We start from the raw sequence: 111376 nt of genomic DNA, 5'->3' as shown, positions 1-111376 counted from the left end.
GGTGATGTTTCCTAATCCTTATGTACCAAGACTACAGATAAGATAACAGGCGTAAAATTGTGATTTTCGATGCGTGTGGGAAACTCTTTATGCCCTTTACGCTTTATTTACAACCAGTAATCAACATAAGATGTATGCTGCATGGAGTCTTATCTCTGCTGAGGAAGTTGCCTTTGAGTATCCTATGTTTATTTGTTGAAGAGGTGGAGCACAGTCTGGCCTTCGAGCACCATGGTGCCATCGGTGCGTGGCAACTAGATGAGTGTTTCTGCATGTAAACTTTAAATCAGATTGTCATATTTGGATTTTTCTTGGTTGGATTTGATTTTTCAAATTGTAATTTATTCTTTTGTTTTGTAGAAATGTGTCTGTCAAACCAGTTCAGCGACAAACAGGAGGTCGCTCGGTATATGGCCCCATACATAGACTCAGTGCTTTGCTGTGATTGGTGGTTGTCTGTGATTGCATCACACAGTAGAGCAGTTAGAATCTATCACCAACCTTGAACATGGACTTGGGACCCTGTTTTGAGGAAGCACAAGCGGCACAGCTTCATTAGACCACTTGGGGTCGCTGCTATAACGCAAACGTGTGTTTTGCATAATTGTCCTTGATGTTTATTTTCCTTTATCTCTCCTTCGTGGTACTTTAGACTCTGGAAAGTACTGTATATCCTAGCGTGGAAGTGGTTCCTGAACGTCCTTCTACTTTTTCACTGTTTCATTCGCAGTTAAAACAAAAAATAAATAAATAAAGAGACTGGCCTTCTGCCCTCTGGTGGTAATAAAGAGGTATTTCGCCCACTGCACTACAGTGCTTGCGGTGTACACAGGTGACAGGTGTGTTAAACAGACTAAGACACGTCACCCACTCACTGTGGTAGCAAACTTATGCTCAAATCTGTTATATACAACTCTATCTGTTAAGTTCATCTGTGACTGCATGAGTTAATTGTTTATATTTCCATTTATAAAGGGCCTTGTTGCGACAGAGCAGTGTGCGCACTCAGCTTTTGGCTCTCATGGATCACTTACACAATTCTCAGTGTTTGGAACTTATTGTTTAATATGAGCGATGGCAGATAAATGGTAGAGAATAAGGGAAACATTAAGAGGTCCACTTTAAGGTTCCAGTCAGATCAGACGAAAAACAGGTTGACGTTGAGGAAAACCTCTGGTCAGTGACTGACTGCACTTTCTTTGCTGTCTAAGATCAATTGCTCTTGGTTGCAGCAATCAAAAGGCCACCCAGAGGCTGAGCTTGCAGCACCCTCAACCTCAGGGCAACTAGTTTTCATTGTGAGGTGCACATGGTGGCAATAATTTTGGTTGCACTATGTGGTCTCAAACCACCGTTTGGCTTAGTGTGACTGTAGCCTGACGCACTTACCTGATCATCTATGCAAGAGGCCTCCATTGTCCTGCCTATAGTTAGAGATGTGAATAAAAACAGCCGGGGATAAAAACGGGAAACCCTGGGTGGGGGAACTCCAGGCCTCAAGGGCTGGTGTCCTGCAGGCTTTAGATGTAACCTTGATCCAACACAGCTGATTCAAATGGCTAAATTACCTCCTCAATATGTCTTGAAGTTCTCCAGAGGCCTGGTAATGAAATAATCATTTGTGTGTTGACCCAGGGTGATATCAGATGGCCTTCTCTGCCATTAGCCTATCATAAATAAACCCACAAAACATATCTGTAAATGTGCATGGGTGTTTCAGGTTTGAGGCCCTGTCCACACGCACACAAAACAACGTGGAGCTGTGAGGTATAATTTGTCTCCTATTTCATGACCCCACTTAAAATTAACAGCAGCCGATAACCACTGACCCCTCCACGCACCTCATCTAAACTGAAGTATTTCTCAAGAGGCTGATTACCATTTAAATGATGAATAACCTTGTAGTTGTAAGTCCACATAGGGGTTAATAACGCAGCTCCAATGTCAAATTGTTAATAAATCAAATAAACAAATAAAAATGAGACTAGTCTGGATTTTATTCATCCATTTTTAAAATCATTTCTTCAGTTTACGGCCATGAGGTGCTGTAATCGGTAGGCAACGGTCGCCAACCTGAGGAGAAGAAAGGAGAGCTGCGGTAGCTGTTTGTCTATTGCAGGTGTCAAGACGTCTTCACTTGCAATTCTGCGTTTGGCCAAAAGAGGTCACAATTGACCTGAATTGTTTTCTAACCTCAAACTCCATCAAACACACTTTTCACTGTAGATGCCTGTATAGTTTCATTTGATACATTATTCAATAAAGGTGTCACAGTATTGAAATAAAGTAAAGTAAACTCTCATTAAGGAGGAAATTACATTCATTCTTATATGTATTTATATATGTACTTCTCTGTATTCAGCCGGTGGTTTGCTTCGTCTGTAATGTTTCTAAGGTCTTCTGGGTCATGCATTAATATTTCAATATTTGCATTGGTCTACATAAACGTACCACAGGATTAGTGTCGTTCCTCTTCAGATAGAAAGCCACAGCTAAGTCGGAGACAGTGATCTGAGGAGGGGGAGGAGGGGGAGATGAGGCTGAGGGGAAAATAGACACCGGAGGGGTGGGGGTGGATTTACTGGGACTCAGACAGCAGACCGGCTGTCCCAAGCTGCGCTGATCCTTCACTCTCCGGCACCGAGCTGAAGTCCGCCTGCAGACACCTGCCTCTCCGAGAATAACACAGCGGCAGCAGGAGGAGGCTCAGGGAGCAGAACCAAAGCGAGGACCGCTCTGTGCCATCCACTCCGTCCTGCGGGAGGACAGGCTGCTGCGCTGCTTGGAGACCGCGGTTTGTTGTCGTTACCAGGAGAGAAAGCTGCTCCGCTTCTGATTAAGCCGGGCTGCCCTCACAGAGGAACCACTTGCATGGATGCACCATGGCCACGTTCGTCTGCAGGGTTCAGTTTTTAGATGATACCGATCCTTTCAACAGCACCAACTTTCCAGAGCCGACCAGACCCCCCTTGTACTCCTTCAGAGAGGATATCCCCCTCATCAACCAGCTCGCAGGAGTCCACCGGCTCCTCAAAGCTCCGCACAAGGTAGGATTAACAGGGTAGTAAACAAGTCATGCTGCACACAAAGCTAGGAGATGACTCTGGACTTAGAGACAACTAACAATGTCACTGAGGAGCTATTTATTTAGTTATTTATTTTAATGTTTTGACTCAAACACACTTATAGATGAACATGCGTACTCCATTCAGTTTACGCATGCTGGTTTTATGCTCAAGCCTCTTGTAAGTAAACTTCCAGAGCCACCATCCACCAGAGGCTATTTAAAGAACACATGGAAGCACAACTCGCTGGGTTTGAAATAAAGTGTTCGCCTTGAAGCGCGGAGCTTCCTGAAGAAGGGGACTTCACTTCACATTGATTAACAGGGGCGTTTCCGGAATTTTAAAAATTGGGGTGGCATAGGGTACCAAAAACAAGAGGAGGGGAAAACATTGTGTTTGATTACAAATGAATACAGTGGGGGTTTTTTAAAGGAGAAAATTTGGCACAATTTAGTTATTTGGAATCACAATTATGCTTAATAGTTAAATTACATCCAAAGTTAACTTATGCAGAATAGGCCTTTTCAGAATCATATATATCACATTATGACATCATAATGATTCACTGATTACATGTAAGTGTCTGTCCCATTATTTACTGATCAATAATATACTGCTGAGTAGATACAAGTACATTAAAACTGTCGTGGTCCTTTTTGTTTAGAAACTATCAGTTATTTTCGGTTATCTTTGAAAGTTTGTTTTCTGCATTATGTTTGTTTTTTAAATTTCTGGTCTTTGTTTCTTTCCCTCATTTCCATCATGTCTGCCCTCACCACCTGTGTCTCCCATCCCAGTCAACCTCTCTGGGCACATTTAGTCTTTACGCTTCTCTTTTTCCTGCGTATACTGAGCAGCACCTTTAGCTCATTTGCAATTTTCAGTGAATATGCTTTTTTAAGTTCTGTTTTTTCAGACTGCGGGCTCACTCGTGGTTCCTAGAAAATAAAAGTAGAATGGGAGGGAAGGCTCTCCCTCATTTCATTAGGCTTAAAACTTCCTTTTTGATAAAGCATATAGATAGGGCTGGATCAGATGACCCTGAATCCTCCCTTAGTTACGCTGCCATAGATATAAGCTGCTCGGAGCTTCCCATGATGCACTCTGTTTCTTAGTCACACCCCTTTTTTCATTCACTTTGTGTTTATACACAATTTGCATAAAATCATTAGTTGTTATCACTCTGACTCTCTTCCACAGCGTGTTTTGTCCTGTTTTCCTTCCATCACCTCCAACCGGTCACACCCCTCCCTGAGCCGGGCTCTGCCATTGGTTTCTTCCTGTTAAAAGGGAGTTTTTCCTTTCCACTGTTGCTCAAAGCCTTGCTAATAGGGGGTCATTTAATTGTCATGGTTTTCACTTTATCATTGTAGGGTCTTTACTTTACAACATCAAACACCTCAAGGCTGAATTGAAGTAGCTATACCTGCTTCTCACTGGTGGGGTCTTCAGTTTCAACTGCAAAACCTGAGAAAAAGTGTGTTTCAGCAAAGTACCTAAGTAAATTACATTCCATCACAGGTCCTATTATGGCATCCTGCCTCACACCAACTTCTCTAAATGCCCCTGATGACTCGTAAATGTGGGCACTCTGACACTAAAGTGCCACAGAGGAAGGCTTTGGATCTCCACCAGCTTGAGGAAATCTCTAAAATGGAACTTCTCTGCTGAGAAGTCTACACACAAACGGACACCCCACCTCCCTGAAGTCCCAAATACACTGAATAAAGCTTCCCACTGTATTTTTTGCTCTCTGCTTTGCATGCGGCAGTGACAGGTGGCTGCACAGAGGCATTAGTTCAGCCAGATTTATCCCGAGGTGCCTCATTCACCTACATGCGATGGGACACGGTGGGTGTGACGGAGAAGAAGAGATACCATTTTCAGTCAATTTCAGTGTTTAAGCAACCCCCCACCAAAAAAAGAAGGAAAAAGCAACGCATTCCTTACAGACAAGGTTGACTCAGACACACAAACACACCCACAGAGGCTGCACAAGTGCAGCAGATGTGACCTTGTTTTTTATGATTTATGTGGCTGCTACACAGTTAAAGCTGAAAGTGTAGATTAAACAGAGTTGAAAACAAAAAAACAAAAACTGGCACAGTCTGGAAAAAATGGGGAGTTTTAACTGCTGGCACACAGACCTGAGAGCAAAGCAGCAGAAGCGGTTTTCCGAACCAGACGATCTTTAGCTGCCCCCATCTTTAAAAACCGCGAAACAAATGAAAAATGGCCCACGGCACAGCAAAGCTTATGATTACAACCTATAGTCGGACAGATGGCACAGCCTGCATTTGTGTTTGCAATTTCGCTCGCATCACCAGGAAGGCTGTGCGCAATGGCAAATGGATATTGCACTTAGATTATAGGGATGAATTTGAGTGGTTGCAAATTTGCCCGTCAGACCGTCCAGATCTAAAACTTGGTGCTTATAATGCTCGAGTGTTATTATATAATTGGAAAATGTCAAAAGCGCTCAGTTGTTTCTGACAGTTCTCTTTGCTTTCTCAGTTAGTCTTTGTTTAAACAGCCTTTCCCTGATTTTTGTTTTAACCTCCTGTGCTCTCCTCTAAGGGGAAGAAAAAAAAGCCTGCTGTGTTATTATGCTGTGATGATGGTAGAGCTCTGTGCACGGCTGGCTGGGCTGCATGTAAAGTATAGGTCACTTGTCCCAGAATTCCTGCGGCCGGGGCCTGGATCCCTGCGACACTTTGTTCTCCTCACTTTGGGTGCCGCGGTTTTCCTGACCTCTTCCTCCATCTCTTCCTCCACCTCTATGGCCGTGCAGCAGTTCGTACTCTCAAACACACAAACACAGACACACAAGGTTAGAACCTCTTGCCAAAGCTAAATTAGTGTATTGCTGGTTTGGTGTGCACGGGGATGTGTCACTTTGTCCCAGCTGCTAAACAGAAGTTTGGATTCTGGCAGCAGAGATCATCACTGACCTCTTCCTGCTTTAAAGGAAGTCAACTTAAAGTGGATGATAAAGGCAGTCTAAAGGCTAGATTGTAGACATTCCCAACTTAATTTAGGCAATGAGACAAAAAAAATTATAAAAATAATATATCAGATATTCAGGTCGCTATCAGTCGACCAGCTACAGCTTCTGCCACAAACAAGCTCAGACTTCACAGCTCGACTTTTATTCCACTACCAAAAGGTTCCCAGTAAAGCAGCATTGGAGGTTTAATGGCCGACGCTGAACACGCCCTCCCCCTCGCTCTTCAAAGAGCCTCTGAGGCTTTGATTTTGATGCAAGAAAAAAGTTTTTTTTAAAGAAAGTTGTCTTGTAAGTTATGTAAGAGTGTTGTTAAATGCGATCACCACCACCAGACCCGGTGTTGTTTTAACATGGAAGTAATTACACCTCCTCCCCCCCACTCCCTCTACTCTCCCCTATTTTCTCCTGCTTTGCTCTTGAGGGAGAATTTGATTAAAACGAGCGCGAAGTATATACAAGCCAATAAGTGTTGCTCTAGCAAGTCCCCAGAGACTTGACTTGTGAAGAGCCTGCGGTTCCTCTTTGGAGCCACCGCTGCTCTCGGCCTCATGCAGCGTGATGTGTTGTGTTATTACTACGTGTTTTAGAAAAAAGAGACATCATTTGGACGACCAAGCTTACTCCTCGCTGCTGAAGCAGTGTTAGTGTGCTTGTGTGGAGGTAAAGGAGGGCAGCGTGGGTCAGACAGCGTGCCTGGGATGTTGCTGAAAAGAAAATAAATGCTGATAATGGCAGCAGATTAGACACAAGAAATGTTTTGTTGTTTTGTTTTAGTCCCTCCATGAAAAACCAGGCCACTGGGACAAAGGGTGATTAACCCCACCCTCACCTGCCCACTGTCTCCACCCCCTCTCTTTCGGTTTGAGATTTACCAAATCTCACGTGCATGAAAAGTGTGAAGGACAGTAGCATCGCGCTTGACTTTAACAGCTGGGGAAACTATTTATGGAGCGCAGAGATTACCTTTAAAGTGTTTGCATTTCCTTTTCAGCTGGTTAACATTTTGAGCCACGGTGGCAGCCTCACAGGTTTTGAGGGATCACAGTGTGGTCTGGTGTGTTTGCTTCAAAGACAATGTATCCCTGTGAGGTTTCTGATCCCCTGACTTTTTCCACTGTGAGGACGACATCTGTGCTTTTCAGTGAAATGTCTTAACAGCCTCAGGATGGATGGAAATAACATAGGGCATGCAAACATGACACCCATTTTTGGATGATATTCTGATTTTTCACCATCTTTCCTGTGCAATATTGCAAATGTTGGTATCGATCCAAAACCAAGTGAATAAATAAATACCAACATTGATACTTTAAACCTATACAGGGAGTATATTTAGGGGAGCACAATAAATCACTGATTTTTTACTGTTCATAATAATTATTCAATCGAAAAAAAAACATACCTTTCAGCTAGTTATGTGTTTTTTGATTTTTTTCATACCTGGAATCTAAATGTACCTGTCTAAAAATTTATTTATATTTTTTTTCATTTCCAAAAAAATTACCTTTACATTTTTTTAACACAGTTCAGTGGGCTAGAATAGAAGGATAGAAGCAAAGTATCGACCCAATACCAACACCAGCGTTGGTATTAAACATTTCCACACAGTGGTTAAACTCTGTCAAAGTAATGCATTGTTTGCTAAGTAGCACGTTACCATGCCAACCTATTGTTAGCATGGTGCCTGTGCTAGAGTTAACTTTTTTTAAACTTTGAAGAAACAGTATGTGCTTCTGTCATGGACAGTATAAAACAGGGACATAGCCACCATGATATCAGTCCCTGGTTTTGGATTTTGTTAGCATTAGCACTGTTTTCCACCACCGGATGAAAGGGTGGATGAGAGGGTAGAGTGGGCAAACTGTTTCTTTGTACATCGCACAACAAGCCTTAATATAAGTTACGTATTCTGTTTGAAAATCCTCCAAGAGGGACCAACAGCCTGCACGCAGTGAAGAACTCCAACCCAGTGCCTTGGAGTGCTGGATGAAGCCAGGCAGGCTCTGGCACACTTGTCAATCAATGTGGCCACGCCCCTAACTCAAATATCCAGATAGATGAGAAAAAAAACCCAAAAAATGCAGAATTGTCATGAAGGGGGAAACTATCCGTAGAATACTATTATAAATATTTTATCACATGAGTGTACTTGCTTTGGGAGGCAGCCTTGAATGGCCATTAGAGGAACTGCAGCGTTTGGCACTTCCACACTGATGTCATCCTTCATCCTTAGAAGGTTTGACACAGATGATTCATTGTGTCCTTATCAACTGTCATGTTTCTGGGATTACCTAAATAATGCTAACCTGCTGCTTCTTAGGTTCCCCTTTCCAATACTTCAGCTCAGGCAGTGCTGCCTGCCCCCATAGACACACCCACTCTTGAGCTCCAGTGTTCATGCTGCCTCAGAGGAGAGTAAATATAGCAAGGTTATATTTATGCTGTGAGTCCATGCGACAGTCCGTCTCTCTGTTTAGGATTGAAAGGGAGGAATGGACAGAAAGCAGCAGCAGGTCTTGTGATCGGTGGTCAGAAATTGTCGTCACACAGCCTGAATGGATTGTCCGGGTGGGTGGGTGTGGATTTGGCAGCACACCAGAGGCCAATCTAAGTTAAACCCACTGATGCCACCGAGCTGCTACATACCAATGCGCGACTCTGATCTCATTCACTTATTCGTACTTCAGCAGCTTCAGGAAGCAGTTGCAAAAACAGAGCCGATTGTTGCGAGCTAATGACGTAAGTTGCTTTTTAAGAGTTGTCTCTGGGACGGATGCTCCCACCTGCTATCGACCCGTGACCGTACTCATAAACATTGGTGCCAGTGGCGGGTTGATATATTACTGTGCACCTGGTCGCAAACTCAGCTGGGTTTCTTCTTACACAGCACAGGGGGTCAGTTCTGACAAAGGCCCCTCTGCAGTGTTACCTTAGATCATGCAAATGCATGAAGGCGAGGTGGATGAGAAGTGAAAAAACTCAGAAAGTCATCAATCGCCAGCGCGAAAACTTGGACATGTGCAAGGCTGTGCTCGCTCAACGAACATATAGAGCCGAGCTGAGAGTTATATTTTTCACAGCTAGTATTTAATGCAATAAAATGTGCCGTTCCGTCACTGTGTTCCACTCTGGTTTTGGTTTCATGTTCTGCGGCCTTTATTACGAGTTAACTCCCTTAACAGCTTTTTAATGCAGAAAGCAGAGGCACCCTGCAAATGCTTCTCACCCCTTCACAGACCACTGTGTGCACTTGTGTTCAAACCCCTGCCCCATAAACTGGCTTTATTTTACAGGCTCAAAGTGTTGTTCTTTCTTGTTTTATTTTTTTAAAGGGGGTGTGAATCATGGATATACATAGTAAAGGGACGCTAGACAAAGGAAGCCCAATAGGTCATCCCTGTGTGCAGAGTGACACGTTTGTTGTATTTCCTTTATTACTTTAACTTTGTATATTTTGTTTCTGCCATCCCGTAGCTTGATGACTGTGCACTTCAGCTGTCCCACAATGGAACCTATCTGGATCTGGAGTCCTCGCTGGCTGAGCAAAGGGACGAGCTGGAGGGCTTTCAGCAGGACGACACAGGGTGAGAGTGACTCGTGTACCCTTTATACCAAACAGTCTCTCTCTCTTCACCACTCGAAAATATCTAAAGCAGCGAGACCCCCGCGCCCTCTCCCCCCTCATACACGTACACATATTTTCTGAGTTTCTTCATTCTTATAAAATGGGGAGAATCACAAGCTGTTGGATATGGATTTCTTGGAAGCGCAAGTTCATGGAAAGTATGAAGCACTCTGGAAAGCAGGACACGTGTGCCCTCCCTTCCACAGCAACAGCTATTCTCCCATTGTATGATTAATATTCTCGTCTTCTTTGTGACAGTATTTCACAGTTTACAGCTTGAATGTAGAGACGACGGTGTGATGACTTTGTAAAAGGGCTTTGAAACCTCTATCAAACCTCCTGGCTGTATTGACATCTCAGTAAATCAGGATTAGGATTACACCCAGAAAATTGAATATTTAATATGTTAATCACCTTAGATTATGTGCTTTGGCTATTGTTCAAAACTCATAAACTCGTATGTGGCTCATTAGTGTTGACAAGCATATGATTTCCATTATAGTGAATGTTACTTCAGTCCCTGGTGAACCTGATTTTCTTTTTATTCCTTAAACTGTGTTAGCGTGTCACTTAGGCTACAGCAACCCTACCCTGGATCTGTTGTAAATCCCATAACATGTAATTTTCCTGGCACTCTAGCATCTCTCCGCCTATTCCTCTGAATGGTATTGTTTTAGGTCATGTAAGTGTGCTAATTTTTATATTGCAAATGGAAACAGTTTTCTTCTCTGATAGGTGGCCAGTGTCTGCAATTAAAAACTGTGAGAAAACCTCAGGGCCTGAGGCTAGCATATTAGCACCAGCAACTAAGGTTCAACGTCGGATACATTTGTATAGGATTCAAGTTACAACCAAAACCTGAATTTGAGTCCAACATTATTATGCAATCCTGTCTTTGTGGCTTCCAGCTACACACGCTGTTCAACTTCTCATTAATCAGCCCATTTAGACAAGTAGAGATGGTCAACGTGACCTGCTGAAATGAAAACTGAGCTTTAGAATGGGGATGAAGAAGATTTAAGTGACTTTGAGTAGAACGGCCAAACTGCTTTGAGTTGATATGAAGGCAAAAGTAACTCAAAAAAACGTAAACGGTGACTATATTTTGTTAATATCAATTAATAGAGCTACTTAAATTGGAAAATCCTGAAATTAGGTAATAGAACAAATTAAAGTTAGGAATGCTGTCAATGCTATACCATTATTGTAGCATGATTACTCCACGTTCGCTGGCTCACTGGTAACCGTTGGGGGCTTTCAAGTGTCTGTTGTGGTCAGATTTCCCTACTCTCTCACTAACAGAAGTGATTATGTGGGAGTTATTACGTCAATCTGTTGCCAGATAAGCTCTAAATTGGTTTAAGAAAGGGCTAGCAAAGAAAACAAAGTATTTCAAGAACTGATACGTTTGTCCTAGCTCTTCCTCCTGGTTATTTTGTTAGGACAAAGTCATTTGTGGCACCCAAGACGGTGCAGAACCAGACCAAACAGGACCACCATGAATAAATTTCCCGTTATGCCAGAGTTGGGGATTGATCAGGACACTTTAGCACACAGGATATGTGGTCAAAAGCTCCCCAGACCACCTCGGGAAGTGGTTTGAACAATTGCAATGTGTCTTGGTGGTCTCGTCTTTATACTTGCCTTTAGCGCTGTTCATTTGTGATCTGATTGCCCAAGACTCATCTAAAAAAACGAGTATAAACAGTTGCTTAGCTGATCAGTCCTTGTAACTTTAGCTAATTAGCTGTAACACAAATGGGCAAACATTGGCTCAAAGCCGTTTATACACAAAGAGCTCTGACCGCCACACGGAGAAGGCAGCTGTTAAGCAGCAGCACATGTGTGTGACAATGTACGTTTGTGTAGGTATGTCAGTCTGTTTAGGACTGGGGGCGGCTGCCTGATAAGTGATGGCAGACCCCAGAGCCTTGTTAGTCTCTGTGTTTATTATAAGTGGTTGTTTCCATGTGCATATCTATCTATTTGTTTTCAAATGTGTGTATCTTTCTTGTGCGCTCGGTAAGCCATATGACAGATGACAGATAGGCGAAGAAAGGCTCGTTTGTGTTGAGGAATTGGTTGGATTGGACAGTTCTGTCAGTCATTCTATCAAACTGTGGCTTTAACCGAGGTCATAATGAGCTGACAGTAAGAAATGAATCATGCGTTTTTGGTTTGGGTTTGACCTCGTCTTGGCAAAATGTCACAAAGGGTGAGGATGAATTCTTTCTAAATTCATTCTGCACAATGAAAGCTGTCTATATAGTGTTATAAAAGACTAAATTAATCCCAACCAATGTCAGAACGTACCTTTAACATGTGCTTTAATAGGCTCGGTGATGCGTTAACGTATTTTTCTGTCATACTAAGTATATACTGTTACATTGCTGAATGAGTTTCAAATAATGAGGTCAGTACATGCAAATGATATCTGTGAGCAAAAAGGTTAATCTTCAGACAGCTGTATGATGTCAATGAGGGTTGATACCCCTAATATGGTCATCTTAGGCAAGAAGCCCTGCCCACTTCTTGTTCAAACCTTCTGTTTGTGAGGGGCAGCCAATCAGAATAAACTTGGCTAAGTTGCATTTGATCCGACGTTGAACATTACTTGCATTAAGGCCCAGCATGGGATAAAAAGTGCAATTATGAATCACAGAAAACTCCTGCAGTAGAATTCAAGAGCTGTAAGCATAATGATAACACAATGGTTCCCTTTAACAGCATCTGGGAAATAAAAACTTTAAGCAGTGGATATCAGGATTGACTAGATGGATCCATTTAAAATAGTTATCAGCCACAACCTCTATAATCCCACAATAACAGTTTTAATTTATAAATAACCATAAAGTCTGCTGGTCACACACATACAATATCTTTTATAGAATAATGAGAAAAGGGTTTTTTTCCCTGTAGTTTTTACTAAATAACTGATCCAGAAAGCGGAAACTTCTCTATCACTAAAAATATCTGCAGGTTTCTAAAGAGCACATTGGTGTTAGCTGAATTTATGCTTCCACACATCAAACACAGTGTTGTGATTGCAGCTATGGCAGGACAGTGCTCTCCACAGCTTACAGTAAACAAAGCCCTCGGGTGACAATAATTGCTCTGCTTCCACTGGAAGTCACTGTAGATGGCTGTAGCTTGTGATGCAAAGGAATCTCCCTTTGAACCCTTTACGCCTGACTTCAACATATCATACTTATGTCAATCACAGGCATCCACTATGTATAAAAGAAGGATGTACAGTTAGGCCCATAACTTTTGCTTCTGTTCTAACTGTAGCTTCCATGAGTCTGAAAAGGCAATATAGAAGTGCCTTAAATCTACATTCTTCTAACATCCAACAGGGGGCGAGTTCCCTGGTTGCAAAGATAGGCGGTATAAAAAGTGGACATGGTTGCCATGACATCAAATGTTGGTCTGTGAAGTCGCAAGATGAATGTTTTAGATGTTGTCATCTTGCTGTTTTGAAACATTAGCTCATTGGCTAACGTCTCATTAATCACAAATCATTAGCCAATGACTGCACCCTGGATGATATTTCTGAAACGTATTATGGCCGAGATTTACATAAAAGACATAAATGAGTGACTGAGCCCATGAACTCATTGGGAAATAAGAAAGTCCCACCATGAGTATTGCCCACTGGTGGCCATGAAGAAGAAGGCAGGTTCAACACACTTTGCGTTGCTTTGCGTTTTCCAGATCCTGAAGCTGTTTATGTCCAATTTGTGTATTGTGTGTGGTTGCAAAAAGACCTCAGACGTTACAAGTGTAGCTTATTCACTTATTTACCTGTGCGTACAAGACGCAGCTGGTTGTGGTGTCTGAAGGTGACTGTGGTCAAGAATCTTGAAGTTTCTGCTTTTGCTGCCTGTGTGTAGCAGCAGCCCCAAAGTGGCCCACGGTACTGTGATGTCCCTAATACTTATCCAAAGGTGTTTTATTTCAATCGAAATCTGTAAAAAAAAAAAAAGAAGTAAAAAACTAAAATTGGAACTGTATCTATTGTTTCAACTGCATAAAATGAAAATAATATGCTAACTAGGTATAAAATTAAGGACCGATTGTTTATGAAGCATTAGTTTCTCTTTGGTGATTTGGTCTTTGTTTGGTAAAATCTAGTTATAAAAGTGTTGCCAGTTAGATTTTTCAATGTAAAAAGGGTGGATGTAATAAACTAAAGCTACAGGCTACACCTTTTCAGTCAATATTTTGCAGTCACTCCATTTCTTTCAACTCCATGATGATTTTTTATTGCCACATTTTTTCCCCAGAAGACCATTAATGACCCAAAAAAGGAGCCTCATTTATTCTGGACTATCTCAATGCCCCAATGAAACTGGAAGTCCAGAAAGTGGAAGCTTCTGACAGAGAACCTCTGGAAACTGCCTTCACCATCTCGACCGTCTTGTTTATGGCAACTTGATGTTAAAGCTCAATCAACAAAATTAATGATGGGAATACTTTAGAGTGGGCCTACTTTGTGACTGACAAGTCAGTATATAGTTAAACTGTGTGCCCACACCACTATGTGTTTCATGCTATAGCCTAACTTTCCTCCCACAGTTCAGTTGCTTTGACTGCCATTCTTACACAACAGACTACCAGAAAAGAAAGAAAAATGAATTTGTGTTTGTTCGCATCTCAAAGATTGTGTTAACATTTTGCTCTATTTCCTAGCAAATCTGATAACATTGTAATAGAAGGATTAGAGGCCAGGTGCTCTCTTGTTTGACTGTTTTTTCCTAAGAGCATGTTATGCATAATTCCAGCGGTAAATGCTATCAGAGTCATGCTTTCCCTGCGTGGGCTGGATGGTATCAGTTTGTTAGTGATTGAAGTCGCTGATTAGTTCCTAGCGATTAGGACGTAAGGGTATAACAGATAGCGTAACATAATATTGTACTTTATCTTGACATTTGTGTGCCTTCCCACTGAAAATAGGGTTTCCATGAGTGTTTGCTCATGGGAACGATGCCACGCGGAGGTGCGCACTTGTGAAAATGCCTGTTATGTCTGCTGCCGTTCTGCTGTCTGAAAAGAATCAGATGTGTATCAATATGGGGGTATAAATGTAATGCACGCCCACGTTTGTGTGCATCAGTCTCATCATGTCAGCTGTTTTTGGCTATGATAGAAGAGACAAAACTTAGACAATTTAGTTTTGACTCAAATTTAATTCTCATGTTTCCTCCCTCCAATGTCTCTCAGGTCCAGAGGGAAGAAGCACAGCGTTATTTTACGGACCCAGCTGACAGTCCGCGTCCACGCCTGCATTGGTGAGTACTGTGCCACATGTTTGTAACACATTTCTCCCTGGAAACACACATGCACATGCCGTCAGATGCACCAGCGAGCCTAAGAGCACATTGTAACCCCCCTTTAAATGGCCGTCCCAGGGTTTTCCAAGTGGTACACTTCAAACCCGAAACCGCCCACTTGGAAGCTGGATTGACTGGTGTGTGTGAAACTTCTCTAAATTTAACGTGGCAATTTCATGTTTTTGCCACATCTTTTGACACACTGAGAAAAAAACCATTGCCGTGTGTGAGCCTTTTTGCAGAGAAGCTTCTGGTTTCTGGTGAAGCCGTCACAGTGTGATGCTCCTGACTCATCTTTGCTATACGGGGAGAAAAACAACAGGGAGAGAGGTGTGACTTTCACTTTATGTGAGAGGGTGGAAAAAAGATAACAGCAGTAAAGTTCAAGTATTTAGTGATAAGTCTGAAGAGAAAGTTCTAATATTAATAATAATGGATTGGATTTATATAGCGCTTTTCAAGGCACCCAAAGCGCTTTACAATTCCACTATTCATTTACTCTCGCATTCACACACTGGTGGAGGCAGCTACAGTTGTAGCCACAGCCGTTTATGAGATTAAACGCAAAGGAGGGGCATGAGAGGAGAGTAAGCACAGGGACAACTCTGTGGCAGAGGCAGCTAAGATGAGCCTACAAACCTGGATCTTCTGTGTTGCTGACAAGGACCGTGCACATAATTTATGTTAGATCTTGAGAGCTAACTTGTTTAATGCTACCAGGTCATTATTTGAATCTCTTGAGAACTATTGAATGGATTTCAGCTTAATTTTTTATGAACATGAATTCCGCTGACGATCACTTGTGATTAGGGTCTCAAACAGAAGAAAACAGCTTTTTTGACAGTGTTAAATTTCTGCTTAGTCATCCATTTGTAGACATTGATAGATCTGGGTGTAGCTACACACCTGCTAACTGAGGTATTGTGGAGTTACACCTAACAGGCTGTTTCTGGCCTATTTTTCAGTTTTCCTGCTCATCAGATCAACACTTCTTGAGTTCAGGCTTTTAAACAATCACCTTATAAATGTTACAAATCTTGGTACTGTAGCTCAAGTACCAAACAACTCACGGACCGGTACCCGCCTGTGGCCCGGGGGTTGAGGACCGCTGTTATAAGAAACTTATAAGGCAGCAAGAGAGTATAGAGATGAATAATGTGCAATTTCCTAGTCAGTAGTTTGTACCCTATCAGTGTCTTTTCTGTCCACAGCAGTGGAGAACTCTTGGGATTGTGTTTTTTCCTTTCACTTGGCTGAGGCACTGCACTGAAACACTTTAGCGCTGTGGTTACGTTTTGTTAGGGAAAACCCTCCATTAAAATTATCCCACTCTATCATGCTTTCTCTCCCCGGGGTGTGTCCTTCTTCACCCATTTCCTCCATGACTTTTTCCTACTTGGTCAACACTCTTCATGCCAGTGATAGCAGAGCTAATTCTGGATCCTAGAATCAAGACCGGCCGAGATGTTAATGAGGTGAAAGGTCAGTCTAAGCAGTGCTTAGGAAGGGTACAAAAAATATAGTTCTTGTATATATGGGGCATTTTTTTTGCTGTCTTAAAAATAGTTTAAAAAAAGTATTCTGAAATGGACCTGTTAGAGATTTGGCTGCATTTGATCACCTTTTATAGTGATTAGATTGTAATTAGATGACGTTTTCTTTTTGCAAACGGCAGTTTTCATCCTCCCACTTTCCCTTAAAACACTTCCTTTCAGTAGATTATGATGGATGTATAGTTGCTGTCCTCTAAAGAAAGTTTTAGGCTCGAGGGCTGTTGGAAACAGACGGGCTCATTCTGAAAGGGATGAGGACTGACCCGGATCTGCAGCCATCTGCTGCAAACATATAAACTGCTGTTTGCTTACAGATGTAAAACTGCTACAGTGTTTTTCTTCATCCTCTGATGGGCCTGAGTGAATGCACTGAGGATTGATGTAAGCTAAATCTTTCTCTCACACCCATGACCATGTAATACACACACCCACACATCCAGCCGTTATGAGGGATCTTCCCATGGTTTGGAGAAAAAACAGCGCCGGGCTATATTTATTTGTCCCTTTACGCATAAAATGAAAAACAGCTTCTTATTAGAAAAAGTTGCATCGCCATCATCAACGCAGAGACATTTTCTTTTGAAGGGCATCGCTTATTTTTATCCAGTGCCAACGTACGATGATAGAGTTTGTTTACTATGCTGACCGCAATCCAGATTTCAGTTAGCACGGCACAGATGCAGGGCAACGACTAAATCTGCACGGGACTTGATATTTGGAAGTGGCAGTGTGTAATTCTGCCGCATTAAACAGACATGCAAGCAGATAGCTTAAGCGTGTCACAGCAGTCTATTCACTTTAAAGATCTGCTGTCCACCCCCCATCACTCAGTGTCGCTTCAGCTGTCCACTCATCCACCCGTTTAACGTTCTCTAATCTTTCTAGGCCTTAACCTTCAAATCCTCCGAGTGGTGGACAGCAAACTGTCCGCTAAATGAAAAATCACGTTGCATTCAAGGATGCACATTAATGAAATGTTTGTGACTGAAAAGCTGTGCGTTTATTATGATTAAAATGCATGAAATGCTCCATTTCTTACAGATTTTCCTAATCTTACTGGTCTCGTGACCTTCTAGGTTCAATTAGCAAAGATCTAAACATCATTGTATTGAGGCTAAATGTTGGATACATCTCCTTCAGTCATCCAGTGATCTTCTTTCAAGATTGCAGGGATTAGAAAAGTTTGAATGACTAAGAGAAACGCAGCATTCTTGGGCATTTCTTGGCTTTTCTGCAGATAGATTGAATTACATGCAGGCGTTCCGGTTGGGATTAAAGCAGCTCTACGGTGGGAGTTTGTGTGAGTCAGAGTGTGATTATGTTTGTGAGTTAATGAATTTTTCCCTGGTACATGAACAGAAACACACACTGACATGGTCAGCAAGGCCATGACTTTGACTGCTGGTGAAGGCACTCTGTCTGTGCTCGAGAGGCCCTTGTGGCATTTTAATGATCCAGGTCTTCTGAACGTCTCCAGCCTGAACCCCGCTGGGAAATCAGGCTGTTTTGTTCATTTTTTATGCATTGTGGGTGTCCTCACTGTCCTCAGCTTCAGGTTAAGAAGTTGTGGCCCGAACCTCATTATTTATACTTTCAACTGCTGCACTGTCTCTTTCAGTTGTTCTTTTAACTTTTAATATCTGCTTGTGCAGACTTCCACCTACACTCACATCCCTTCTATCGGTCCATCACGCGGCCTGCCCAGAACCCTTTGTTTAAGGGTTAATTTTAGCTGCCTCTGTCACAGTCGAAGAGTTGTTGTGGATCGTGGCTGATGAGTACAGAGCGGCGGTTCTGGGGTGGGGGTGAAGTTGAGGTGTTATCTTTAGAAAGTGTTGACAGCACAGAAACACGTGAGGGAGGCAGCACAGTGGAGCCTCTTTGCACTAAATGTGAGAGTTAAAGGAAGCAAAGGGGTTGATTGATGGAGATCAGGGAGAACTGGGGGTATTAAAAGTTTAGAGGTAGGAAGGGAAAGGATGATGTGAAGTTTACCTCTTGTTGTACTTCTGATGGATTTTTCTGACTGCAGGAATTTTACATATGGACTAAAGCCAGTCAATCTGTAAATCCACTCTTTGTAAAAAAATCGTACCAGGCTGCAAACCTGTTTATTTCTCCTGTTAAAGTTGGAAATTTTAATATTAGAATTATTGGTGATTGACTCGCTTTTTGAACTAGCCCCTAGTGGCAATTCAAGGAACTGCAGTTTTTGGCGGTTTCCCGTTTCCCGTGCAGAAACATAGACAGTAAGATGGACGTAGTTGCTGTCATGTAACTCATCAGTTTCTAGGGATGACTGTTTTCACCGTGGTCATCTTGATGTTTTTAAACCAGATGTTACTAATAAAGGATGGATATGATTGTGAAATCAATATTCCGAGTGGCTAAGAACTGGTCAGTCACAAGCCAGTGAGCATACCGTAGATAATACTCCTTTCAGACGCTTAGAATGATCAAAATTCACAATATGGATTTAATGTTGTTCTCTGAATAACATGAATCAAGCGATGAGTCCATGAAGCCATCAGGAAAGTGTCCACTAAGTGCAGACTCAAGGCAGTTTTGCATTGGTGGCTTCACCAAACCTGGAAGCTACTAGAGGCGGGAATCACCCCACGATACGATATTATCACAATACTTGTACAATACAGTATACTTCCGTTTTTAACATTTTGTGATATGCTAAGTATTGCAAATAACATATATTGCATTTTGTCGTCTTTCTTTCACTATGTTCTCAAACTCTGATTTATCCAGTAAGATAACATTCTCGCACCTTAGTTTTGTTTTTTGGGGTTTTTTTTGCTGAATGAGATGGTCAAACCTGCCAACACTGTCACTGAACTCCTGCCATAAGACAGTCTGCTATTAAATACACTCACAATGCAATCGGCTTGCAGCCAGTTGAGTCGAGTTCCCTCATGTTGTGCTCATTGACAAAGAGTAATCAAGACCGATGGTAACATGTTGCCGATCTGTCTAATTTAAAAATGAGCAATTATTTGCAGACTTTTCTGATCATCTCTCTGAGAGTGATTGCAGTCAGTCCAAGTCAGACTGCAACTGTTTGCAGAAAGGTTGCCTCCTTTTAGATGCCCTGTGTAATCGCCTTACAGTCAAAAGTGATTGTGCATGTGCAATAATAAGCTAAGTGCGACGTTGGTTTTTCAGCTGAGCTGATTTAATGTAAGTTTGCTCGGCTAATGTTATCGTAGGATGTTGGTGCAGAAGATTAGCCATTTTGTAGTATTCCCAGAATATATTTGCAGCTGATCAAACACACAAACCCACACATGTGCAATGAGACTAAGTGCAATTGTCTTTTTCTGACAAAGTTGTATTTTTACTCAGTCGTATATAGCATTTGAATTCTATTTTATCCTATTGTATATATTATTGTATTGTATATAGTATTTTATTTTATTCTATTCTGTACAGTTGTGTACAGTATCTTATTCTTATTCTATTCCAGTGTTCTCTAATTTTTGCTAAATAGCTTTGCACTGTCCACTTTCTGCTGTAACAAAACAAATTTCCCACGTGTGGGACTAATAAAGGTTATCTTATCTTATTTGATGTATTTAATTTTTTTAAAAAATGGATGTTTAGTGCCCCAGTATCGATACAATATTGCCAAGAAAAATATTACAATACTATCCTTTATCGATGCCCCACCTCTGAAAGCTACATCCTTCTTTTTACGCTGTCTATGAGCAGAACCTTCCAACTCCCAGGGCTCTGGACCTGAGCTTGAGGAAGTAAATGGTTTTAGATTCCCAAAGCTTTTGTTTCCCATGCGGCCTCATTTCCCAGCCTCTCCTCAAGTCAAAGGATATGCAGTAATTCAAGTGATCAAAAACAGCGAGGGTATGTTCTCTGACAGGTAAAGCTCCCTGTAATGAGTGGTACAGCAGGTGAAACAAAAGAGTCGGAGTGCAGAACAAAAGGCCTTGCATGTGTTTTGGACCCTTTTCAATCCCTTAGCACTGAGCTCTGGAATTTAGCCCTTTAAAAAAATTGGCTTGGATTTCTGCGCGCCAATTATCTGTCTCTAATCACCCCCCATCGTATTGTCAAGAAGAGGTGGAGGCCAGAGGTTAGGGTGGAGGGAAGTTTAACTCGCTTTGATTTTCGCGGGTTCTACTGTTACATAACAAACTAGCAACTCGTTGAAAACTTGAAGATTGTGTCTGTATCTGTCTTATCTTCGGCTCACTGCAGGATTCACACATCAGAATCTTCATTTCAGTTTCAGTTTTATAATTTGATCCTGCCTTTACTGAATAAAACAGGGCCCTATTCAAAAAACAACAAGAAAAAAACAAACAAACGAGGGTTTACTACAGATATTTTAAGGATTTCATGGCATCAGTGAGAGTTAGAGAAATTACAATCTTTTTAAGCTTGCCAACAGGGTGGTCTTGAGTGATAAATGAGTAGTCGCTACTTAGGCTAGATTTCCTGACAGGACCTCTGTTCACTCTGGCTATAAGATGCTATATAAAAAGAAATGACTACAGCTGGTTTTGACAACGATTTACTTCATTGGTGTCCCCCTGCTGTGGGAGATAAGGCCGGGTAATGGCATGGTGTGGCATGGAGATAATGCTTGCTAATGGGTAAGCTGGGAGGGGGTATTGCTGCAGGACATCTGTGACTGAGCAGTCAAGTTGTTGGCATGGTGCCCTCTAATAACTGTGCTACCCTACTTTTTAATCCACCGTCCATTTGTCCCCTGTTGATGTTTCCCACCATATCTTGAATTATATTATTCAAAAAGACTCAGCTGCAGTTGTTTAACCTCAACATTTCTTACTTTTCCTGGGTTGCATTGTTTTTCCTCTGAATCTATATTTACTCAGCTCAGCTCCATATAATCTTCATGCTTCATTGTTCTGATAGACACCTGTGGCTTTGGCTCAAGAAGTTGTGCACTATCCTCCTGCTAACTTCTGAGTCAACAAAGATATTTCGCTATGCTTATGAACTGTGTGCAAAGGGTTAGACAAGTTTAGTCCTGCCGCTCAGTCTGCTTCATCTATGCACAACCAGAGCACCTTCTGTGAAAATGTATGTTTATGTGTCCATTTTTTTTTCTGCACCACCACCACCTAAAATCAGCACTTCTGCATTCCAAATACAGAACACTGTGCTCTTATTTTAATGTGTGTTTCACAGAGAGAAGGAAGGAATGAAATTTAAAAAAATCAAAAAAAAAAAAAAATCACTCAAATAGTTTCCCCTCTACCCTCACCAGCAGCTGAGACCCTGAGGAGAGCCCACATGAGTCATGCTTTAGTTACTGCTGTTAGAGATGGAGAGATGTGCAGATGAGGCATTAGCGATGGAGGTGTAGTGGTGAAAAACTTTCCAGCAGTGGCTGCTGTAGAAAAGCCACCAGCATTTATCTTTTCTGTAGTCGTTCTCTTCTCCTGCTGCACTAATGCTGTTTGACTTTATTTACACTTCAGTAGTAGATTATGTTGCATCTATTGCTAAAATTGGAACCTCTGGAAAAAGCACATGTGCAGGCAATGAAGGAGAATCCAGTTTGAAGGGATTAAATGTTTATAGTTGCATTGGCGCCAGATTTTCCAGCTTGCGGTGCACTTATGGAAATGTTCAAATTGATGATAATGAAAAAGAGCTTGCTAGCTAGCCTTTTAGAGAGAGGGAAGGTGCGAGTTTAATGACAAAGAGATTCGCATTTATGATTTTTGGTGGTTAATGTTGGTTTCTGGAAAGAATTGCAAGGCTTTATCTTGTCGATTTTTCCAACTTGTGGCTTAGGCAACCCTAAAGCAACCCTTTGGCAACTACTGTACAGGTCACTTGGGGAAACTGCGCATTTGCCAACCAGTTGGTAAGTGGTTAGGGACAAGTGGTTGAGGACGGGTCTCCAGTCCAGTCTCACTGGCAACTACAGGCCTACAGGGAAAATGTACATTCCCCAAACAGCTGGCGAATGATTACTGAAGGTTGCTGGCTGTAAAATGTATTGCTAAAGCCTAGTCCCAGTCATGCATGCCAAGAGAGCGGTCAGTGACCTCCTGACAACCACAGGTTGCTAGGGAAAAATGTGTGTTCTCTCACTGGTTGGTGGGTTGTTGCAGGAGGGTGCTGGCAGTCGCTGGGTGAAACCGAATCTGAAGAGCTGCAATAGCAGGTCGCTGCTCTGCAACAGCACTGTTTTTATGACTGCTCGGACCAGGTGACAGCCATCAACCTCCAGTCCGCCAACTAGTCAGGGAATTACTAATTTCCCTAGCAACCAGAGGTTGCCAGAGGGGTTAACAATAGGTCTCTTGGCCTGTTTGACAACAGCTACAGTGTATTGTTGTCTCTTTATTAGAATACAGCTGTGTCTCATGTGGTAGAGCACGCTGTCTACCAGTCAGGTCAGTCTAAAGGTTTATCCTCTAATTCGTGTGTCGAAGTGCCCTTGGGCAATATCACATCCATCATAAACGCGCTGTATCTGTTTGTGTGTGTTTTGGGTGAACATGACTTGCAATAGAAAGCGCTGTTGGTGCTCAACTGAACAGAAATGGGCCATATTAGTACCAGACCATTTACAGTTTATAATTTAACATTTGGATGCAGTTTCATTTGACCTCACTGTTAAGTTTGAACTTACATCAGAGTATATTTTCATTTTTAAAGTGCGTTTCCCTCACAGTAAGGTCTTAAATATATTTTGCAGAGGCAATGAAAAGTCCTAAAACTCTTAGGTTTTACTTGCTTATTCCTTCTCTCTAGCTTTAAGCCATCCGCTGAACATACAGGGAAGCTAGGTATTCATAGCTTTTATGGTTTTTCTGTGTAATCTGGTCTTGCTTTCCAGCTGTGTGTCTCCTTATTGATCCGCTGATGTGGTGTGGTGTGTGTTATAACGCTGTGTTTTCTGTGGATGTGGCAGGGTTTTCCCTACGCTCCAGTCATGCTGACAAACATTAGAAGGCCAACTGTTGCGCTGTGGCACAACATACTGCTTTTTGGGGTTAGCTCTCCAAAACCTCTGTGGGCTTAATGGAAGAAAGTAAGAAATATATATTGACATAGAGTATGTGTGTGTGGCTGTACGCTCTTGTGAGTGTTATGTCTGGGCTTGTTCGTATATGCACCGAAGTGTGCCGGCAAAAAGCTCTGGCTGGTCTGTTTTAATCATTTTGAAGGTATTACATAATGCAATAAAACATTACAATTACCCCGAGCTAAACATCCAGAATCAGGAGAATCTGCGGGCTTGGGATCTTATCCAGCCGTAGGGTTTCAGAGATGATGGGTTTAGGGGATGTGTGGAAAGAGACGGGGCGAGGGATGATTTCCAGGGAAATGGTAAAGCACTTAGGGAAAGAAACACAAGGGAAAAACAAAGCAAGGAGGAAATGCACCTGCCAGACAGAGCTGAAGCAGCGAGCCAGGATCTCTGAACGTCACAGCTCAACGGTTTGCTGACTTACAGGTGAAGAAGAGTAAAGCCAATATGGCACTGTTTTCTAGATTTAGTATATATTGTGGCTTTCTTGTTCAATAATGTGAACCTGCGTTGGAGTTAACAAAGGCTGAGAATTTCTGGCTGCTGTGCAACTTTTTTATGTTTTAAAACTTTATAATTGCCAATGACAATTTCTAAGTGTCTAAGATTAAGTAAAATCCAAATTCCCCTGCCTTTGCAAGCAACAACCCTGATCAGTGGTTGCAAATAGGTGCTATAGTGATTGCTTTGATTGATAGCAGGTTCCCGCAAGCTAAGCTTAGCCAGTTAGCTGCTACCTTGGGTATTAAGCAATTTATTTATTTTAGCAGATGACCTAAGGTTAGCTAACATTAGCTAGAAGAATGACAGCTGAAAAAGTCCTTTGACCATTGTTGGTGAAAATAGCCAACATCAGCAGGTCACCTGATTCATGGAGGTTTCAGCGCACTCACTTCTGAGTATTAGCTAGCACTAGCTGCCTGTTAACATTTATGAACTACAATATTATGTACCAAATACTGTATTGTGTAGAGAAGCTCAGCTATTCACGCAAACTTAGTTACTAGTTAGTAACTAGTTAGTAAGTAACTAACCATATTGAGGTTATCTGTTGGTTATACTGGGCTTCTTTAATAGAGTGACTGGATTTGGCTGGACTGCTTCTAATATGATTTGAGTTCATGTTAGTTACTTCTATAAAGCCAACACAGAGAAATTCTGTAACACTGCTTCAGGTACACAAACTCTTTCCTTCTCAGAATTACACACAGGCACACACCATTAGCAGCCACTAGTACTCATACAGTGGGTCATGAGAACAAGAGGGGAAATAGTTTCAGGAAGATGTGATTGTGCTTATACACCACATTGGCATCTCTATTAGGGACACACAAAGGGAAACACAATATGCACATACACATAAGGGAGGCGTAATAACAAGCAATAGCGTGATGAGTCAGAGCAAGATTTCAACCAGCTAATCCACTCAGCGAGCAGGACGCTTCCTCCAATATCCTCTCTGTTTACTCATCCTCACTGCTGTTAGACTTTTGCTGGATTCACCCTCTGTGTTTAACGTGCTCACACTCTCTGCATCTGTTTTCCCTTTTCCTTTGATGTCTGCTGTCCATGCTCTTTTTGTCTACTGTCCATATATATATATATATATATATATATATATATATATATATATATATATATATATATATATATATATATATATATATATACATACGTCTGTTTCCAAGAACATTTGTTGAGAAGTAATTTTTCAAAGCCAGCAAAAGAGTTTTGCAGCCATTTGAACCTCCTTTAAAGAATCATGTGTTGGCTTTTTTGGAACAGTGTCACTTGGCACTATATGACCATCAGCACTCACTGTGAACTAACAACAAAACTGAATACGCAGCTCTGCAAAACCTAGTTTCTTTGCTCTTTGCCTTAATTATGACACGCATTGTCACTGCACATGCCCAGTGAATCCAGTCACTTGCAGCGATGTCGTCATGGAGCGTGAGAATGCGTAAGTCACAATGACAAAGGGTGGGGGAAGTGCAAGGGAAAACACTGGGCACTTGTTTCACGTGTGCACATTTGCATGTGGGCCCGGACACCAGAGTATTTCCCACAACCAGCTGTTGTGTCTGACTGCACACCAGAGAAAAAGACATATTACACTTCATATGAAAGCATTATTACAGACCAACTCATCAGCAGTTAAACAGCAATGCTTTGTAAAAGAAAAAATGTAAAGAAGTTGATGAAACCGGATTGTTTGGTGTAGCAGAAGTGTATTTATGAAAAATATGTGGTTAATTAGGAGAAAACATCACACTTACAAAGCACTATGACAAGGATGCTCACAAACTGTATATTAAAGATGGACCTAGCTTATGAACCAGTGTGGAAGACCCTTAAACCTGTTTTTTTTCTGTTACGGTCAGAAATCAGCAAAATCTTATTGGAAAATTAGCCCACGTATGACTTTATCAGCTCCTTCGCTATTTCTAGACCTCGCTGGATACAATGTAACATTCATTTTGTAAATTATTGTCCCATTAGAGACAAAAAGGATAATCAGACAGGGTAATGCACCCCTTATTTGTCTCATCCAGTTTCAAAACATTACAATAAATTGCTCAGCTCAAGGTTTCAGGGCTTCACTCACCAACAAACATCACTGTGACTGCATCCATCTTTTATATACAGTCTGTTAGCTACTGCTCTGGTAACACAGGGCGCCTGTAGGAGACGCTGGCTATATTTCTGTTTGTGTTGTGAGGGACTATTTATGTGTGAGTGTTTGGACTAATTCAGAGGTGCCAGGGGCATGTGAAGGGCACAGGGCACAGTGTGGTCTTGCAGTGCAGTGTGTGGGGACTGAATGCCTTTGTGAGCATGCATATTTTTAGTTGTTCGAATGTGTTTATGTGGTCATGAGTTCCTTCACTGAAGACATCTGCTTTTGAGCTTCTTTCACAGCTGATAGCCTTCATCACGGTTCAAGGTTGTAGTATGTAGCTCTTTTACGGCACAGATATTTAAGCACGTCGTTTACTACAAAGTTCTGTGTTTGCTGTTGTATGATCACGAATGGTTTCTCTGGGGACGAATTTATGGGAATTGTATTAAACTGCACATGCTGTTTATATGTGTTTTCCTTTCATTCCCTCTCAAACACAAACCCATAGCCAGGGCCTATGAGTTCTCTATCTGTTCCATCAGCAGCCTCCAGTGCTTGTACTGCAGGCCAAGACCAACAGACAAAAAATAGACAGTCGCAAAATAACCGAGTTGTCCTCAGCAGTCTGACCTTTTCTGTCTGCCAACTTTTCCTTTTCACTTCACTTGACATGTGACTGAAAGCACGCATTATTGTCCAAACATGAGGTTACAGCAGATGGAGTATTTAATCTTTTATGCCACTCTGCAGATGCATACATTCACGTAAATGGTGAGAAATGTGCGGTAAACAAAAGCAGGGTTACAGTTATGTAATTGCTAATCTTTCACTGGCTTTTACCTTAGATTGAGAGTTCAGTTACCTGAAATATCAATAACTGAATTAAATGAATTAAACAAATCTTCAATTTGTGTATAAACTTTTTTATTGTTATTATTATTATTGTTATTCTGGACTTCAGCTCAGCATTCAATCATATCATCCCGGAGATCCTGGTCCAGAAACTGTCTCACCTGGGACTCTCCACCCCCATCTGCCTCTGGATCAAGGACTTCCTGACAAATAGACCACAGTCTGTCAGACTCGGCCCCCACCGGTCCAGCACCATCACACTCACAAGGACTCCACAAGGATGTGTTTTGAGTCCCCTCCTGTTTACGCTCTACACACCCGACTGCTCCCCTACCCATCTCTCAAACACCATCATAAAGTTCGCGGATGACACCACAGTGGTTGGACTCATCTCAAGGGGGGATGAGTCGGACTACAGAGATGAGGTCAACAGACTGACTGAGTGGTGTTCAGTTAACAACCTCCAACTGAACACCACGAAAACTAAAGAACTTATCTTGGACTTCAGGAAGGGCAGAGCAGACCCGGCCCCACTTTACATTCACGGGAACTGTGTGGAGAGGGTACACTCCATGAGGTTTCTGGGCGTGCACATCTCTGATGACCTCTCCTGGACTGCAAATACTACGGCGGTGGTTAAAAAGGCCCAGCAGCGTCTCCACTTTCTGAGAGTGCTCAGGAGGAACAACCTGGAGGAGAGGCTGCTGGTGACATTTTACAGAGCCACCATAGAGAGCATCCTAACGTACGGCATAACAACATGGTATGCAGGGTGCTCAGCTGCGGACAGGAAAGTACTGCAGAGGGTCATCAACACAGCCCAGAAGATCACTGGCTGCTCTCTGCCCAGCCTGGAGGTCACTGCAAACTCTCGGTACCTCAGCAGAGCTGGCAATATCATCAAGGACTACTCTCACCCCAGCAACCAACTGTTTGAACTATTACCGTCAGGCCGACGGCACAGGTCACATAAAACCAGGACAAACAGATTCAGGGATAGCTTCTTTCCCAGAGCTATCACCGTAGTAAATAAGCACAAAAACAACTGAACCTATTCCATACCGTCACAGTCATTATATTATGCTGCTATTCATACTGTCATTATATTAATGCTGCTATCCTGTATATATTGTACATTAGGGCTGCCACGATTTGTCGACTAGTCGCGATTACGTCGACTATCAAAATCGTCGATGACTGATTTAATAGTCGACGCGTCGTTTGAAGCTTTGTAAGATCACAAAAGACGCAGGAATAAGTGGCAGGATTTAAGAGTGTAATAACGGACTGAAACAGAAGATGGCAGCATTGCATGTACAAGGATGCCAGCTACCGTTAAACCCCGAAGAAGAAGAAGAAGCAGCTGTGTCCCAGAATTCATAGCGCGGCCCAGCGCAGTTTCCAACAATGGCGGCAGCTAGTTAGTTTTAATGTTACTCTTATTATTCTTTCTGGGTCACAAAATAAACGTTTAACATATTTTCAGGCGAGAATGTAGCTGTGTAAACCTCAAATATCGGCTCAGTTTATCAGGACACCACATATTTTCAAAAGCGCTCCGACGTTTTCGGAGACATCTGTTACCCACTAGCTCGTTAGCGAGCCGGGGGCTAGGCTCACTAGCACCGTGAGAACACCGGACTCCCCGCAAATCGTTTTCAAACCAACCGCCGTCTTTCGCTACTCAGGTTAAATATATATGAGTCACTTAGATAACTTAAAATGTTATTGTTTGGCTTTTTTTTTTAGTATTTTATTTGTTCCTGAGTAAATCAGTTTGTCTGAGATTAAAGTTATAGTTTTTACACAGCTGAATAAACGTCAAGCAGACAACTGATTATCAGAAGTGTGAGATGCTCCAGAATATACTCCAGTGTCCTGTTATATTTTAGATAGCAAGGAGTTTATTAAACTTCACCGAAACAATCTGCAAATTTCATTAAAATTTAATAAACTATCATCTTGTCTTTATTTTTAGTTAGCACAGACCTTAAACACTTAAAGCTGTAAGCTAATGATAGTTATATAAGAGCAGATGCTGCTGGTGCAATAAGCTGTAGTTTTACGTCCAATGGATGATGATCTGATTAGTCGACTAATCGTAAAAATAATCGGTGACTAGTCGACTATCAAAATAATCGTTTGTGGCAGCCCTATTGTACATACTATTGTTTGAGTACTTACGATTGTTTTTTTGTACTTTTTATATTTTACATTTATATTTATTATTGAAACTTGCACCAAGGGAGTGGCACTCCAATTTCGTTGTACTCTGTACAATGACAATAAAGGCTATTCTATTCTATTAATATTATAGAATTTTACTTGATTTAAAGTGAAGTGAAAACAAAAACAACATCTCATCTAGTTGATTGTTGTTTAATTTGACTGAATGTAAAGTGTTACAGGGCAGCACGCACACAGAGTGCACCTCCTGACCTGAACAAAGCTTGAACCTAGTGTCCGGGGCTGTTACAGTATGCTTGATACCCTGCTCTCCTATATTTAGCGTGACACCGGCACAGAGAGGGAAAGACTTCCTGGGATTAAATCAAGCTCTCCAGCGTGCCATTACACTTCATCCTCCTCGCACTTCTTTATTTTAGATCACACTGATCAGACCTAGTTTAAAGCCAGCTGACTGATCGGCCCAGACAGCCGCATGGGGGCTTTTTTTTTTTTTTTAAGGGGTGCAATGAAATCCACCAGAAACACGAGTCAGCGGTTATAACTGAGATTAAATGTAGGGCTACCAGCTGTGACCCTTCTCTTGGCTGGCCAGTAGACAGTTATACCCTGCAGAAAAATATTACCCTTGGTTGACCTCAGTGCATAGTTATCTGTAAATATCCCATGCCTAATAATGACGTGTCACACTGACCCCCCCGCTCAAAGCACATACAGTAGAAGAAATGGTTTATGTGTACTCTTTGTTGGTAGAGAGGTTACATTTGTTTATTTGGTGTATCGGGGATTGTAATGGGGTTTCCCCTTAGCCTGCATGTATTTCCTTTGTAGACACTCTTCCTCTTTTTTTTTTCCTTTTCCAATGAATGGCTATAGCTGAGCTTAATTATGTTCAGTATTTAAGCTACAGAGTGACTTGAAAAGGATCAGAAAAGGGAAGCAGAAGGATCGCAGAGGTAGCATATGTATCATAGGGGTTTACCGTCAGCACTATGTCAATCTGTGGTGCCAACGGGATTTATGGTGGGCGGAGCTAGGGTTGGTACAGTAAGATCCCCCCCCGAGTGAGGGCTAAATATTTAGTTACTGGAAATTTCAAGTTTGACAAGTTTGACGCTGAGCTTAGAGCCAGCACCTTATGGCTGTAAAAGGAGCAGCAGGTTTTTAGTCTACTCATCAATTTGCAGAATTGTTTAATGGTCATATATTTTTAGCCTCGGGAGCTACTGGGAGCTTTTCAATATTTACAGTTTGGAAAAATTATTGATCTCACATAAACCATATGGAATGACCATATAAGGAATATACAGGTTCTATGGCATCAGAAAGATACAAAAGTAGAAAAAAACCTGTCTGACACTAAGTGTTCAGAGCAGTCTGAAGCCTGAGCTTTTGGCTTGTAGGGATTATTTCCACATGTGCTGACCTCAAGATATCTCTAGTTGGCACTTGATTTTTTCATATAAGAAATATTGCCAAGATGATCTCTGTTGTATCACACTCTGAATTAAAAATCATTGTTCATGCCTTTTTTTTTTTAAATATTCATCTAAATTGTTGTAATTCCTCCATCATTTGTCTCAACAAAGCATCATTGGAAAATCTGCAAGTTGTTGCAGAAAGCTACTAACAAAGTCTTCTGCCTCCCCATCAACTTCAGAGTCCTTTTTAGGATTCTGCTTTTTGACTTTTAGGGCTCTGCATGGGCAAGCACTGCCATACATCAGTGAACTTTTACATCCATACATCCTCAGCAGGTCCCTGAGGTCTTGTGATCATGGCCTGCTGGCTATGAATCATACAAGGCTAAGAACTACAGGAGACAGAGGTTTTACCACACTGGGTCCCAGACTGTGGTCTAAGCCTGAGATGGGTGGTTTCTTTTAAAAGTAGCTAAAAGCTTATCTTTTTAAACTTGCTTTTAGTTAAGTTCTTTTTCTTTTTTAACATTTTTTGTTGTGAACCACTTTGTGATATTTAATGATATTTAAATAAACTCTTACATACTTACTATTTAAAACTTTGGCCATGTTCATGTGCATTTACTGCTCTATAACAGGATATATAACACACATATAACACTGAATAAATATAATAGATCCACCTGGGGACAGGATGATCTAAGCCACTGCTGACATATTGCCACTTTAGTTGTTGAGCAAACTGGCTAGCATAAAATTGTTAGCATGTCTAATCTGGGTTCTGTCTAGCAACCCATAAGAGCATCAGTTAGCTCCCACATGCTCTACTATGCTAACTAGTCAATGACTTTGCCTGTTTCCTGTTTATGTTAGGAGGAAGCTCATTTTAGAGCACTTTTTCTACAATGAAGTATCTGCTGTGGCTAAAAAAAGAAGTGCACAGAGTAAATCCAGTATCTTATTTGATTCTTGTGATTGTCTTTCTGTCTTATGATAGTAGCAGATTGTTGTTTTCCCTTGCTAATGCCAATTAAGCGCAAGTAGAACACAGACCTTGTGTAACAAGTGCCACAAAAACCATGCAGTTTGAGTGTAACTGCAGAGGATTAGGTCTAGCATAGCCTGAGCTGGCCTGTGTGTTTTTCTGTTTGGAGATGTGTAGATGGCGCAGGAAATGTTGAGGGATTAGTCAAAGCTAAAGGGTCACAGCGCTAATCTTATTATGGCAGGAATAGAAGGAGCGATCTGACCACTCCTGAACAACTTAACAGGCAGCCTGGGCACCAGGGGAATCCCTGCTTCCCCGCTGACAACACGGACGCGTGCGACAGTCAAGGCTCTTCCATTACATTATCTGCTATTATATACTCACTTCAAAATACAATGTGTTGTGTTACTGGATGGGAAAAACAAGGACTGACTTTAACACACAGCAGATATCTTATCTTAAGATCTTCTTCTGTTTGCTCTCATTTGTGGTATTTAAGAAATTTTAAAATGTAAACTGAGCTCCAACAGTAGCAGTAACAGTTAGTTCTTATTAAGTTATAGACTCTGCACATGGTGGAGGATTTTTATACGTTGTGCAACATAATTAACGGGGATGAATGTTCATTTTCAGTTCAATATTTTACATTGGTGTCTTCCTTTAAGGCCACCCTCCGTGTTTGGATTAGCTAACCCTTAGCAAACAGGTTTCAAAGCTGGTAGACCTTCTGTACGCCTGTTGTGTGGTGTTAGTTCAGCAAGCATTACACACACGCAGGTAGGAACAGAGGATTACCGGAGTTGACTCCTTTCTTTATTTTTCTTTTTTCTTCTTTAAAACCACAACCAGAACAACATACTCACTAGCGCCCTCTAGCGCTTCTGGTAAATGCATCTACAGAACAAATGCAATAGTATGTGTGGACACAACATCTCCCCCTTTGAACAAGGATTTCTTATGTGAACCTGACTTCATCATTCTGATGTATGTCACCTAATACACGTTTAACATATTTCACATTACTCAGTAACATTCACTTTCCCATGACAAAGTCTTGGGTCCAGCAAGGTGGGTTCCTCATCCTGGTGGGCCTAAGCCTACTATCAGACTCAGAGTTAGATGCTAGATCAGTTCCTGGTTTATGACAGTCCATTGTTGTGTCAGAATCAGTACCTGCGTTCAGCTCTGACAGAGCCGATAAGTGTGAGGCGTTCCAGGTCCGTCCATCATCCAGCAAATAAGTGTTTGGTCCTTTCCTTGTCATGACAGTCCTTGGTTTGGAAAACTTTAACTCGCCTTTCTTTACCTTCCACGGCTTCCTAACCTGTACCTTGTCACCAGGCTGAAAGTTGGATGGTTTGGCGTGTCTGCGAGCATCAGTGTATTCTTTCATTTTCATTTGCTTATTCTTAACTCTTTCGCACATGGTATGCCTCTCTGTCTGAGGAACAGGCATATCCATTACCTGTAACTTTGTTCTCATTCGTCGTCCATGGAGCAGTTCTGAAGGGGAAACTCCAGTTGTTGAATGAGGGGTTGCTCTGTAGTCCATCAGGTAAGTTCTCAGGAACGATTTCCAGGGTTGTCCTTGAATCGAGGCAGTCTGTAGGCAGTCTTTAACGCATCTATTGAATCTCTCAACTTCCCCAATAGCTCTTGGGTAATACACTGAGGATCTCAGGTGTTGGATTCCCCTGCTTTTCAGGAAGTCAGTGAACTCAGCAGAGAGAAATTGAGAGCCATTGTCACTTATCAGTGTCTTTGGATTCCCTTCACGAGAGAAAACTACAGAAAGGAATTGAATGATAGTAGCCGCATCAGCTCGGGGAGCAAAAGCTACTTCAGGCCACTTGCTAAAGTAGTCTACCAATGTGATGGCAAATCTACAGTCAGAAGGGGCTATTTCAAAAGGGCCTATGATGTCCACAGACACCTTTTCCCAAGCAGCAGCTGGTAAAGGAATGGGTTGGAGTGGAGCATCATGGGTGACAGCGGACTTGTCATTCTGTCTGCACGTTGCACAGTTCTTTATCAGTGTCTTTATATGACAATCCATTTTGGGCCACCAGTACATTTCCCTCAGGCGTTGTTTGGTACGGACGATGCCTTGGTGAGTTTCATGAGCTATATCAGTGAGTTTTTTCTGCAACGACTCAGGCACTAGCAATCGATGTGTACCTCTGATGATGCACTCGTTCAAGACCGCGAGTTCATGGCGGATTGGGAAGTACGGCTGTAAGTCAGGATCCAGTGACGTCTTCCTAGCAGGCCAGCCTTTCTGTATCTGCACACGGAGCTTTGTGAACACTGGACAGTCTTTGCACCCTGACTGGAAGTCATCCTCAGACACAGCACTCAGATCAGTGAGGATGGCTGCAACTGACTCCACATCCTCTGCACATGCCATGTCTGTCTCGGAAAGTGGGAGCCTAGAAAGACAATCAGCAACATGGTTCAGTGACCCAGTTCTATATTCCACTTCATAATCAAACTCCAACAGGCGAGCTGACCATCTGGCTATGCGTAGACCAGCTCTGTTATTGCCCTTAGTAGTCAGCAGTGTTGTCAGTGCTTGGTGATCTGTTCGTAGGAGGAATTTTCTGCCCCAGAGCCATGTGCGCCATTTTTCAGCAGCCCAGACGCAAGCTAGAGCTTCCTTCTCAATGATTGAGTATTTCCTCTCTGCATCAGACAAGCTGCGAGATGCAAATGCAACAGTATGTTCTGCATCATTACCGTCAAGTTGAGTCAAAACAGCACCTACACCGTAGTCTGAGGCATCTGTTGAGACTATGGTTGGCTTACTGGGGTCGAACATCACCAGGGCAGGGCTGTGCACGATTAACCGCTTGACTTGATCAAACGCTGCTTGAGCTGCTTCGTTCCAGTGGAATGAACAGTCCTTTCGCAGAAGAGCTCTCATAGGTTCAACAACAGTCGCATAATTTGGCACAAACTTGCTGTACCATGCACTCAAGCCAAGAAATGAGCGCAGGGTTGCAGGATCAGTAGGGGGCGGAGCATGCAGGATGGCAGTGACATGAGAGTCATCTGGCAGCAGACCTTCTGGACCGATCTTTTGACCCAAAAAGCTCAGAGTAGTTTGACGGAGTTGACATTTGTCAACATTGAGTTTCAGTCCTGCATTGTTGATTCTGTGTAACACAGCACGCAAGTTGGCCTCATGTTCAGCTTCTGACGTTCCGTATATGATGACATCATCAAGGTAGCATTGCACCCCTTTCTGGCCGCGTAGGATTTGTGTCATCATCTTTTGGAAGGCTGCAGGTGCTGAACTCAACCCATAGGGAACTCTGCAGTACTGGTACAGTCCTTCATGTGTAATGAAAGCAGTGAGCCCTCTACTCTCTTCATGTAGTTTCAGCTGATGGTAGGCGGATTTAAGATCCAGGGTGGAGAACATGACAGCCCCACGCAGCTCAGACAGTATGTCCTCTATCAGTGGCAAGGGATGACTGTCAGCGACGACCGCTTTGTTAGGTTCTCTCAAATCAACGCACATGCGTATGCCACCAGTCTTCCTTCTAGTGACTACAATCGGGGAGACCCATTCAGATGCATCAATTTTCTCTATGATGCCATGTTCCTCAAGGTTCTTGAGTTCTGCGGAAACAGCATCACGGACTGACAGGGGTAAGCGTCGAAGTTTCTGCTGTATTGGCTTCACTTCAGGTCGCACCTTCACTTTATGTACAAAGTCCTTTGCACATCTGAATGCAACTGGAGACTCACATTCCTGTTTACATTGAGTGGGCAGAGCCGAGGTTTGCTGGAGTGCAGCACAGACCTTGGGACTGTCAAGAACTAATTGTCCCCCTTTTATGTGTAGCTGGAGGGCAGTCACCAAGTCCATTCCCAGTATGGGTGTTCCTGTTCTCACAATGTAGAGATCTGTGGAGGCACTCTTGCCATTGTAAGTAATGTCAGCTCTAAGACACCCTAATACATCCAGTTTCTCTTTTGAATATGTAATAAGCTGAACAGCTGGATTACTTAACTTAACTGAGCCAAAATTTGTGCTGTAAACATGTTCAGGCAGTATGGAAACACCAGACCCTGTGTCTACTAGTAGCTTAACAGTGCATGCCTGTGCAGTATTTGGTACAGTGACAGCAACAGTGCACATCAATTTAGCCGGATCACCACTGACACAATTGTCAACAGTTAAAACACACATTTCAGGAACAGTCACTTCATTAACAAGCGGTATCTCTCGGCGACAACATTGACTTTAGGATGAAAGTACGTTTCCAAAGCCTTTACGGATCCCTCGTAATCATCCGTAGCAAGTGGTAAGGCGCTGTAGATTCGTTGTCCCTCCGTTCCCAAGCAGTGAATGAGCAGGGCCCTCTTCCTCTCCGTAGCAAAGTCATTACCCCCGATCGCCAGCAAGTAGTTATCGAACAACTTTTTCCACGTAGCAAATGGAATTTTCGGTTCGCCCGGGCAATCCAGGAACACAGCCGGGGGTTGCAAAGAGAGCAGAGCCATAACTTAATCACCACTACTCTCGTCGCCACTTGTTGTGTGGTGTTAGTTCAGCAAGCATTACACACACACGCAGGTAGGAACAGAGGATTACCGGAGTTGACTCCTTTCTTTATTTTTCTTTTTTCTTCTTTAAAACCACAACCAGAACAACATACTCACTAGCGCCCTCTAGCGGTTCTGGTAAATGCATCTACAGAACAAATGCAATAGTATGTGTGGACACAACAACGCCTGAGATGATCATATTAAGGATGACAGCACTCTGCCTCATCATAAAGATCCAATAGAGAAAAAAAAAGCCTGATGTTTTGCTGTATTTAACACAAGCATCCATCAGTGCAAGATTTACAACAGTGAAAGGGCAAAGGCTGATTTTTAAGTTGAGACAGAGAGTCGTAAACAGGGGGCGACTAGTTCAGGAGCAGAAATAATTCCTTCTTTCCACTTACTTCAAGAAAATTAAGATTTTAAGATGGAGAACTGGCGCTAAATGGTCTGACATACTGCAGTGCATGTGAGGTCATGGTGAAATAGCGTGGACGAGAACTGCAAGTCCTCCAAAACAAAACAGTAAAACTCCAAGCGGACCTATAAATGAAATGTGCCTTTCTGTCTTTGCTTCATCTGCCTCTCTTCACTCAGCAAACACAAGCAAAGGCTTACACGTGGGCACACACACACAGTTACTCACAAGCACACGCACAAGCCACAATGGCACATCCCAGTGAGTCTTTTAGCTTTTCTTGAGACAGTAATAAAACCCAGTGCCAGGAAAAAAAGAGAATGACCAGTAAAAGAGACGTGGAAATCATCATTTTTCTTACCTTCCTAAGTTTTCCTGGGTCTGTGTCTTTTTGGACAAATGGCATTTAGTTAATTCTTCCATTAAAACGATGCAGGCACTGAAGCCATGTTGTCTGGTTAAGGTAGTTAAACGTAAGAGAGGTTCACGTTTGAATTATTTTCAGCTTGTCAGCGGTGTTAAGACAGCTGGAGGCCTTTTTCAGAAATGGGTCTATTTATATTTAGCATGTCAAACTCTATTTACTCTGGAGAGAAGGAGTAATTATGGTGACAAGACTTAGTTAAAATCAGGTGATTGCTGTGACTGCACGAGTGATGTAATAGGTATGTAGGCTGAGGCTGTTGTTTCACCTGTGCACAGCTGAGACTCAACCAGTGCTTCTCCAATCATGTGTTTCCTTTCTTACACTTGTTACTTTGATTGTATAAATGCATTCATACTTGTAAGCGAATGCCCAGACGGTGTATTCTCACTGGTCAAAAAATGTGGAACACTTTGCCACCTCATATTTATACGGTGGCCCTAAGAGGCCAAACGGACTGCAATTTAAGAAAAACGCTGCAAAAGCACACAAAACACAATGGAAATAGGAAAAATGAAAAAGAAATAGGAAAAAACAGATTTCCAAAAGCACAAGGGAAGTGTTTCTGGGGAGACAATAACCCGACGGACCAGTTGCAGGAACCAAAACATGCTAGGTAAGTGTGTTTTAATCTCATGATTCATATAATACTGGTGATGGATTTTTAGGCTAATAGTTAGGCTAACACATTTACCTCTCATCTTTTCTTTCCTCACAAAACCGATAGATCCTCCACTTCTTTTAAGTGTCTCCCAGCGCAATTCTTAGCGTATTTTGGTTCTTGCAACTGGTCCGTCGAGTTATTGTCTCCCCAGAAACACTTCACTAGTGCTTTTGGAAATCTGTTTTTTCCTATTTCTGTTTTCTTTTTTCCTATTTCAGTTGCGTTTTGTGTGCTTTTGCAGCGTTTTTCTTATTGCTTCTTAAGTTGCAGTCTGTTTGGCCTCTCAGGGCCACCGTATGCTTGCCATCTTACATCTGGAAAACAAAGAAATTGTGAAAGGCTTGAAAGAAACAAAATACAGAGATGAACACTAAAAATTCAGCAAAGACCTTTAGTTTTTCCATCTACTGTTCACCTCATCAGAAATGGTCTCATTAGAAGGGTGGCTGTGAAGAAGCCATTCTTAAGGAGGTGAAACGTATTAGCTAAATTATGCATTCATACTAAAATTTGATCTGGCAGCAGATCAGATTTTAATGAAATGATTTGTCCCGGATGACTGTTCGAGCCTTCTAGAGTTTAATTCTCATTAGTTTGTCCAGTGCAGCCAACCAGTTTTTTCTGTACTTCACACATTAATGTAAACTATGAATTGGATTTGAGTCATGAGCTGGAAGAGCTACTACGTCACTGACATTCTGGTTTCCTGTACTTCACCCTTATGCATTAGCTAACTTTAGGATCAGGAAAGTCATTTAACATAAAGTCAGCTCATATTGTAAAACCTGTATTCCCTGTTTCTAAATGACTGAATGAAAGTTTGATATTTTAATATAGTAATGTGTCAGACCCACACTCAGACACCGTCCATGTATCTATGCTCTTGCTTGATTTGGAACAGCCAACGTTCGTTTTTGCAAAACACCAGAATAGTTCAAAACAAGTCCAGTCCTATCAGTGCTGCTGACATGCTCCTGATGCATGGCAGACATTTGGTAAAGGTTACACCAACAGGCCCATTAGTGGCCTGATGACAAAAATTACATGTGACTGTCTGAATGAACCGTGACACTCAAGAGTCAGACATTTTTACATCAAGTGGCCACTTGATTTCCAGGGAAACCTAGAGAAGGGAGAACCAGGAAATCAGTCTAAACTGGCTAAACTTACAGCAGACCCATGCATGTGATTTCTTATGTATAAAAACATTCACTTGTATATGTGTACTCAGTTCTCTCGCATGCTTTTATTGTTGTATGTTGACTGCCTCTTAGCACTAATCGCTGGATGATTTGACTTGAGTATTTCTGCTGCAGACTATCACAGATATATAGTATTTCATGAATGCTGATCTCACAGAAAAGAGACACAGGCCTGTAATTCTTCGCCTGCGTGAGGAATGATAATGATTCTGACCCTGGCCTTGGGTTAGCCTTGCCTAGCTTAGCAACGGTTACCACTGAGCTCCAGACAGCAGGGCAGACTGGAAGGCTCCGGAGCCAGGCTGGCCCACGTGCGGTCCCACATCAGGGGGCGTGCACCCTGTCTGTCCCTGCTCTTACATCTATACCTTTTTACCCAGCCTCCCCCCAAAGAAGGGAATTGGAGGATTTGTCATCAACACACAAACACACACGCACGGGTTTCCAAACCCCCTGCTGACACACAGTGGAATGCACAACTGTTTATGCACACAAAGGGACAGTATGGACACCCAGATAAACAGATGTTGGGCTTAATACAGAGCACTTAGGAAAATTATTCTTGCAGTCTGTAGTCATAAGAGGTGGAAAATCAAGAGTAACATTTAGCAAAGCATCTTTATGGCATGGTCTTGCCAAATATTTAACTTTATTGTTTTCATCAGTAGTATTTGTTGTTTCTCAACCCTTTAGCATACAGACAGTATAAAGCACACATGAAAACTCAATCCCAGCACATAATGCCCTGAGAAGAACCCCCTCCCCCCAAAATCCCTAATGAATCACAAGGAATATTAGACTGTAATATGTCTGTACTGTTATTCCACTACAGAGGGTACTCTGCTTACCTGTGCAAACAAACATTTTTCTGTGATGAACTGCAGCCATAGAAGTGTAAATGATGAATCCAAGTCTGAAAAGTGAGGTTAACATAAAAGTTCTTAAAACATCTTTTTAAATGCCTATCAGGGCACAAACATACTCATCTCAAGGCTTCATAACCAGATTTCACTAATCAACGGATGAAGTCACTGTGGGTACATCTATCTTTGTCCAGTCTACAACAGGGGACTACAACAGATTTCCACTGACATCTGGCCTCCGTGGTGCTTATTTCATCATCATGCATGACCTTCCAAAGAGAGGCTGTCAATGACAGTGTGATTGTTCACAGAAAGTAAATGTTAGTTTAATCTCTTCTTCATTCATTGTTACAGGTCTGTAATCCAGTGATGATACAGTCAATGCAAAAGTAATAAAAAAGACGGTACTGCAACTTCAGATACATCTGGAACTTTGTAAAAAAAAAATGGTAACATTAAAACATTCTAATTTCTGGAGTTTAGTATAAGTCAGGACTAAGTGTGCCATGTTTTGAATTTAACTGCCCATCTTTGGCCCTTTATTTGGTAAAAACAAATGTTTTTGTTGTTTTGCTATGTCAAATTATATGAAAAAGAAAGTTCTTTGAAGTTTACAGGCATCATTTATGGACAGCTTTTTTGATGTCCCACCCAATGTTCCCTCTAATTTTTCATGTGTCTGAGCGAACACACATACTCCCTGAGTACCACTGTGAGCGACAGCAGACGTGTGCACTGTGATCAACGCCAGCATCGAATCCATCCAAGTTACATGGTTTATTAAAATAATCAAATTACAGCATTTACATTTACTTTTAATTAACTGCTTACACTGAAAATTAAAAAAAGAATCTTGTTCATGACCTGTGTAGTATGTTAACACTATTGGAAGTAAAAAGAACTTGAACTCCAATTTTGAAAACAAAACTTTATTTTATTTTTATTTCTTTTTCTTTTCTTTTTTTTAAATAAAGCTCTGACTTGTATTATGAGTATGAGTCTGTGGTCTGGGAGAGAGTCCTGTAACAGAATATAATGGCCACTGTTGGGCAATTAATTATATAGTTACTTCTTCAAAAAAAGTAACTGAGTTATGCAAACAACAAAGTTTTTTGCAGCTGTTTACCTAAAAATACAGCCAAGGCGTTTTTTTTTTTAAATAAACATTTCAAACTATTTACAGAACAATCAGCTGTTCTGCATCAAGTTTGATGCCACACAAATTATTTGTGCCACTCCAAAAAATAATTTCTGTCCACTATGAGATAAAGGAGAACAACAGCCTGATACCTGCAGGCCTGACAACAGGAGATGTATCACTCCTGTAACTCCTATAACATTCAGCAGTCGCCTCGTTGTTCTGACACACACAACAAAACTATTGACTACACTACACACTAACTACACAAGATTTGCGCTAAACGTTGCAAATCTCTCACATCTCAAAACACCGCCGTCACTCCTAAAACTTCCCCCCTTCCTAAACATCTAAATGCCATGTTGCCATATCATTTTTTTGATTGGTCAACATGATACATTTTTCGACCAATAGGAAAGGCTGGGGGGTTTGTTGGTTTTGTTTTTGCTCACAGGCAGAGAGCGCTTTTGTTTCGTAATAAAGCTGTTCTGTGTACGACAATCATTTCTGGAGCTTGTCTTGTTCAACCAGTCTGATGTAGATTTGCTGCTCTTCTTGGGTTCATTGTCTTGTTGCATTAACCAATGTCAGCCAACCGTTAAGTGCTAGACGGATGGTTAGAATTCACAATAACTGCGAGGTGTCCAGGTCCTATGGCTGCAAAAAACAAGCTCACCACCCCTGCACCACAGTACTTGATAGCTGGTATGTTTGTGATGATATGCTGCGTTTCGGTTTACTCCAAACGTGGTGTTGTGCATTATAACCAAACATTTTCACATCTGTTCAAAGGACATTGCTCCAGAAGTCTTGCGATTTGTTCGGATACACCTTTACAAATGTGTACATATGTTCTTTTAAAGAGAAGAGACTTCCTCTTGCCAATTTTTAAAAACAAGCCATACTTTTTCAGTCTTTTTCTATTTGTACTGTCAAGAATTTTTACATTTAAAAATGTTAACATGTTAAGTGAAGCCTGTAGAGTCTGAGACGTAGGTGTTGAACTGCATTTTCCTGGCACATTAACTCCTGGGGGAGATCTGCAACTGTCTTGAATGTTTTTCCACTTTTCAATATTTTTTCTTATTAGACTTCAAACAGTTTGGAAATTACTTTGTAACTCTTCTCAGATTAATTGGCAGCAGCAACTGTTTCTGTAAGATCATTGCTGATGTTGTCCTTACTTGGCGTTGTGTTGACGCACATCTGAATGCTCCAAAACAGCAAACTGCCAAAATACTGCTTTTACAGAGGTACTTGCTGATAATCAGTTAATCAAGTTCATTTGATTAGCAGCACCTGGCTGCTATTTACCTTCTTAATTCCTATGGAAACAGTAAGAGTGCACTTAGTTTTTCCACACGCCGTCTCTGCATTTTGGCTTAATTTTTGTTAAATAATGACACAGATGTAACATGTCATGTTTTGTCATTCATCTTAGGTTTTAATTACCCAAATTTGTGTTATTTTTAAGTTTAGTTATTTCACTTTTAAGAAATAACTAGATGAAAGTTAGTAATCTTAACTAACCATTATTGCTGTAAAACTTGTTCCTAATCAACTATTATATAATAACTAATATGTTATATAATCATATGACCTTAAACAATGGTTATTAAAGACTGTTGCCAGTCATTTTAAGGCCTGTTGTAGAAGTACAGCGATAACGTCTTTGTGTTCATGGATAGAAATAACAATAATATCAGCATCATGATATACGAGCTTTTAGTTCTGAGTGGTTTCCGTGTCGTGACCTGAATACCTCAGCGATGAAGCCAAGCCAGCAGCTCATTAACATTCCAATACAGCCCTAATCACCACTGCAAGTGTGTGTGTGTGTGTGTGTGTGTGTGTGTGTGTGTGTGTGTGTGTGTGTGTGTGTGTGTGTGTGTGTGTGTGTGTGAGAGAGAGAGAGAGAGAGAGAGAGTCAGAGAGAGGGGAAAAGGGAAAAGAGAGATCATGCACGTGTTGCTCCGCGAGCGAGGACGCGGTGAAAGTGTTTGATGAAGTGCCTGCCTCAGGTGATTACAGCCGCGTGGGGTGATTGGTTCCATCGAATCGCACCTCTCCTCTCACATCTCGGATGCTGTTGCGCAGCTTTTTTGCACAGCTGAGGCTCGTTTTGCTAACAAGTTTTATTGATCGACTCATCGGAATGAGAAGTATGAGGACTGGCGAGAGATGAAAGATGCACAAGCAAACATAAAAGGCAGCAAAAACGAGTGCGAGAGCTTTAAGGTGGAGATGTTTTATTCGTTATGGTTATGCATACGTTCCCATGTTTGTTCACTTAACCTCAGACAACCATCTATGTGTCTTTTTCTGTCTGTCCCTCTGCAGAAAGACTATATAACTCCAATGGACGTGACTTGAGAAGAGCACTCTTCTCTCTAAAGCAAATTTTTCAGGTAACACACTCTCTCACACACACACACACAAACACACACACACACACACACACACATTTTTCAATGCAATTACCGTGAGTACATTGTTGCAGAATACAGTCGGTTATTGTGGCCACTGTGTGCTTCTGTGATGACAGGATCTCCATCAACGTGGCGTTTCTCTCTCTGTCTTTGTGTGTGCATGTGCGCGCGTGTGTGTGTGTTTGCATTGAAATTTGTGTGGGAATCTTTTATTTTAAGTGGAGAAGAGTTAGCCACTTTAAAAAAAAGAAGAGCTCTGCAGCACAAACAGAACAGAAGCACTCCGTACGTAAAAAGACAGTGATTCAGCAAACGGAGCAGCACTGTGCAAACTTCCAGATTGTTCAAAAAAGTGCAGCATTCAAGCTATTAAAAGTGGCCCTTTTTTTGCAACTAAACACTACATAAAAAACCCTCCATGCAAGCTCCATGCTTATTTCCTACCACCTTCTCCTCAGAGGATGCCTGAACCTGGAGCTTTAACGGTGCACATGAAGGTGTTTTTGTTTCTTTAAGAAATGACACATAAAAAGCAGAAAACTGTAAAAAACCATGTCTGCTGACAAGTGTGAGTGTGTATACCAGCTGGTCTGATCCCAGAGGAGGGTTTGAAAATCTGTGTTGTGTCAACTTAAATCTTAAACCTCCACATCACTGACATCAAGTGGCAACACAAGAAAATGCATTAACTGCATCCACGAAATTACGAGCTCGGTTCTGGTTATCCCGTGCTTCCTCTATTTGTGCTCATTTTCCTTCAGGATGACAAAGACCTGGTCCATGAGTTTGTGATGGCTGAAGGTCTGACGTGTCTCATCAAGGTGGGAGCAGAAGCTGACCAAAACTACCAGAACTACATATTAAGAGGTATGGTCTCCTGCATGCTGCATAATGATATATGCTAAGAATAATAACAATAATATACTACATGCTTAGATCAGGGGGGTCATTCTATCTTTCTCTGGGGCAACACTGTGAAATGGGACTCACATCAAGGGCCAGACATTTATTTTAACATGTTTTGAAATCCTGTATAACAATTAACAAACAAGATCAAATGATATCTGATGATTCTATTGCCTGAAATTGTCTGCACATAAAAATAAAATTTGCCCGTAGTTCTCAGTGAAAGGACTGGCCTCTGAGAAATTTACCGTGCTGTAGTCGTGTGCCTCTGTGGCTCAGTGACTTTTTAAAGCAAACACTCAGTCTTTATGGCTCTACATCTTTGCCGGCGTGTGGACAGAAGCATCCAAGTGAAGACAATAATTACGGAGACACAGGATCTTTCCTTACCCTGTCGAGATGTGGGCTTTTCAGAGTTCCACTTCTCTTGAAATAGCCTGCATTCAGCATCAGCTTTTCCTTTGTGTTTCTCAGCTAGTCTAGGCACATGTGGTCATTACGGCATGTCACGACTGATTTGGACATGTTACTTAGAAGATATGCATGAAAAATAAAATTGTAAAAATGAGAAACAAATGCAGAAAAACTGCATTTCGAGTGCTTTAAACAGAGTTTTTAACCCTATTATTATTTCTGCTGAATATTATTATAAGATGGCAATACAAAAAGAGCAATGTAATGGAATTAAGTCATGTTTGTCACTCAGAGGTTTTCTATGGAGCTGTTAGTCATGGTTGTGCCATCGTTGTCATGACTGATTGATTTTCTCAGCATAATCAGAATCATTGCTGTCACTGTAACTGATTTTATTGCTGTTATTTAATTCATTTTGGTTCTTTTTTTATTTATTTCATCTTATTTTATTTTACAACAAGTTCTCAGTCATCTTTCCGTATACTTTTCTGACTTTTCCTTTCTTCCTCAGCTCTCGGGCAGATCATGCTCTACGTGGACGGGATGAATGGCGTCATTGGCCATCCTGAGACAATCCAGTGGCTCTACACTCTCGTTGGCTCGAAGGTATCAAGTCAAGCGTGCATCCTAAAAAACTCAGAGGACACACACACACACCACCCTGACGTTGGTTAACCAGCCATTGTTTGCAGAACATTATTTTTAGCGTTTATCCAAAGAAACACACACAAACACATACCCTAATGATTGTGTTGTGTGTTTCCAGCTGTGGGTGGCGGCTTCTGTTGGTTTTGTGGTGTCCTCGTGCACTAGGCACCAAGACACTCATGCTGGGACTGTTTTCCCTACACTACCACCCCCCAGGTTTCACTGTTGTCGCCAGCGTGAGAACATATAGCAATAAAATCTCCAGAGGAGGCGCTTTCCGTGTCGAACGCTGGAGTAAAAGCATTCAAAACCCCTTCTTCGACTTGAAGCGATCTTCTAGTTCACAGCAGATGAACCACAGGGCTGTAGGCGTAGCCACCCTGCACTCTCCCTTTCATCCAGGGCAGTTCTAGTGGAATTTGGCCTGCGATTATTTCCTCAAAACAATGTGCTAGACCCCTGTTGCTCTTCCTGCAGACTACAGGCCCGTAGGATGATGGTCCCACCATGAGTAAAGGGAGTTGCTCGCCAACAAGACATTGCCCCATGTCTTGCCCTAGACATTGGCATACTATCAGACTATCTTAGGTGGGATAAATTGCGCCGCAGTACTAAAGTGAGTATGTTGATCAGCATTTACTTCCTTGAGATTTTTTGGTAGTGCTGTATTTTTATCATAGATGGGTATGTGAGAGTCCATGGTCTGGATCATATAAGCAGTATAAGCAGAACAACTACGGTTCTGCAGCATCTGCAGCCATCTTTGTTAACGAGTTCATGAAATTCCTTCCTAACCCAAACCAAAACCATAATTCCTAGTTGCCTGATGATGTCCGTTACAATAAAATTAACCAAAATGTCACGTTGCCTAAATTTTAAACCAAATCCTGTAAAATGTAATTTATATTATGAAGTTTCCCCAGACCAGCATCCCTAAAACAGAGGCTCACAGTATAACTGTATAAATAGATTATGTCCCTGCAGCATGATGACAAGCACAACACACACAAATAATGAAATAGCATCTGCTCGTATGTTTTGGTTGCCACTAATGCTAAACATTTGAATTCTAAATGTTTAGAGTGGATGAAGAGAGCAATAGGAACACAGTTGTCCATACTTTATGCAAGTTTCTTTATATTTCCACCCTAGTTTCGTTTGGTGGTGAAAACAGCTTTGAAGCTGTTGCTGGTGTTTGTGGAGTACTCAGAATCCAACGCGCCACTGCTGATCCAAGCCATCACCTCTGTGGACATGAAGAGAGGTACTAAAAGCTTAACATGCCACCATGTGCTGAGGGCTTAAAGTAGAAAGATACTGTAGTTTGTCTGCATGATAATATTTTTGAAGTAATGGAATTTAATCGACTGACTTCTAGGCAGCAAGCCATGGTCCAATGCTATGGAGATCTTGCATGAGAAGGATGGAGTGGATACGGAGCTTCTCGTCTATGCAATGACCCTCATCAATAAGGTTTGCAAAGCTATAGTTTATGGCTTTGCTGAGTACTTTCTTGTGTGGATATAGAACATTTTCAGTTTTATGGAAAACGCATCTTGGTTTTCTCCAGTAAGTGATCAGTTGATTGACTGACTTTGTGTTTTATCATTTTGCATGTAGATATAAACTGTATTGCGAAGTTTTAGTCCTGCAGCTTCAAAACCCAAAATGAAAAACTTAAATATATGATTATGTGCATCAAAGCAGTGTTTTAGTCATTAGTGTTTAAATGTGCAAAGCGTTTTAAACCTTGGTTACATCTTGACGACGTCTCCTTTCTTTTTGCAGACTCTTGCAGCACTGCCCGACCAGGATTCATTTTATGATATGGTGGATGGTCTGGAGGAGCAGGGCATGGAGACCGTTTCCCAAAGACATCTGGGGAGGAAAGGAACCGATCTTGACTTGGTCGAGCAGCTTAATATATATGAGGTCTGAGACACTCAAACAAAACATTAAAAGCGGTTGAAAATGGGTTATTACTGATCCCTTTTCAGCTTGTAAATGCTGTACTAATAGCCCAAATAAAGGTCAGAGTGCCATGTAAAATATAAAAATAAAAACAGAATCTTATGGTTTGTAAGTCATTTAAACCAAACATAATAGCTGAAAATAGTGCAAAACTTTATATCAAAGTCCAGTTTTTGTCTATTTAAATTGGTGGCATTATTCTTAACGCTCATTCTTTTAGGCTTAGGATGGCATTGTCTTGTGAAAAAAAAAAAGGTATAAAAACGTGTCATCTGGATGGGAGCATATGCTGCTCATAAAACTTTCTTTGGAGATTATGTGTCGGAATTTCAGGAGTAGGACCACCCCTCCAAACACGCTCCTTCCGGTTGAAATCTATATAGGTTCCCCCAGTTCTGCAAGCTGTTCATTCTCGTTTACGTGCCCCACCCTCCCTCCTTTTTCTCTATTCTTTAACTTTTTCATTTCTACTTAGTGCATCGGGATCTGCAAGGCCCGGGAGCCATCGCCAGTCTCCTTCAAGGCCTTCCACAAACCGCAGCTCACTTCATGTCAAAGCTTTTTCACCTACTAAAACGCTGTCAAACCTAAAATGAGGACGTGGGCCCAGCTAGTGAAATACATCCTCCAGCAATAACGGTGCCTTCACAGTTATTGTTTGAAAATCACAGCGTTGAACAGTGGACCTAAATGCAGACGTGGAGGCAGAATGAATAAACAAATACAAAAACATTTTTGGTTTTATGCTAAAGTCCTAAAGAGTAAGTTCAGCAAAGAACACACTGAGATGGCTGTAGTATACATGGAAGCAGTGTTGGTCAAGTTACTTGAAAAAAGTAATCAGTAACTAATTACTGATTACTTCCCCAAAAAAGTAATCCTGTTACTTTACTGATTACTTATTTTCAAAAGTAATTAATTACTTAGTTACTTAGTTACTTTTTAAAAAGACGATTTACAACCTGAAGAGGTGATAAAGTGATAGATCTTTCAGCCCAATTCTACTTTTTCTACATAATTCATCATACAAAATGTAATCAAATGGAAAAGTATCTTTTTTTAACTTGTTTTATCAGTTTTAATCTTTTAACTTTATGCATCAAGCAAAAATGTAATTATATGCAACATTCTCTGACTTGAATAAATTAGTTTAACATTTAAACCTATTTTATGCACATTCCAGCACATAAAATAAAATATTTTTTGTGTTTACACTCACTCTTTCAAATAGATGCAAGTAAAACACAGCAGAAAATAAATAAAGTCAAAGACTCAGCGGTCCTGTTGCTCTATTTTCACCTGTAAAGCAGGACTGAGGTAGGCGGAGGTTTACCCTGGTGCAGGTGTGCCGCGGTCAGTTGAAGAATCCGCGAGTTTCTCTGTGAGTTTCCCATTACGTCGTAGCACACTCGGTGCTTGCTTGGAAGTTTAGGGGTTTTATCGCTGTAAAAAGAAGTTTTCTTCCCACGCACAACGGACACTAATGTTTTTGTCACTTTTTATGGAATCAAACTCAAAGTAAGGTCAGTACTTCCACGCTTTAAACGCTGCACGCTCATACTCTCTCCCACAATCCATATGTGATCCATTGTTGATCTGCACACAGCTGTTGTCACCAACGGCGCACTCGCTTACGTCACTGTCGTGAGACATTCTCGCAAAAAAATCACAGTTTTAGTAACGCAGTAACGCAGCGTTCCTACGGGAAAGTAACGGTAATCTAATTACCGATTTTGCAATAGTAATCCCTTACTTTACTCGTTACTTGAAAAAAAGTAATCAGATTACAGTAACGCGTTACTTGTAACGCGTTACTGCCCATCTCTGCATGGAAGGTTAACAGATGCTATGACAAGGAGTAAAGGGAATGTCAGGGCTATTTATACACGAGGGTAATCAGGGAAGTGGAAACACAACAGTAACAAGACTCAGCTGCACTCAATCTAGACATGGAAGCAGGGGAGGGAAGTAAAACTAAAAACAAGGCACGGGTGATAACTAAAAATAAATAAATGAAACAGAAAGTGAAGAACAAGAACTATAAGAAGCCATAATTTAGTCTCACAGCATGTTAGCTTTGGAAATGCGTGTTGCTAACAAGTTCCACTCATTAGACCAAAGGATCCAGCATTTTTCATTTACCAAAAAATCTACAAATTTTTGATTTAGATTTTGGTCAGACCACTTTGCTTCATTTAAACCCTAACATTTTTTTTAAGTACCACTCACTTTACAACCTGTCATGTCTTTCCCCAGACGACCCTACGGCATGAAGATGGTGATGATGACAGCCAGCCTCCACCAATGGTACGCCGGGACCGCAGGCGAGCCAGTGTTGGGGGCGGGGACAAAAGACATGGCCTGGAGAGGAGGCGGAGCCGCAGGGCTTCTCTTGGACGATCCGGTTACGCCTCGCCCTGCAGCCCCGCGTCCCCACAGAGAGCCGGCTTCCAACCTTTCAATGGAATCAGATCTGAGGACGTGAGCGAGAGGTGAGGGTGGTGGAAAATAAAACAGTTACGTATCACTTATTAAAATCTAGGTGCAGGGTTACTCAAAAGGTGTGGTGACAAAGCAAACAAAAAAGCGATAGTTCTTTAATATGTTCTCATTCTTCAGAGAAGTTCTGACTGTTTTACTGCTTTCTGCTCCAGAGCACTGTCAGGTTACCTTCAGTCCATGTAAGTCCAAACGTCACTGAGCCTCTGCTCCTCACAGACCTGCTGTAACAGCTACCCATGTGTCCTCCCTACTCACAGCGTGGGTTTTCCTGCTGCACCTAAACCCCACTGCAGACTTCTGCTGCACTGGAATAAAAATAATTGTTTTCAGCAGCTGTGCACGCCTTCGGGGTTTGCTTGCAATTCTAATAGAGGCGAACACGATATTAAACCAGCACAGGCTTTTCTCAACGCTGTGTGTAAGAGCACAACAAAATGAGATCAGGATGGGACTTTAACTGTTTACTAAAGGCAAATCTTTCATCTATTGGTCCTCTTCTCCTCTTTAGATTTGAATATAATAATAGATGAAGGATTAAATGTAATCTGCTTTTGTCACATTAGTAGACAAACAATGGGGTTTAAGAGCTAAATCGTGCACACCTGAGCATACCTGTGAATCCTGAAAAACGGGTTCAAACGCGGTCAGCTGTACTGTAAAAGATACATTTTTATCCCGTGATTTATTTTTGAATGAATCTAATCAGTGGGTGAAAGCTGTTTACGTCCGGGACCGCATCCTGCTTCGTATTATGCACGCACACAAGAAAAACAAACCCAAGTTTTATTGACCATCCCATTCGTCACACACACATGGCTGTGGTCTTGTGGAACAACACCTGGCAGCGCGGACGGACTTGACTGCAACAGGACTCATCTGGTTTCACTATAAAACAGCGCAGCAGTTTGGTGACAGCGATCCCCCAGCCGGTTTCTCCTCTCAGCATTCCTTTCCCTCTTTCCTTGTTATCATGTTCTGTGTTCATGCGCATGTAAAAACCTAACTGGAGGCATGAAGTGTATAATCAGAAACATTCATCTGCCATCTCTCCCCTTTTCATTTCTTGTGTGTTTTCTCTTGTCTTGCCTTGTCTTTGTTTGTTTTCCTTGAGTGTCTTAACTGTGACTTTTTAGTGTAGCCTTAAACATCTTCTGCACACATGACCCCTCAGCCATTCCATCCCTTTGCTCCAACACTCTTTTTTTCTGTGGAGATTTCTATTTGCATGCTTTTCTTATGTATCACTTCATCTCTCCCCTATCCTTACCTCAAATCGTCCACCTGTCTGTGTATTCATTCGTCCACCCCCCCACCCATCCACCTCGATAGAGTGGAGGAATGTGAGGAGGATAGCATTGAGGAGGAGAAGGAGGAAGAGGAAGAGGAGACTCCTGTGACTGAGTCTGATTCGGATGAGCAGGAGGGGGCTAATGAGACCACCTCCAGGTATTTTAGGACGTAGTGGTAACATAGCAATGAAATAATGCTTTCATAATGGTCTCGAATGTCTCTTTAGTCCCTGCCTGTCCAGCTGGTTTGCTCTGGTGGCCCATGTTGTTGTAGATTTGCCTGCCGGTCTGCTCAGTTCTGCTTTTACCCATTTATTCCTCTCGATCCATTCCTCTGTTCCTAGCCCCGCTAGACATCTTCCATCCACTGTTCAAAGAACAACCCTTCAGTCCATCACCATCACGTCCAGAAAGGAGTCTGTAAAGGAGACAGAGCAGAGGAATTGGAGTGAACCGACCTCAGCAACAACTACCACCAGCAGCATTTCCTCCCCCTCTACCCCAACCCTTTCTCCCACTGTGTCCTGCACTCACAGTCCTCCAGGACAGCCCTCGCTCCTGGCCACACTGCTGGCCAGAAAAAAGTCTATCGTCACTGTGCCAGCTACCAAGGAGGTGAGCCCGCCGTTGCGTGGCAGCTCGCGCCCCTCCCCCGACCGCCTGCCCTACCTGCCCCACTCGCCCTTCCACCTCTTCTCGTACGATCTCGATGAGGAGCCGTCGCCCCCGGCTCTGGGAAAGCCAAGCGAGGAGTCACCCAAACCAACGACTCCCAGGTCAGATGGGCAGTAAAGCTCACCAATGAATTCAAGAAGCTTTCCTTCTCTTCAGATGTCCTGCTTTTTACTTTGCCAGTTTCCACTTCTGCTTCTGGCTTTTTTTGTGTGTGTGTGTAGGCACCAGTTTGGAGCCACTTTGCATCTCTTTTGTTATTCATCACTTCCCTTCTTTTCAGTTCTTTCACCTCACAGCATCTCACCTTGAGTTTCTCGACTCTTATTGTCACTTTTCGTTCCTTCACGTCTTTTCTTAGTTCCTCCACGACCTCGATGCACTGCAATTTTTTTTTAATGTGCAATCCCCACTTGGCCTCCCAGTAGCATTTCCTTTCCCCTCTTTTCTAAAACAGCACAACCACTGTTTTCTTTTCTTTAACCCTTTCTCACTAGTCTCTCTTTGCTTTTTGCTGAAACTTTGCATTTCCTTACCTTTACCGTCAGGCAAAGATTAGCTGTTAGATTTCTCTCTTTGTGGTTAAAACTAGATTTCCAAAAGATTCACACTTAATCTGTACCAAATTTGTCATGAGAACACTGCATGAGTAATCAAGTGTTCCCAATCAGAAGTTGAATTACATGCATCAAGTTATAGATAACAAGAATCAGATGTTTTTTTGCTTTGTATTGCACACGCAGCAACAGAACCTTAAATAATATAACGTAAGCTTAAAAAAGAAAGCTCTTGTCTGCTCCGGCATAATAGCTTGACAAGGCCAAAGGTCTTTTTAGCAGACTCTTAGTGAGGACAGACGCCTTGCCTGAAAATTTCCAGGGGCATAATAGAATAAACACGACAGCAGTTAGCAATTAGGGTCACATTCATTTCTGGGTACGAGTTTTGCACTCGCCAGTTAGTCCATGCCGTGTTGTGCAACCCTGAGAGGTCACTCTCCCTGTTTTTCTCCCTCAGGAACGGAGCCCTGACGTCCTACTCCTCTCTCAGTACCCCGAGTACACCTACTAGCTCAAGGTGAGAAGCCACAGCAAGAACATGAGGTGTGGAAACATCCTTAAACTACGCACCGCCAGACTGTAAACAGGTTCACACACAGGAACAGAGTCATGTGTGTAAAAAATACGGAGCATGTGCGGCCCCACCGTGTTTTCGTGCCGATGACATACTAAAGTGAATGTGATCTAAGCTAGTTGGTTCCAGATTTACTAAACTCTCTGGTAAACCTAAACACATAGAGGCTGGTTTTATGTAAGGGGCGTATGTTGTGTTATGGCTGCTTTATCAGAAGAGAGCAGCAGATTAAAACTCTGCTGCAGAAATCAGGATGACAGGGAATAGAGAAATAAAAATCAATAAATGAAGGAAACTGTTAGGTGAGGCTGTGTGCAGTCAGGAATAGGACCCAAGGTGCAGACTCTGGAGACAGACGTGAACTCAAAAAGGCTTTAATGCTGAACGCAACATGACATAACTAGAAAAACTCAAAATAAACTTACACCGGTGGACAGGCAAAATAAACGGTAGATCACGACCCAGACACAGAGAAACACTGGGCTTAAATACACAGAGGGAGCAATCAGGGAATGGGTAACAGGAGGGAAACACAGCTGGGGCAAATCAGGCCTAACGAGACAAGAGGAAGCAAAACCAGACACATTAACATCAGACATGGACTTTCAAAGTAAAACAGGAAACACATAACACAGACTGAACAAAGACACAGACTCATATGCAGGCACTACAAAGGGAACAGAGACGTGGGAACAGGGCAGACACAAACACTGACTGAACACGGGGATATAGGAACTTAGGATACACAGACGCGAACTAGACAAGGGGATGCAGGTGATAGGGGAGACATAAGCCATAAGACGGAACTCAAAGAAACCAAAAACTAGAAAGTATAAATAATAACATAAACTCAAACATCCTGGGTCAACGACCCAGGCATCCTAACAGAAACCTCCTTTTCCTCACTCTGTCTCTGCTCCTTCAGACCTGCTCTGGGAGGCCTTCTGTCCTCGTCCTACCGCCAGCACCAAGAATCTTTGGCAGCTGAGCGAGAGCGCCGCCGTGTGGAGAGAGAAGAGAGGCTACAGAAAATAGAAAGAGAGGAGAGGAACAAGCACAGGTGAGGCATCTTTGGTCATAAAATGCTTTATGCGAGAACAATAAATGAATAAAAGCTGTTTTAGTTTGTAGAATGAGTAATTATGTTTCCAAACACCGAAAACATATGTGTGTGTGTGTGTGTGTGTGTGTGTGTGTGTGTGTGTGTGTGTGTGTGTGTGTTGACCTAATTTCCTAAATTACTCAACAGTCTGACAAGAATAGATCATATCATACATAAGACAAAGGTGTGGGACTGTGGGTTAAACTTGTTAGACAGATCCACAGAGCACAGTGTGCGTGATATGATTGCTACCTTTTGAAACAGTTTGTTGTTCCTCTCACAGCCGCGGCTATGTGGATAAAATGGAAGAGGCCCGGCTCGCGCGGGAGGAGAGGTGAGTGTGTGTGTACACTAAATCAAAACAGCACAGAGCCGCTGAATCAGTTGGGATTATGTTTGAGCCGCTGGTTTGGGAAGCTCGGTAATAGCGTAATTGTTCGCAGGTTAAAAGGTGACCATTGCCTGCCAGAGGCTGGACGGGTGGGGGGAGTACTGAGCTGATTTTCTTTGCTCCGTCCGCCTTTCGTTTCCTTAAGAAGCTGTATTTTAACTGCGGCTCTCTGCCAAGGGCCTGATTGTTTTGGCTGTGTGCTGTGAGAAAATCAGGTTCCTGGATTTGTCAAGCCTCTCACAATGAATGGACGTGCACGGCCACAAACACACACACACACACACCAGAAGAATTTTCATGAGGCTAATAAATCTGTGTTTGTGTGCAGATGGGAATCACAGGAAGAAAGAGATTTACTCAGAAGGGTTAAGGAGGTCACGATCATATATATCAAGGGCTGATGACAGCTGGGTAAATGCCATATCCTCTACGCTGGTCATCACTGACATTTGCGCCTTCTTATTGTTCTTCTTCATCTTCTCCACTCTCTGAGAGTGTGTGCCGAGCACTATTGCTTTTCTTTTTACCCCAGGCTTGTTTCACCCTCCATTTAAAGCTCAGTTAATGCAATAGCACACAGAGTCAATAAGACAGAGCGAAAAAAAAAGGTGAAGGTTGGATTCAACTATGAACAGAAGAAATAAGGCAGAGACAGACAGAAGCCAGAGCTGCAGATGAGCTGCTGAGTGAACATGTGGGAGATTTATCCACGACTTCACTCTGATTTATTTACGGTGTCATGGTCATCAGAAAAAACATGACCTTTTTTTTTTTAATTCCCCAGCTTAGCGTTTAGCTGCCAAACAGCACTGGAACACCTGGTCACGAAGGACGTGCATAAAATCCAGTGGCTTTAATAACAGACAACAGACAGAGCAACAACAACATACCTCAGCTCATCTAAAAGAGTCAGTTTACACCAAATTGATGCAATTAAAATGAGCGAATAGAGCGATATGGTTAAAATAATTATACTATTACACCTGCTTCTGGACAAACAAATAAGCCTGTATTTAACTACGTTTATTTCATAGAAACACCATAAAAATAAAAACATGCTTTTGAATTTTTTCTTTTTTTCATTCTTTTTTCTTTTGCTAGCATTTCCTTAATGTACAGGGTGGGCCATTTATATGGATACACCCTAATAAGATGGGAATGGTTGGTGATATTAAAGTCCTGTTTGGGGCACATTAGTATATGTGAGGGGGCAAACTCCTCAAGATGGGTGGTGACCATGGTGGCCATTTAGAAGTCGGCCATCTTGGATACAACTTTTGTTTTTTCAATATGAAGAGGGCCATGTGACACATCAAACTTATTGGTAATGTCACAAGAAAAACAATGGTGTGCTTGGTTTCAATGTAACTTGAATGGTATCACCAACCATTCCCATGTTATTACGGTGTATCCATATAAATGGCCCACCCTGTATACTGATTAGAGGGTTTAAGGATGGGTGGGTGTGTGAGTTGCTCGAGGGAGACCACCCAGTGACTGAGGCCTGGTGCAGCCTGAAAGACCAACATGGGCCCACCTTCCTGTGGGCACAACCACATGCAGGAAGGGCTGCAGGGGTCCAGTGCATAGTGGATTGTGTGGAGGTCAGAAGTGGAGGCTCTGGTGGTCCGATTCCCTGTTTCCAAAACTGTCTGTAGAAACATTATGTCTTTATTTTTCTAAAACATGATGAAAACTGGCAGAATAAAAAAAAAAAAGCAACATAAACACACACCTGAAAAGCACAACTTAGTCGAGTAGATCATCTTTAAATAAATTTCTTGCACATATTATGTTTGGACTGTTTTTTGTTTTTTGTTTTAATTGAAATTAAAATATCGGCAACATTTTAACATCAAAACAAAGAAAAAATTAGTTTGGTAGCTAAAATACAAAAGTTAAACATGATCGCATTATGATTAGCTATAGCACTGATAACAAAAAACTTTGTTAAAGAGCACTTTAAGCTCTTGTGCGTACGTTTTTTAGAGAATATATTTTTTAACAGAAACACAGTTTAAATAATACAGGTGACAGTCATAGATGACTGCAGATAAGTCAGGTAACATAGGGAACAAGAACAATGCGTGTGTGAGTTATTATAGAGTTAGGCTAAGTGCTTTTCTAAACAAGCTCAGGCTTCAAGCACTCTAAATGCTCACATTCTGTTTTTGTTTTCTATGTCTTTATATTGGGGAGCACAGATATCCCTAATATGGTCATGTCAGGTGCACAGCTCTGGGTGTAAGTAAAAGCCCCACCCACCTGCTGTTAAGTCTTTGAGCTGTGAGGGGCAGCCAATCAGTAGAAAAGAATGGTTTAAAAAAAGCTACAACAGCTTTTTCCAGACAGACGATGTACTGTGGGGCTTCAACGTGGCCCAGCATAACATAAGGATTATTTTAAACTAATTGTTGTGTAAATCTGCTCCAGTAAAGGCCCAGAGTTGGAAATGAGCAGGTCCCCCTTTAAAGATGGATACAGTTTATTTAAAAGTGATTTGTTGGCATAAACAGCTGGAGCTTTTATGAGTTTGCCTGTTGGTTCGGGCACCTCGTGTACATTCAGCTCACTCACTCCAGCGTGCAAATGCAAACCAACACATGCTAGTATCTTCTTTCTTCAGACCTCTGAAGTGGACTGATGCTAATGAACCCTGAACAGAAGCTCCACACATTCGTGGTTCGGTGGGAAAGAGGAGGAGTTATAAAGAGAGAGAGAGAGAGAAGGTTGAATCAATGCCCATAAATCTCCATTCTGGCTCGCAGAATGGCAACATTTGGTAGGAGGAGAAAGGGAGGAAGAGGAGAAGAGGAGAGAGAGAGGGAGGGGAAATGGACCTGAGAGCAGAGCTGATGGAGGCACATGTTGAACAGGTTTACTCTGATTCACTTCTGATGTTTAGCCTTTAGAGCAGCCAAACTAACATTAACTTCTCCGCATCTCTCTCATTCTTCTCTCCTGTCCTTCTCCTTGCACTCCCCCCTCCTCCTCCTCCTCCTCCTCTTCTTTAACCTCCCTGTTGCTGCATGTTTCAACTGCTGCTGAAAGCTGAGCATTTGGATAGAGAGGACAAGAGGCTAGTGGGGAGCAAGACAGTGAACCGTTGTGCTGCAGGAAATGAGTGATGAACGCACCGAACGCTTTGTGAACGATTAATGGGGCGAGGTAGAGGAGAGAGGTGGGATTAAATTCTGAAGAGGTAAAGTGGCATGGCAGCTGCAGAGGGGAAAAAAGGCCGGGTGGGAGTTTGGGTTTTTTTGTATTTTTTTAATGAACTCAGGTACTTTGGCAGAGAGCAGTGACAAGTGGTTTAGTTTGGGGTGATTTGGCAAAGACTAACACTGAGAATGGCGCTGCTGTGAGAGCCGAGACAGACATTGTCTAAAGCTCTCTCTGTTTTTTTCTTGTTTTTTACATCCATCCTTTTCCTCTCTTCCTCTTTCAGGTATAAGAACGTGGAACGTCTGGCAGCGGAAGAGTACGAGAGGGAGCGCGTAAGGGTGTCGAGGAATCAACCTGCCGTCGACCTGAACTTTGAACCCTCGGAAGCCTGGCCTCCGTCATCATCACGCAGCAGCACGCCGTCTTCCTTCGCCTCCCAGGAGGACGCAGAGGCTGAGCTTGAACCAGAGACCCCAACTGCCGTTCCCTGCACTCCACCTGAGACTGGTAGGATTGCTGAGAATCATGTTCGATGCATCGATCTGTCAATGAGGACGTGGATGATCGATTATTAGGAGATATAATCGTCTCTTGTTACAAAACTGTAGCCAGTTGGCACCGATATGTATTCTAAAATATTACTGCTACCGCAGACTGGTATGGATCCTGCACACAACAATATCAGAGCAATGTTTAGGTTCATACCTACCTACTATTTTACAGTCTTTACCTTACTATATAATGCACCTTGGGGCAACTGTTGTTGTGATTTTGCGCTATATCAATAAAACTGAATTGAAAATGCCATTGCTTTCTGCAAGATTTCAAACATAAATTGAGTTACAGCTCCTTAGTGCATGCAAAGGCAACATGGATCTACTATGATACATGTAAAGTTTTAGGCGTTAACGGGATCAAGGTTGGGAGCATCCGCTTCTCAGTACCGAGTGCAACGTACCAAAAGAGAAAAAAAACAGCCTTCAATTCAGTTCATTTTATTGCCTAGAGCTGCTTTATATTGTAAAGGAAAGACCTTAAAACGATACAGAAAAAAAAAACGAACATTGAGACAACCCCCTGTGAACAAGCACTTTGGCGACAGTGGGAGGGAAAAACTACTTTTTAGCAGGAAGCCATCTGTCATGACTAGCTGTTCCCGAGGGGAGGGTCCACTTCCACAGAAATCACACTGTGGAAGAGAGGCAAATATTAATAACAACTAATGATTAAATGCATAATGGTGTATAAACACAGAGGGGAAAAAAATGAGTGAAGTAGAAACACCCAGTGAATCATGGGAAGTCCAACGCAGCCTAGGCCTATTGCAGTGTAACTAAAGAAGGTTTTGTGGTCACCTGATTCAGTTCTAACTAAAAAGCTAGTTTCTTGTGTCTGCGTGGTGCTTGTCAGACAGTTGCCAAGATTAATATGGATTTATTTTAATGTTAGTAACAGTTTTAATGTTACCTGTAACCATAGACTGTGTGTACAGACGGTTGCAATGATGTGTGAAAGGTGTCCAGTGCTGCTGGCAAATACTTTGAAAACTAATAGTTAAAAACACAGGATGTCCTGTTCAGTTCCTATCTGAGGGGCCTACGGCACTTATTCTCAACCTTGCATGGTTTTTACTTTGCAGCTCACCATTTAAATTAACATACAGACGCGAGGGAAAAGAAGCAGCAAGAGGGAGACAGATTGTGGAAAGTAGTAAGAGGAGAGGATACTTTTGGAAAAGAGTGAGGGGATATGGGTGAAGGGGTGAAATGAACTTTTGAAAGACGTTTTTGAATGTGCCGTGCCAAAACATCCATGCAAGGAAACAGCCTCGTTTTGGGAGTGCACGCAAACTGAAGTTGTGTCGCTCACACAGGCTGGTGTTTGAGGCCTCGCGCTGCCGTGTTATTCTAACCCTGCCGGTCTCAGCGCGTGGACTGTGCTGTGCTGTGTTGAGTTATGGGTGTCTACCGTGTACACGTGTGTGTTTTGGTGTAAACAGGAGCTTAATTCTTCATTTCCTGCTCATATCCTGGTCCTGCCACAGCCTGGCTTTGTGTATGTGCTGTATTATTTACATTCTGTGTTTTTGCTTTTCTTGTCACGAGCAACACAGGTGCCTTTAAAATACATCTTTCAAACAGTATTTTGTCATAGATATGTCACATGTAGTGCCATACAGTATGTTTCTGTGTGACTGAACTTCAATGGAAGTTGTAAAAAAACATGAGAGGAGGTAAATAACTCTGATGTTTTTGTGACAGAAGAAGCCAACAACTTTAGTGCCAGCGTAGACGCAGAGGAGAAAGAGGCAGAAGCCACTGCTGAGGAAGAGGAAGGACGGAAAGATGTGGAAATAGAGGAGGAAGTGACAGCAGAAAGGGAAGAGGAAGAAGTTGAGGAACAGGCAGAGGAACCAGAGAAGGAGAGAGAGGAGGCAGAGGAGGACAGTGGCATCCTGAGCGACAAGGAACGGCAGAATGAGGAAGTAAATGAAAAGGACAACTGCTCAGCCTCCAGCATCTCCTCCGCCAGCAGCACTCTGGAAAGAGAGGAGAGGGGCAGCAATGAGAGCGGTGGGTTTTAAAAGGAAAAAGTGGAAATTAATAAATTTTTATGATTTAGATTTGGTTTCAAGAACCTGCATTTATGATTCATTTTACTCTAATGAAACTAGAAAGTCACTGAGCTGCAGTGTGCGTTTTGTTCCTTTCCGTCTTTAACCACATCGCCCTCTTTCCAGGCTTTAAGGAGGCAGAGGTGAATGAGAACTGCAACAAACTCCTCAACAGCAAACTCTTTATGCTCGACATGCTGTACTCCCAGAACAAGAAGCCCAGCGATGAGGAGGAAGAGGAAGATGTGGACAAGGAGAAGGGGGAAGGGGAGGACAAAGAGGCTCAGCAGGATGCAAACAGGCAACCTGGGGAAGACCAAGAGAAGAACAGCAGGGACGAGAAGTCGGACCATCGCGGCAGCATCCGACCGATCGCCGAGCGGTTCGGAGACTTGATCAAGGACATCAGCACGACTCACGCTCATTTGGACAGCCCAGCCAACGAGCCCCCTCCTCCCCCGCCCAAAAAGGAATCGGACACGATCTGGGACCAGCTGCTGGCCAGCCCTCGAGAGCTGCGCATCGGGGACATCAACTTCACCGACCTGACAGAGGAAGACGACAAGGACATCCTCGATGCCGTTTTGATGGGGGGCTGCGGCGAGCTCCCGCCCCTGCCTCCGCCTCCGCCCTGCATCCCCCGCTTCCCTCCACCCCCACCCATGTTGGGCAGTTGCCCTCCGCCACCACCCTTATTTGGCAGCATGAGGCCTCCACCTCCTCCTTCATTTAACGCCCTAATTCCAGTGCCTCCTCCCCCAGAGCCGCCTCTCTTTAACAAAAAGAAGAAGACGATCAGACTCTTCTGGAGTGAGGTGAGAAAAAAAACACTCACGTTATAATTGTAATTATGAATGCAGAAAAGTACCAACAGATACAGTGTAATAAAATACCACCTGGAAAGCATCTGATTGGCTTCATTTTACAGCGTGACAGCTGCCTAAAACACACTGTCAGTGCAGCAAAAGCATAGGATAGGAAAACACACAATGGAACAATCAGTCATGGATTGGACTCCCCAGAGCTCAGACCTCAACATTATCGAGGCAGCGTGGAATCATCCTGACAGAGAACAGGATAAAAGACAGTCAGTATCCAAAGAAGAGCTTTGAAAGTCCTTTAAGAAGCCCGGAGAACTATTCCTGAAGCCTGAAAGGAAAATACAGGAAAGTTTACCTAAAAGTGTTCAGGCAGAATAAAGGTGGTCGTACTGAATACGGACTTTGAAGCTTGTTATAATTGTACTTACTCTTGTTTTTACCTTTTTATACTATATTTCCAAGTGTGTTTGCTGACGTTGAAACAAATTGCTGTGCATGTTTCCCTATTTCTATATATTTGCTAGCAAAATATATAGAAATGAGGGGCGGGTGAAGACTTTTGCACGGCATTATAGTATGCTATAATTCGCACATCATTTAAATCCCTTATTCAACCGACAATAACACATCAAATACAGGCAACAGGACGTTGTTATTACATTTTGAAAAATATATTCCTACTGTGTTACACATTGTGAGCATTCAGGACCTGAGGTGTCCAGTCCTAGAGTATGTGTTAGTTTGTCTGGAAGTCTTTCGAGTGTTTTCTATTTCTTGCACGGTAGATTTATAACTTGGATCCGTCTGTGCAACAGTGAAGTATAATCACTTTCAGTGGTGATTTTTAATACTGCTCGAGGGCCTAAGCAATATAAGCATTTAAGATTTATTCGACTATGTCCGTATTCTCTATTGCCGAAGATGCTATGGGCCAAAATACCAAGTTGATTTTTTTTTTTTAACTGCATGTTTCCATTAGCCAGTTAAGATGAAACAGTCACCAGAAACAATGACTCACTCAACATGTTCCTTTGGCCGCTGGTATTTGTGGTTCGTTGAGTTCAGAGTCTCTCATTTACCTCTTTTATTGTAGGAAGTGGGAGTCTGACACATGTCTCCATCTGATGCACTCATGCTTGTTTTGTTTGTGATCAGGTGCGTCCGACAGACTGTCAGTACAGGGACTACAAGAGGAGTGGAGAGTCATTCTGGTCCAAACTGGAACCGGTGAAGTTGGACACAGCCAAACTGGAACACCTGTTTGAGACAAAGTCAAAGGAAATACCAGTTACAAAGGTATGTAACTGTACGATACTGACTCCAAAAACTAGTTCTAGCAGCATCTAAGAGAAGTGCCGCGAGATTATCCATTTAATAACAATAAATAGAACTAGTTCAAAATTTGCTTTTTATATAAATTATCAAATCTTTGTCAAGCAGTTAAAAGTTTTTGTCCATTATTTTTTTACTTTGAAGGCAGATTTTTCACAGGTTAAACAAGGTCATGTGTGTCTTGATCCTGATCAAACGGTGCAGTCGGTTGTAATTCTCACAAAGCCTCAAAATAAGAAAAATATGATCTGCAAAGAAGGGAAGATAAAGCCAGGCCTCTCGCACTTTGATCCACTGCTACCACCCCCCCCCTCCCCCCCAATATATTTTTGAGCTGAATGAGTTAGTAGTAGGTCACTTCAGTTCAGCTACTGGACTACAAATAATGTGACGGCATGATGGTGGTCTGTAGTTATCAAAGCAGCAGTGGACCACCGGTGCACTGAAGCCATCTGAGGTCAGAAGAAGCTTCATTCATGTTGCTCTCATAATGTGCATTCTTAACCTTCCTATTAAAATAACATGGTTAGAATATTTAAAATCAAATAAAGTTTCCCTTCTACAGCCGGTGTACTTTTGTGACACGTATTTCTTTTGTCTCCAAGCTTAAAGGTACAGTCAGTCGTTTGTTTTTTATTTATTTAATAGAAAAAAAAGAATGTTGTACACATAAATTTACATTGAGTAGCGTGTAAGTACGTCTTCCAACAAACTGATGTATTCTCATGAGCTTAATCAATACATGAAAAATACACAGGACTAGACACTGGTTTGTGAAGTCCCACCATCATGTATGTGGCTATACAGCAGACACATATGTAGTACAACAAAGTTAGAGTAAAAAGGGAACTCAGGCATTTGCGTCCTGTGGAGGCAAATTTTAATTCATGTCTGCACGTTCCGACTCTGAATATGAAGGATCATACCATTTTTTTATCATCTGAGAGGGGTCCTGTTCATCAAAGAAGGAAAAATGGAGTGAAAAAAACAAAACACAACCACTATCTGAAAAAAATCTCTTGAATTGATTTCAGCGCTCTAACACAGCGGTCCCCAACCCCCGGGCCTCGGACCGGTACCGGTCCGTGAGTCATTTGGTACCGGGCCGCGAGAGTTGAGGCTCAGGTGTGAAAAGTATGGTTTTCAGGGTTTTTATCGGTTTTCAGCGTTATTTTGTTATCATTTTGATCGTTCACTCGGTTTTCCTTGGTCTTTTCACGTGTGTTATGAATACATCTTCTTTTTTTCGGTACCGGTACTAGTTTTATTTTGTTGTATTTATCCGCGACACCTTAAAGGCTGGTCCGTGAAAATATTGTCGGGCATAAACCGGTCCGTGGCGCAAAAAAGGTTGGAGACCGCTGCTCTAACACACAAAAACATGCTATGAACATGCTTATTTATTCCCAATATTGTTGCAATTGCATACCGCCAGCAGAGTAGACATGCAACCCCTCTGTCTCCAGGTAGCTTAAAGCTATTGGAAGGAAACATCAAACATATAAACTGTATTTACACATTGCATAGTTACAAAAAGACACATGTTAATCCTCGTCTTGTTCTAATAAAAAAACAGTCACAAGTTTCTGTTTGGATGGCAAAAAGGTCTTGTGGTCTTTGTACAAACTCACATTGTGTTGTACTTAAATTCCTACACAGTATATTAACTTTTCCTTCCTTCTGGGAGTGCAGCTCCACGTTGTTGAAATTTCTAATCCTTACAAGCCCATAAACCAGACCACACTGAGAAACGAGACGCAGAAAATACAGGAGGGAGCAAAACAGAGATCCAGCAGTGACCCCCCCTCCCCCCGTCTGTATTTTTATGCTCCAGAAAACAGCGGCTGATGGCAAACGCCAAGAGATCATCGTTTTGGATTCCAAAAGGAGCAACGCCATCAATATTGGTCTGACAGTCCTGCCTCCACCTCGCACCATCAAGACAGCCATCCTCAACTTTGACGAGTATGCTCTCAACAAGGAGGGCATAGAGGTGAGAGATTCAAACAATGGTAAAAAAGAAAGGGAGTGATAAACAGATCACATCTGCACTTTGCTGTCCTCTCTAATCCCACAATTTCATTTTTCCCCTCGCAGAAAATCCTGACGATGATCCCCACAGAGGAGGAGAAGCAGAAGATTCAGGAGGCTCAGCTGGCCAACCCTGATGTCCCGCTGGGCTCTGCAGAGCAGTTTCTCCTCACCCTGTCCTCCATCAGTGAGCTCTCTGCCAGACTCCAGCTCTGGGCCTTTAAAATGGACTACGAGGCAACGGAGAAGGTGAAACAACAAAAACCTCAAGAGTGTTAAGAAAAATGTACTTTCCATAAGGGGAGGGAACCAACACCATCACTACATCCACATTTGAAATGATACTTAGCAAGTAAAAGTGGTTTCCTTAAAGCAGAAACAGACCACAGAGGTTTGAGCAAATGTGCTCAGCATGTGTGCTTATTGTGTGTACTCTTTAAACCCGTATCACTAAGTATCAACATCCTTTTAGTACAAAGAACATCCGCAAAGCATCAACATAGTTACATCATGACAAAATATGCACGCTTATTAGCGGCACCTCGTCTTCTTCTGGCACGGCGTCGTGTTTTATTCGAGCGAAGAATGCATCCAGGAGGAGAAGTTCAAAGCCAAAGCCTGGAGTATGAGAAACATGCTGCCCCTCTGTTACCGCCCTGTAAATTTTACAGCATCCAGCGGGATGTTGTTGTCTTTAATCTCCATGTAAGGCACGATTCCCCCCACCGCATATTCGGCAGAGCCGTGCTCCCGGCTCCGCTTTGGAAGTGGAAGCTTTAATGGAGGGAAGCACAGCATGCAGGCACACAAACACATGCACTCAAGAGAACCGGCTGCACAGAAACAAGAGGTCGACTTAATCAGAAACATGTTTCGTGCTGAAGTTTGACTGAAGCAGCAACCTCTGTGGCAACCTCTCGCGACCTTAAACAAGAGCAGATGATTTTAGGTGGCAGACAACATGCACCTGTTCGCTGTTTATTTAATGGCAGACTAATGAAACACATGTCTTTGGGAGTCTTAATTAACTTGTATAACTGTGTGTGTGTGTGTGTGTGTGTGTGTGTGTGTGTGTGTGTGTGTGTGTGTTTTCCTACTAGGAAGTAGCAGAGCCACTGCAGGATCTGAAGGAGGGTATGGATCAGCTGGAGAAGAACAAAACTATCCGCTACGTCCTCTCTACGCTGCTCTCCATCGGAAACTTCCTCAACGGCACCAATGTGAGTCATGACTGTTACATCAGATTACTGGGAGACAAGTCAGTAGAATCTGAGTTTGTTTCTCAAAATAAACACAACATTCCTGTTCCAGGCTAAAGGCTTCGAGCTGACCTATTTGGAGAAGGTTCCAGAAGTAAAGGACACGGTCCATAAGCAGTCACTGCTCCATCACGTTTGCTCTGTGGTGGTGGAAAACTTCCCTCAGAGCACCGACCTCTACTCAGAGATAGGAGCCATCACGCGCTCTGCAAAAGTATGCTGTGCATTCACTGCTAACCTATTCTGCATCTCTACACTGTAAAAGATCAAGACTTACATTTGCTTGAATTTTGTCAAAATAAGTCCAAAAACCTAAAAAGATAAAACATAATTTTTTTCCCCTGACTGAACTGAAGTTGGAAGCACCTCACGCCACAATCAAATTATCAACCCGCAGCCAATAATCATTTAAATTTCAGAGCAGAAGGGGAAAGGAACCTTACCTGTTAAACATGCAAACAAAAGCTGTTGAGGAAAAGTGTATCCCTGGTTAGTTGTTGGTTGAATGTGTGTGTGTGATCCCAGGGCCTTTTTGAAGGTTGAGACGTGGTTTTTGGTTTAAAATTGGTGTTGTTTAGGATGAATTATTAGACACACATTTAAAAAAATGTATGTGCAAGAGTAGTTGTCCTAAATATTTATAACAATTAAAAGTTTCACTTCTATCACCATGAAAGTTTTGAATGTGGTTGGATACTTTTAGGTGACCTTATAAATACCATGCATTTTGATTTATTAGTGCTTAAAATAAATTTATGTATGACCAGAGGATTTTGACCCACTGTAGATTAAACTGTAGATTTGCAATGGCCAGATCAAGGCAAGAGCCAGTGGCATATAGAATAGTGTCATCAGCATGTAAATTCTACATTGCAGTTTTGAGTGGCTGAGATAAAGTTGCTTATATAGAGAGTGAATATAAGAGGTCCAAGAATAGATCCCTGTGGAACACCTATATAAATGGTAAGTGGACTTTAAAATGGACCTGAAACCATTAGAGGGGCTGTTCATCCAGACAACTGAGAATCATTTTTGAAGTAAAATTCAATATAAGCCGAGGACATAAAGATGAACACACATATAGACATTCTTTAAATCTTTAGTATCATTTTACATAAATCTTGTAAATGGGCACTAACATCGGCATAACTTTGTGCTGAACATTGGGGAGGTCAAGATCTCTGTCTAAATAAATAAATAAATCTGCGTAAATTCCCAGATGATTAAACGTGCAACTATTTTGCTGGTAATAACTGAAATAAGTAAAGAAAATCAACAGCCTATTTATGCAAGATAATTCCTAATTTTATTGGGGGGTTATATTGGTTGGGTCTGATTATTGGAGGGGCCATAAACCCCAAATCTCCCTGGAAATTACGCCCCTGGGCACTAAGATATCCTGTGTTTGAGTAATTTGAATTGGATTGTATAAACGTTATTTTCAACAGGTGGATTTTGACCAGCTGCAGGAGAACTTGTGTCAAATGGAGCGGCGCTGCAAAGCCTCGTGGGACCACCTGAAGGTGATTGCCAAGCACGAGATGAAGCCCCAGCTGAAGCAGAAGATGTCCGACTTCCTCAAAGATTGCGCAGAGCGAATCATCATCCTTAAGATTGTTCACCGCAGGATCATCAACAGGTAGCTCGTCTCACAGTTTGAATCATGTATTATTGATGTTTACCACAAAAAAAAAACAAAAAACTAATTAGTCTACTAAAACCAACACTGTGCTGTGTGAATGAGGAAATCTGTGTAGTGCAACACATAAAACAGGAGGTAGGAAGAGTTGCCATCACCCTCATCTTCTTCCTTTCAGGTTCCACTCCTTCCTGCTGTTCCTTGGTCACCCGGCCTACAGTGTGAGAGAGATCAGCGTCCACAGGTTCAGTAAAATCCTCAGCGAGTTTGCGCTGGAGTACCGGACCACCCGAGAGCGTGTGCTGCAGCAGAAACAGAAACGAGCCGACCATCGCGAGCGCAACAAGACCCGAGGAAAGATGATCATGGACGTAAACACTGCTGTGAGTATTTCTCTCTCTCAAACACGCACACACACACACACACACACACACACACACACACACACACACACACACTTCCAACCCCTTTTTGTTCTTCAAACTGAAGTGCTGCTTTTTCATCTTTCTCGCTTCATTCTATTCTATCCGCAACTATTCTTTGACTTTCACTCTTTATTTCTCCCATAGTCTGATGATGAAGAGGAGCGTGAGGTATCAACTGTCTGTGTGTTTGTGTGCATGAATCCACTAACTGCATCTAAACGACTAAACGATACGTCAAAGGCACCAGGCACTGTACTGTTTGCAGTTGGATGTTTTTCTTGGTGCTTCCACTTTGCCGTGTTAAAGTTCAGAATACTCAGCTGCTAAATTCTGATCCTCTTTGATTCCGTCTCGCTCCAACAGTGTGGTCGGAGTAGCGCAGGGAGCAACAACAGCGCCCCCAGTGGGGGTCAGGAAATTGAGCAGCCTCAGGGTTTGGAGCATGCCGAGGATGCTGCAGAGCACGAGCACATGAAAGCGGTGCTGAGAACCAGCCTCAGTGGCAGTGACAAGGAGGGCAGCGGCGTGCCGGGACTGCGGACACGGACCAGGTCACGGCCTGGACGAGGAGGTGGGGAAGGGAGAAAGAAGATTTCTGGAGTTGGGTCACTCGAAAGGATTTCCCTACTAAAGATTTTCTCACCTGTTTATGCAGGACGCAGCATGCAGGCATGGACTCCGCCTGTGGAGGACCCTCAGATCTGTGGAGATGATGCTGCAGACGAAATCATGGAGCGCATAGTGAGGTCAGCCACTCAGGGTCCAGGAACCAGAACCCAGCCCAGAGAGAGGAGGAGATCCAGGGCCAACCGCAAGTCATGTACGAGCTCACCTCTGTCCCAACTGCACATGTCACGCTAATTTAAGTTCTGAATATATCAGGTTTTCAAACTGAAAGCATGACCATGAAAATGTATCTAATCTAAGAAGCTGACTGCACCGTGGATGATGAGTAACACCTCCAAGAAGACATCAGGAAACAAGCATAAGAAAAATATGTGAAATATAGTTTGAGATTTTTCAAAAAAGAAAAAAAAAACACTTCAAAATCATGACACTGCTTTCATATAAATATAAAGCTAAATACAGCAATCAGAGTAGCTGAAAGCAAAGGGAAATTAAGCACCTTAAAGTCACTACAGGCAAAAACATAATTGTTTCTACATGAGGTAGAGTACAGTTTGTAGACTGTATATAAAAGATGGACTCTATACAGATCCTTAAATGACACACTGTGGTTATTAAAGTCCTGCTGCTGAAACCACAAGCATGGTGTTTTATCTGTCTTATCTTTCTAAAACCAAACATTACCTACCTGGTGCCTGGTGGGTCTAACATGAAACCGAGTTTTCACACACACACACACACGTATATAGTTATTTTTTGCTTCCCAAACATGTTTTATTTCATACTAGTAAATGTCTGCTTAGATGTATATTTTAGTATTTTATTTGTTGGAAATTTCAGAAAGTTGTTGCATATTTAATGAGAGTATATTTCATTCGCTCATTCGGATCAAGGAGTCTAACCCATGCTTGAGTCAAAGGCTCTCATAAACCCCCAGCTGCTCCACTCTGCATGCCAAATATACACGTTTCTCTCCAATGTCTCCATTAAATGTGCTCAGAGTAGAAGATATGTTTTCCACATACTCTGAGCCAGAAATCATTACTTCAGCAGCTTTTACATATAAGTTTTTACATACCAGACTTTCCAGCTCAGGTCCTGTGTGTTGGAACCTTTCAGATCCTGATTTTTTTTCTAGCAGCACATTGATAGGAAATAAAGTCATAAAACGTAATATTCAGAATCCTCCGTGTGTAAACAGTTTATTTTTTCTATTAGTCAACAAAGTGAAATTTGGCTTTATCTCATACTTAGACATCTCTTTGCAAATACCGAGGTGGTAATTTAGATGGCTAGGAGCTCATCTGCATGTTTAAACATGCAATTTCAAAAAACCTATTCACGTCAAAAAATAGATTTCTAATGTAAGCACTCAACTGCATAAGTTTAATGGTTATTTATGGCCTCTTAATTACATATTCACCATTAATTTCTCTGTTTAAAACCAAGTAAATATGACTGTTATTTGTTGATTGTTACCAAAGCCGAGATATGGATTGTAATAAACCCCATGCAGAGCAGATGTAAGTCTCAGCAGGTTAATTACAGTATATTATAAATCCTGGAGCATGCATTCAGTTAGTACGTAGTGCAGAACTGGAGAACATGAAAACATCACACGACTGCACGGTGACTCTCCGCGTCTTCTCTTCACAGTGAGGCGGACGCTGAAAAACGGCCTGACGCCAGAAGAAGCTCTCGCTTTAGGGCTAACTGATTCCCCAGAGCCACAGATGTGATCATCCACCTCTCGCCGTGAAAACTCAGCTTCAGATGTCTGTGTGAAATCTCTGTCAGCCTTTGTCCTTTTAGGTTTTTCCCAGCGGCTCTTTCTGCCTGATGTTTCTGAGTGAAGAGGCGGCATTACGACATTTTCACCTTCCAGAAGAAACAGTGGAGGTCATGAGGGAATGCTTCTCATAAGGACTGATTCTGTTCAGTTAGGCAAGGAAAAGGAAAATGTATTCAAGTGACGCTGCCTCTACACTGAATTATTTATTTATCTGAAAACGATTTGAATGCTGGGATGATTTTCGCTTGTAAGTGTCAGCAGCTGTGACGTCACCGTTTTTGGGGTTTGTGTTTTTTTTTTTTCTTCATTTGTTTAAACTGTGAATTTTGGTTGTGAAGTTTGCCAGGCTGAGGATGAATTTGAATTTGTTCCCTGGAGAAAAAACAAAGATTATCAGTGAGAGCATCTACACATCTGAAAAGTAATGAGCGTGGCTGTGCTTTTGTAGGGACGCGAAAGGTTATCAAGCTGATGAGTGCCTTTCACTTCAAAGGGGCGATGCTGTACCTCCGTTCTCTCTTCGTTAACGTATTCACGTCCTAAATTTCACTTCCTAAGGCATGGTTCTCATGAGTATTACTGTTGAAAATCTTCTCTGTTTTGTTTGTTTTTTGTTTTTTTTCAGTATTTATTTGCAAAGCTCTGACGTCTTGCACCTTAAATAACATTAAAGTGGACCCATTGTGCTCATTTCCCACTCCATATTTTTAGTTTTTTGGCTCCGCTAGTTTAAAAAGAATCTTCTTTAATCTTAACACAAGCCGTTTTAACTCCACCCCCCCCCCCCCCGCCCTTTAAGCCAACTCTTTTCTGATTGGCTTTCTCTTAAAAACAAAAGATTTGATCATATTAGGGATATCTGCTCTCATCGATCATACAGTGCCATGAGTAGGAAAGAAAAAAGGCTCAGTTTTGAAGTGTGTGGCTCACGGGGTTACTGCATATATGCTGACACGCTTACTTGAAACTGCATACGCCAGTGTAACAGTGCATATTTGCCAGAAAACGAGGAAGAGCATAATAAGTCCACTTTAATAGTCTCATGCTGAAATGAACGACTGAAAACACAAAAAATAGTTTTTATCTCAGAGGAACTGTTTGTAAAGTGTAAAAAGAAAAAAAAATGGACTTTTTTTTAAAAAAACTAAACAAAAACATTTTAATAATCTATTTTGAGGAACATGCAGACAGTTCTGCATGATATGTGTAAATGCCCTTGTCAGCTGCCAGGTCCTAAATACTGTAAACTCTACAGTGTGCATGTTTAGTGCATTTCACATTGTGTATTATTTTTGTAATTGCTGTAGAAACGTGTATTATAGTCTGAGACAAAGGATCAATTGTGGCTTGTTTTTTCTTTTTGTGAATTGAAGAAATGTGTTGCTCCCTGCTAAGAGAGAGAGAGAGAAACAGAGGGAGGAGCATTATCTGGACGTTTGATTTGAGCTCTGTGGTCACACTCTGTCACGTACCAACTTGAACAGTCTAGACGCAAGAAACTGGGAAACACCACTGCATGAATGCCATGTAGTGAGCTGAACGTTCTTATAAACACTTTCACTTGAAATGCCGTGTATACACATTCTGCAATAAAATAAAAACCATAGAGTGCAAACTTGGATCTGCGTGTCATTCCTTCCCCCAGCGTTCACCTCTGTGATTGTGAGCCACGTGGTGTGGTTCTACTTGATAACCTTTGGAATAATCAGGTGCCGTAAAATGCGCTGCTGCTGCTGCTGCTGCTGCTGCTGCTCGCTTTACGGTGTTTGTCCAGTTTGTGCAGCTCTGCATTCATTCATGGTTTTGTTAATCAGTGCTCAGCGCTGCGTCTTTGGTCCCTGCGTCCATGGCAAAGTTAATGAGTCTGCTGTGGGGGGCTGGATCACCTCCCTGCTGGCGTGTTATGATCACTCTGGAGGAGAAGAAGCTGCAGGGTTACAAACGCAAACTGCTGTCCTTTGAGAAAGGAGAGCACAAATCTCAGGAAGTCTTGGAAGTCAACCCAAGAGGACAGGTAGGTGCACATAATGATCACAGCAAAGTGTACAACCATGACATAACAGCCTTTAAAAAAAAAAAAGAAGTATTATAGTTATTTTAACACATATCAACAGTGGTAGCGTCTGGATAGAAGACCAGTCTCTTACTGACAGAGATGAAGGCACAATGTGGGAGCAGCTAACACATAGACTGTATGTAAAAGATGTCTGTAGAGTCCCTGTTCAGGTGTGTCTGTAAGCTTGTTTTTCAAACTATGGGTACAACACACAAACAGGGGCATCTGCTAATTCGTCCTAAATAACGTGCTCTCAAAGGCACTAACAGCACAGATACAAGGTGCACTACACAATGATGAGCCTCAAAACCTGACGTCTTCTGCCAATTTTTTTCTGTCAGCTTCCTGCGTTCAAGCACGGAGACATCATCCTGAATGAGTCCTGTGCAACATGCTTATACCTCGAGGTAAATGGCAATATTTTAATTGATTACTTGAATTTATTGTATTTATAATTTGTTTAGCTTTTAGTACACTGCTTTGATTATTGTTTTCTCACTGTTGAAACAGAATCAGTTTAAGTCTCAGGGCATCAAGCTGATTCCTGACAGTGCTGATGACCAAGCCGCGATGTACCAACACATGATGGAGGGCCTTGCCCTCACTGATAAACTCAGTAAGTTACACTTGCACAAGTCTGAGCGCTGAGTTACAGAGGGGACAGAAGCCATGAAAACAGTCACACATTAATGTGCGTTCTGCTTCAGATTCAGTTATCTACTACGACTGCTCCGTCCCTGAAGAGGAGAGGCACGACTTTGCTGTAAAGAGAAACAAAGAGGCTCTGACTGCTGAACTCAAACTGTGGGAGGGTTACCTGGAGAATGTACGAACAATACGCACACACTTGTGTACACTTGCAGGCACTCACACACTGTGTTGACAGTACTGCGTCTTTCACTTCTCCATCTAGGTGGCTGCTGGCTCATACCTAGCAGGGGCCTTCTCCCTAGCCGATGTGATCGTCTTTCCAAGCATCGCTTGTGCATTTCGTTTCGGGTGGGTAGCTAAGCAGTTGATTTGTGTGAAGCTGCAGTCCAATCGCCTTTTTCCAGTAACATGATGTGTTTTCTCTTTAGGCTGTCTGTGGGGCGTTATCCTAAATTGGCCAAATATTACAGCCTGCTGAAGAACAGAGCCAGCATTAAAACCACGTGGCCCCCACACTGGGTGGCCAGTCCACAGGGTTATGACATCCTGAAGGACCTCTGAAACACAAAGAATCCTCCCTTTGTCATTTTAGAGAATTCCTGTAAGTCTGTGAAATAAAAACATTTAAACAGCTTGCTTACTGTACTCTTAATTTTTCACAAGATTTTTTTTTATTCTTAAAACTTGACCACAGCAGCAACAAATCACCTTATAGATAAAGCTTTGTTAGAGCACTTTGGTTTTGGGTCCTTCTCCCATGTAGTGAGTGGCAATATGACCTTTTTGTAGTGTGAGGAGAAAGTTTTCCATCATGTTGGGCGGCTTTCAGAGTCACCTCCTCCATTCACATGTAGGATCCTAGAAGGGTCATTTCTAGGATGACTTTGTTCTCTTTATATGCTCCAATTAAGATCAATTGTCAAAGAATATGGAATTTCATTTAACTATTATGCTGATGACTTAGTGATCTATCTCCCTCTCAAATAAATAAATGAATGCAGTGAATTTTGAACCTGAATGAGCATAAAACACAAGTGGTAGTATTCGGGCCTCCTGACCCTCACTCCTACTCGAAAGGTGAAAGCTTCATGTTTGATAAACAAATAAAAGCTGTTGTTAGAGCTAGTTTCTACAAACTGAGGTTCTGAGGCTCTGCTTTGGTTTTGGGTTGTTTTGACAGTCACCATATAAGACCATATTCCCCCTGCTTTGGCTTCTTTGTTGTGTTTGAGAAGTGATTTTAAAATCAGCATGTCTCTACCTTCCTGAGCTTTTAACTACACACTCTCCCAAAATATCACTGAGGTCGTCTGACCAGATGCTTCTGCATATATCTCAGATCGGGCCTTTGCTGTAGCTGACTCGGAACTTTGGACCTGCTTGCTGCTTCACATCAGGACCTGACCACTGTCTTTTAAAACATATTTTTTATTCCTTGGCTTTTTCTCTGAGTCTTAACATTCATTATTTGTCTGTATTGTGTTTTTTTTTTTTATTGCTTTTACTGGCTTATTTTATTTTTACATCACTCAGGCTGACGCTTGCTGTTTATATATTTGTTTAAAAATAAAATGACTTAATGTTGCAATTTGCAATAAATATTAACACAGCTTCCATCAGTTATTCTTCATAAAAACAGCTTATTTATTTCAGGTCAGTCACCTTTCTAATTATGCTAAAATACTATATAATACTATATTGTATTGGGATAGAGGCATATGTGAATATTTGGAGGAGGATGTGTACAATGTACATCTTGTCATCGACTACACAAAGTGCAGAAGGTAAACAAAGAAAGAATTTTTTTTTTTATTAATTCATTTTATTTATTTCAACAAATCATTCAGTGGTGAATATCAAAAATATAAAGGAGGCAAACTGATAGAAGATGACTGAGTTGTAGTTTTTTCTTCCAGCCAGTAGATGGCAATCACGCTCTTATAAAAGCTTGACATCCCCTCCTACAAACCATAAGAAAAGTAAGTTGAGTTTGTCGTCTGCGCATTTGCTTTCTGCGTCCAGTTCAGTGACCGTCCAAACTGTGAATCTCAAGTTAAAGCCATGGCCAAGGCAATGACTCTGCTGTGGGCGACCGGCTCTTGTCCCTGTTGGAGGGTGATGATCGCTCTGGAGGAGAAGAACCTGCAGGGCTACAACCAAAAACTGCTGTCCTTCGATAAAATGGAGCACAAGTCCAAAGAAGTGTTAGATATAAACCCCAGGGGACAGGTAGAAACGATCTTTTATCAAATCACCCCGTATAACTAACAAAACACTTGACTTTGCACCGTAATATTATATAATTGCCTCACGTTAACGTCACGGTCATAAACACTGATATCTGCGCTGTTGCTCTGCAGGACGGTTAACGGATAAAGAGTTGCAGTAACGGCGGCAAATAGTGTCAACTCTGATTAATGCTTTTACAAAATCATAAAAACTGAACGTTTCATTTAGCGTATATTCATTTACTCAAGGAGATTTTTTTCTTCAAGGAAGACGCTTCAGGACACGCCCTGCTGCACCTGATTGGATGAGCATTTCTCGGGAGCTGACACGTGCTCGAAAAAATATGGGCTGTAGAGATGAGCACGCGAGTTTGCAGCCGTGTTTCGAACTGCACCAACATGGCGGCTCGTTTACATTAGAGACAAGTTAACGGAAATGTGTTTATGAAAGCCTCTGAGGCGAGAAATGCACCGTGTAGCTGTCTTCATTTATCATAAAAACCGACTAGTTTAAAATGTTTAAATGCATATTAAAGCTTTAAGATAACCAGTTTGAACTTGACTAGCATATACTAGCACATTTCCATCAGACTTTAAATGCGTCTTATTGAATTTATTAGGGAACAGCACAAAAGCAGGACAGTGTTAAATAAAATGTAGAAATGAGGGGTTGTATCGTTGAATATGGGCTCTTGAATATAACCTGCAGCTGACTAAGTGTAGTAAAATAAGCAGTTTAATTTACATCTTTACACTTTCCAAATCTCAGACTGGAAACTGGCCTTTAACCATAAATACGGGAAACACTGCAGAGTGTTATTTTATCCCAGTAAAGTTCTGTTAAAATAAGTAATCAATTTTTTTTAATTGTATTTGTTTGATATACAAACGGTTAACCTAATTAACACCCAGTAGCCTTAGCATTAAAACCTGTTATACAGTACCTAATGACAGTTTTCTTGCTGACACTATTATAATTTCTTTTTCAGATTCCCACTTTCAAACATGGAGACAATGTCATCAATGAATCTTACGCAGCCTGTTTTTACCTGGAGGTGAGAACGTCATTTTGACAAAATATTCACTCACACTGAATGCAACATCACAAAATGTGCCCCAGTTAAATGTGTGTCTTTTACTAATGTCTTGCAGAGCCAGTTTAAATCCCAGGGAACCAAACTGATCCCAGATGGCCCAGCAGAACAAGCTCTGATGTACCAGCGCATGTTTGAGGGTCTCACATTCTACGAGAAACTCAGTAAGTGTTATCTGTATTTTCAAATCCTGATATCTCCTTTTATAAATTATTCCTTTGAGCCTCAATTCTCTCAAGGAACTTAGGAATGCTGCAAAATGCATATCTCAAATTTTAAAGGAACCATTTTTAATCAGAGTATTGCATAAAGTCAGTTACACTTGTAGGATATTGATCTGGTCAGTTTAGTAGCAGATGGTAGCATGAGGCGATACCTGGACCCTAGAGGTATTCCAACTCCTCCAGGATACGAACCATTGACAGAAGGTTTGCTGTGTCTCCTAGCACAATCTCAAGAGCATGGAGGAGATTCCAGGAGACAGGAAGTTGCTGTAGGAGGCCTGTACAGGGCTGTAGATGGTCCTTAACCCATCTTCTTTGTGCAAGAAGGAACAGGGTGAACACTGCCAGAACTTGAATATGACCCCCAGCAGGACACTGGCATGAATGTCTGACTAAACAATCAGAAACTGACTTCATGAGGGTGGCCCCTGTCCTCACTGCCTGACGCCATGGAGCCAGATTTGCTTTTGCCATAGACTAGCAGAATTGGCAGGTTCATCACTGGTGCTCTGTGTCTGCAATCTGACATCTAGTGGTAACATTTTGCATCTGTAACGTTAATATTTTACGTATGTTTTGTTTTTCAGCTACAGTTGCCTACTATGAGTGGTATGTCCCTGAAGGTGAGAGACATGAATCGGCTCTGAAGAGGAACAAAGAAGCTCTGGTCACTGAACTCAAACTCTGGGAGAGTTACCTGCAGAAGGTATGTGCATGAACACACAAACTCAGACAGACTCGGCCTGCTTTGATTTGTTCCAACTGTATTTTTTATTTTATTTTTTTCAAGCTGGGCTCAGGCTCTTACCTGGCAGGACCATCTTTCACGCTAGCAGACGTGGTCGTTTTTCCAACAGTTGGCGCACTCTTTGGGTTTGGGTAAGCACACAGAGGCTGTTTGCATTTCCATGTGGTCTCATCAGTAAAATGAAGGATGATCTGTAGACACGGGACTTGAAAGTCTCCTTATTCTGATTCGTAGGTTGTCTCCAGAGCGTTATCCTAAACTGGGAGAGTACTACAATCTGCTGAAGGAGAGACCCAGTGTCAAAGCCAGCTGGCCTCCTCATTGGTTGGAGAACCCCAAAGACGAAGATAAACTGAAAGATGCACTGAAAGACATCTGATATTCATACACAGATGTAAACATGATGCTGCATAATGACAGAGCAGCTTTTGTTGCCCTTATGCATTCTGTGTATATCTAACAACAGTTTCTGGTTACTCATACATGTTCAGCTTTGTCTAATAGCAGAATAACTCAGTCACACTACCGTAAAGTAAAGAACTAGTTTTCCCTGCTCAAAGCTAGCTCAAATGCTTTGTGTTTCCATGACTTTGCATAGTTCAATAATGCATCCTTTCCACAACTTTGCATCTTTTTCCAGATAATTAAAAAAAGTGCGTTAGCTTTGTAGACATGCACTGATTCAAGACTTGCACATTTGTAACAAAAATCTTCTATTTGCAATACACATACAAAGTCACCTGTTACATCCCTCTGCAGCCTTCTTTCTTTCTTACAGTTATATTGGCAGTTGGCCCCCTGCAGCCTCTAATCTCCTCAATGTTTTCAGATGGTGCTTATTGGCCACACCTAGTCAGGTGTGGATGAAAGCATACCTGAGGCAAGTTTCCAGGGAGATCACTTGTCTTTGCCTTGGTGGCACCAGCCTTTTTAGCCAACCAGGTATTCCATTTTAAGAAAAAAAACAAAAAAAAACCTCTTCTCACTAACACTCTGGTATTCATCTTTTTAAAAAAAAAATTTATATGTCGCGGCTTTTGAGCCGGGTCGTAACATAAGTGGGGGCTCGTCCAGGATTGTTTGAACATTTTTGTGGAGACTAAATATCAGTTTGTTTTACTTTTAAGTGGGTGAGTGAAAGTGTTCACTGTGATTGAGCAACGTCCCTTTAGTAAGTGTGTTTCAGCTGGGTGGCTGTGCTGCCCTTCCATCAAAGCACTTGTTTGTTATTTTGCTTTGTTGTTTTAGTTTATTGTGTTTGGTGGTTATCCTGGGTGGGGGTACGCTTCAGGGTTTGGTGGGAGACTGTACCCCGGTCTGCTGCCTACCCTTGAGTTTGCGTTTAAAGTTGCCTTGAGCCCGGTGCACCACTGAAGACTAGACGGGTAAAGTTTTATTTTTATTTTTTAAAGCATTTTAGGCTGGGAGTTGCACATAGTAAACCAGTGGCACCAAACTTGGCAAGAGGTTTGAGACCATTAATTATGGTCTGCAGCTGAGGCAGGTAGGGCATTTTTAAGTTGGCGTAGTGTGTACACTGTGTGTGCATCTAATGTCAGTGTTGATGGATGCTAATGAGATCCTCATGAGGTGAGTGTTTTGTGCTGTGACCTTTAGTGTTGTGGGGAATATAGCTACTTTTGTTGGATCACTTGTGAGTGTTGTTGGCCAGGTGATGGCAATAACACTGTGGGGTGCTGAGCCACCCTTGATGTGATCATTGTGTGGCCATAGCTCTCCATTTTGTGGTTGGTCACTAGTATGCTTGCTTTACTGAACCTTGTGGATTAAAGTAACTTGTTGTGGTATGAGGCCACTTGTATGTGTGGTGGAGACAACCGAACAATTGGTTGTGATTATTTGTTGCTACCAGTGTTGGTCAAGTTACTTGAAAAAAGTAATCAGTAACTAATTACTGATTACTTCCCCAAAAAAGTAATCCCGTTACTTTACTGATTACTTATTTTCAAAAGTAATTAATTACTTAGTTACTTTTTAAAAACATGATTTACAACCTGAATAGGTGATAAAGTGATAGATCTTTCAGCCCAATTCTACTTTTTCTGCATAATTCATCATACAAAATGTAATCAAATGGAAAAGTATCTTTTTAAAACTTGTTTTATCAGTTTTAATCTTTTAACTTTATGCATCAAGCAAAAATTTAATTATATGCAACATTCTCTGACTTGAATAAATTAGTTTAATATTTAAAGCTATTTTCTGCACATTCCAGCACATAAAATAAAATATTTTTTGTGTTTACACTCACTCTTTCAAATAGATGAAAGTAAAACACAGCAGAAAATCAATAAAGTCAAAGACTCAGCGGTCCTGTTGCTCTATTTTCACCTGTAAAGCAGGACTGAGGTAGGCGGAGGTTTACCCTGGTGCAGGTGTGCCGCAGCGGTCAGTGGAAGGATCCGCGAGTTTCTCTGAGTTTCCCATTACGTCGTTGTGCACTCGGTGCTTGCTCGGAAGTTTAGGGGTTTTTTTCGCTGTAAAAAGAAGTTTTCTTCCCACGCACGATGGACGCTAATGTTTTTGTCACTTTTTATGGAATCAAACTCAAAGTAAGGTCAGTACTTCCACGCTTTAAACGCTGCACGCTCATACTCTCTCCCACAATCGATATGTGATCCATTGTTGATCTGCACACAGCTGTTGTCACTAACGGCGCACTCGCTTACGTCACTGTCGTGAGACATTCTCGCAAAAAATCAGTTTTAGTAACGCAGTGTTCCTACGGGAAAGTAACGGTAATCTAATTACCGTTTTGCAATAGTAATCCCTTTACTCGTTACTTGAAAAAAGTAATCTGATTACAGTAACGCGTTACTGCCCATCTCTGGTTGCTACTTTTGGTTTTGTGTTGTAGCAGGTCAGGTAATCATTTTGGGTTTGACTGTTGTGCTCCTTTGTGTTGGTCACATGTTCCTTTTTGTGTGTTCAGTGTGGCAACTTCAAATCCTCATGCAGGGGCATCCATGCTTAAAGATGCCAACTATAATGTGAACACTGTGCTTCTGTTAGCTTTTACTTTTATTTCAGGTTTGTGGGTCAAGGACCTGAAGGCTTCAGAGGGGCTCTTAATAAATTTAGGGGTCCTAGAGGAACCCTTTTGAGGGAGGATGTGTTACGTCCCTCTGCAGCCCCTAATCTCAATGTTTTCAGCTGGTGCTAATTGGCCACACCTAGTCAGGTGTGGATAAAAGCATACCTGAGGCAAGCTTCTAGGGAGATCACTTGTCTTTGCCTTGGTGGCACCAGCCATTTTAGCCAACCAGGCATTCCATTTTAAGAAAAAAAAAAACCCTCTTCTCACTAACACTCTGGTATTCATCTTTTTTTTTTTTTTTTTTTTTTTTTTTTTGTTGCCTCCTTTGAGCCGGGTCGTAACATCACCTCATGTTTTATCCTTTGTTGGATCCATTTCCTGAGCTTTTCAGACATTTTCCTGAACTTCCTGTGTTAAACTACGAGTGGCCAAATCCAGTCTGGCACATTCTTAAAAAGAAGGAATGCACAAAAGTCTGAAAACCACAGAAGACAAAGTGACAATGATGATGATTTCAATTCAGAATTCTTTGAGCATTTTGTCTACATTTGATCCGTTGCCGGAGCTGTGACCCCCTTCTCTGTACATGTTGTGCGTGGTATAGCTGAAGGCGAGCCACAGACCTTTGAAGTCAGTAATAGGCAATATAAAATAGGAAAAAAAAAAAAAACTGGGAACATTTCTTCTGTTGTAAATGTTCTTTTTACTCACTGGCCTTATACATTAAATGTTGTGATAACCTTCCATCAGTTATCCTTAATGAAAACCACTGTAATTATACTAATGTCTAAATATTTTATATTGACATAGAGGGTGACCATATTTGAATATGGAGGGGGGGTTGCTTGTCAAATATCAAATATGTCTTATCACCAACAACATCGATGGTACACAAGCAAACAAAGTGTGATAACAGAAGTGTCCTTCTGTATTTGCTTTGAACCTGTGATGGTATGGAACACGGTGGCCCCCTGAGTCCACATTATTATAAACAGCTACATTTACTCTTGGTAGAAAAAAAACATTGAGATCATCAGGACCGGGATGGATCTGAATTCTGGGGTTCAGAGGTTTGGAGAAACTTTCTCTCTTTCATCACAGCTGAGCTGTCCTTTCAGGAACATCATCTGTAAGCTCATTGCAGGGAACAAGCAGGACTCTCCATCTTCACCAGCAGCTCCCTCAGAGGGAAATCTTTACAGCTCCACCCCAGAAGATGAACAACCCCCGGACTTCATGATTGTGACCTTTGCTTTGTGCAATGTTAGAACCTCAGAGGCTCTGGACTTTTACACAATGATGTTATATTCAGTCCTGTATCATGTTATATATTTCAATTTGAAATGATCCTCTCTGGTTAGTCTTGTATGAATGAGTCTTAATTACTTCATGGCTGCTAACACAACATTAGCAATGTTAACACAGTGTTAAATAATTCCAGATTAAAGTTTTTGGTTCAGCATACAAATGAAGACCTTTTATCTGTTACTTTTTTTGTTAATGTTGTCTCATGCCCTCTTCATGCAGCTTCATGCAGCTGACTACATTCAGTGTTAAAAACAGTCTGAGATCAGCAGCTTTCTTAAACAGCAAACTATTTATGCTCCTGAGTGTAAAGAATTTAACTGTTTGGCACCTTTGCTGCAAAAGAACAATTCCAAATAAGAAACCAAATTTACATCATCATTCCTCAGTTGTGAAAGAGACATCCCAACCAGCCACGGCAGATGGCTGAAGCCCTCCCTGAGCCTGGTTCTGTCTGAGGTTTCTTCCTGTTAAGAGTTTTTCCTTCCCACTGTCGCCAAGTGCTTGCTCACAGGGGATTCTCTAATTTTCGGGGTTTTCTCTTATAATAACTTGAGGCAATGGTTTCTTTGATTTAGAACCTTTAAACCATATAAATATTCCTTTTAATCTGCAGCAGTGATTATTCATATTTTTGCATAAACAAATTGGGGTTCCAATTAACTAAATGACACAAAAGTGATATTTCAATTACTAGAGTGATATTGTTAAAACATGTAATCAATACATAAAATTAAGGAATTTTTCCATCTCATGTCTCAGCATGAACCTATTTTAGCTTGTTAGCTGAGAGAGTTACAAAAAAGCAATCCTGGGAAGAAGGTTTTACTGACAACTTTAAGAGGGAGCTATGGTATCTTACAAAGTAGCTTTGTAAGTGCTTACATTGTAATGAATTGTTATTAAAAAGTCCACTAAGCCCACATCACCGCTTCTATGTTGACATGAAGAAATATAATGCAAATTGGCATTGAAGTTACTTTTTTTGTTAGGGAGGATTTGTTTGTTGTTGAGTGCAATGTTAAACTAAATTCTTTAAAAATCAAAAAATGCAAGAACATGTTACTTTTTCTCCAAAACTCACAAACCAATCCCTCTGGGGTAATTGCATTGATAAACCCTTTTGCAAGAATATCAGATTACTCAATTAACTGGTTAAAATCTACAGTCCTTCCGATTAATTGCTGCTTCCATAATTATTCTTCTACTCCCTTGCAATCTGGAAATATAAAATATTTAGGTATTAATGTTTCTCCCAAGCTTGCAGATCTAACTAAATTAAACCATATCCCACTTTTAAAGAAAGTAGAAGGTGATCTGGCTAGATGGAAATGTCTACCCATATCACTCATGGGAAGGGTTGCCGCTATAAAAATGATGGTCTTACCAAAAATAAATTATTTATTCTCAATGATCCCAACGAAACCGCCACAAGATTGGTTCAGATCTCTAGATTCATATATGTCTAAATTCCTTTGGAAAGATAAACCCCCACGTATAAGCTTAAAAACACTACAAAAGACCAACGATAAAGGAGGATTAGATCTACCTAACTTTCAGCACTACTTCTTAGCCAACAGGCTTCAATTTATCTCTGGATAGCTAAAACCACTTGCCACTTGCCCCTCCCTTCCTTCCCTCCCCATCTCTAGCTGCCTCCCTCTTCCCGCTCCACCACAATGACCCACGCATGCAGGGCCTTGGGGTGAAAGTGTGTCACCAGGGTGCAGGGGAGGCATTCCCCCACCACTCCCCCTGCCAGTGGCAGACGCCCTCAGACATCAGTGCATTGGTGGTTCTTGGTGTCCGGGGATGGGCGTTCAGGTACTCACCAGCTCACTCCTGGTGGCTGCTTGTCGGGGCCTGGAGCCTGGGGCTAGCTTGGGCCCCTTCGGGGAGTGGGGTGCCCTCGGCCTCTGGGCCTGGGGCTCGGTCACTCTGGCACAGCTGGCTGCCGTCACTGCAACCCCCCCTGGCTTCTGCTCCGCGGCTGTTGAGTGACCCCTCATCTGGGGCTCTCCTCAGCTCTTTTCCCTCCGTTGGTCTTTCTTGGTCTCTCGTGCTCTGAGGGTCTCTGGATGTCTGGATGTCTCTTCATGCCCTGGAGGACGGGGCTATGGCTCCCCACACCCTCTAGCAGATCATCACATGAAGGAACCTTTTGAATACAAGCGCGCTCATGGTCACAGGTGTACACACAGGTGCTCACACACACAAACTACACCCTTTTTGGCTCCTACCTCAAAGCACACTGTGTGCTGTCGATCTTACGTGCTGCACAATAATTAATATTTAGTATCTACTGTTAGCTAGTTTATTGCGATGGTGTTGTATTTGTTATGTTGCTCTTTTTTGTTTGTTTTCTCTTCTGTTTTTTTTAATTATCTCCATACAGGTGATCCAGGTGTTTTGTTTGCTTTTCTTTTTTTTCTTCTTCCTCCCTTTCTCACCATCTCTTCTCCCCTGTTTTTTCTTCCTCTCCCTCTCTTTCTTTCATTCTTTCTCCCTGTCCTATCCCCCAGTCATGTCTGTCCCGTCTGTAACAACCTAAAATCAAATCAAATAAATACATAATTATAATAAAGGTCAATCAAATGGACCAATATGGCAAGGCCATGATGATCCACTTGGTAAAGTAAATCCACTTGGCATCTTTCTTGGCCTTCAGAAAACAATTCTGATGGCTAAAGATCCAAACGGGACAGGCAAAAAAAAGAGAAAAAAATCCAAAAAATGATTTAATATGAAGGTAATACGAGCAGAGAGCACAAACATGTTGAGGGATTAGAACAGCTCGTTTTATGGCCGTTTTTTTTATTTTAACAGCTTGCTTATTGTAAACTTAATTTTTCGCGAGATTTTCTTTTTATTAATTTTTTTATTCTTAAAACTTGACCACAGCAGCAGCAAATCACGTTATAAGAGGTAAAGCTTTGATACAGCACTTTAGTCATGGGTCCTTGTCCCATGTAGTGGGTGGCAATATGACCTTTTTGTAGTTTGAGGAGAAATCTTTCCATGACGTTGGGTGGTTTTCATCGTCACCTCCTTCACTGACACGTAGGGTCCTGGAAGGGTCATTTCTAGGATGACTTAATTCCCTTTATATTCTCTCATTAAGATCAATTTTCAAAGAATATGAAATTTCATTTCACTGTTATGCTGATGACTCATTGATCTATCTCCCTCTCAAAATTAAATAAATAATCATTTTGAAACCTGAATGAGCAAAAAACACAAGTGGTAGTATTCGGGCCTCCTGACCCTCCTCTAAAGGTGGAAGCTTCAAGTTTGATAAACAAATAAAAGCTGTTAATAAAGCTGTTGATAAACAAATCAGAGCTAGTTTCTTCAAACTGAGGTTCCTTACAAATGCTAAGCCCTTTCTCTTTTTTGCTGGCTTTGAGAAAGTATTTCATGTTTGTATTTTATCCAGGGTTGACTACTAAAATAGGCTTTATTTTGGCATCGGCCAGGCTTTTCTATGTTTTTGGATTTTTTTTTTGCCAGTCACCACATAAGACCATAGTCCCATTGCTTTGGCTTTTTTGATGTGTTTAAGAGGTGATTTAAAATTTTTTATGACTATTTATTGTTTCTGAGTCATCGAATACATCATCATCTCAACCTTCTTGATCTTTTAACTACACACTCTCCCAAAATATCACTGAGATCATCTGACCAGATGCTTCTGCATATACCTGAGATCGGGCCTTTGCTGTAGCTGCCACTGAACTTTGGACCTGCTTGCTGCTTCACATCAGGACCTGACCATTGTCTTCAAAACCAACTTAAATTTTTGTTTTACATCACCGGGGCTGATGCTTGTTGTTTATATATTTGCTTACAAATAAAATGACTTAATTCTGTTCCCGAACATTACTTTAAGTTTTATAGCATTAAATGTTGACACAGCTTCCATCAGTTATTTTTCATAAAAACAGCTTGTTTATTTCAGGTCAGTCACCTTTCTAATTATGCTAAAATACTATATAATACTATATTGTATTGGGATAGAGGCAGAGCATATGTGAATATTTGGGGGAGGAAGTGTACAATGTGACTACCATCTTGTCATCGACTACACAAAGTGCAGAAGGTACAAACAAACCTATTTTATTATTATTATTATTTCAACAAATCATTCAGTGGTGACTATCAAAAATATAAAGGAGGCAAACTGATAGAAGGTGACTGAGTTGTAGTTTTTTCTTCCAGCCAGTAGATGGCAATCACGCTCTTATAAAAGCTTGACATCCCCTCCTACAAACCATAAGAAAAGTAAGTTGAGTTTGTCGTCTGCGCATTTGCTTTGTGCGTCCAGTTCAGTGACCGTCCAAACTGTGAATCTCAAGTTAAAGCCATGGCCAAGGCAATGACTCTGCTGTGGGGGACCGGCTCTCCTCCCTGTTGGAGGGTGATGATCGCTCTGGAGGAGAAGAGCCTGCAGGGCTACAACCAAAAACTGCTGTCCTTCGAGAAAATGGAGCACAAGTCCCAAGAAGTGTTAGATATAAACCCCAGGGGACAGGTAGGGAGGAGCTTTTAGCACACCACCCCTTATAACTGACACAACACTTGACTTTGCGCCATAATATTATATAACAATCTCACGTTAACGTCACGGTTATAAACGCTGATATCGGCGCTTTTGTGCTGCAGGACGGTTAACGGATAAAGATGTGCAGGAAAACACTTCAGGACACGCCCTGCTGCGCCTGATTGGACGAACATTTCTCGTGAGCTGACACGTGTAGAAATGAGCACGCGAGTTTGAAGCCGAACTGCACCAACATGGCGGCTCGTTTACGTTAGAGAAAAGTTAACGGAAATGTGTTTATGAAAGCATCTGAGGCGAGAAATGCACCGTGTAGCTGTCTTCATTTATCATAAAAACCGACTAGGTTAAAATGTTTAAATGCATATTAAAGCTTTAAGATAACCAGTTTGAACTTGACTAGCATATACTAGCACACTTCCATCAGACTTTAAATGCGTCTTATTGAATTTATTAGGGAACAGCACAAAAGCAGGACAGTGTTAAATAAAATGTAGAAATGAGGGGTTGTATCGTTGAATATGGGCTCTTGAATATCACCTGCAGCTGACTAAGTGTAGTAAAATAAGCAGTTTAATTTACATCTTTACACTTTCCAAATCTCAGACTGGAAACTGGCCTTTAACCATAAATACGGGAAACACTGCAGAGTGTTATTTTATCCCAGTAAAGTTCTGTTAAAATAAGTAATCAATTTTTTTTAATTGTATTTGTTTGATATACAAACGGTTAACCTAAATAACACCCAGTAGCCTTAGCATTAAAACCTGTTATACAGTACCTAATGACAGTTTTCTTGCTGACACTATTATAATTTCTTTTTCAGCTTCCCACTTTCAAACATGGAGACAATGTCATCAATGAATCTTATGCAGCCTGTTTTTACCTGGAGGTGAGAACGTCATTTTGACAAAATATTCACTCACACTGAATGCAACATCACAAAATGTGCCCCAGTTAAATGTGTGTCTTTTACTAATGTCTTGCAGAGCCAGTTTAAATCCCAGGGAACCAAACTGATCCCAGATGGCCCAGCAGAACAAGCTCTGATGTACCAGCGCATGTTTGAGGGTCTCACATTCTACGAGAAACTCAGTAAGTGTTATCTGTATTTTCAAATCCTGATATCTCTTTTTATAAATTATTCATCTAAACCTCAATTCTCTCAAGGAACTTAGGAATGCTGCAAAATGCATATCTCAAATTTTAAAGGAACCATTTTTAATCAGAGTATTGCATAAAGTCAGTTACACTTGTAGGATATTGATCTGGTCAGTTTAGTAGCAGAGGGTTTTTTTTTTTTTTAAATCAGTTTCAGCTGCTTTGCTGTTGATGAATTTAACTGTTCACTGGTTTTTTTTTCACTAGTTTTGCATTTCGCTGGGGTCATTATCACTACTGCTAGTATGAGCTGATACCTGGACCCTAGAGGTAGCCCAACTCCTCCAGGATAGCACATCAATGCAAAACATTGACAGAAGGTTTGCTGTGTCTCCTAGCACAATCTCAAGAGCATGGAGGAGATTCCAGGAGACAGGAAGTTGCTGTAGGAGGCCTGTACAAGGCTGTAGATGGTCCTTAACCCATCAACAGGACCAGTATCTGCTCCTTTGTGCAAGAAGGAACAGGGCAAACACTGCCAGAACTTGAATATGACCTCCAGCAGGACACTGGCATGAATGTCTGACTAAACAATCAGAAACTGACTTCATGAGGGTGGCCCCTGTCCTCACTGCCTGACGCCATGGAGCCAGATTTGCTTTTGCCATAGACTAGCAGAATTGGCAGGTTCATCACTGGTGCTCTGTGCTTTTCACAGATGAGAGCAGGTTCACCCTGAGCACGTGTAACAGACGTGGAAAGGGTCTAGAGAAGCACAACTGTGCCCGGCCTCATATGATGAGAGTATGCAGGGAGTTCATGGAGGATCAAGGAATTGATACATCAGCTTGCCCTCACACTCATCTGACCTAAATCCATTTCAGCACCTCTGCACACCATTTTGAGTTGCTGCTTTGACATTTCAGTAAAATGGACTAACCTGCTACATCGTCGTTTTCACTTTGGTTTTCAGGGCATCTTTGAATTCAGCCCTTTGTAGCTTGGTGATTTTAATTTCTGACACATTTTCCTCCCTATCAGTGTAGATATCAAGCATGTTTTTCCCATTGAGACTGAGGTGTTTTCAAAGTGTTCCTGTAATTTTTGAGCAGTGTATTTCATTGACCATATGTTTTTTTTAAATTTCCAGATTTATCACTAAGTGCTGATATTATGTGAATATGTTAAAGTCAAGTGTGCACAACAATCTTTTGTTACACAAACAGCACTAGAAACAGTGCTGTAGCTCTGATGTGAAACCGTCTAAATGTAATTATTATGATCTCTGTCGGCTCACTGAAGTATTTTTGTCCTACAGCGGCCACCATAGGGACGATTATGCACTTGAATTGGGAGGGGTACGAGAACAGTTTTCAGTTGCAATCTGACATCTAGTGGTAACATTTTGCATCTGTAACGCTAATATTTTACGTATAAAGTTTTGTGTTTTCTCAGATGCAGTTATCTACTATGAGTGGTATGTCCCTGAAGGTGAGAGACATGAGTCGGCTCTGAAGAGGAACAAAGAAGCTCTGGTCACTGAACTCAAACTCTGGGAGAGTTACCTGCAGAAGGTATGTGCATGAACACACAAACTCAGACAGACTCGGCCTGCTTTGATTTGTTCCAACTGTATTTTTGTTTTTTATTTTTTCAAGCTGGGCTCAGGCTCTTACCTGGCAGGACCGTCTTTCACGCTAGCAGACGTGGTCGTTTTTCCAACAGTTGGCACTCTCTTCAGGTTTGGGTAAGCACGCAGAGGCTTTTTGCATTTCCATGTGGTCTCATCAGTAAAATGAAAGATGATCTGTAGACACGGGACTTGAAAGTCTTCTTAATTCTGATTCGTAGGTTGTCTCCAGAGCGTTATCCTAAACTGGGAGAGTACTACAATCTGCTGAAGGAGAGACCCAGTGTCAAAGCCAGCTGGCCTCCTCATTGGTTGGAGAACCCCAAGGGCCAAGATACACTGAAAGACATCTGATATTCATACACAGATGTAAACATGATGCTGCATAATGACAGAGCAGCTTTTGTTGCCCTTATGCATTCTGTGTATATCTAACAACAGTTTCTGGTTACTCATACATGTTCAGCTTTGTCTAATAGCAGAATAACTCAGTCACACTATCGTAAAGTAAAGAACTAGTTTTCCCTGCTCAAAGCTAGCTCAAATGCTTTGTGTTTCCATGACTTTGCATAGTTCAATAATGCATCCTTTCCACAATTTGGCATCTTTTTTTTGTCTTGTCAATAAAAAAAATGTGCATTAGCTTTGTAGAGATGTTTTTCTTTTGTATGTTTGAGCACTGATTCAAGACTTGCACATTTGTAACAAAAAATCCATACACATACAAAGTCACCTCATGTTTTATTCTTTGTTGGATCCATTTCTTGAGCTTTTTAGACATTTTCCTGAACTTGCTGTGATAAACTATCCATCCATCCATTCGCTTCCGCTTATCCTTTTCAGGGTCGCGGGGGGTGCTGGAGCCTATCCCAGCTGTCATAGGGCGAGAGGCGGGGTACACCCTGGACAGGTCGCCAGTCTGTCACAGGGCTAACACACAGGGACAGACAACCATTCGCTCTCACATTCACACCTAGTGACAATTTGGATTATCCAATCAACCTATCCCCACAAGCGGAATGTCTTTGGACGGTGGGAGGAAGCCGGAGTACCCGGAGGGAACCCACGCAAACACGGGGAGAACATGCAAACTCCACACAGAAAGTTTATATATTTTATTTATTGTTGACTATTTAATTTGTAAAATATGTGTATACACACACACACGTAGAAAAACATTTAGTATACACATCCAGAAATTTTTTTATTTTTTTTTTGCATATACTATTATACATTGTGCATATATTTATTAGTTTCAGATTTAGCCATTCGTATATTTTGCCTGTTTATGTTATTGTATTTTGCACAACTCTGTTGCTTGTGAAGCTTGCACACAAGAATTTCACTCGCATGTGCTGTATCAATGTACCTGCACATGTGATGTGACAATAAAAGTGATTTGATTTGAAAGACCCCGGCCTGATGTTGGAATTGAGCTCAGGACCTTCTTGCTGTGCGGCAACGGTGCTAACCACCGTGCCGTGTTAAACTACGAGTGGCCAAATCCAGTCTGGCACATTCTTAAAAAGAAGGAATGCACAAAACGCCTGAAAACCACAGAAGACAAAGTGACAATGATGATGATTTCAATTCAGAATTCTTTGAGCATTTTGTCTACATTTCATCTGTCGCAGGAGCTGTGACCCCCTTCTCTCCTCTGTACATGATGTACGTTGTATAGCTGAAAGCGAGCCACAAACCTACAAACTCAATATGTTATAGGCAATATAAAATATGCAAAAAACAATTTGGGAACATTTCTTCTGTCTTAAATTCTTTTATTCACGGGCCTTATACATTAAATATTGAGATAACTTTCCATTCTAGTAATATTTGAGGTTGACCACATTTGAATATGGAGGGGGGGGGGGGGGGGGGCAGGGAGTGTCTCCTGTCAAATATGATTGTTTTATCACCGACAACAAAATATAGAAGGTACACAAGCAGAGACAAAGTGTGATAACAAGTGTTCTTTTTTTATTTTGCTTTGAACCAGTGACGGCATGCAACACAGAGCCCCCTGAGCCCACATTATTATAAACAGCTACATTTACTGTGAGGACAGGACAGGGATGGGTCTGAATTCTGGGGTTCAGAGGTTTGGAGAAACTTTCTTTCATCACAGCTGAGCTGTCCTTTCAGGAACATCATCTGTAAGCTCATCGCAGGGAACAAGCAGGACTCTCCATCTTCACCAGCAGCTCCCTCAGAGGACTTCATGATAGTGACCTTTGCTCTGTGTAATGTTAGAAGCTCAGAGGCTCTGGGCTTTTACACAATGATGTTATATTCAGTCCTGTATCACTTTATATATTTCAACGTGAAATGATCCTCTCTGGTTAGTCTTGTATGAATTGCATGAGTCTCAATTACTTTATAGCTGCTAACACAACATTAGCAACATTAACACAGTGTTAAATAATTTCAGATTAAAGTTTCTAGTTTATCATACAAATGAAGATCTTTTATCTGTCATCAGACAGATTAGTGTTGTCAGAGAAAATCTCATGCAGCTTCATGCAGCTTCATACAGCTGACTACATTCAGTGTTAAAAACAGTCTGAGATCTTTGCTGCAAAAGAACATTTCCAAATAAGAAACCAAATTTACATCATCATTACTCAATTTTGGGGGTTTTCTCTTAAAATAACTTGAGGCAATGGTTTCTTTGATTTGGAACCTTCAAACCATAAAATTATTTCTTTTACTGATGATGATGATTACTATTTTAAAACATGTAATCAATACATAAAATTAAGAATTTTTTCCATCTCATGTCTCAGCATGAGCCTATTTTAGCTTGTTAGCTCAGAGAGTTCAAAAAGCAATCCTGGGAAGAAGGTTTTACTGACAACTTTAAGAGGGAGCTATAGTATCTTACAAAGTAGCTTTGTGAGTGCTTACATTGTAATGAATTGTTATTAAAACTACATAATGATTTTTACAGTATGCTTAAAAAATGTTTAATACACCAAAGTCCACTAAGCCCACATCACCCCTTTTATGTTGACGTGAAGAAATATAATGCAAATTGGCCCCTAAAGTTACTTTTTTTGTTAGGGAGGATTTGTTTGTTGTTGAGTGCAATGTTTTCACTAAAAGAGTTTTCACTAGCAGTCAAAAACTAATGTGTGTACTTATGTCTGCATTTTTATTCTGTTAAATACAAACAAAATTATAGCAGAAGTGCTGCCACGCGTGTGGCCCGATAGAGAGTACCAGTTTGTTTATTTGGTTCAATGAAAGGCTTCAGGTAGTTAAGAGTGAGAAACTTCTGCAGTTATGTCTTGTTATACAATATTTAAAAAAATATTTTTGAAAATTTGAAAAGCAAACACTACACTACATTTTTGTAAATATTTGGCATTGTTTTCTTGTTTGTTTGTTTGGGGGTTGTACTACTTGAACACTAAAGTGTCCCTCAAACAAGGTGACAGCTCCAGCAGTGGCCCACAGCTCAGTTAAGTTTGAGATCCCTGCCTTAGAGAATAAGTATAGCTCGTATTATGGCCGCCACGCAGGTTCATCCGGGTCTCCTAAGGATGACCTTCCTAAGTATAAGTGACCACTGCAGTGCACCCTACGAAAAAGTCAAATGGATTCGTGACAATTGCAGTTACTTTCTCCAACCAGTAGGTGGCAATACGCGCTTTTTTAAAAGCTGGACAGCGACACACTTGTTAAGAGAAGTTCAAATGTGCTGTTGTGTTTTGCGTGACGCCGTGAATCTCAAGTTAAAGCCATGGCCAAGGACATGACTCTGCTGTGGGGAAGCGGCTCTCCTCCCTGTTGGAGGGTGATGATCGCTCTGGAGGAGAAGAGCCTGCAAGGATACAACCAAAAATTGTTCTCCTTAGAAAAACTGGAGCACAAGTTCAAAGAAGTGTTAGATATAAATCCCAGGGGACAGGTAGGGTGAGCTATTTTGCAAACAAGCCCTTGTTACTAACACAACACTGACGAATATCCTTGAATCTGATCCTTTTGCATAATACATTGCACAATAACCTTGACGACATCACGGTCATTAATTAACATTGAAATATGGGTTGTTGCTCTGGCGGAAAAGATTCCGTTATTCAAGTAGACTTTTTTTTATTTCTATTTTTTAAGACGCTCCAAGAGACGCCTTGCAGCACCTGATTGGACGAGCACTTATCGTGAGCTGACACGTAGTGAATATGGGTGTAGAGATAACTGAGCTCTTGTGTTTGCAGCTGGGTTTCAAACTTTTTCTTTCTTTTTCTCACACTTGGTTATATAATAATGAATAAGAGCTTGGAGTTGAAGCGCCCTGCCCACAAGTACCATGATGATTTCCAGTACTGCCAAAGAACCAGTTTGAACTTGACGAGCAGGTTTAATCGAATGGCCAGACTGGCCCATTTTTAAAAATGTGTTACTGGGTTTAGTTTGTTTAGGGAACAGCGTTAAATAAAACACAGAAATGTGAGGTTTGGTGTCTGAATATGTGACACGTTGTGTGTAATCTCACTTGTTCTTGTAATTATTATTAAGGATTCCTGTTTGATCCAGCACAGCAGCTTATTGACTCTAACACACTTTTATAACTTGTCATTATTATGATTATTGTTATTCATTTCTTTATTTATTTTTCAGCTTCCCACTTTCAAACATGGAGACAATGTCATCAATGAATCTTATGCAGCCTGTTTTTACCTGGAGGTGAGAACGTCATTTTGACAAAATATTCACTCACACTGAATGCAACATCACAAAATGTGCCCCAGTTAAATGTGTGTCTTTTCCTAATGTCTTGCAGAGCCAGTTTAAATCCCAGGGAACCAAACTGATCCCAGATGGCCCAGCAGAACAAGCTCTGATGTACCAGCGCATGTTTGAGGGTCTCACATTCTACGAGAAACTCAGTAAGTATTATTATTCCTCTGAGCCTCGTCTCTCAGGAAATTTCAAGGAAAAAAATTAAGTTATTACACAGAAAACCTTTGGATCAACTTCCAAAATAATGCCTCTTTGGATAACTTATGTTTTAAAATGGAAAGATTCTCACATCATGTGAACCTGCTAACAGATGAATGTGCCATCTTTTAATGTTTTGTTTTTTAGACGTTGTTATCTACTACACCTTCAACTGGTTTGTCCCTGAAGGTGAGAGACATGAATCGGCTCTGAAGAGAAACAAAGAAGCTCTGGTCAGTGAACTCAGACTCTGGGAGAGTTACCTGCAGAAGGTATGTGCATGAACACACAAACTCAGACAGACTCGGCCTGCTTTGATTTGTTCCAACTGTATTTTCTTTTTCCAAGCTGGGCTCAGGCTCTTACCTGGCAGGACCGTCTTTCACGCTAGCAGACGTGGTCGTTTTTCCAACAGTTGGCGCACTCTTCAGGTTTGGGTAAGCACGCAGAGGCTGTTTGCATTTCCACGTGGTCTCATCAGTAAAATGAAGGATGATCTGTAGACATGGGACTTGAAAGTCTTCTTAATTCTGATTCGTAGGTTGTCTCCAGAGCGTTATCCTAAACTGGGAGAGTACTACAATCTGCTGAAGGAGAGACCCAGTGTCAAAGCCAGCTGGCCTCCTCATTGGTTGGAGAACCCCAAGAGGCTAGATACACTGAAAGACATCTGATATTCATCCATAGATGATGCTGCATAATGACAGAGCGGCTCTTGTTTTTTTGCTTGCAGCTTTTGGTAACTCATACGTATTCCGTTTTTTCTGACAGCAGTTTAACTTCACCGCAGAAGTCATGACTTTGCATCTTTTTCTATCCTGTCAATAAAAAACCTTCCAAGAAACAAAAACATTCACTAGTTTTGTGGAGTTATTTCTTTTTTATTAGGATTTTCACATTTAAAACAATGTAACTCTTGTGCTTCCATACAAGTTACCATGTATCTTAAAAAGAAGGAGAGAACAAAAAGCCTAAAAAACAGCACATTACGTCATCAAAAGGTTCAGTGAATCTGGAGAAAGCTCTGTGTGCGAGCACCCAGACCAAAAATCATTATAGGATGTTTTGCCTCAAGCGGCAATGCATTAAAAACTGGCATGATTCTGTCATGGAAATCACTGCGTGGGCCCAGGATCACTTCCAGAAATCACTGCTTCTTTTTACACCTCCTGGCTTTATTGTTGCTGCTTTCAGAGAATAGACTGAAGCTTGTTTCTAGTTTTAAAATGTACTGTAATATTGGAAGTAGGAAAGAGTGGCAAAATAAATTATCACCTTAAATAATTTAAATGATTTTTTTCATTAACAGCTGTCGATTTATTGTGAATCTATGAACTTCTATAAAAAACTGTAGCGCATATTTGAAGCCGTTTTGGTGTGTCTGCTTCTCTTTTCACATCTCGGGCATCACAGATATAGGAAACTGCTGACTGATCCGTTCTCAGGCATTGCACTCTTACTGTCAGTACTCTTTGTGTAGTGCAAAGCTTTCTCTGTTTTTCTGAAATGAACAAAAGTCTTAAGATGCTTATGGAACACAATGTTGAGCCGGACAGCCTGACTTCTTCTGTCAGTTTCTTTCTATTAGCTCCCTGCATTCACCCATGTGCAGCATGTTTACACCTCGATGTAAACAGCAAGAATTAAAACATGGAAAATGTTGAATATTTTCAGTTCTGAGGAAACAAGCACTAATGTACCGATGCATGACGGAAGGTCTCACCCTTACGGGAAACACTGTATGCTAGACTTGCACAAATTCAAGCAGAAGCAATGAAGACAGTCACACATTCATGCTGGGAGTTCCTCACACTTAATGTAATATCACAGCAGCTTTTGTTACCCTAATAGACAATCTGTGATCTAACCATGTTCAGGTTACTTCAATAGTAACCCATGTAGTTATCCAGTTTCATCCTCCCAGTCACACCACAGTAAAGGAATTCTGCTACGTGACTAGAACTGGCTTTTCCTGTTCAACAGTTGATCAAATCCATTGTGCTACCATTTCTTTAGGCTGATAGTTCAGTAGTGCACCATTTGCATGATTTTGCATTTTAACAAAAGTTAGTCGTATAGTAGCTATCCAGGCTCATCCCCTCAGTCATACAATAGTACAGGAAAGCATGTGTTGTCATGACTTTGCATAAATCACATAGTTCAGTGTTACGCAATCTTGCATTTTGATCCAATAAAAAATAAATAAATAAACATGACGTGCTAAAGAAGACTTGTGCAAAAGTTCTTATTATGGAGAAAATTTTAATTATAATGTCAAACCCATTAAAAACATGAAAATAATACTTTGCAGGAGTGTGTTGGAGGAAAACCACGTGCTTTTGTTGTGGTAGATTATCATCTGGAAGCCACAACAGACCTAGAGTAGTGGAGAGTGATTGCGTTTTTTTCCACTGCCACACTGATTCTGGAACTGCTCAGGTGGACATTTACTCTGAGTTTTGTGAGGAGGCATCACAGAGAAACTGGGGTTGCTTTTACATAGGTGGCATCAGAGACATGCATTGGACAGTTTCCATGTACATGACATGCTAAGTCATCGTGAGTTTTCAACAGATATTAAGAGATGATCACGTGAGTTGTGAATGTTATCTGCCCCCCCGTATAACCTTTATCAGTTGTAATCATCCAGCGATATCACCAGTGGATGTGCAACGTGAAAACAGCAGGTTGTTAAAATGTAAACCATGATCAAGGACTATTTTGAGAGGTATCAGGAACTGCAAATAAAACAACTCGAGGGCTCTATAAACCTGAAATTAGCCACCAATGTGCACAGTGAAACACTCACTAAACTTTTGTGTTATATTTTACAGGTTTTGTCACTTTAAAAAAATACCGTTTATATAGTCATGTGAAAAAAAAGTCTTCTATGCAGTCCTATGAAAAACTAAGTTCAAACTTTCTGCTTCCATAGAAACTGAGAGGATAAGTCACAGCCAAGTGTTGGTAATTAAATGTTTAATTATATTTTTGAGCACCACTATAAAAAGGAAGGTTTTGGCAGTGTGCTGGTCACACACTGTGTTAACACAACGCCACAATCTTCTTAGCAGTGGACATCCCAGTAATTTCATCCCTAGGTCAGACTGGAAATGCTCAGAGAGACTGCAACAAAACACAAGACTTCGGGAACAGTGTCCTTTAAACAGACAAGACCAAATTGTACAGTCGATGTAATGCACAACGCCACATGTAGCAAAATCCAAATGCAGCATATTAGCACAAATACCTCACACCAGCTGTACAGCTCGGTTGAGGAGGATTTGTTTTGTACCCACAGGACCTCAGCTAGCATGTTAAATGTTGAGTCAACCATGAACTCCTCTGGATCCCAAAGTCCTCTAGGGTGAAATGAATCCATCTGTCCAACAGCTAAAGCCTGGCTGAATCTGGTTCAAGCAACAAGATGACAAGACAGCAAATCTATAACAGAAAAAGAAAAAACTTAATGTGTTGCAGAGTCCCAGTCAGAAACTTGGATTCAACCTTGAAATGCTGTCGCAGGCCTTTTAAAACAAAGCTGTCCATGAATGAATGCTTGAAAACCACAATGAACTGAAGCAACGTTGTAAAGAGGGAGCCACAATGTCTCCATGGCGACTCATAATCCACACAGATGTAGTTAATAGTTAATCAGCGGTGCTGTTACTAAGGGGGCTGCTCGTGTTTGATCTGTCTTGTGTTGAGGCACCGATCTTTTTACGTAACAATAAAATGGGAAGGGCTGTAGCTTGCTATAAATCTGTCTGTGCTCCTCTAGCTGCTGTCTTCATTTCATCATCCCTCCACAACTTCACTCTCAGTTGTAAGAATTCCCTCTGAAACCATGGCTAAGGCAATGACTCTCCTGTGGGGGGCCGGATCGCCTCCCTGTTGGAGGGTGATGATCGCTCTGGAGGAGAAGAACCTGCAGGGCTACAACCAAAAACTGCTGTCCTTCGATAAAATGGAGCACAAGTCCAAAGAAGTGTTAGATATAAATCCCAGGGGACAGGTAGGGCCTTAAGAAAATTACACCTTAGCTAATGTACCATACAATATTATCATTAAGTCTAATGCTTAAAAACACTTTGCATAATAACCTCATCCTCATCAACATGATATATGTATTGTTGCTCTACTAGCTAAGTAAAGCTGGTTACACAACATTATTCAGCCCGCCCATCTTAGTTTTTTTTAAGTTTTAGAAAGGCAGCTGTGAAAGTTGACCTTTGGCCAATGGTGGGCTGTGTCCCAAGAGCAGCTGTTTCAGTTCAGTGCCCTTCTGTCAACACTGATTGTTGGTATATTACAAAATCTTATCCAATGTAGATCTTAACATACTGGCCTGTTCACCTGATTTCTCCTTGGGCATAACGGATTAAAAGTTGCTCAGCACACGCGGGTTAGCACCAAGAACCTGGAGTGTAGTTAAAGCTGTCAAAGTCACGAGGATTTTTGTTTTTTACAACAGGGTCAAATACTTTGTGAAGCTAAAGGTTAGCAAGACGTTATTAGCATGACAGTACTGTATATTGACCTGTTCTGCAGATTGGAGGGGTGACACGCCTGCTACAGCTTTAGCAGCTAACTTAGGCAAAAACAAACTACAATATGTTATATGTTGCACTTTGTGATGCACTACAACATGTAATCATAGCAATCTGCTACTGGCGGCTCTCAGTGCAATTAACATAGCAAACTTCGGGTATCCAAGTGATTCAAATGGCAGCTTTGATAGTTTGTCTTGCTCACGTTCTAATTTTTTTTCCACAGCTTCCAACATTCAAACATGGAAACACTATTGTGAACGACTCCTATGCAGTCTGTTTTTACCTGGAGGTGAGGATTCTAATTCATTAAGAATTATACTGACCCTAAAACTAAATTCAACATCACAAACAGTAACAAGCTCATATGTGTGCGCGTTTTTTTCTTTCCTCAATGGCAGAGCCAGTTTAAGTCCCAAGGAAACAAACTGATCCCGGACAGCCAAGAAGAACAAGCTCTGATGTACCAACGCATGTTTGAGGGTCTCACATTCTACGAGAAACTCAGTAAGACGAAAACTTTGCCTACACAGTTTTACAGTTGACTTAGCAGTAGCAGCTTGAGGAGATATGGGTGAACTTTGAGGAAGCAGTCTCTTCCCTTCAGAGCCTGCCAAACTTACTAGACTGGTGTTCCATCACGTTAGATGATGATGGAGATAAGTAACTGAAATAAGTCCAGACCCAAAACAAAACATTTTAGACAGTTTATGAGCAGTGGATTTTGTATGTATTTGAAAGCCATTTATATCCTAGCTCTTACAGGTTTATGAATGTGTTTTATGATTGCAGCTCAGACAGATACAAAGGTCGCAGTCCACTTAAAAATCTTAAACATTAGCAATAAAATCTTAACGTCAATTCCAAAATGGACAGGGAACCAATGAAGGGACGTGTTCATGATTTCCAATACCAGTGAAAAGATGAACTGCTGTATTCTTGACTTACAGCAGGTGGCACAGAGATAGTTATTCTGTACCAAAGTAGAAAGTCGTCCAGGTGGGAAGTGATAAAAGGGTTTTCCAGGCCCTTTTGAGGAAGTCCGGACTTTATCTTGGCAATGACTCTGAGTTGATAAAAGAAATGGTACAATAGTAAATGGAGTGTTGCTTATATAACACTAACAAAGCACAGAGAGTGCTTTTTACTACAAGCCTCATTCATCACCCAGTCACACAAAAGCACTTTTTTCCTGTACCTAAATGCTTTTGTGCGCACATACAGATGCATCAGGTGGTCATCATCAGGATTTTGCTCGAGAAAACTGGAGTCTGGAGTAGTCAGGGGATAAAATTCAGTGACCTTCCAGTTGGTAGATGACTTGCTCTATCTCCTCAGCTACAGCTGCCCAATAAAATCAACATCAATATTGTAAAGAACAGTGAACTCAAAATCACAGTGTGGGCTCTTGGAGAGTGGGTAGTCTTTTACCAAAAATAGTGCTTGATAAAAATAGTGCTGCGATGCCTTTACAGTAAAAAATGTTTTTAGCATCATGTGATTGAGTTTTGTTTATTTTCAGATGCGGTTATCTACTACGACTGGTTTGTTCCTGAAGGTGAGAGACATGAATCGGCTCTGAATAGAAACAAAGAGGCTCTGACCACTGAACTCAAACTCTGGGAGGGTTACCTGCAGAAGGTATGTGAAGGCACACACACACAAACACACACACACACAGAAACACAAGCTGACATCGCCTGCTTTGGTTTATTCAAACTGTGCTGTAATTTGCATTTCTTTTATCCAAGCTGGGCTCAGGCTCTCATGTGGCAGGACCGTCCTTCACACTGGCAGATGTGGTCATTTTTCCTACAGTTGCTTATCTTTTCAGATTTGGGTAAGAGTGGCAGAGAAGGAAATAGAAATGACAGCTGCTTCTCCTTCATGTTTCATCAGTATAATAAGTGATGATCTGTAGTCACTGAACTTTATATTCTATATTCTACCTTCTGCTCTGATCTGTAGGCTGTCTGCAAAGCGTTATCCTAAACTGGGAGAGTATTACAATCTGCTGAAGGATAGACCCAGTGTCAAAGCCAGCTGGCCTCCTCATTGGCTGGAGAACCCTGAGGGACAAGACACACTGAAAGACATCTGACATTCATGCAGACGTGAATGAATGTCACATAATAATATTGCAGCTTTTGTTTGTGTGTATATCGAACAACAGTTTCTGTTGACTGATACAAGTTCAGGTTCCATTAACAGCAGTTTTTTTTGTTGTTTGTTTGTTTTTAATATGAGATGTCATGTAGCATCAACCAACAGTCAAAAAAATTAAATCTACACTTTTTTTTTAACCTTTAATAAATTTATATCAGTGAACTGGAGTCAGAACATTTTTTGCTAAAGAAGAAAAGGACTAAGAACTAGTTTTCTGTACACAAAGGGAACTCCAATGCCTCATGCTTCAATTTGATATCATTTGCATGATTTTACATTGCTACGTTAAATTCACAGCCTCATGTATACCCACTGAGTGTACTGTATTTTGGCCATTGTCACTTCAGTTAAAAATAAACTTGTGTCAATCAGCATTGTTGACGTATTTCATTATGCTTGTGAACATGAACTCAGATCCTGCACATCTAGGCACCACTAAAACCCTTTTACGTGAGGGTTTTTTTGCAAAGCATGATCAGAAGCTGAGTGAGGTAATTTCAGGATGAACCCAGCCTTTTTAGTTTTATAAAGTTGGTCAACTTCTTATCAGGGAACTTGTATGAGAGGGACACAGTTAATGTCAGCTCACACAGGTTTTATTTCTCTTTTGCTTTGCAGCATTTTGTTTGCTTTTTTGTCGCACACCAACGTCATTTCACTCATTCTGACATCAGCAGTTTTGTTTTTCGCCTGGTGTCACGCAGAATAAAGTCTGTATACGATAGCCTTCCAGTCGTAACCACGGCATTTTCAAGTCTCCACACATTCATGCAGCATGTTTTAATACTATACTGTACAATGCTACACTAGTGCTTCTCCTATCACACCCAGCAGCAGCAGCAGCAGCACCTGTGTTGCTTATAGCCTTTATTGTTCATTTAATCTCTTAATATTTTTTGATTTTCTTTGTAAAAAACAAAACAAAAAAAACCTCCCGTCTTCCTGTAGGAAGCAGTTTGTGACTGGTTATATGCTGCCAGCTCTGCCCCTTTCATGTGAACGTGCTGGAAAAAGCCTGGGCTGGATTACCAAGCTGGTAAACACTGCGTGTGACCGCTTATCCTGAATGCAGTTGTTATGGTTAAATGAAGCCAGATAAGGCCCAAGATATCACTACTATGCTAAACATGTTTCATAGTACGTGCCTCTGCTGTACCTGTTGAATTGAGTTGAGTCAGGTACTCAGTTCTTGGAGCTTCACCTGGTTTTGTACTTGCTTGGAAAGGTTAAAGTAACTATCATGGAGCTGCACAAACCTGCCCGAAAGCCTCTGCCGAGTATGAGAGAGCGCATACACATGAATTTGAAATGTTCAGATGTACAGTCGATCAGAAAATACTTCCACCTAGTGACTTTGCCCTCTCTTTAGCCTCTCAGTTAACCTTTATTCATATAAGGTGGTACACTAAGGAGTTCCTCTATTTTCAATGGGAGCCTTGTGTGACAAAGAAAACAAAAGAACGGATATAAAATTCCACTAATGGACAAGTAATGCGTGTGGCATGCAACCAGGTTGCCAGGTTATCAGTGGACCTGATAAAAACATCAGAAACAAACTGTTGCTGTAGTCAGCAAAAAATGCTTACATCATGCCAACTAAGCAAAATGAAAACACTGAAAGTAATGCACAAACACAATATATGTGTATGTATGTATCAGTCAAAGGCAAGAAGAAAAACGTGCTTCTTATTCTGACATGTATGGGGAAATCTTGCAGAAGTTTATCCCACAGCAAGCTCTTCTTTGAAAAACAGCCCAAGATAACAGAGACAGCGATCGCAGCAAACATGCAGTTCTCTTCACCGCTGTTCATGCAGAAGTCCATGCTGCCAAGTGCACACTAACATGAGAAAGAAGCACAAAAGAAGAAAATAAAAACAGAAGCAGGGATTTGGTGAAGCTAGAAATGTGGATGTCAAATGAAAGAATGCATTAAAATCAGGGGTATCAGACAGAGAGACGTGAAAACTGTGCCAGTGTTGCGTAAGTGCCTGCGTGTGAAGTTGTAAATACACGACTGCTGAGTCACTGTGAGTTTCAAAATATCAGCAACAACACTGCAAGAATCTATAAAGCACGAACAAGGATGATAACAGTTTTTAACATACGTATAACAGATGGATGTCAACTACAGCTGTGATTGTTGACATGCAACCGTAATAATAAAGCCCACAGGAATAAAGTTGGGTTCTGATAAACCCCACAGAGACTTTCACTTTCACTTTAGTTTCTACACCTGATTTTAACGTTATAAACATTATTATTCACTGAAATTCAGAATATTGGTGCGGTTTTGCAATAGCTGTGAATACAACAATCTTTATCAAACAAAATGTTTCAAACTGTGCTGCTACAAAAATATTCCGACAGCAGCATGTCAGGTAAAATGCAGGTGCGTGATCTTGCTCAAAAAATAATTCACACCCCGCTATCTGTGAGAAATCTCTTGTCAGAGCATCAAAATGGGACGGGACTTAAAGCCACCAATCCGGATGTTGAGGGCTGGAGTTTTGCTATATAATGAGGCTCTTTACCTGCTCTAGCTTCAGTCTTCTCATCTTTAACCTCCCTTTAACTTCAGCTCCCAGGTTAACCTCTGAAACCATGGCCAAGGACATGACTCTGTGGTGGGGCTCCGGCTCTCCCCCCTGCTGGAGGGTGCTGATTGCTCTGGAGGAGAAGAACCTGCAGGGATACAACCAAAAACTGCTCTCCTTCGAGAAAGGAGAGCACAAGTCGAAGGAAGTCATGGATGTAAACCCCAGGGGACAGGTAGGCTTGCATCACATTCATACCTTTAAACTGCACTCAAACCCCCACCTCCTGAAGTACTTTATATTCACTGTGCAATTACAAATAATAATGCCTAATTTTGAAGTATATATTAATAACATTCATTCTACTTTATCTTAAAGCTTCCTGCCTTCAAATTTGGGGACATAGTGATCAATGAGTCGTACGGTGCATGCTTCTTCCTGGAGGTGAGAACCTTACTTAAAATTTCATGTCACTGAGGAGTTGTTAAGTTGGAGGGCGACTGGTGATTGCATGCTCTGCAATGCTTTGTATAAGCAGACACCCTACACCGCAGGGTGCACTGCACCTCAGAACAGTTGCTCGTTTCATGTGTTTCCGTGTGCTTTCATGTGTTGTTTTCAGTCCAAGTTCAAGTCCCAGGGAACCAAGCTGATTCCTGACTGCGCCGGCTCCGACAACAATTGCGCTTTGATAGCTTTAATAATGCAGCGTGTGTTTGAGGGCAACACACTTCACCAGAAAATGGGTACGCTAACTCTGTCATGGCCTTCTGAACATACCTGTTGAGCTCGATATCCCTGTATGCTGATGTGGACACTGAAACCAGGGGATTTACAGAGTTTATAAAGAAAATCTTATAAAGTTCTTTCTGTATAACTTAGCTGTTGTTGTTGCCATTCAGAGATTTGCCTTTTGGGATTTTAAACAATGCTTGGCAACATCACGCACAAACCTGCAACCTTTAACCCGCTGAGACTTCATGTCTTCAGCAAACCTCCTCAGAGGCTTTGACATCAACTTTCACCGACGTGGTCCGAGGTGTTCAAAACACATGCAACACACAAAAGAGCTGTGCCTTCACTTAAGAGTGTTACATAATGCATTATTTCTCTGGGGAGTAACCCTCACAACATGCTGGGATGTTAATCTCTGCTCAAATTAGCCTTGCAAGTAAATTCCTGAGACAGTGTAGAAATGACACCAGAAAATCCCATGTAACCAAAATGAACATTTGCTTAACATGATCACTCATTTTTAAATAAGCTGCTATAGATGTTATTTGGGTACCTTTTTATAGTCTTCAGCCTGATGTTAGACAGTAATTGTCTGTTCTGATATTTTGCAGCGGATGTTTTTATGTACAACCGGAGGGTCCCGGAGAATGAGAGGCACGAATCTGCCTTTAAGAGACTCAAGGAGACGCTGACTACTGAGCTGCAGATGTGGGAGGGACACCTGAAGAAGGTATGATGCGCATGCACTCACAAGCACCCAGAGCACGACAGCTACAAAGCTGCAGAAACAGGCAATAACCCTAGCAGGAAGTTATAAGCTGTTGGATGTAATGGGTGCTACCGTGTAAAAGCACTTTGTCTATTTTCTTTTCTTTTTATCCCCTCGGTATTTTGACTCATTATAATGATTTAAAGGGGAAAAAAAATGTCCAAAACATCTGTTCACAGAGATATCAATTGATGTTGAACATTTGATGTTTACGTTCCTGAAAACACCAACTCACAGTACAAGATTGTGCAGGAAGTCAGTGTAATGTTTATTTAACTAAGCAAGTCATTGGCAAAACCTTCCTATTTACAATAGTGGCCAGACTGCCTCAAGAGGAAATAGAGGCAAGTCAAAAAAACAAGTACCGAATGTTGACAGTTGGCCGATGCACAGTACTTGGATGATGACGAGCTGATTGTCTGAAGTCTTTTGTTGAGATATGCTCAGCAGCTGCTGTTAAGGAGACAATATATGTAGAAGAATTAGTAAGCCAAGTTTCACCAACTATTTAAAAGATTTTTTTAGCTTCCATCCAAAATCTTTTTTTCTTTGTCTTCTTTTTTAAGACACCAGGCGGTTTCCTGGCAGGGGAGAACTTCTCCATGGCTGATGTGATTGTTTTTCCAAGTGTTGCTCTTCTCTTACGCATGGGGTAAGTAAGCTAAATTTGCAAAACTGACTTGTAGCTGCCTGGATTGAATAACAAACAGCAACAAACTCACACCAACTTTCGTCTTTCTTGCAGGCTAAGCGAGGATAAATACCCCAAACTGGCAGAATACTACAAAAAGCTGCAGGGCAGACCAAGCGTCAAAGCCACCTGGCCTCCTACTTGGAAGGAGACCCCAGGACAGGAACTTTTAAAAGATATCTGAGACTGAGAAACCCATCAGCTGGCGAGCACATTTTTCCTGTTGCATTTTTAATTTGTTACCCTGTGCTGCTCTGCATTGGATATTTGAACATTTGTTACTGAACATGCCATCTTATTTCTGTTGTGCTGTGAGTAAAAGCAATAAAAACTAAGTTTTATTTTTGTTTGCTTCATTATTTTCAAGTTAAATTTCCACCAATAAAATTTGACCTTTGGCGTCAAACCTGGCCCGTCAATGTAAATTTAAAGTTTTGATGCTATTTTTAACGAGGTACCACTCACATTAGTGCTGCGTAGTCTTGACAGGAGAGATCACCAAACAGAAACTTTAAATTAAACTTTTTGCTTTGTTTTCTCTGAAAACATCGCACAATCATGTTTACGAAAACATTTCTATAATTATGCTGCCGTGTCACAATCAGAGCAGTGGCAAAGCCATCAGATTTTTCGTTGGGGTGGCCAGGCCTTTGCTTACATTGCAGTGGTGCAGAAACTGCTTTTGCATTCATTTTGCAGTAGAAGTCATAGTAATTTCTTTTCTCACCCACTCTTTTGATATGAATGCATATTAATGCCTACATTTTAGGCATTCATGTGCAATAACACTATTATGCCTTCAGCTGATCAAAAAAAATCAATAAAACCCTCTAGTGATTGTTGAAGTTATTGTTACTAAAGCTACGATAATTTCAGTGGTGTTGTGCTGCTAAAATATAAACAGGCTTGCTTCAGCAGAAAAGCTTGAATAGCCTAACTTTATAGTAAAATTCCTTTTTATAGCATTTACAAGCTTAAACAAATAAAGCGCAATGAAAGGTCATCATATCAAAAGAGTCCTTTATCTATTGGGTGTGGTGCAACCACTTTTCTCTGCACAAAGGTAACTCAAATGGCCCGTGACAGCATGAGGTTGCATACATGAGGCACTTTGCATTAATCCTTTTTATGTCATTTGTGAATTTTCACTGCTATGTTAAATGCACATTCTCCTTATTAAGGATCAGTGAAAGCTCAGTTTGAAAATGCATTTGCAATATTATTTGGATGAGGTGTCCAAATCTGTCCACCAAGTTTGCTGTGATCACAGTTTAAAACCTCATAGGCCCATTTGGTTGTCTTTCGGTGGGGTGTGTTTTTTGGCTCAGCTGTTTGAAGAGGGAGAGAGCAGGTGATTCAGGCTGCAAGGCTATGGGATAGAGGCTGTGTGAGACACCTGTTACACATTGTCTAACCTGCCTCCATTATTTATTCAGTAGCACACCAGACGGAAGCGGGCTTACAATGAGAAGGAGAGCTGGCAGCAGTTTAAAACAGGCTGAATGAAGTATGGAGGTGACCAACAGGAACAAGGAGAGTACAAAGACCAAAAAGCACAATTGTTTCTGAGTGTGTGTGTTGGGAACCCACAACAATTCTGACTTGTTTGAAACATTGCTGCATGGTCCGTCTGAATATACGCTTGCTCAAAAAAGGAGTGTGTCATGCTACGTCTGCAAAATGAAAATACTGAATTAATGGAAACACAGGAAAGCACATTTTCAAATTAAATTCTCGGCATATGCCTTTTCTTTCCTTTTAGGTGTAGAGAAATCCCGATGCAGCCTATTACTGTTGAAACTTGCATGTAATAATATTGCAGGGCTGCAGCTGTGTTACTTGGACAAAGGGACTTCAGTAAAAACCACGAGTTTTGCCTTTCCTCTAGCAATCATTCACTCAGGAAACAGTCCACTGAAACGGACCCAGAAGAGCAGAGATAGTGATCGCAGCAAATGTGTCCACTGTAGCTTATTTCACCGCTATGTGACATTGGCAATTGTTCAAGTGCACTTTGACAAGAATTCAAAGGCTTACAGAATGAAGCACAAAGCAACTAGTATTATATTGTGTATATTTTAGTGCTAGATGAAATTTGTATTTCAAGTACAAAGATACATAAAATAGTTGATATTAGACACATTCAGAACTAATGCGATTGATGGACGTGAGAGACGTGCCAGAATCGTGTGTGCATTGTGTGCATGTGTGTACAGGGGGTGAAAACAAAGTGCTAAGTCACCGTGAGTTTCAACAAATCAACAGCATTACTTGTAAGAATATATGAATGCATGAAGAACGATCTTTAAGGGTTTAACATATGCACATTAGATGGATACCAAGGTTGTGACTGTTGACATGCAACCGTATTAATGAAGCACACACAAGTAACGTGCAGGAATGATGACATCTGAACGAACTGCACGGGAGCACGGCAGCAAAGCGCCCAGTGTCACTTTACTCTGTGCACTTGATTTGATCTGAAGGTGAATTGTTTTGTTTGCATTTCCAAACGCTTTTCAACATAAAAATGACAGTTTTGCACACCTGTGAATACGAGCAGCTTTAGATTAAATCACAGTCAATAAATTTAACTGTGCTGCTGCAGAAATCTCTGACTTTCATTATCATGTCATATAAACTGTGGGGTTGTGATGTAAGAGGGTAAGAGATCTCTTGTCAGAAGACCAAAATGGGACGGTACCTAAATCCACCAATCCGGATGTGGAGGGCTGGAGTTTTGCTATAAAACGAGACTGTTTCAGTCGTTGTGGCTTCAGTCTTCTTATCTCTAACCTTCAGTAATTTCAGCTGCCATACTAAGCTGTTCACTCTGAAACCATGGCCAAGGACATGACTCTCTGGTGGGGCTCCGGCTCTCCTCCCTGCTGGCGGGTAATGATCGCTCTGGAGGAGAAGAAACTGCAGGGATACAACCAAAAACTGCTCTCCTTCGAGAAAGGAGAGCACAAGTCAAAGGAAGTCATGGATGTAAACCCCAGGGGACAGGTAGGCTTGCATCACAGGTTTCAATCTGGACTTTGAATGCTTGAACTTGAACCTATTCATATTTTTTCCACTTTGTCTTAAAGCTTCCTGCCTTCAAATGTGGGGACAAAATCATCAACGAGTCCTACGGTGCATGCTTCTTCCTGGAGGTGAGAACTCGAGCAAGGTACTGCCTTGTTGTCAAGGAGATAGGTTGTTGGAGGTCAAGTTGAGGGATTACTAGGTTTACCATGATTGTTTGGACATGCACCCTACACTGCAGAGTAAAAGAAACCAGAGCTTTTTGCTGCTCTTTATAACACTTACTGTTTTCCTGTCTCGACCAACAGTGTGAGTACATGTCCCAGGGAACCAAACTGATCCCTGTGAACTCCAGCGAGAAAGCCCTGGTGCTCCAGCGTACCTTTGAGGGTAACACGCTTCACCAGAAAATGGGTATGTTAGCTTAAATCTTCTCTCTGGTTTTGAACCACAAAGACATAACTGTTGAGTTCCTGCACTTTCACGTCCGATCCCCCAAATTACATTTAGTGAGGTTTTAGTGGGACATGCTCACTCTCTACATGACTTATCTGTTGTTGTTGCCATTAAAAGATCTGCCTTTTGGGATTTTGAGTCAATGATTGGCAACATCACGCACGAACCTGTCACCTTTAAACCACTGATACTTCATGCGTTCAGCAAACCTCCTCAGAGTTGGTTCCCCTGCTCTTCCCGAGGTCAGCGTTGTTCAAAAAACATGCCACCCAAAATAAGTTGTGTGTTCACATAATTAGGCTCTGGCATAATGCACTATTTCCTTGGGAGTAACCCTCACAACAGGATGTTAATCTCCGTTTATCAAAGCAAGCATTTACAGCCTACAGCCTGATGTTACACAGCAATGCACAGACATACCAAAAATACAAAATATGGAAGTGGATGCTGTGCAGTGTGTGGAAACTTTCTTTTTTCTCAAAGCTTTAAATCCTCAGACAGTGGATATATTCATGAAATGTCTGTTCTGATATTTTGCAGCGGATGTTTTTATGTACAACCGGAGGGTCCCGGAGAATGAGAGGCAGGAATCTGCCTTTAAGAGACTCAAGGAGACGCTGACTGGCGAGGTGCAGATGTGGGAGGGACACCTGCAGAAGGTATGTGAATGACCTGCACGCACTTTCACTCTACTGCTACAAGCATCCAGTGCACAAAACTTATACCTACATAGCTGTGTTGCTCTGGCTTTGTGCTCCAACTGCTTTGTAGTGGGAGAAACAGTCTGGGAATTTTTTTCTGAGGAAAGTTTATGTTTTGACACAAACATAATCTTTGCAGGAGGAGGTAAAATCACGTACTTTACACCCAAACAGCCTATTGCACTGTGTTACAGAGATGCAACTCTTTTCTTTAACCAGGCGAGTCACAGGAAAAACCTTCCTACAATCTGGCAGATTCTAAAGCCTCTTAAGAAAACTGGGTTAAGGTTAGAAAAACACCAAAAGTTAAAAAACAAAGCAGCAGGACATGTTTGGATGATATTTGGACAAAGCCAGGCAGACTATCTGTACCAAATTTAAACAGTCAATATATACGCTAACACTGTTTGTGTAAAAATCTTACCTAAAAATTTTACTTATGTTTAAATGTAAAGACACACTGTGGAATATTTAGAATCTGAGTTCTGCACTGTTTTCCCCTCACAGCGCTTTATTTTTTTTCTCTTAGACACCAGGTGGTTTCCTGGCGGGAAAGAGCTTTTCAATGGCTGATGTGATTGTTTATCCAACCGTTGCTCTTCTCTTCCGCATGGGGTAAGTAAGCTATTTTACTAAGGCTGACGTTTAGCTGCTTGGCAAGATGAATGAATGCAATAATAAACAGCAGTGAACTCACCCTGATTTTGATCTCTCCTGCAGGCTAAGTGAGAAACGTTACCCCAAACTGGCAGAATACCATAAAAATCTGAAGGACAGACCCAGCATCAAAGCCACCTGGCCTCCACTTTGGAAGGACACCCCTGGACAGGACTTTTTGAAAGACATCTGAGATTGAGAGGCTCATCAGCTGACAAGCCAATCTTTTCTTGTTGTGTTTTTAATTTGTTACTATTCCTCGTATTTCAGTACAATATGATGAATATTTTTTTTAACATATACTTTTCAAAGACCTTTTTATATGTCCACTTAGGTGGACAACTGATGTGTATGGAGTGACACATCAGTGTCCAATGTAGTGGTTTATTTGCAAGTATACCATCAACACTAACACAAATACAAAAAAAAGCCTTTGAATTGCTGTCCACTGCAGTGACCACTATGTGTGAAAGGGTTAAATCCATCCTGCAGCTGTGCAGTTTTGACAGGAAAGGTCACTAAATCAAAACTTTAACGCTTTACTTGATTGTTGTCATTCTTCTCTTTGAAACTGAGCTTTCCTATCTAGGTAGCAACACTTGAGCAATCACTGTATGGATTTGTAAAGACATCAAAGTCACATTAAATGAAACACTGATCTGTTCTACAAAATCCAGGGGACAAAAAACAAACAAACAAAACACCAAAAAACAAAGATCTGATATATGTTGTGCTTCAAAAAAACAACCTGCTACCCACAGTCCAACTCACAAATTATAAAGATGTTCTACAAACACTAGAATTATATTCAGCATCACAAACAAGTGTGTGTGTGTGTGTGTGTGTGTGTGTGTGTGTGTGTGTGTGTGTGTGTGTGTGTGTGTGTGTGTGTGTGTGTGTGTGTGTGTGTGTGTGTTTATTTCTTTTTAATTCTTAATGGGATAGCTAGTTTAAGTCCCAGGAGAACAAATGTATCACAGGATTTGAAATAGAAATGAAAAAGAAGCAGAGATTAAAACATAACATAGGAAACACAAACAAAGCATAGAGAGACAGAAAAAACAGAGACTACAGAAGGGAAGACAAAATGTATTGACAGAATTTTTGAGTTCCCAGTTGGAATTTTTATCTGGAACACCCCCTTAACCTGGATTTTTCATTTGGAAAGTTTGAGCAACTCCTCCACCAGGAGGTTAACAATCTATAATGCTGGAAGTGAATGTAAACAGCAGTAAAACTATAACTTGCTGAATAACCATATGCCGAGTCCACAGACGTGCTGCAGCGAAGCACAAACAACAAATGTTATGCTGTATTGCTTGTGATACCCAAATAGCTCTACCTGCCAAAGAAGCAAAAATAAAT

At 41.5% G+C, this 111376-nt stretch overlaps 8 protein-coding genes across 13 annotated transcripts; all 8 read left to right on the top strand.

The window, feature by feature from the left end:
- The first annotated feature begins 2528 nt into the window (after nt 1–2528).
- Nucleotides 2529–71740, top strand: fhod3a (formin homology 2 domain containing 3a). 6 transcript variants are annotated; one of them, XM_080295895.1, is made up of 29 exons: nt 2529–3047; nt 9547–9656; nt 14921–14988; nt 43303–43370; nt 44153–44258; nt 45223–45317; nt 46512–46623; nt 46738–46832; nt 47148–47291; nt 49587–49822; nt 51162–51278; nt 51466–51897; nt 52811–52870; nt 53853–53987; nt 54313–54363; nt 57869–58092; nt 59850–60158; nt 60326–61014; nt 62176–62316; nt 64187–64345; nt 64450–64632; nt 65484–65603; nt 65695–65856; nt 67091–67281; nt 67460–67664; nt 67851–67874; nt 68070–68277; nt 68362–68526; nt 69990–71740. In XM_080295895.1, exons 1-29 carry the CDS (start codon nt 2883–2885, stop codon nt 70070–70072), a joined length of 4857 nt encoding a protein of 1618 aa, XP_080152021.1. In that variant the 5' UTR covers nt 2529–2882; the 3' UTR covers nt 70073–71740. The 6 variants fall into 6 exon arrangements, with proteins under 6 accessions (XP_080152021.1, XP_026011345.2, XP_026011346.2 ...); XM_026155560.2 differs by having other exon boundaries at nt 59847–60158; XM_026155561.2 differs by lacking the exon at nt 51162–51278 and having other exon boundaries at nt 59847–60158.
- Nucleotides 71741–71797: 57 nt separating this feature from the next.
- LOC113014538 (glutathione S-transferase A-like) lies at nt 71798–73466 on the top strand. Its single transcript, XM_026156138.2, has 6 exons — nt 71798–72139; nt 72523–72588; nt 72692–72797; nt 72889–73007; nt 73095–73180; nt 73261–73466. Exons 1-6 carry the CDS (start codon nt 71972–71974, stop codon nt 73391–73393), a joined length of 678 nt encoding a protein of 225 aa, XP_026011923.1. The 5' UTR covers nt 71798–71971; the 3' UTR covers nt 73394–73466.
- Nucleotides 73467–74761: 1295 nt separating this feature from the next.
- LOC113014394 (glutathione S-transferase A-like) lies at nt 74762–77872 on the top strand. The gene is made up of 6 exons (XM_026155896.2): nt 74762–75061; nt 76050–76115; nt 76213–76318; nt 76966–77084; nt 77169–77257; nt 77361–77872. The coding sequence occupies exons 1-6, from the start codon at nt 74894–74896 to the stop codon at nt 77503–77505; spliced, it is 693 nt and encodes a 230-aa protein (XP_026011681.1). The 5' UTR covers nt 74762–74893; the 3' UTR covers nt 77506–77872.
- Nucleotides 77873–85676: 7804 nt separating this feature from the next.
- LOC113014396 (glutathione S-transferase A-like) lies at nt 85677–89420 on the top strand. Its single transcript, XM_026155899.2, has 6 exons — nt 85677–86020; nt 86874–86939; nt 87037–87142; nt 88604–88722; nt 88807–88895; nt 89000–89420. The coding sequence occupies exons 1-6, from the start codon at nt 85853–85855 to the stop codon at nt 89130–89132; spliced, it is 681 nt and encodes a 226-aa protein (XP_026011684.2). The 5' UTR covers nt 85677–85852; the 3' UTR covers nt 89133–89420.
- A 2942-nt stretch (nt 89421–92362) lies between these two features.
- On the top strand, nt 92363–94569 carry LOC113014397 (glutathione S-transferase A-like). The gene is made up of 6 exons (XM_026155900.2): nt 92363–92688; nt 93399–93464; nt 93562–93667; nt 93867–93991; nt 94068–94156; nt 94261–94569. Exons 1-6 carry the CDS (start codon nt 92521–92523, stop codon nt 94391–94393), a joined length of 687 nt encoding a protein of 228 aa, XP_026011685.2. The 5' UTR covers nt 92363–92520; the 3' UTR covers nt 94394–94569.
- Nucleotides 94570–97390: 2821 nt separating this feature from the next.
- LOC113014827 (glutathione S-transferase A-like) lies at nt 97391–100809 on the top strand. The gene is made up of 6 exons (XM_026156578.2): nt 97391–97734; nt 98496–98561; nt 98671–98776; nt 99792–99910; nt 100021–100109; nt 100238–100809. Exons 1-6 carry the CDS (start codon nt 97567–97569, stop codon nt 100368–100370), a joined length of 681 nt encoding a protein of 226 aa, XP_026012363.1. The 5' UTR covers nt 97391–97566; the 3' UTR covers nt 100371–100809.
- Nucleotides 100810–102935: 2126 nt separating this feature from the next.
- On the top strand, nt 102936–105508 carry LOC113014826 (glutathione S-transferase A-like). Its single transcript, XM_026156577.2, has 6 exons — nt 102936–103207; nt 103351–103416; nt 103595–103718; nt 104319–104437; nt 105043–105128; nt 105222–105508. The coding sequence occupies exons 1-6, from the start codon at nt 102956–102958 to the stop codon at nt 105349–105351; spliced, it is 777 nt and encodes a 258-aa protein (XP_026012362.2). The 5' UTR covers nt 102936–102955; the 3' UTR covers nt 105352–105508.
- A 2402-nt stretch (nt 105509–107910) lies between these two features.
- LOC113015012 (glutathione S-transferase A-like) lies at nt 107911–110553 on the top strand. Its single transcript, XM_026156902.2, has 6 exons — nt 107911–108176; nt 108260–108325; nt 108506–108611; nt 109194–109312; nt 109884–109969; nt 110075–110553. Exons 1-6 carry the CDS (start codon nt 108009–108011, stop codon nt 110202–110204), a joined length of 675 nt encoding a protein of 224 aa, XP_026012687.2. The 5' UTR covers nt 107911–108008; the 3' UTR covers nt 110205–110553.
- The last annotated feature ends 823 nt before the right edge of the window (nt 110554–111376 follow it).

The sequence above is a fragment of the Astatotilapia calliptera genome, chromosome 22, assembly GCF_964374335.1.
Source record: "Astatotilapia calliptera chromosome 22, fAstCal68.1, whole genome shotgun sequence".
In the NCBI taxonomy this organism is placed as follows: Eukaryota; Metazoa; Chordata; class Actinopteri; order Cichliformes; family Cichlidae; genus Astatotilapia; species Astatotilapia calliptera.
This window is presented reverse-complemented; position numbering and strand designations above follow the sequence as displayed.

What these genes read in the sequence shown, in the direction of transcription:
- fhod3a (XM_026155560.2), top strand. Translation starts at nt 2,883, where the DNA reads ATGGCCACGTTCGTCTGCAGGGTTCAGTTTTTAGATGATACCGATCCT. An exon ending in TCAACAAGGAGGGCATAGAG is followed by an intron (nt 64,346 to 64,449) that starts GTGAGAGATTCA and finishes TTCCCCTCGCAG; the next exon opens with AAAATCCTGACGATGATCCC. An exon ending in ATGATGAAGAGGAGCGTGAG is followed by an intron (nt 67,875 to 68,069) that starts GTATCAACTGTC and finishes TCGCTCCAACAG; the next exon opens with TGTGGTCGGAGTAGCGCAGG.
- LOC113014394 (XM_026155896.2), top strand. Translation starts at nt 74,894, where the DNA reads ATGGCCAAGGCAATGACTCTGCTGTGGGCGACCGGCTCTTGTCCCTGT. An exon ending in GGGAGAGTTACCTGCAGAAG is followed by an intron (nt 77,085 to 77,168) that starts GTATGTGCATGA and finishes ATTTTTTTCAAG; the next exon opens with CTGGGCTCAGGCTCTTACCT. An exon ending in GGCGCACTCTTTGGGTTTGG is followed by an intron (nt 77,258 to 77,360) that starts GTAAGCACACAG and finishes TCTGATTCGTAG; the next exon opens with GTTGTCTCCAGAGCGTTATC.
- LOC113015012 (XM_026156902.2), top strand. Translation starts at nt 108,009, where the DNA reads ATGGCCAAGGACATGACTCTCTGGTGGGGCTCCGGCTCTCCTCCCTGC. An exon ending in GTGCATGCTTCTTCCTGGAG is followed by an intron (nt 108,326 to 108,505) that starts GTGAGAACTCGA and finishes CTCGACCAACAG; the next exon opens with TGTGAGTACATGTCCCAGGG. An exon ending in CACGCTTCACCAGAAAATGG is followed by an intron (nt 108,612 to 109,193) that starts GTATGTTAGCTT and finishes GATATTTTGCAG; the next exon opens with CGGATGTTTTTATGTACAAC.
- LOC113014396 (XM_026155899.2), top strand. Translation starts at nt 85,853, where the DNA reads ATGGCCAAGGCAATGACTCTGCTGTGGGGGACCGGCTCTCCTCCCTGT. An exon ending in ATATAAACCCCAGGGGACAG is followed by an intron (nt 86,021 to 86,873) that starts GTAGGGAGGAGC and finishes TTTCTTTTTCAG; the next exon opens with CTTCCCACTTTCAAACATGG. An exon ending in CAGCCTGTTTTTACCTGGAG is followed by an intron (nt 86,940 to 87,036) that starts GTGAGAACGTCA and finishes AATGTCTTGCAG; the next exon opens with AGCCAGTTTAAATCCCAGGG.
- LOC113014827 (XM_026156578.2), top strand. Translation starts at nt 97,567, where the DNA reads ATGGCTAAGGCAATGACTCTCCTGTGGGGGGCCGGATCGCCTCCCTGT. An exon ending in ATATAAATCCCAGGGGACAG is followed by an intron (nt 97,735 to 98,495) that starts GTAGGGCCTTAA and finishes TTTTTTCCACAG; the next exon opens with CTTCCAACATTCAAACATGG. An exon ending in GCTTATCTTTTCAGATTTGG is followed by an intron (nt 100,110 to 100,237) that starts GTAAGAGTGGCA and finishes TCTGATCTGTAG; the next exon opens with GCTGTCTGCAAAGCGTTATC.
- LOC113014538 (XM_026156138.2), top strand. Translation starts at nt 71,972, where the DNA reads ATGGCAAAGTTAATGAGTCTGCTGTGGGGGGCTGGATCACCTCCCTGC. An exon ending in CAACATGCTTATACCTCGAG is followed by an intron (nt 72,589 to 72,691) that starts GTAAATGGCAAT and finishes CTGTTGAAACAG; the next exon opens with AATCAGTTTAAGTCTCAGGG. An exon ending in GCTTGTGCATTTCGTTTCGG is followed by an intron (nt 73,181 to 73,260) that starts GTGGGTAGCTAA and finishes TTTTCTCTTTAG; the next exon opens with GCTGTCTGTGGGGCGTTATC.
- LOC113014826 (XM_026156577.2), top strand. Translation starts at nt 102,956, where the DNA reads ATGAGGCTCTTTACCTGCTCTAGCTTCAGTCTTCTCATCTTTAACCTC. An exon ending in ATGTAAACCCCAGGGGACAG is followed by an intron (nt 103,208 to 103,350) that starts GTAGGCTTGCAT and finishes TTTATCTTAAAG; the next exon opens with CTTCCTGCCTTCAAATTTGG. An exon ending in CACACTTCACCAGAAAATGG is followed by an intron (nt 103,719 to 104,318) that starts GTACGCTAACTC and finishes GATATTTTGCAG; the next exon opens with CGGATGTTTTTATGTACAAC.
- LOC113014397 (XM_026155900.2), top strand. Translation starts at nt 92,521, where the DNA reads ATGGCCAAGGACATGACTCTGCTGTGGGGAAGCGGCTCTCCTCCCTGT. An exon ending in CACATTCTACGAGAAACTCA is followed by an intron (nt 93,668 to 93,866) that starts GTAAGTATTATT and finishes TTTGTTTTTTAG; the next exon opens with ACGTTGTTATCTACTACACC. An exon ending in GGCGCACTCTTCAGGTTTGG is followed by an intron (nt 94,157 to 94,260) that starts GTAAGCACGCAG and finishes TCTGATTCGTAG; the next exon opens with GTTGTCTCCAGAGCGTTATC.